This window comes from Lissotriton vulgaris, chromosome 8 (assembly GCF_964263255.1).
Source record: "Lissotriton vulgaris chromosome 8, aLisVul1.2, whole genome shotgun sequence".
NCBI classification, from domain to species: domain Eukaryota; kingdom Metazoa; phylum Chordata; class Amphibia; order Caudata; family Salamandridae; genus Lissotriton; species Lissotriton vulgaris.
Window position 1 is genome coordinate 723,214,403 of NC_141696.1, and position 144,179 is coordinate 723,358,581.

The following is a 144,179-nucleotide window of genomic DNA, read 5'->3' on the forward strand; positions in this document are numbered from 1 at the left end:
GGCTACATTGGGCTACATTGGGCTACATTGGGCTAGATTTGGGCTCCAACATATATATAGCCCAATGTAGCCCAATATATATTTTTCAAAGTTAATTTTCGTAAAAACCACTGGAGCCTATATCTTGAGACATAGCAAAGGCACATCGGGCTACCAGTCCCTACAATTTTGCCAAGTTTGGTGTAAATCCATTCAGCCGTTCAGGCTAAAAGTGAGGCCAACCGCCCTATGGAAAATTGCATGGGAAAAACACGTTTTGGGACCCCCCTTTTTTCTCGGCCCCCCCTTGACGAAACCCCCCCAAATTTTCAGGGGCTGCTCAGAAACAAAATGTTCCATTTTCCTGAAACTTTCAGCCAATTCTGTCCTCAAACGCCAAAGTTATTCGACATAGAATTTTCAAAAATCCCATAGGAAAAAAATCCTAACTATATATACCTACTGGCTATCGCCAGTAGGTAATATATATATATATATATATATATATATATATATATATATATATATATATATATATATATATATATATATATATATATATATATATATATATATATATATATATATATATATATATATATTCACTGAAAAAACCATAGGTTTTACACACGTTATAGTTAGGAAATAGCATTTGAAAAACCTATGAAATTCACTGAAAAAACCCTAGGTTTTACACACGTTATAGTTAGGAAGTAGCATTTAAAAAACCTATGAAATTCACTGAAAAAACCATAGGTTTGACACCAGTTATAGTTAGCTGGAAATTTTACTGACATAAAACCAATGAAATTCCACGTTATAGTTAGTTGGACTCACTATAACTTGCGCGTGTAATGCACTGCTGATGACATTACATATTACATCACTCATGACATGGTCAGTGACATCACTCATGACATCACTGATGACACCATCCAGTGAATGTGTATCTTACTGAAAAATAAATATTTTTTATATATGTATATGTAAAGGTTGATGGAAGAATAAATGTTTAAATAAATGTTATAATGAATGTTTTTTTTAAAAAAAATGATTGGTTAACTGGCTTATTAAGTATATCTTAGTGAATACATATATTAGCGAAAAATGTTAAAATATTTAAATATATGTATCAGTGTTTCACTTTGTGAATAGGTGGCTGCATGGGTTGATGAGTACCTACATGTGTGTGTATATGGGTTATTAGATTTTTTTTAGTATCAGTATGAGTGTCTCTATGGTTTGGTGGGGGTGTTACTTATCATATAGATCCATCAATGACTGACTCACTGTTTCTATTTTGAAGACAGCATATGTGCAGGACTGTATGGGTGGATGAGTGTGTATATGTGTGTGTTAGTGAGTGAATGCCTGCCTCACTAGTGTCTTTATCAGTAACGAGATATGTTTTAATTTAGTATATGTGAGTATTGATATATATAAGTCAGTATATGTGAGACTAAGAGATAGAAAGAATTCCTGTTTAAATAAGTATGTGTTTCTATAAGTGATTGTTTAAGAGAGTAAGTATGTATAAGTTTCCTTAGAAGTAACGTGGTAGTTTGTGTATAGTTGTATATGCAAATAAATGGATGTTCAACAGTTTATTTGCATGTGTGAGTATGTGTGTGAGTAACTTTTGGATGATTGTCGGTGTGTAACAGGATGTATAGGTGTATCACTACATATGATGAGTGAGTATATGTATGAGTGACTATATAGAACTGTTGGTGAATGAGAGAATGTGTATATAGATGGTGGAATTACTGAATTGGTTGTTGTAACTGGTATGGGTATCTCCATTTTTTTGAAAATGTTAATTTCTATTTTCCAATATGTGTTTTAAGGGTTACATTACACTTAAAGGAGGTCTGTCATCAGTGATGTCATGAGTGATGTCACTGACCATGTCATGAGTGATGTAATATGTAATGTCATCAGCAGTGCATTACACGCGCAAGTTATAGTGAGTCCAACTAACTATAACGTGGAATTTCATTGGTTTTATGTCAGTAAAATTTCCAGCTAACTATAACTGGTGTCAAACCTATGGTTTTTTCAGTGAATTTCATAGCTTTTTTAAATGCTACTTCCTAACTATAACGTGTGTAAAACCTAGGGTTTTTTCAGTGAATTTCATAGGTTTATCAAATGCTATTTCCTAACTATAACGTGTGTAAAACCTATGGTTTTTTCAGTGAATTTCATAGTTTTTTTGAATGCTAGTTCCTAAGTATGAAATCACGTTCGTAACTAGATAGTGTCACCGCCTACACGTCCTGAGAAGCGCATGTAAAGTCATGTGACTTGAAAACAAGACTTCCAATTGGTTCTTAGTAGTTTCTGTTCTGGAACTTACACGAAGCACTCCACCCACTTTCCTCACAATCTTTTCTACTCTCAAGAGACAACAACATCGAGCATCTTCCGGAAAACTTTGCTGAAATGGCTGCCCTTTCGCATTCATCTTCCGAATCTGAAGGAAATGAGCGACCACCGTTAAGAAGAAAAAAGGAATCTTTCATTTGGCAATTTTTTACTTATCCTGAAGATCAAAAGAAAGTGAATGCGCCAAAAGTAACCTGCACGATATGCAATTCGGAGCTCTCAAGGGGAAATCCAAATAGAAAATATTCCTTTTCTATACACACCATGCTGCGGCATGTTAAACAAAGGCACCCTGAGCATTATGCAAAAGCATCGACAAGAGCCCTGGCCACGCTATTACCATCAGAGGTGGCCAGCACATCTTCTGGTGGACGACCTGTATCTCCATCGAGTGCTGAGATGGACTTGAGACCATATCTTGCGAAGGTGCACATGAAATGCAACAAGTGTGGAGAAATTCTTTTGTACGGAGAGCAGAGCCTCGTTCTTATTCAACTCAAAATTGAAAGTCATAAATGCCCCAAGAAAAGATACATTTCTTTACTTCATTTTCATAGTATTACAGACTAAAAAATGTAGTAGCAACTTTAAGAAATCAAAAGCATCATACGACTTTTTTCCCAAAAAAAAAAAAAAAGTTCTTTTCAGAACTAACTATTTCTACCAAAACATGCTCCAAGAGCAACTTATGACATGTTTTTTCGCCGCTTCATTGTAGTGCGCGACCGGGTGCGCGCACCCTCCTATCGCGTACAGGACCTGACACTTGCATGTGAAGTCATGTGACTTCTAAACAACACTTCTAATTGGTTCTTGGTAGTTTCTATTCTGGAATTTACACGCAGCACTCCACCCACTTCCATCACTTTCTTTTCTACTCTCAAGAGAGAACAATGTCGAACATCTTCCCGAAGACTTCGCTACAATGGCTACCGTTCCGCATTTATCTTCCGAATCTGAAGGAAATGAGCGACCACCTTCGACAAGAAAAATGGAGTCCACGCTATTACCATCAGAAGTAAACAGCACATCTTCCGGAGGACGACCTGTATCTCCATCGAGTGCTGAAATGGACTTCAGACCATATCTTGCGAACGTGCACATGAAATGCACGAACTGTGGAGAACTTCTTGTATACGGAGAGCAAAGCTTTACTCTAATTAAACACACAATTGAGAGTCATAAATGCTCCAAGAAAAGTTAAATTTCTTCACTTTATTTGGATAGTATGACATACTGAAAAATGTCGTAGCAACTTTAAGAAATCAAAAGCATCAAAACACTTGTTTCCCAAAAAAAAAAAAAAAAAAGTTCTTTTCAGAACTAACTCTTTCCACCAAAACATGCTCCAAGAGCATATTATAAGATGTTTTTTCGCCGCTTTATTTTAGTGCGAGACCGGGTGCGCGCACCCACCTATCGCGTCGAGACACGCATGTGCAGTCATGTGACTTTAAAACAACACTTCCAATTGGTTCTTACTAGTTTCTATTCTGCAATTTACACGGAACACTCCACCCACTTCCCTAGAAAACCAGTTTATCGAAAAACTTTTAAAGCCTCCTCTTATGAAATATTCGACATCAATCACATAGCAGAGTACTAAATAGCACTATATACACTCCGTCCCTTAATTATAATAGACTTATTGCTATGTAAAAGCAACTTTTTTTTTCATGCGATAATGTGAAATGCTGAGCCTATTACATAATTTTATTTCACATATATGTTACTATTCTCCTTCGAGTACTAACACCGTAGAAAATACCACCAATAGCGGTGATATATTTTACACCGAGAACGGGCGCTCTCTATCCCTTACAGCCCTTACAATTATAAAGTTTTATTTCCTAAGTCTCTAATCTCCAACTGTGCAACGTAGCTCCCCTGTGTGTCGTAATAAGGTCCATAAACAAAAACTACAGGGCCAGCATTATAAACATACACAGAACCACAAAACGACAAGAGCCACCATACTGATATATATCCTTAATATAATAAACCTCTGAGAATAAATACATATTTCCGTGGCACCCCATAACACAAATGTGGCGTCCTCTGACTCTGCTCCATTACCAAACACCGTAACTCCCCGCCCCCCTCACTTTTCACTAAACTCCGCACTCCACCCCACCCGAACCCCCTATTACAAACCCCCAACCTACCCTCCCTGCCCAAACCCACCATGAACCTCAAACCGCTCCTAGAAAACTTATAAGACACAGGATTACTAAAACTCAAAGAATAGGCAACAGGCAGATAATGTAAATGGTACATAAAGGCACATATTTTTTCCAAAATACTATTTAAAAACATGTTCTATTTTTTATAAATCTATCATGCATCTGACCCTCTAGAACTGCTTTCAAAACGTGAACTATAAACCTCTACTTTTCATTTTCAAACCATACACTTTCATCTGACCCTCTAGAACTGCTTTCAAAACATGAACTATAAACCTCTACTTTTCATTTTCAAACCATACACTTTCAATTACAATATTTTTTTTCCCACAATTCATGTAATGTTACACACCTTTTCTAAAATACACCAGTCCCTATCATTTATAAGGATTTATTTTCAGTCTTCATCAGTGACACTTTCTTCACATATAATAGAAATCACTATAACTTTTTAAACGACAATGCTAACGCGGTAAAAATAACCCTTCATTTGCTTTCCTTTAAGAATGCACACTATGTACCCCACGCATGCGTTTCTTAATCTTTGTATTTGGCAGCGAATACCGACCTTGAATCGGAAGACATGAACAAGACCGCCATTGTCACATTTAAAACTGAACGTTGCATCTGCTCACACACATATCTTTCACTAAGCTAACATTCACAGAAAACAGTATTGATCTAAAAAAGAAATTGACCTTGCTTTACAACTCCCTCAAATCACTCCCTTATTTTTTAACTTATCCTCCAGTTCAAAAAAAGCTACTTTTTCAATATCCACTAAGCAATATATAAGTGACTAGACTCCTACAAAATGTATCAAGTCATTCTGCTTCTCTCCACTGCATAGCCGGCGACCTAATTCTGTGGAGTTGCTATACAACCAGCGGTGCTGCGCCGTTTCCTTTACCATCTTGGGAAATTCAAAATGGATGTCCCTCCTGCCTTCGCAAACGAGCCGGGCCACTTAGAACTATTTCGACAGAGAATGCTTCTGTACTACGGCACCTTACCACTCTCAACTTTGAATACTTCATATCGATTATCATTTCGATATTCGTATTTCACCTGTGTGCAGCCTGTATTTCATTGCCTGAGCTGTGATTTCACGTGGGCCCTGGATTTATGTCTCTGCAATTTGGTACCTCCTGAACCGAATTACAATCACCTCATGAATCCGTTACTTGATCATGAACAGCTTTGTTACAACGGAGGGTTTATGGCCTTTGCAGCGATACAAGGAGTTCTGGGTCATTGGAATATATTCGCAGCGGCGCAAGATTTCCTAACAGAGAGCTACATCGAAAACCCACTGAGCTGCCCAATGATGGTAAAAGACGCTCCAATAATGACAGATCATGAATGCTCCTTTGATCTTCTCAATTGGATGGCTGACATGTTTTCAGATGATAACAATGATTTCATGTTAGAGGCACTTGCTGCATACTTTGCCTACACAATGGACGGTTAACTCTTTCCTAACAGCGAGCTACATCGAAAACCCACCGACCTGCACTCTGATGGTAAAAGAGGCTCCGATTATAACAGATTATCAGTACTGCTTTACTCTTTTCCATTGGATAGCTGACATACTTTCAAATGATAAAACTGATTTCCTGTTACAAGCAGAAGCTACCTATTTTGCCTAAACAATGCTTCAATAACTCTCATACAAGCTATTGACATCCTCATTTCCTTTTGGTTTTCTATATTCTTCACGTTCTTTTCCATATTTTCTTTTGAAGAACAGACCTATTTGCTTTACTAACAATGGACATTATGATTTTGTGTTGTTTGACAGCTGATTCATAAAGTAATGATGTATAACCACTTGCATTTTCATATATCGTTCCTAAACTGAAAGGCCAGAGACCTTCTTCCATTAATTAAAATATAATATACTTCCTTATAAGAGTGTACAATGTTTTTTTCCAACTATATTCATTTTTCTTCAACTATAGCGTTTGTATTCTATGTACTACTAACAATACCAATTACTGTGTTTTTTGCAATTTCTGTACTCATATTACATAATGATTTGCCTTTAAAACAGTACATTTCTAAATAAACATTTCAAATATTCACGGTTTCTCTTTTAATGCATAATCTCAACTGAAATGATTTCATTTTGAAAAACTATTCATGGGTTCCACATAACCTTAACTGTAGACACTGAAGACCTTATTTATGAAGACCTTCCGCCGCCGGGGCCTCATTTTTTAAAATGGGAAAAAGTAACGCACCGGTGGCGCAAGGCCTTCATAAATAAAGTCCTGAATGTTTTCTTTTCTCGAACTCACTTACTGATACTAGAACCTCCAAGCCAATTACGGCCCGTGAACTCTTTCTTAGTAGGTCGCGCACCGTAAAGACAGTTATACCACTGTTAACTTTTTTTTTTACTGTTACTAAGCACCGACACAGTTCCGCTTCACTCAGAGTTAATCACTGCTCCCACGCTTCTACAGGCCAGACGCTATGTCGTATTTCTCTCCTTATCACCCTTTCATCTCCACAATAGCAAACAGTTCTCCGCCTGCCACCAGAGAACAGACTCAGATGCAGAGGCACCAAAGAGTGAACCCATCACCAACTGCCATCTCCGGCTGTTTCCATGGTTACACCTCATTCTGCACCTTGCTGAAGGCACAGGTCAAAAGTTCATGTCTTAACGTTCTACAACAAACTAAGAAGACTATTTTCCCTCCAGAAACTCCTGCCAATACACAGCTCTGTTACATATCTTGTTTTTTCACACCCAATAGTACTTTTCGTTTAACATAAACATTAACATGGAACGTACTGTTCAATCTCCACTTGTTACAATCAACCAATAATTTTTATTTTTTAAACCACACCCAGCCTCTTCCTTTTTCTTTATTTAGAATTTCAACTTCTAACTCCCATTCCACTTCCAGAACCGATCGGAGGACGACTACAAATCCCTTGAAAATGAAGGTCTGGCTAATAGGACACAGTTATATTCACTGGAGTGAAAAATATGCAGTAAGCAGACGAATTTGCAACCTCAGCTTACCAAATGTACACATAACATGGATTTCCAAAAGAGGATTGAAATGTCACCAATTGATTCCATTGGTGAAAACTTTTATGCATCTCCCAGAACCAGACCTTATAATTGTGCACTGTGGTGGGAACGATCTAGGCACAATCACTGGGGTAGGTCTGGAAATGCTTCTAAAAGACACCTTTCGACAATTGATGACACTTTTTCCTCGATCTGCCTTGGTATATTCCAATATATGCCAAAGACAGAAATGGAATTGGTCCAATCAACATTGTGCACAATTTGAGAAAGCAAGGAGACATGTAAATAAATCTGTTTCTGTGTTCCTCAGAGATTATAGCATGGGTTCTATTTACCACAACAACTTGCGATACCACATGCAAGACGTCTATAGGAGAGACGGTGTTCATTTCACGAATGAGGGAAACAGAATCTTCCTCTGCAACATCAGGCTCTGCATCGGTACTTACTTATAAATGCAGAAAACACTCAATTAACACAAGGGCTCTTTTCGGAGCCACCTTATATCTAAGCACTTAAACTTCTGATTTATCTCCATTTTCACACTCTTGTGAATAGGTATGCGCGACCGGGTGCGCGCACCCCGTATTTTTTTTCGGGGGAAAATTATATCTTTTCGCGTTTAAGGGCATTACTGCACACCCCGAGAAAAGCTACGCAGCAAAACAATCTCTAACTTCTCCCCTTTCCATGTTTCAACTCTTTCAAATGAACAATATATCAATATATTTACTCGCAATGACAAAATGGCGGACAAAACTTCCTGATTTACTTCGAATCGAACGTTAGCAGACGTCACGCAGCCAAAAAAAATTCCGCTCACGCGCAGCCGCTAGGGTGCGCGCACGCGTGCGCGCCTATAGATATATAATTGACTTTAACTTTAATTTTCTCAACAACTACTGAAAGGATTTACACCATTCCAAAAAAAGCGTAATCTGCGAACAAGACTCTACAGTTTTGGCAAATTTCTTATAAATCCATTCAGCCGTTCGACCTGTAGCCGAGTCTAAAGGTCCTATGGAAAATAACATGGAGAAAACACGTTTTGGGACCCCCCTTATATCTCAGCCCCCACTTGACCAATCCCCCCTAAACTTTCAGGGAAGGAGCGCAGCGGACCGAACCATCTTCTTTGAGAAATCCGCTAAGATTCTTCAACCAGGGCCAAAGTTATTCCAAAAAGAATGTTGAGGATTTCCTATGGAAACTAGGTCCTAACTATAACTACCTACTGGCGACCGCCAGTAGGTAATATATATATATATATATATATATATATATATATATATATATATATATTACCTACTGGCGATAGCCAGTAGGTATATATAGTTAGGATTTTTTTCCTATGGGATTTTTGAAAATTCTATGTCGAATAACTTTGGCTTATGAGGACAGAATTGGCTGAAATTTTCAGGAAAATGGAACATTTTGTTTCTGAGCAGCCCCTGAAAATTTGGGGGGTTTTCGTCAAGGGGGGGCCGAGAAAAAAGGGGGGTCCCAAAACGTGTTTTTCCCATGCAATTTTCCATAGGGCGGTTGGCCTCACTTTTAGCCTGAACGGCTGAATGGATTTACACCAAACTTGGCAAAATTGTAGGGACTGGTAGCCCGATGTGCCTTTGCTATGTCTCAAGATATAGGCTCCAGTGGTTTTTACGAAAATTAACTTTGAAAAATATAAATTGGGCTACATTGGGCTATATATATGTTGGAGCCCAAATGTAGCCCAATGTAGCCCAATGTAGCCCAATGTAGCCCAAAGATGGCCACCAGAGACAAAAAACCAAATGTAGCCCAAATATCAGCCAGATGTAGCCCAACTATAGCCCAATGACAGATTGTCCCAGAGTGTTCTAAAGAACAACTAGAGTGCTAACAGTCCTACTTGTTACAAAGGTATGGCACACCTGAAGCCATCTTGATTGGAATAAAGTGGTAACTCTTAAAACATTTAATTTAAAAAGGAACAAAATGAGGGGGTTCATTTTGCCATAGAAAGTATGATTAGCGAATATATGACGAAATCCCGCATACCATCAGTCCGCAAAAAAAATCCCGCATGTACTATTAGGCCGCAAATTAAAATAACGAAAACTTTTAGAACGAATATGCCTTTAGCATACACTAAACAACTAAACTACCCTAAACCCTAAAACACTACCCCCAGCATGACCCTACACTACACAAACAGTACAACACTACCCTAAACCCTAAAACACTACCCCCAGCATGACCCTACACTACACAAACACTACAACACTACCCTAAACCCTAAAACACTACCCCCAGCATGACCCTACACTACACAAACACTACAACACTACCCTAAACCCTAAAACACTACCCCCAGCATGACCCTACACTACACAAACACTACAACACTACCCTAAACCCTAAAACACTACCCCCAGCATGACCCTACACTACGCAAACACTACAACACTACCCAAAACCCTAAAACACTACACCCCAGCATGACCCTACACTACGCAAACACTACAACACTACCCTAAACCCTAAAACACTACCCCCAGCATGACCCTACACTACACAAACACTACAACACAACCCTAAACCCTAAAACACTACCCCCAGCATGACCCTACACTACGCAAACACTACAACACAACCCTAAACCCTAAAACACTACCCCCAGCATGACCCTACACTACGCAAACACTACAACACTACCCAAAACCCTACAACACTACACCCCAGCATGACCCTACACTACGCAAACACTACAACACTACCCTAAACCCTAAAACACTACCCCCAGCATGACCCTACACTACGCAAACACTACAACACTACCCAAAACCCTAAAACACTACACCCCAGCATGACCCTACACTACGCAAACACTACAACACTACCCTAAACCCTAAAACACTACCCCAGCATGACCCTACACTACGCAAACACTACAACACTACCCTAAACCCTAAAACACTACCCCCAGCATGACCCTACACTACGCAAACACTACAACACTACCCTAAACCCTAAAACACTACCCCCAGCATGACCCTACACTACAACACTACCCTAAACCCTAAAACACTACCCCCAGCATGACCCTACACTACGCAAACACTACAACACTACCCTAAACCCTAAAACACTACCCTCAGCATGACCCTACACTACGCAAACACTACAACACTACCCAAAACCCTAAAACACTACCCCCCAGCATGACCCTACACTACGCAAACACTACAACACTACCCAAAACCCTAAAACACTACCCCCAGCATGACCCTACACTACGCAAACACTACAACACTACCCTAAATCCTAAAACACTACCCCCAGCATGACCCTACACTACGCAAACACTACAACACTACCCAAAACCCTAAAACACTACACCCCAGCATGACCCTACACTACGCAAACACTACAACACTACCCTAAACCCTAAAACACTACCCCCAGCATGACCCTACACTACGCAAACACTACAACACTACCCAAAACCCTAAAACACTACACCCCAGCATGACCCTACACTACGCAAACACTACAACACTACCCTAAACCCTAAAACACTACCCCCAGCATGACCCTACACTACGCAAACACTACAACACTACCCTAAACCCTAAAACACTACCCCCAGCATGACCCTACACTACGCAAACACTACAAAACTACCCTAAACCCTAAAACACTACCCCCAGCATGACCCTACACTACGCAAACACTACAACACTACCCTAAACCCTAAAACACTACCCTCAGCATGACCCTACACTACGCAAACACTACAACACTACCCAAAACCCTAAAACACTACCCCCAGCATGACCCTACACTACGCAAACACTACAACACTACCCAAAACCCTAAAACACTACCCCCCAGCATGACCCTACACTACGCAAACACTACAACACTACCCAAAACCCTAAAACACTACCCCCAGCATGACCCTACACTACGCAAACACTACAACACTACCCAAAACCCTAAAACACTACCCCCAGCATGACCCTACACTACGCAAACACTACAACACTACCCAAAACCCTAAAACACTACACCCCAGCATGACCCTACACTACGCAAACACTACAACACTACCCTAAACCCTAAAATACTACACCCCAGCATGACCCTACACTACGCAAACACTACAACACTACCCAAAACCCTAAAACACTACCCCCAGCATGACCCTACACTACGCAAACACTACAACACTATCCTAAACCCTAAAACACTACGCCCAGCATGACCCTACACTACGCAAACACTACAACACTACCCTAAACCCTAAAACACTAGCCCCAGCATGACCCTACACTACGCAAACACTACAACACAACCCTAAACCCTAAAACACTACCCCCAGCATGACCCTACACTACGCAAACACTACAACACTACCCTGAACCCTAAAACACTACCCCCAGCATGACCCTACACTACGCAAACACTACAACACAACCCTAAACCCTAAAACACTACCCCCAGCATGACCCTACACTAAACAACCACCACAACTCCACACTACACTAACACAACACTACACTACACAACACTACACTACACTACACAATCACTAACCCACGAAAAAATTAACACAAACCCACTTACCTCTCTCGTCATCGTGGTTTTCACAACGCAAATGCATTTACCATACATGCCTTTAAAACGTAATTCTTTGTAAAGGCATGCGCGATAAATGCACATGCGTTTTGAAAAAATGCGGGATAATGGTATGCGAGCTCAATGACCTTGCGGGATAATGGTATGCGGACTGAAAGTCTGCGGGATAAAAAATGCGGGAAAATGGCTGCAAACCATGATTAGCAGCAGACTTCCCTGGTGAGCACTAGCTTTACTACAGTGATCTAATGAGCAACTAGAGTGCTAACATTCAGAATTTATGGCAAATGTGTGACACATCTGAATGCCTTCTTGATAGAACCAAAGTAAACAAGCATTGAAAATGCAATAGATCTCGCCCTCGTTTAAGTTAAAGCCATTCTGTTTGTAATGAGGTGGCTTTTTAGCTTTGCTTTTATTAGTGTTTTTAAAACTTTCATGTAAATAACATGCATATGTATGCATATATGTATATGTATGCATGCATTTATATTTATATAGATATGCAGATTACATATGTTTATATATGTATATTACCTACTGGCGATAGCCAGTGGGTATATATAATTAGGATTTTTTCTCTATGGGATTTCTGAAAATTCTATGTCTAATAACTTTGGCGTTTGTGGACGGAATTGGCTGAAATTTTCAGGAAAATGGCACATTTTTTTTCTGAGCAGCCCCTGAAAATTTGGTGGGGTTTCGTCAAGGGGGGGCCGAGAACAAAGGGGGGTCCCAAAACGCGTTTTTCCCATTCATTTTTCCATAGGGCGGTTGGACTCACTTTTAGCTCGAACGGCTGAATAGATTTACATGAAACTTGGCAAAATTGTAGATATGGTTTGCCCGACGTGCCTTTGCTATGTCTCAATATATGTGCTCCAGTGGATTTTGAGAAATTAACGTTTAAAAAAATATATATATCTGTGACAGCGCTCCGGTTAGCGCCCCGGTTCGCGTACCTGACGCGTAACGGAACTTCGCGAAGTGAATCTGATTGGCTCTCCGGTGTCTGTCAACATTCTAAACAAACCGGAGCGGCCGCCATCTTGTCTCTCGGTACGATCGAGAGACAAGATGTGGTGAAAAACGAAGGGGGAAATGAAGGAAAGGGGGCAAGGTAGACCACTCCTGACCCCCTAGGATTGATGAGGGGGATATTAAAGTGCCCCGCGGGGCAAAACATTTTGCGATTTTACGCCGTAGAGGCGCGTCCCGGTACGCGAACCGGGCAGCTCACCGGGCAGCTCACCGGGCAGCTAACCGGGCAGCTAACCGGCAGCGTAGCTGTCAACATTGTAAACAGTCCGGAGCGGCCGCCATCTTGTCTCTCGGTAGGTTCGAGAGACAAGATGTGGTGAAAAAAGAAGGGGGAAATGAAGGAAAGGGGGCAAGGTAAACCCCTCCTGACCCCCTAGGATTTATGAGGGGGATATTAAAGTCCCCCGCGATTTTTCGCAGTAGAGGCGCTTCCCGGTACGCGAACCGGGCAGCTAACCGGCAGCGTAACGGGAGTCCGCCATCTTGTGTTTTTGGAGCGTCTGGTTCGCGTACCGGGTAGCGTCCCGGTAAGCGTAACAAGGGGAAAACCAAGAGAAACAGTAAAAAAAAAATTAAGGGAATAGATTTCCAGCAAACTTGGCAAAATTGTAGGGACTGTTTGTTTGATGTGCCTTTGCAAGGCCTCAAGATATGTGCACGTGTGGATTTTGTCTAATTAAGGTTAAAAAAAATATATATATCTGTAAGCGTGCTCCGGCACTCTTACGTTACGGGTTTTGTTTGCGCTGCAGAACCGATACGTCACGGTTATGCGACGCGTCATGAGGCGTCTCACGTGGCTACGTGATACGTCACGTAATAAAGAATATATTTTACAGCTATAGATATTAGCTTTTAAAAAACCAATGAAATTCACTGAAAAAACCATAGGTTATAGACCATATATAGTTAGGAATTTGCATTTACAAAACCTTGAAAATTCACTGAAAAAACCATAGGTTAGAGACCATATATAGTTAGCTGGACATTTTATTGACAAAAAACCAATGAAATTCCATATATAGTTAGTTGCACTAACTATATATCGCGCACCCGCAATCCACTGCTGATGATGTCACATATTACATCATTCATGACATGGTCAGTGACATCACTGATGACATCACTGATGACATCTCAAATGACATCACTGATGACATCACTGATGACATCTCAAATGACATCAGTGATGACATCATGACACACCAATACCAGTTACTACATACGCACTCACTGATTCCTACGTCTACACACACATTCACTCATTCACCCATACAATCACTCATACATACAGTCACTCATTATTACACTATCATATGCACTCATACACCTATGCAGACACTCACACACTGCCACTCATCCATGGAGTTACTCACACACCTAGTCAGTCCTGTAAAGAATCAATCACACTTCCATTTCCTCATCTATACAGTTAAACACAGAACACCATACTTCAGTGACATCACTGATGACATCACTGATGACATCTCAAATGACATCACTGATGACATCTCAAATGACATCACTGATGACATCATGACACACCAATACCAGTTACTACATACGCACTCACTGATTCCTACGTCTACACACACATTCACTCATTCACCCATACAATCACTCATACATACAGTCACTCATTATTACAACACTATCATATGCACTCATACACCTAGTCAGTCCTGTGAAGAATCAATCACACTTCGATTTCCTCATCTATACAGTTAAACACAGAACACCATACTTTTCACACATATACTAACACATACTTACTCTCTTATACAATCACTGATACAAGTACACATTGATATGCACAGAGTCACACACCTCCCAGCCAGCCACACACACACTCAGTCTTCCATACATCCACTCATTCTTCAATATGTAAAACATATTTAAACTTTACAAAAACACACAGACACTAGATGATGTCATCAGTGATGTCATTTGAGATGTCATCAGTGATGTCATCAGTGATGTCATTTGAGATGTCATCAGTGATGTCATCAGTGATGTCACTGACCATGTCATGAATGATGTAATATGTGACATCATCAGCAGTGGATTGCGGGTGCGCGATATATAGTTAGTGCAACTAACTATATATGGAATTTCATTGGTTTTTTGTCAATAAAATGTCCAGCTAACTATATATGGTCTCTAACCTATGGTTTTTTCAGTGAATTTTCAAGGTTTTGTAAATGCAAATTCCTAACTATATATGGTCTATAACCTATGGTTTTTTCAGTGAATATATATATATATATATATATATATATATATATATATATTCAATGAAAAAACCATAGGTTTTAGCCCATATATAGTTAGGGATTAGCATTTACAAAACCTTGAAAATTCACTAAAAAAAACATAGGTTGTAGACCATATATAGTTAGGGATTAGCATTTACAAAACCTTATTTTACTCGCATAAAACCATTGAAATTCGCATATATAGTTAGTTGCGCTAACTATATATCGCGCACCCGCAATCCACTGCTGATGATGTCACATATTACATCATTCATGACATGGTCAGTGACATCACTGATGACATCACTGATGACACCTCAAATGACATCACTGATGACATCACTGATGACATCATCCAGTGACTGTATGTTTCTGTAAAGTTAAAATATGTATTACATATTGAAGAATGAGTGGATGTATAAGTGTCTGGATGAAGGATTTAGTAGGTGCATGACTGACTGTATAAGTGAGTGATTAAATGTGTCTCACTGAGTGCATGGGTTAGTGACTAAACTGTCTTAATTTGTGCATCATTATGTCTGTTGTTCTGTAAACTGCTGCATGTGTTGGTCAGTAGCTATATGAGTAACTATATGGGTTATTTATTGGTTGCCCAAGTATTTGTATGGGAGACTGAGTGTGTGTAGGGGTGGCTGGGAGGTGTATGACTCTGTGCATAGATGTGTGAGCAGTTGATTCACTAGATGTATGGGTTCAAAAGTGCATGTGGAAACAGCTGTATGGGCGGTTGACTGTGTGCATGAGTGTATTGGTGAGTGAATGGATATCTCAGTGCTACATGTCAAAGTAAGTACATATGTAAAACACAGTACATGTGAGAGTTGACATATATAAATAACTGTGCATAAGAGCCAGTGAATGTGTGAGTGGCTGTATGGATCATTGTGAACTTGTATCAGGGATTGTATAAGGGAGTAAATATGTGTTAGTATATGTTTGAATAAGTAAGATGTGTATAACTGTATAGTTGAGGAAATGGAGGTGTGATTGATTCTTTGCATGACTGACTAGGTGTGTGAGTAACTCCATGGATGAGTGACAGTCTGTGAGTGTCTGTTTACACTGAGTGTATCTAAGGTTATATCAGAGTCTGAAGAGGTTCATCGTATAATCACATGAATGATGTCATCAGTGATGTGATCAGTAATGTCAAATGAGATGTCATCAGTGATGTCATCAGTGATGTAATTTAAGATGTCATCATTGATGTCATCAGTAATGTCATTTGAGATGTCATCAGTGATGTCATCAGTGATGTCATTTGAGATGTCATCAGTGATGTCATCAGTGATGTCACTCACAATGTCATGAATGATGTAATATGTGACATCATCAGCAGTGGATTGCGGGTGCGCGATATATAGTTAGCGCAACTAACTATATATGCGAATTTCAATGGTTTTATACGAGTAAAATAAGGTTTTGTAAATGCTAATCCCTAACTATATATGGTCTATAACCTAAGGTTTTTTTAGTGAATTTTCAAGGTTTTGTAAATGCTAATCCCTAACTATATATGGGCTAAAACCTATGGTTTTTTCATTGAATTTCAATGGTTTTTTAATAGCAAATATCAAAAGCTGTCAAATGTCAAGTACGTGATAGGTAAAAACATTTTCGTATTTATGCACGCTAATGTGCTTTGAACGCTGCCCCCCCCCTCTTTTCTCTTAGAAGTACTCTCTCTTTGCAGATAGTGAAGGGTAGTTAACGCAGGCCTTTGCCCCCCTTGTAATCCGTTGTGCCTGCTTGTCTCTCCATTTGATTGATTGTTATCCAAGCATTTACTATTTTAGAATTTATTCTCTTTGGTTCATTCTCTATTTACTAACAAGCACAAAGCCGTAATACTCTGTTTAGTCTTTGCAGATAGTGAAAAATCGTGTAAAAAAAAAAAAAAAAATCGAGCAAAATCAGTAGGCCACTAATGGGATCTCTTTTTGACCTCGCTAAAATAGAAACATTAGGAACAACCCTTCATGAGAAATACGAAACTAGTGAGATGAACTGAGCTCCACACCATGATGGCTGCAAGACAGCTCGGCTCCGCCACCCACCCCACCCAAAATAACGATAAACTCTATGCAAATATTATAAATATATACAACACACCAGCAAAGTAACAGGGTAAAACATTTTATTAAATAACTATTTACATAACTATTTTATACTTTTTGTTGCCTGATCCGGCTAGCTCAATCGATCGAGCATGAAACTCATGCACTCTGATAGCAAGCGTTGCTGCTGATGCTATGCAAACAAAAACTGGTTTTCAGTTTGTACATTCTTCAAGATTTTTCATCCAAGGCTGGTTGAGAGTTTGTAGAACGATGTCTTCAGATTTTCAACATACGGTGTGGTGGCGCGGACTGGGAGGGTGCGCTTGACTTCTGCCCCCTCCCCAAGTCGTGTTGCCCTGGCGTGGCCTAAGATCGCCCCCGACATAGGCGGCCGGCTCCCGGGGTCCGGCGGAACTTTTTGCCTTTTGATGACTCTTCCATTCTGGACCTTATCCCACAATCCGTTTGACCTGAAGACATGCTGTAGTGGGGCGCCCCTTTACCGTTTCAGTTGCCATTCCGCCCGCTTTTGCTACACTGTGCCTCTTCTGCCATTCAGCTGTTTACCGCCCGCTCTTGCGACTACAGCGTCTCGCTCACCATGTAGTTGAGTTGCTCCCGCTCTTGCGATGCAGCTATAGGCGGCTGCCACAGGACTCTCAAAATGGCGGCCGCCTCTTCAGATTTGGGCGTGGTCCACTAAAATGGCCATGGGACACCTTGGAACTCGGACGCTTGTCTGCTAGGGCTTGGGCCCCATTCTCGAAAGCGTCCACTGAGCCTTGAAGATTCTACAAAAGTCTTGGGGGCCCCCGACTCCCGCAGGCTTCTGGTGGGGAGCGGCTGCCATGATTGCTCGTGGAATGGCCACGACTGAGATACGAGATGGTGGGGCTCTCATGCTAACGCCAGCTTCAGTCTGAAACATCCAGAAACACTGTAGACTACCAATTCGATCAGTTCCGGTAGCGCCCCAACGTGACCCGGTAGGGAAGAACTTGCCCTCCCCTCTTTGACTGATGGTTCTTGTTGCCTGTCCCTTCTGTTGTCATTTAACAGAACTTTTTAGACTGCTGAAAGGGGTTGTGTTCCGACCGCTGGTTGGTGGAGACATTTTGACTATATTCTGGACCTAGGTTGTCGCGTAATGCGTTATATGACACGCCGCGTTAGCGCACCCGGAAGTACTCCATTGCGCGAAGCGCAGCTTCCCGGAAGGGATCCGGGGCGCGGCGCGCAGCACGTAAAGTAAGCATAACAGGTCATGTGACTTGTTAATAAAACTTTTCATTGGTTCATTTTACTTTTGTTATTCTAATGATGAAAGGCTTGGTCATATGACCTAAAAATTACGCTTTTTATTGCTTTCGAACATTATTTTTTCTTAAACATATATGTTATAATGTTCCAGGCTAATGTATTTTCCCGGAAAATTTACAACTGTCCTGCAAGTAAAATATATTCCTTTTTCTAGAAAAAGGGCGTTTCTTCGTCCCATGACGGAGCCGTTGAGCAAAAGATGCTCTGCCTGCTGTCTTAGACGCCGATAAGCCTGAATATTAGATTCTTATCGATCACTTTATGTTGCAGGAGTAAAAAACACAACAGCCCTTAACCATTTATCTTTACTGCGTTCCTGCGTATTATACCTTTTATCCGTCATGTAATTGGACTGCTTTATTTCACTTGCATTTTACTGATTCGAAAACAGTGACTAAAATTAAAAACTTTACCAATGTAAATACTACTACCATGTTTTGTTTTAAAAACCTTTATTGTGAAAATGTCAGTATACAAATACGGGCCTATAACCACGTGGGCCGGCCACGGAGAAAACTGGAATCGTATATGATGAGGAGACATTTACACTGTAGAGGAACGCAACGAGCGGGCCATTAGGTTGCAAGAACTAAAGTGTCTAACAGTTGCGGAATCGGTGGACGTAAATTTTGTAATTAAAATACGACAGGGCCACTTACAATAAAATTATATAGATATACATTTGCGGGCAAGTACCATGGGTGACGTTAATTCGAACTTTCAATAGTACAGTAATCAATAACACATCAGAACTTAATATTAATAGGGATGTCGAAATATTCAATCAATTCTCGTTCCCGCCCGCCATGTGCTTCAAAACTGCATACGTATCTCGTGATATCAAGGTTGTGCAACCAGTACACAACAAGGAGTTACGAGTCCCATTTATACCGGCGCCATTTTGGGCGAGGCCGGGCAGGTCCAGGATATAGTCAAAATGTCTCCACCAACCAGCGGTCGGACCAGAACCCCTTTCGGCAGTCAAAAAAGGTTCAGTTAAATGACAACAGAAGAGATAGGCAACAAGAACCAACAGTCAAAAGAGGGGAGGGCAAGATCTAAAGCCATTGTTCTACAAACTCTCAAGCAGACTTGGATGGAAAAATCCTGAAGAATGTACAAACTGAAAACCATTTTTTGTCTGTATAGCATCACCACTTTGTGTGAAGCCGCCATTTTGATTCAATCAATAGCGTCCCCCTGCACACATTCAGGGACCTGGTCGTGTCTAAAGGTCAAACGGATTGTGGGACAAGATGCAGAAAGGAAAAGGAAAAAAGTTCCGCCGGACCATGGGAGCCGGCCGCCTATGTCATGGGCGATCTTTGGCCACACCAGGGCAATAGTGAAGCTGCAGCAGGAGTTACAAGCGCTGCTCAGAACTCTCAACTATGACACCACCTCCGTGCCATCCGGATCTTGGCGCCTTGTGCTGGTTCCGACCTATTCACACATCGGTCCGCTACTGACACTACCTCATAGGCCAACGGGACACCCCACGCCGACTTTCGGCGCAGCATTGTAGGATGGCCACACCAGTGCGGCAACTTGCTAGACACCACCTCGGTGCCATCCAGATCTCGGCACGTTGTGCTTCCTTCGGCCTACTGTAGCCGCAAGTGCGGACGCAACTCAGCTGGATAGCGAGTGAAACACCAAGGGGCGCCCCACTGCAGCCGAGGAGCCTCCATCTTGGGGGCGACGAACAGCATCACATTGCTTTCTCAAACAGCTCCCACTGACTGACGCGACCTCACAGGCCAACGGGGCGCCCCACGCCGACTTTCGGCGCAGCATTGTAGGATGGCCACACGCGTTGTGCTGCCTTCGGCCTATTCGCACATCGGTCCGCTACTGACGGCGCCTCACGTGCCAACGGATTTTCTACGCTTTTTATAGCAGCGCGTAACGTAAGCATAACAGGTCATGTAACTTCTTTATAAAAATTTTTATTGGTTCATTTTACTTTTGGTTTCCTAATGATGGAAGGCTTTCATTGGATTAAAACATTTTTTTTTCCCAAACGATGAAAGCCCCACCTTGTTTCTAGATGTTTCAGACTGAAGCTGGCATCAGCCTGAGAGCACCACCATCTCGTGGCTCCCTCGTGGTCATTCCGTGAGCAATCATGGCAGCCGCTACCCACCGGAAGCCTGCAGGAGTCGGGAGCCCCCAAGACTTTTGTAAAATCTTCAAGGCTCAGGGGACGTCCGAGTTCCAAGGTGTCCCAGGGCCATTTTAGTGGACCAGGCCCAAATCCAAAGAGCCGTCCGCCATTTTAAGAGTCCTGTGGAGCCGCCTATCGCTGCACCGCAAGAGTGGGCGCAACTCAACTACATGGTGAGCGAGACGCTGTAGCCGCAAGAGCGGGCGATAAACAGCTGAATGGAGGATGAGGCACAGTGTAGCAAAAGCGGGCGGAATGGCAACTGAAACGGTAAAGGGGCGCCCCAGTACAGCAGACTAGCCTCCACCTGGGGAGGCCCATTCACGCCGACTATCCCCCCCCCCCCCCCGGGGCGCCCCACGCCGTTTTTCGGAGCAGCATTGTAGGATGCCAAAACCAGTGCGACAACTTACTGGACATCACCTGGGTGCCATCCACATCTCAGCGCGTTCTGCTGCCTTGGGACTATTCGCACAACAGACCGCTACTGACGAGGCCTCCCCGCGCAGCCCCCGGGACGCCCCACGCCGTTTTTTGGAGCTGCATTGTAGGATACCAAAAACCAGTGCGGCACCCAGGTAACATCACCTGGGTGCCGTCCAGAACTCAGCACGTTGTGCTGCCTTGGGACTATTTGCACAAAACACAGCTACTGACCATTGTTGCTTCTTTTTTCAAAATTTTTTTTAAATGTATTTACTGTTTTTGTTGCGTTCTATATATTTATAAGTTATTAAAGTGTTATAATCCTACAACTTTGTTGGAGTGCTACATATTTATAATGTGACACATAATTGTAAAAACTTTGATGTACAAAGAGGCATCCCTGGAATCTTCCGCTTCAGGCTCGGACCCACACACCCTCACAGTGAGAATCCCCTCCCCAAGCACAATACAGGATGGTTATCAGATAGTAGGAACGCGTGTGGTGTGACGGATCTCATCGGGTGGGGGCCTTGATCTACTGTAACTCCTTTGAAGAGGGGTGATTCTCTACAGCTGGGGCCATAAACTACATCTGCAGGGCTAGGTGATAGCCTGGGACCGGCCTGGACAATCGGACACAGAGGAAGAGGAGTGTCAGAGGGTGCGGTAGTGAATAGGGTGAAAGGGTGGTGTCGGGCGGGCACGGGGTGTGATTCTCAGGGAAGAGCAGCGCACATGGGAGGAGGTTTCTGGCCCATGCATGAGAGAGAGAGCGGGGGTGACCAGTGCGTGGGGGAGATGCTTGCGAGGGTGGAGAGCCATGCTGAGGATCGGCGGCGTGCAGAGAGTGGGTCTGGTCAAGGCATCTAAAATGGCTGCCGTGCTCAACAAAAGTGTGGCATTGCAAAAAAGACAAGATGGCGCAGACAATGTTTATCAATAAGGATTAATTTATAACAATTATTTTTAACAAAATATTTACTCGCAGGGACAAAATGGCGGTCAACAGTTCCTGATTTCCATCGAATCGAACGTTAACAGACGTCACGCAGCAAAAAAAAAAAAAACGCTCACGCACAGCCGCTGGAAGACATGTATCAACATATATGAGCCTCCTCAGCCACCCTCAGAAAACAAAAGGGGTCAGGATACGTCTCCTGTACCCCCTTATACCTAGTATTTGATTAAATCGAAACACAAAATGGCGAATTCACGTTTCGCTACCAGTTTGCGACCCGGTTCGTGAACCGAGAAGCGCTTCTACCGCGAAAAATCAAATTTTTATTATTTGCCCCACGGGACCCTTTAATAACCCCAACATCATTCCTAGGGGGTCAAGAGGGGTCTACCTAGCCCCCTTTCATTAAATTCCCCCTTCGTTTTTCTCCTCCTCTTGTCTCTCGATCCTACCGACAGACAAGATGGCGGCCGCACCGGACTGTTTAGAATGTTGACAGACACCGAAGAGCCAATCAGCTTCGCTACGCAAAGCTCCGTTACGCGAAAAGTACGCGATCTGGAGCGCTATCTGGGACGCTGTCACAGATATATCTGTTTTTTAAACGTTAATTTCTCAAAATCCACTGGAGCACATATATTGAGACCCAGCAAAGGCACATCGGGCTAACAGTCCCTATAATTTTGCCAAGTTTCGTGGAAATCCATTCAGCCGTTAGTTTGCGACCCGGTTCGCGAACCGAGAAGCGCTTCTACCGTGAAAAATTAAATTTTTTTATTTTCCCCACGGGACCCTTTAATAACCCCAACATCATTCCTAGGGGGTAAAGAGGGGTCTACCTTGCCCCCTTTCATTAAATTCCCCCTTCGTTTTTCACCTCTTCTTGTCTCTCGATCCTACCGAGAGACAAGATGGCGGCCGCACTGGACTATTTAGAATGCTGACAGACACCGGAGAGCCAATCAGCATCCCTTCGCAAAGCTCCGTGACGCGAAAAGTACGCGATCTGGAGCGCTATCTAGGACGCTGTCACAGATATATAAATTTTTTAAAACGTTAATTTCTCAAAATCCACTGAAGCACATATATTGAGACCCAGCAAAGGCACATTGGGCTAACAGTCCCTACAATTTTGCCAAGTTTCGTGCAAATCCATTTAGCCGTTCGAGCTAAAAGTGAGGCCAAACGCCCTATGGAAATTAACATGGGAAAAACGCGTTTTGGGACCCCTGTTTTTTCTCGGCCCCCCCTTGACGAAACCCCCCCAAATTTTCAAGGGCTGTTTAGAAACAAAATGTGCCATTTTCCTGAAAATTTCAGCCGATTCCGTCCACAAACGCCAAAGTTATTAGACATAGAATTTTCAAAAGTTCCATAGAGAAATAATCCTAACTATATATACCTACTGGCTATCGCCAGTAGGTAATATATATATATATATATATATATATATATATATATATATATATTCACTTGAAAAACCATGGGTTATAGACCATATATAGTTAGGAATTAGCATTTACAAAACCTTATTTTACTCACACAAAACCATTGAAATTCCATATATAGTCAGTTGCACTAACTATATATCGCGCACCCGCAATCCACTGCTGATGATGTCACATATTACATCATTCATGACATGGTCAGTGACATCACTGATGACATCACTGATGACATCTCAAATGACATCACTGATGACATCACTGATGGCATCACTGATGACATCTCAAATGACATCACTGATGACATCTCAAATGACATCACTGATGACATCACTGATGACAACATCCAGTGACTGTATGTTTCTGTAAGGTTAAAATATGTCTTACATATTGAAGAATGAGTGGATGAATAAGTGTCTGGATGAAGGATTTAGTAGGTGCATGACTGACTGTATGAGTGAGTGATTAAATGTGTCTCACTGAGTGCATGGGTAAGTGACTAAACTGTCTTAATTTGTGCATCATTATGTCTGTTGTTCTGTAAACTGCTGCATGTGTTAATCAGTAGCTATATGAGTAACTATATGGGTTATTGATTGATTGACGAAGTATTTGTATGGGAGACTGAGTGTGTGTGTGGCTGGCTGGGAGATGTGTGACTCTGTGCAGATCAATGTGTTCTTGTATCAATGATTGTATAAGAGAGTAAGTATGTGTTAGTATATGTTTAAAATGTAAGGTACTCTATGTTTAACTGTATTGATTAGAAAATTGAAGTGTGATTGATAGTTTACAGGACTGACTAGGTGTGTGAGTAACTCCATGGATGAGTGGCAGAGTGTGAGTGTCTATATTGGTGTATGAGTTCATATGATAGTGTTGTAAAGATGAGTGATTGTATGTATGAATGATTGTATGAATGAGTGAATCTGTGTGTAGACATAGGAATCAGTGAGTGCGTATGTAGTAACTAGTATTGGTGTGTCAATGGTTTAAAAAATTATATTCTGTATTTTACACTGGATGTAACGGAGGTTATATTAAAGTGTGAGGAGATGCATTGTATTGTCACATGAATTATATCATCAGTGATGCCATTTGAGATGTCATCAGTGATGTCATCAGTGATGTCATTTGAGATGTCATCAGTGATGTCATTTGAGATGTCATCAGTGATGTCATCAGTGATGTCATTTGAGATGTCATCAGTGATGTCATCAGTGATGTCACTGACCATGTCATGAATGATGTGATATGTGACATCATCAGCAGTGGATTGCGGGTGCGCGATATATAGTTAGTGCAACTAACTATATATGGAATTTCAATGGTTTTGTGTGAGTAAAATAAGGTTTTGTAAATGCTAATTCCTAACTATATATGGTCTATAACCCATGTTTTTTTCAGTGAATTTTCAAGGTTTTGTAAATGCTAATTCCGAACTATATATGGTCTATAACCTATGGTTTTTTCAGTGAATTTCAATGGTTTTTTAATAGCAAATATCAAAAGCTTTAAAATGTCAAGTACGTGGTAGGTAAAAACATGTTCGTGTCTATGCACGCTGATGTGCTTTGAACGCTGCCCCCCCTCCCCCCCTCTTTTCTTTTAGGAGTATTCTCTCTTTGCAGATAGTGAAGGGTAGGTAACGCAGGCCTTTGCCCCCATTGTAATCCGTCGTGCCTGCTTCCCTCTCCATTTGATTGATTGTTATCCAAGCATTTACTGTTTTAGAAATGGTTCTCTTTGGTTCATTCTCTAATTACAAACAAGCACAGAGTCGCAATACTCTGTTTAGTCTTTGCAGATAGTGAAAAATCGTTAGAAACAACAAAAGGAATCAAGCAAAATCAGTAGGCCACTAATGGGATCTCTTTTTGACCTCGCTAAAATAGAAACATTAGGAACAACCCCTCATGAGAAATATGAAACTAGTGAGAGGAACTGAGCTCGACGCCATGATGGCTGCAAGACAGCTCGGCTCCGCCGCCCACCCCGCCCAAAACAACGACAAACCCTATGCAAATATTATAAATATATACAACACACCAGCAAAGTAACAGGGTAAAACGTTTTATTAAATAACTATTTACATGGCAGCCTGCTGCAACATCGATCCAAATGCATGCCGCCGTTCCCGGGATTTCTCCCCGACTACTCTGCGGCCTACGAGATGGAGAGGCCGGGGCGTTGACTAGGCGGGGCCTCCAGCCGCAACCACAGCGCCAACGATCGCTGCTGACAGCCACTGATCTGAAGAACCGCTGCCTGCGGTGCCTCCCTGAGCCGCTTGACGGAGGCCCCCGAGGGTCGGTGCGGTGGCGCGGACTCGGAGGTGGCGCTTGACTCCTGCCCCCTCCCCAAGTCTTGTTGCCCTGGTGTGGCCTGAGATCGCCCCCGACATAGGCGGTCGGCTCCCGGGGTCAGGCGGAACTTGTTGCCTTTTGGTGACTCTTCCATTCTGGACCTTGTCCCACAATCCGTTTGCCCTGAAGACACGTCCTGCGGTGCCCTGGTCCAACCATCACATATACCTGCGCCAGGAGACGGCGTGGGGTGCACTGGAAGGGAGAGGCGGCGCGAACGAGCCTCCCCCACCTCCCCAGGTGAAGGTTTCTCAGCTACACCCCAGCGCTTCACTCGGCCACCTGAGTTGCGCCCGCTCCTGCCGCACAGGGCCTCGCTCGGCCAGCTGAGTTGCGCCTGCTCTTGCTATTACAGCGTCTCAACCGCCATCCGGCTAAATTTCACCCACTCTTGCGATACAGCGACTCTTCCATTCTGGACCTTGTCCCACAATCCGTTTGACCTGAAGACACGTCCTGCGGTGCCCTCGCAATGCGGCCTGGTCCCTGAATGTGTGCAGGGGGACGGTATTTCTCGCTCGGCCAGCAGATTTGCGCCCACTCTTGCGGCCGATGACATGGAGAGGCCGGGGCGTTGACTAGGCGGGGCCTCCGGCCGCAACCACAGCTCCAACGATCGCTGCTAAAGGAGGGGAGCCTTGCCGGTGAGAGCCACTGATCTGAAGAACAGCTGCCTGCGGTGCCTCCCTGAACCGCTTGACGGAGGCCCCCGAGGGGCGGTGTGGTGGCGCGGACTGGGAGGGGGCGCTTGGCTCCTGCCTAAGTATGGGCGGAAAATCCGTTCCGCTCGCGGATTTTGCGGATTTTCGGTAAATTCGCAATCCGCGAGATTCCGAATTTCCCGCAAAATCCGCAAATCCGCGAGCAGCGTATTTTATGGCTTGCTCGCACTGTTCGTGTGAGTTCGCGGCTTCCCAGTTCAATTTCGCGCCCCGCGAATAAGCGCTAAATTTCAGAAATACGATCTTAGCAAAACTGAAACTACTTACCAGGTTCAAAAGTTCAAGCTCATCATTAGTAGCCATTTCCTGTAGTGCTTCCTGAGGGGCCCCTCCAGAGTTCAGTTGCCTACTTGCAACTATTATGTGACCCTGCTCTGACCCTCAGAATAGTTACACATATGCCACAAAGGTCCTGAATTACAGCTAAGGGAGACAAGCAGGAGCCAGGCTGGAAGTTCAAATCCAGTGACACATTATTCAGCCCCTAATTCATTATTGTCAGTTGGGGCAGGGCAGGTGTTGTAACTAATTTTGCAACAATGAAAGCACTTAGCAAGTGCAAAAGATCACTAATCAGGAAGCACTAAGGAAGCAGGTGCCAGCTAAAAAAATATTCTGTGACACATTAATCAGCCCCAAATTAATTCAGGTCACTTGAGGCAGGGAAGGTGTGCTTTTCTTTGCCACAATAATGTACACTGGACAACCAGAGGGTGCTGTGATGAAACAGAGGGTGGCATGGGTGGGCCAGAGGGTGGCATGAGTAGTCAGAGAGTGGCAGTGGTGACAGAGGGTGGCAGTGATGAAGAAGAGTGTCCCAAACAGGCTGGACACGTAGAAACAACAAGTTCGCAAAACTTGCGACCCGACACGTAAGTTCGCGTTTGCGAAATTGTACAAAACCCTCGCGAACTGGCAGAAACCCGCGCGAACACACAAAAAAAAAATCCGCAAATTCGCGAGAATTCGCGGATTTTGCGGATTGCGAGTTCGCAAATCCGCAAAATTCGCGAACGCGAGATTCGCAAAATTCGCCCATGCTTACTCCTGCCCCCTCCCCAAGTCTCTCTCGGCCAGCTGAGTTGCGCCTGCTCTTGCTATTACAGCGTCTCACCCGCCATCCGGCTAAATTTCACCCACTCTTGCGATACAGCGACTCTTCCATTCTGGACCTTGTCTCCCCAGAGGTAAATCACCTTACACAGACATGCACTCTGATCTCCTTGGCCTCAGTCAAGCATCAATAGTAAGATTTTCATAGGTGAGTGTAGGTTCATGGTTTTCCATCCACAGACTAAAAGCCTGGAGTGGGAGTGAAAGAACCATAACTAGGTAAGATGGAAGGCAGAGGCTGTAGGAAGGACTCTGGATATGGTATGTTGCTTGGTCCCTGAGATGCTCCCGGGGTCCGGCGGAACTTTTTGCCTTTTGGTGACTCTTCCATTCTGCACCTTGTCCCACAATCCGTTTGACCTGAAGACACGTCCTGCGGCCTGGTCCCTGAATGTGTGCAAGGGGACGGTATTGATTGGATCAAGATGGCGGCTTCACACAATGCTGACTCAAGTGTTGCTGCTGATGCTATGCAAACAAAAACTGGTTTTCAGTTTGTACATTCTTCAGGATTTTTCCATCCAAGGCTGGTTGAGAGTTTGTAGAACGATGGCTTTAGATTTTCAACATACTACTCTTCAACATTCTTCATAAATGTAACAATGTGAGACTCACTAGGAGAACGGCCGTTTATCTTTACTTTCAAAATGCTGCCAACAATATTTTCTGAATGGAAGACACCATCTTGTAGCATAAAAGGCTGCGTCAAGGGTGGTATTGCCCAGAATGTCTTGTTTTCTAGTGCTCGTAATGACAAAGCCAGAACTGCCGAAAGGGATTCTGGTCCTGCCGCAACTTATTGGAGACATTGAACTATATTCTGGACCTGCCTGGCCTCGACCAAAATGGCACCAGTATGGGAGCGACTTGCAACTCCTTATGACATTCTAGTTACTTAGCCTTAACGTTATGGGGGATGTATGCGGTCTTTGTGCACATGGCGGGCGGGGAAGGGTACTGACTGGGAATACGGACAACCCTATTGATGTCAATTTTTCATTATAATTATTGTATTAATAAAGCTTCGAAGTAATGTTACCCATGATACTCGCCCATGGTGTGCGTATGGACGATTTTATTGTAACTGATCCTGTTATACTTTCCATTAAAAAAACAACATTCACTGATCCTGCAACCGTTTGTCACGTTTAGTTTTTTCAATTAAATGACTCGCTTGTTACATACTCCTATAACCCTGGCTTTTGACCCTTTCCTATTCGCGGTCTGTACTTCCGCCCTTGGGCGATCTATGTAATGAACAGACTACCATTGCCGAAACACAAGGGAATGCATCTCAGAGAGATAAGTCAAGTACGTGGTAGATAAAAACATTTTATGTTTATGCACGCTGATGTGCTTTGAACGCTGCCCCCCCCTCCTCATCATTTAGATTACCACCGCCCATTGCACAAAAGCGTACCGGGCGCTCCCCGTGCAAAAAAACCTTTTTTTTTTTTTTTTTGCCCCGCGGGGCCCTTTTAAAGCCTCCACATCAAACCTAGGGGGTCAGGGAGGATCTACTATGCCCCCTTATGGTCATTTCCCCCTTCGTTTTGGCCTTCTCTTGTCTCTCGATCCTACTGAGAGACAAGATGGCGGCCGCTCCGGACTGTTTAGAATGTTGAAAGACACCGGAGAGCCAATCAGCTTCGCTTCGCAAAGTTCCGTTACGCGAAAAGTACGCGAACCGGAGCGCTACCCGGAGCGCTGTCACAGATATATATATTTTTTTGAACGTTAATTTATCAAAATCCACTGGAGCGCATATATTGAGACCTAGCAAAGGCACATCAGGCTAACAGTCCCTACAATTTTGCCAAGTTTCATGCAAATCCATTCAGCCGTTCGAGCTAAAAGTGAGGCCAACCGCCCTATGGAAATTAACATGGGAAAAACGCGTTTTGGGACCCCCCTTTTTTCTCGGCCCCCCCTTGACGAACACCCCCCAAATTTTCAGGGGCTGCAGAAACAAAATGTGCCATTTTCCTGAAAATTTCAGCCAATTCCGTCCACAAACGCCAAAGTTATTAGACATAGAATTTTCAAAAATCTCATAGAGAAAAAATCCTAACTATATATACCTACTGGCGACCGCCAGTAGGTAATATGTATATATATATAATACTTATTTAAATATGAAGCCAAACCATATTCGCTGGATGATGTCATCAGTGATGTCATCAGTGATGTCATTGAAGATGTCATCAGTGATGTCACTGACCATGTCATGAATGATGTAATATGTGACATCATCAGCAGTGGATTGGGGGCGCGTGAGTTATAGTTAGTACAACTAACTATAACAGAGGAATTTAAATGGTTTTGTACAAGTGAAATGTCCAGCTAACTATAACACCCCTGAAACCTATGGTGTTTTTTCAGTGATGTGTATATATGTATATATATTCACTGAAAAAACCATAGGTGTCATCAGTGATGTCATGAGTGATGTCACTGACCATGTCATGAGTAATGTAATATGTGACGTCATCAGCAGTGCATTGCAGGCGTGCAAGTTATAGTGAGATCAACTAACTATACCGTGGGAATTTCAATGGTTTTATGTCAGTAAAATTTCCAGCTAAATATAACTGGTGTGAAACCTATGGTTTTTTCAGTGAATTTAATAGGTTTTTTAAATGCTAATTCCTAACTATAACTGGTGTGAAACCTATGGTTTTTTCAGTGAATTTCCAAGGTTTTTTAAAAGCAAATTCCTTTCTATATCGAGTTTCTAACCTACGATTTATTTATAAATGTGCTGTTTTGTGTAAGTATTAATTATTATTTTTTATTTTTTATAATAATATTTTAATTTTTTATTTTTTATCATTTTTTCCTGGGGCGCTCTGGGTGCGCGCACTGGTAAGCTCTCCGGAAAGCGCACCCAGAGCGCTACTTGCGTTCGTGAAAAAAAATATGAATGAAAAGTAAATAATAACATTTAGTACCATACATATAAAAGCCGTTTTTTTGAATAAGGAAATAAAAATGATTTAGCATTTCCGTGAAACTATCAAAACGTCACTGAGGCGTGCCACGTAAGCGCCCCCGGAAGCGCCTACGTTCGCGCCCCCGGAAGAGCTTTGGTGCGCGCAGCGTAAGTGCGTCAAGTCATGTGACCTTAAATTAAAACTTTTCATTGGTTGCTAACAGTTTTTTTTGCAAAGAATGAAATCCCCACCCATTTCCTCCACTTCTTCTTTCACTTTTGTGACTGAAAGACTTGCCTTTTTGCTCTCGGTTCTTTGTTGGATCTCTTGGATTATCATGGCTGCCAGACCATCCAGCAGTGAAGATGACTCCAATGAATTCCTTGATGAAGAGCCTCCTCAGCCGAAGGTGAAAGAACATTTCATCTGTAAGTTTTTTTCCATACCTGATGACCAGAAGAAAGTAAATGCTCCAAAATTGGAGTGCAGGATCTGTCACGCAGTTCTGTCACGGGGTGACCCCACTAAAAAATATTCTTTTGGGAACTCCACAATGATTCGCCATGTGGAGAGGAGGCACCCCCAGATTTTTGCCCGGGAAAGTGTCAGGGCTCTGGCACAAGAGGTTCCCAGTGATGGGGCCTCTACATCAACCGGAGGACCAACAACATCGGTGAGGGGGAGATCACAAGAGCTGGTTCCGAACATTCAGCCTGCATTTAACAAAGGCGTCCTTAAATGCAGATACTGTGATCAGCTACTTTGCTTTGGGGAGCAAAGTGTTCTGCTCATGGTTCGATCATTGGAGAACCATCGCTGCCGTTCCCAGCCCTAATTTATTTATTTTTTTTGCTCCTGTTGAGCAGTTTCCATTCCCTATTTTTGTTTTTGTTCTAAAAAAAGAAAAAAGAAGAAAAAAAAAGTTATTTTCAGAACTACCTCCAATTCTCATCAAAGAGCTATATTCTTAAAAAAATGAAAAAGAGTAAGTGAAGTGGAGTGCATTGATAAAGGAAAGGAAAATGAGTAAGAAAGAACAGAAAGGTATGAGAGGAGAAAGGAAGTGAAGTATGGGGACTGAAAGAAGGTGAGTGTTGGGAAGGAAAGTAAGGAGAAGGAGAGTGAACATGGGTAATGTAGATATTCAAAGAAAATGTAGAAAAGGAACAGGGGTGTGGAAGGGTAAGAAAAGATGCATTGCTGGAGTTGCATCATTTTTGTGACGCACTCCAGCAATGCATCACTTTTGCGCTTACAGATACATCTGAAATACTGACGTATCTGTAAGTACGTGCGACATAATACGTCATATATTTAATATGACGCATGAGTAGAAGACTGAAGGCCTCATTTATGAGGCCAATGCGTCACTTTTACGCCACTGGTACGTCACTTTTTGTGACACACAAGTGCTGTTAAAAATGCACCTTATTGATTCATATTTACAAAGTGACGCATCTAGGTGGATCACTGAAATAATATCTACTACCAAAATATCGAGTTCCCAAAATATCGATGACAAAATATCGAGGGACATAATATCGACTTTCTATCTTCACTAAGGTAAGTACAAAAATATCGACTTTAAAATATCGAGTGTTAAAAATATAGACTGTCAAAATATCGATTTTTTTATGTGTTTAAAAAAAGTTAAAACTATTATAATATTACATATATTTAATATAAACATTGTTAAAATTAATAAATAAATGTAACATAATTACATAATTAATGTACATTTAAAAATTAATAATAATAATACATATATATATTAATACATGTTATTAATAAAACATACAGAATATATTTACCGTGGCATAGCAAAAGGTTTAAATTTAATGTAACCACTCCAGTGGGTGCTACATTACAGAGATCGTTGGATAGCGTAGGGGTAAAAATTACTATTCCCACTCCAGTGGGTGCTACAGTAGAGAAAGCGTACGCCTGTACCCCAAAAACTCAAAACTGACCCTGAACCCTAAAAATATCCCTGTACCCCAAAAACCCAAAATTGACCCTGAACCCTAAAAATACCCCTTTACCAAAAAACCCAAAACTTACCCTGAACCCTAAAAATACCCCTTTACCCAAAACCTGAAAACTGACCCTAAACCCTAAAAATACCCCTTTACCCAAAAACTGAAAACTGACCCTGAACCCTAAAAATACCCCTTTACCCAAAAACTGAAAACTGACCCTGAACCCTAAAAATACCCCTTTACCCAAAAACTGAAAACTGACCCTGAACCCTAAAAATACCCCTTTACCCAAGAACTGAAAACTGACCCTGAACCCTAAAAATACCCCTTTAACCAAAAACTGAAAACTGACCCTGAACCCTATAAACACACAACCCGCTACAGAAAATAAATTTTAAAAAATTAATTATTTATCAATTATTTATTTTAAATTAATTACCCATTATATTTTAATTATTTACCAATTATTATTTAATTAACAATTAGATTAAATTTACATAATTAATTAATTATAATTAAATTACTTCCCACCCTATTCCCCTATAAACACACAACCCGCTACAGAAAATAAAATACTAAAAATGTATTATTTATCAATTAATCATTTTTTATTAATTAACTATTATATTTTAATTATTTACCAATTATTATTTAATTAACAATTAGATTAAATTTACATAATTAATTAATTATAATTAAATTACTTCCCACCCTATTCCCCTATAAACCCACAACCCGCTACAGATTTATATTACTAACATATTATTAAATATTAATAACTTACCTTATTTTCGATATTTTTGTTGTCTATATTTTTTCTAGTCTATATTATGTCTAGTCTATATTTTTCATTCAATATTTTGGCTATTCTAGTCGATATTAGTCGATATTTTTGTTGTCTATATTTTGTCTAGTCTATATTTTGCCCAGTCTATATTTTTTACTCGATATTTTGTCCAATCGATATTTTGAACTCGATATTATGTCTGTGTACCCATCTAGGTAGATGTGTCACTTTGTAAACCCCTGCGCCACATTATACCTACATCAGGTGTAATGAATGCAAAAGGGATGTATTGATGCAAGAAAGGGTCGTAGAGGTGACGCAGTGAAATCTATGAGATATCTCTGCGTCACTTTTATGCCGCTGTTGCGTCCAAATCTTGCGCCTGTTTCACATCAGGCGTAAGACTGATTCAGGCCCTTTCACATGGGCCTGGCCGCATGTGAAAGGATGCATTGCTGGAGTTGCATCATTTTTGTGACAGACTCCAGCAATGCATCACTTTTGCGCTTACAGATACGTCTGAAATACTGACGTATCTGTAAGTACTTGCGACATAATACGTCATATATTTAATATGACGCATGAGTAGAAGACTAAAGGCCTCATTTATAAGGCCATGCGTCACTTTTACGCCACCGGTACGTCACTTTTTGTGGCGCACCAGTGCTGTTAAAAATGCACCTTATTGAGTCATATTTACAAAGTGACGCATCTAGGTAGATGCGTCACTTTGTACTTTCACGCCACCGGTACGTCACTTTTTGTGACGCATCAGCAGCGTAAAACATGCACCTTATTGAGTTATATTTACAAAGTGACGCATCTAGGTAGATGCGTCACTTTGTAAACCCCTGCGCCACATTATACCTACGTCAGGTGTAATGTATGCAAAAGGGGCATATTGACGCAAGAAAGGGTCGTAGAGGTGACACAGTGAATAAATTGGGTTTTCCCCATGCTACGCTCCCCAGTCCGCTCCCCGGTGCGCGTACTGGGCGCTCCCCCCGCGAAAATCGTTTTTTTTTTTTTTTTTACTTTTTTCTCCCTTGGAGCCTTTTTATAGCCCCCACATCAAACCTAGGAGGTCAGGGGGGTCTACTCTGCCCCCTTATGGTCATTTCCCCCTTTGTTTTTGCCACCTCTTGTGTCTCGATCTTACCCAGACACAGGATGGCGGCCGCTCCGGACTGTTTCGAATGTTTACAGACACCCGAGAGCCAATCAGCTTTCCGCGCGCAAGTCGCGTAGCGCTCCCCGGTGCGCGTACCGGGCGCGGCCATAGATATATATATTTTTTTGAACCTAAATTACTCAAAAACCACTGGAGCACATATCTTGAGACATAGCAAAGGCACATCGGGCTACCAGTCCCTACAATTTTGCCAAGTTTGGTGGAAATCCATTCAGCCGTTCGGGCTAAAAGTGAGGTTGACCACCCTATGGAAATTAACATGGGGAAAATACGTTTTGGGACCCCCTTTTATCTCGGCCCTCGCTTGACGAATCCCCCCCCCAAACTTTCAGGGAAGGACCGGACGCACGCTGCAGCCTTCATTAAATTTGGAGCAAACTTACCTGTGTGGGCCCTTCTGTTTGTGGCAAACTTTGTGTGATGAATTTTGTACGGCTACGCCAAGCCGTGGAAGGAGCCCTCCTGCAGCAGCGGACCTGGGTGATGCCATGGGGTGTGCACCGCTACAGGACGGGCGCTCGTAATGGAGGCTACAAGATGCAAGCGGCTGGAGTACACAGGAGTACACCAACCCACTGGGGATTTTATCAAGTGTTATTAACTTTGTGCGTGACAGACTCACTGGAGGAATAAAATCAGGTACTACCGGTAGCAGAGGGCTGTGCGAACAGCCACGCCCACTTGGGCGGGTATCGACATTAAATTCAGGTGCCTTTCTGCCATGCAACTTTGAAATGGACCAAGCCTGTGACGAAGGGCAGGGGCCCGAAACGCGTTGGCAGTCCAAATTTGTAGTGACTTTCTGTGTCTGACGCACGCTGCAGCCTTCATTAAATTCGTAGCAAACTTACCCGTGTGGGCCCTTCTGTTTGTGGCAAACTTTGTGTGATGAATTTTGTACGGCTACGCCAAGCCGTGGAAGGAGCCCTCCTGCAGCAGCGGACCTGGGTGACGCCATGGGGTGTGCACCGCTACAGGACGGGCGCTCGTAATGGAGGCTACAAGATGCAAGCGGCTGGAGTACACAGGAGTACACCAACCCACTGGGGATTTTATCAAGTGTTATTAACTTTATGCGTGACAGACTCACTGGAGGAACAAAATCAGGTACTACCGGTACCAGAGGGCTGTGCGAACAGCCACACCCACTTGGGCTGGTATCGACATTAAATTCAGGTGCCTTTCTGCCATGCAACTTTGAAATGGACCGAGCCTGTGACGAAGGGCAGGGGCCCGAAACGCGTTGGCAGTCCAAATTTGTGGTGACTTTCTGTGTCTGACGCACGCTACAGCCTTCATTAAATTCAGAGCAAACTTACCCGTGTGGGCCATTCTGTTTGTGGCAAACTTTGTGTGATGAATTTTGTATGGCTACGCCAAGCCGTGGAAGGAGCCCTCCTGCAGCAGCGGACCTGGGTGACGCCATGGGGTGTTCACCGCTACAGGAAGGGGCGCTCGTAATGGAGGCTACAAGATGCAAGCGGCTGGAGTACACAGGAGTACACCAACCCACTGGGGATTTTATCAAGTGTTAATAACTTTGTGCGTGACAGACTCACTGGAGGAATAAAATCAGGTACTACCGGTCACAGAGGGCTGTGCGAACAGCCACGCCCACTTGGGCGGGTATCGACATTAAATTCAGGTGCCTTTCTGCCATGCAACTTTGAAATGGACCGAGCCTGTGACGAAGGGCAGGGGCCCGAAACGCGTTGGCAGTCCAAATTTGTGGTGACTTTCTGTGTCTGACGCACGCTGCAGCCTTCATTAAATTCGGAGCAAACTTACCCGTGCGGGCCCTTCTGTTTGTGGCAAACTTTGTGTGATGAAATTTGTACGGCTACGCCAAGCCGTGGAAGGAGCCCTTCTGCAGCAGCGGACCTGGGTGACGCCATGGGGTGTGCACCGCTACAGGACGGGCACTCGTAATGGAGGCTACAAGATGCAAGCGGCTGGAGTACACAGGAGTACACCAACCCACTGGGGATTTTATCAAGTGTTATTAACTTTGTGTGTGACAGACTCACTGGAGGAATAAAATCAGGTACTACCGGTACCAGAGGGCTGTGCGAACAGCCACGCCCACTTGGGCGGGTATCGACATTAAATTCAGGTGCCTTTCTGCCATGCAACTTTGAAATGGACCGAGCCTGTGACGAAGGGCAGGGGCCCGAAACGCGTTGGCAGTCCAAATTTGTGGTGACTTTCTGTGTCTGACGCACGCTGAAGCCTTCATTAAATTCGGAGCAAACTTACCCGTGTGAGCCCTTCTGTTTGTGGCAAACTTTGTGTGATGAAATATATATATATATATATACATACACACGTGTTTACACCTGGGCTAGTGGGAGGAGCAGGTTCTCAGGGTGAACCACATCAGAGAATGGGACCGTCATGTGGTGAGATGATGGGGATTTATTGACATGTTTTTATAATTTGGAGGGTCAGAGGAAAGTGCGGCAGCATTTGTTAAAAGTATCCATAAGAACACTATGAATTTGGAATTCACAGCTCAGATAAATAGAAATTATATTGATTTTTTGGATATCCAAATATATGTTAAGAAGGGGCAATTGGAATCCAAATTACACCGCGAACGCACGGCAGGAAACAAAATCCTCCATACATTCAGTTTCCACCCGAAATATTTAATCAAAAGCATCCCATATGCTGAGTTTCCGAGAATGCGTAAAATCTGCTGCTCAGAGAATGATTTGGCCATATGTCAAAAAGAAGCCACTAATAGGTTTTTAGAGTGAGGTTATGATCTTGATATAATCGAACGAGCAAAAGCCAAAGCCAATAAGATATCCAAAGACTGTATCCTATTACAGACTCGCACAAGGACTCATTATGAGTATGAGAAAGAACCCAGTGATCAAGATGAAGTTAATAATATCAGATTCATCACTACATTCAGTCGGTAAGAGAAGCAATTTAGATCTATTATTAATAACCAAATGACCCATAGTTCTCACTGATATTACATTGGGTCAAGTCCTCCCCAAGAAACCTATTTTGACTTTTAGGCATGCTCCGTCAATGAGAAATTCTTTAGTTAACAGCAGTCCAAAATTAGCAACCAACTATAATTGGCTATCCCTAAAAAATGGATTTTTTAAATGCAGTTCATGTTGGGCATGCACATTTGTTGCCACTGTGTCTAGTTATAAGTTAGCTTTCAAGGAAAAGCCTATGGAGATAAGGGGTCACTCTATAAGTGCAGGACATAGTTTGCTGTGTATGTTCTGAAGTATTTGTGTAGCCTACAATATGTGGGAAGCACACAGGTACAGGTACATACAAGAATTTTACAGTATCTTAGGGCCATAGTTAACTCTGATCCAGCATACCCAGTAGCACGCCACTTCAAACTGGTGCACAGTAACAACTTAAATTACCTTACATATTTTGTGATAGGTGTAGGACCATTGTGAGAAGAGGAGGCAACAGAGAAAAACTGCAGAGACAGCTTGAATCTAGGTTCATACTTGAACTTGATTTTAAGATACCAAAAGGACTCAGCACAAGTGAGAACTCACACAATTTTCTATGAGAACAATTGTTTATGAGAAAAATATCTGAAGGTAACAACAGAGAAATTTGTTGAATTGAGTTTAAAGTCACTTTGAGGTAAGAAGAGTTTAATTTATTTGGACATAGAATGTCAATCTCATCACAAACTACTATATGTATTATTATTATACTGCAGATTGTTAATCCAGTGCAGGAAATTTGTTTTAATGGCACTAGTTTTAGGATGCATTTTATGAGAATATTTATGTATATTTAAATGTCTATATGCACCAGTCACTTTGTGACTAGAAAGCACTTTCTGCCTCAATGCATAGGTCACTTTATGATGTGTTAGCACTTTATTACCAAAGTGGTAGAAGAGGAACAATATACTAATAAAAATATGGGTAAGTATTCATGCTGCTGTATAGCTTCCATTTTTGAGCACTCTAACACAGTTTTGCACATTTAACCACATTGCACTTTAGGCATATAAGTCAACATCATGATGGATATTATAGGACAAACAAAGTGAATATCCCTTAGAGCCATATTGGCACGTATATATATATATATATATATATATATTAAGCAGAAGAATTGTTGATTAAGGAGGACACAGGTCCAGTTTGCACAATGACTCACCAATTATGTATTTTTTAAACCTTAATGGAGTCATGTATGGGCAAAACCTCCTTATGACATAAGTTAAAATTAAGTTTTTTTTTGGTATTATGCAAGGTATTTAGGACACTATGCAATAACATGTTGTGAGCGCATTGATTAGAAGTTAATATTTGTAATTATAACCACTGTTATATATTTGCAAGGGGTTTGACTTTATCGAGTTGATAAATGAACATCTATTAAGAATGTTTGTCTAGTGATGGTAATCACGTACAATGAATCAAATGCATGGATCACATGTATTAGATCCAAATTTTTCCGCTGTGAGATGTGGGGAAGAAGTGTTAAGAAGGATGTGACATGTTTTAGCCTGTGCACAAGAGGAAATCTGTCCTCTAAGGAAGAAAAAATAATAGTCTGTTGCCCATGTTTATTATAGTTAAATCATGTGTGTAAGGGGTTAAATGATCACAATGCATCGCAGAGCGTTTGTGTTATCAAGGCCGTTTGTAGGTGGATGAAATGCATCATGGACATTGCTCTAGCATTTTCACTTTAAATGTAAAAGTTAATAAATAACTTTCTCACTTGAAAGGAGTCTGTGGCTGCATGTACTTTAAAATTGCGACACAGCAACGTTAGCTCACTGGAGCAAGAGTTCAGCACTACGACATTCAGCAGGCCACGGGGTTGGCCACGCCCACTGGGGCGGGACTGTGTTTTCTAACAAATAGCGCTAAAAATGTAACAGCTGTGTTTGAACTATTCAGAGCCTTTGAAAAAGTGTGTTTACACGAAAAGTGTCAGGCACTGTAGGAACTGTAGGTGTGCTGTGCGGTTTGCTACCTCACTGGACCTGCATTAAACATACTGTTTCAGAAACTTACCTGTGGTGAGGCGACTCCTTTACAGGCAACCTTTGTTTTGGCATGTTTGGCGGCCTGCCTGAGCCGCGGAGAAGCCCCGGGGTTTTCAGTAACACTCCAGCGACGACGTGTAACAACGACGCTGCATATGGAACAGGGAGCTGGTTTTATGCAGATACAACGTGCCAGGGATGGTTCCTTCCGTGCTTCACCAACCCACTTGGGTAACTTGCACTTTAAAATTGTGACACAGCAACGTTAGCTCACTGAAGCAGGAGTTCAGCACTACGACATCCCGCAGGCCACGGGGTTGGCCACGCCCACTGGGGCGGGACTGTACGCCCACTGGGGCGGGACTGTGTTTTCTAACAAATAGCGCTAAAAATGTAACAGCTGTGTTCCCAGTGCCCCTCGAAAAGCTCAAGAGCCTTGCATAAAAATTGTTGGTACACGGCTGCCCTTGGCCGTGCGAGGGAGCACCATCTCCGGGTGTGGAGGAAGATTCTCCATCGCAAAGAGGTTGTGGCATTGCACGACGCATTGCTGCGAAGTTCGACAATCCTTCACCTATGATAGCACTGCCCCACGGACCCTCTCCTACTAAAGGATTTTGTTTTGGACATTAATCACTGGGAAGGACCCGACCTACTTAAGGATAATATAAAGACTCATTCTATGGACTACAATTACCATCACGCTGTGATGGAAAAGAGAAAAAGCCACGCCCACTGAGGGCGGAGTCACGCAACTTTAAATAAATGGTTGTTGACAGCAATGAGTGTTACCGTGTTTCCTTTCCAGTCCCCATGAAGAAGAGGCGGAGTGGCCTCGAAACGCGTCGGGAAATGGCATATGTATGAGGAGAAGGGGTGCAGAGCGAAAAGAGGCAAGCAAGCTGGATGGCAGGAAAGTCGAGTGTGCCCCTCAAAAAGCTCAAGAGCCTTGCGTAAAAATTGTTGGTACACGGCTGCCCTTGGCCGTGCGAGGGAGCACCATCTCCGGGTGTGGAGGAAGATTCTCCATCGCGAAGAGGTTGTGGCATTGCACGACGCATTGCTGCGAAGTTCGACAATCCTTCACGTATGATAGCACTGCCCCACGGACCCTCTCCTACTAAAGGATTTTGTTTTGGACATTAATCACTGGGAAGGACCCGACCTACTTAAGGATAATATAAACACTCATTCTATGGACTACAATTACCATCTCGCTGTGATGGAAAAGAGAATAAGCCACGCCCACTGAGGGCGGAGTCACGCAACTTTAAATAAATGGTTGTTGACAGCAATGAGTGTTACTGTGTTTCCTATCCAGTCCCCATGAAGAAGAGGCGGAGTGGCCTTGAAACGCGTCGGGAAATGGAATATGTATGAGGAGAAGGGGTGCAGAGCGAAAAGAGGCAAGCAAGCCGGATGGCAGGAAAGTCGAGTCTGCCCCTCGAAAAGCTCAAGAGCCTTGCGTAAAAAAAAAAAAAAATATATATATATATATATATATATATTCACTGAAAAAACCATAGGTTATAGACCATATATAGTTAGGAATTAGCATTTACAAAACCTTGAAAATTCACTGAAAAACCATAGGTTATAGACCATATATAGTTAGGGATTAGCATTTACAAAACCTTATTTTACTCGCACAAAACCATTGAAATTCACATATATAGTTAGTTGCACTAACTATATATTGCGCACCCGCAATCCACTGCTAATGATGTCACATATTACATCATTCATGACATGGTCAGTGACATCACTGATGACATCACTGATGACATCTCAAATGACATTACTGATCACATCACTGATGATATCATTCATATGATAATATGATGAACCTCTTCAGACTCAAATATAACCTTAGATACAATCAGTGTAAACAGACACTCACAGACTTTCACTCATCCATGGAGTTACTCACACACCTAGTCAGTCATGCAAAGAATCAATCACACCTCCATTTCCTCAACTATACAGTTATACACACCTTACTTATTCAAACATATACTAACACATATTTACTCTCTTATACAATCCCTGATACAAGTTTACAATGATCCATACAGCCACTCACACATTCACTGGCTCTTATGCACAGTAATTTATATATGACAACTCTCACATGTACTGTGTTTTACATATGTACTTACTTTGACATGTAGCACTGAGATATACATTCACTCACCAATACACCCATGCACACAGTCAACAACCCATACAGTTGTTTCCACATGCAGTTTTAAATCCATACATCTAGTGAATCAACTGTTGACACATCTATGCACAGAGTCACACACCTCCCAGCCACCCACACACACACACTCAGTCTCCCATACAAATACTTGGGCAACTAATCAATAACCCATATAGTTACTCATATAGCTACTGATCAACACATGCAGCACTTTACGGAACAACAGATATAATGATGCACAAATTAAGACAGTTTAGCCACTAACCCATGCACTCAGTGAGACTCATTTAATCACTCTCTCATACAGTCAGTCATGCACCTACTAAATGCTTCATCCACATACTTATACATCCACTCATTCTTTAATATGTAAGACATATTTTAACTTTACAGAAACATACAGTCACTGGATAATGTCATCAATGATGTCATCAGTGATGTCACTGGCCATGTCATGAATGATGTAATATGTGACATCATCAGCAGTGGATTGCGGGTGCGCGATATATAGTTAGTGCAACTAACTATATATGCGAATTTCAATGGTTTTGTGCGAGTAAAATAAGGTTTTGTAAATGCTAATCCCTAACTATATATGGTCTATAACCTATGGTTTTTTCAGTGAATTTTCAAGGTTTTGTAAATGCTAATTCCTAACTATATATGGTCTATAACCTATGGTTTTTTCAGTGAATTTCAATGGTTTTTTTAATAGCAAATATCAAAAGCTGTAAAATGTATTCTTATTCTAATTCAAAAATATATTTTATATTTTTGTAATATAACTTTTTTTATTTATTTATTTATTTTTTAATAATTTTTTTTTGTTTCGCTGCCGGTCCGCGAACCGGGCAGCTTCCCGTTAGCTCAATTTGGTTCCGCGACCTGGTCTGCGAACCGGTAAACGTTCCGTTAGCGCAACCACCGCGTTAGAAAACAACATTGTGACGCGTCGCGTAAGAACGACGTATCGCGTTGCCGCGTAATGCGTCTTATGACACGTCGCGTTAGCGCACCCGGAAGCGTTCTGGAACGCGAATCGGAACGCGAAGCGCACCACCCCGGAAGCGCTCCGGGGCGTGTAGGGGGATGCGTAACGTAAGCGTAACAGGTCATGTGACTTAAAAATAACACTTTTTATTGGTTGATTTCACTTTTGGTTTCTGAATGATGTAAGGCTAGGTCATGTGACCTAAAATAACACTTTTCATTGGTTTAGAACATTTTTTTTCCCAAATGATGAAAGCCCCCTCCTATTTTTCTCACTCTGACTTTCAACTTTGTGAGAGGAAGAACTATTTTGATTATTGGAAGATGGCCTCAATTGTAGCTGCAGCTGGTGGACCCCCACCACCACCACAACCTCCTAGGAAGGATGGACCACCTCCCCAGTTTATTCCCAACCCAGAAGAAGAGGAGGAAGAAGAAGAACAGGATGTACATCAAATAGAATTTTTGCCTGAAGAGCCCCGGAAATCACACCGCAAGGACAATTTTATTTGGCAGTTTTTTTCATTTCCTGCAGGCCAAAAAAAGGTGAATGCTCGTTATGTTACATGCCTGATATGTAAAGAACCTCTGTCCCGAGGCACGGATAAAAAGTATAGCTTTGGTAACTATACTATGCCTCGCCACATGCAAAGGTGGCATACAATAAATGATAGTGTGGCGGAGGTGCGTAACCTACGTGAAAATCCACCAACTCCTGTGGCCACCACCTCAAACCATGAAAGTCTTTCGGGACCAGAGGCGAGGGAGACGGTCCCCACTATTCAAACTAATTTTCAACACATCAAGCTGGTGTGCATTTATTGTGGGGGTTTGCTTTGTTACGGTGAGATGAGCGTAACCTTAATGAACAGAGCATATGAAAATCACAAGTGCTCAAAACGCCCCAGAAAGTGATTTTATTTTTTGCTCCTGTTGAGCCGTTTCTAATGCCTGTTTTTCGTTCTTCCCCCTGAAAAAAAAAATATATATATAACCGTTCAAAAAATACAAAAAAACTATAAAAATGTTCAGAAAAATAATAAAAAAAATATAAAACAACAAAAATAATTAAAAAAAAAGTTCTTTTCAGAACTACCTCCCCTTTATAAGAAATTGCTAGAATGTTTAACACTCTGGCAATCTCTATTTCTTTTGATTCGCTTCCCGGTTCGCGCGCCGGTACGCGAACCAGAAGCAAACTAAAAAAATTTTTTTTTGAAAAAAGAAGAGTAAGTAAACAGAGAGTAATGTTAAAAGAAAGACAAATAGAGGGAGTAACACACTGATACTGTTGAAAGAGGAACTGAGAAAAGGAGTGGAAAGAGTAGTATAAGTAAGTAATAGAAAAAGAAATAAGGGAAGTAGCAAAGGCAAAAAACTGAGGGTTAAAGAAATGAAGCAGTGGAACTAATAAAAGTTAAATGTGATAGAGATGTAACGTAAAGAGTACTAAACACTTACCTTATAATTGTCGTTAACTTAGTCACTTGTTATTTTTATACTTTTAATCTGTGTAAGAAAGAACAAACATTTTTAAATTAATAGAAGGTAGTAAAAGATGAGTGAGCATGAGACAAGATGAATACATATTAAAAATCACAATTCAAAGTACAAAATTAATTATACATATTTAATGGTTTATTTTTGCTGTTCTCAGAATATATCAAATTTCACTGAAAACAGTGAGTTGAAGGTATTCATCATATAACAGCGGGGAAAGAAAAACACAATCAAAATGATTGTGTTTAAAAAACCCATAAAATATAATCAATCAGAAATCAGAACCCCTCAAAAGTAACTTACTTTCTATGACGTCAAAGGATGTCCTATGAACAGCTTATACTCTGTTGTGCTGTTACTATTTTCTGCCCGTCACTTTCTGAAAGATAAGCTCCATCGTTTTAAGAAAAATTAGACATACAAAGCAATTTAAAACAGCACACTAAATTACAGCAACACCTAGAATCATTATAATCCAGTTACCTCCCCTAAACTTCTGAAAACAAGTCAAAAGGCAACATTGCTTCATACTAAAATGGTAATCATTGACGAAAGACTAGCCTTTTTTATATTTCAAATAAGCTGTGTAATATCCTGATGTTGTCAAAGGACCATCATAACATATAATAGCTGCAGTTACAAATGTTCTTCCTGAAATCGATGACTATGTAGCCAAAACATTTTTAATTAGACTTGACAACTTATTTTCATCCAGTTTATGTAGTTGAAATTGTAAAATGACATTTCACCCATAAGTTTCTATAAATAATGTGGGCAGCATTGCAGACTTACATTTCCTCTACTCCTTGTTTTGATCTACTGCTTGAATTAGCTTATAAACACAAACAGTTTTCGCTCTGTACTACACTTATACACAAGGCCATATAGAGTAGGAGCCATTAGAACCTCTTGAAATTCCTCAGAACAAATCCCAAGATTCCTTCCCTAAAATTTTGGTTGTAAAAACACCAGGTAAGAATTTTGAAGGAGGAAAGGCAATCTTTTTTTGAAAGTTAAAACAGAATCATTGCAGAATGACCAGCCGTTTCCAGATTTTAAATAAGCTGTGTAATGTCCTGAAGTTGTTGAAGGACCGTCATGATATATAATTGCTGTAGTTACAAAAGTCCTTCCTGATATTGACAACTGCGAAGCCACAAAATTATTAATTAAAGTTGTCAATTTAGTTCCATCAGACCTACATCGTTGGAACATTAAAATGACATACTGGCCATAACTTCGTATAATTAACGTGGACAGCATTGCAGACTTACATTGGCTACACTCCATGTTTTGATCAGCTGCTTTTACTAGCTTATTGAAGAATACTGATTTACTGTCAGGCAAAGTTAAATATATAAATCTTTCTGAGTCTACACTAGTAGTAATTGATAGCCTACAGTTCTCGCAATCATTCTGCCATTGATAAGAAAGGCCAAACAGATAATCTACATCTACACCTTCATCTTGCAATACATCAAGCATATACATTAAAAACTCCTGACAATCCTGCTGAATATTTTGAGAGAATTGCGTTTGACCTGAACATTTGTCTAACAGATTACGAATTTCAGACACACTTTCTACTCTTCTTCTATCAGCGCTACATCTCTCTAACACAGAATTCAACAAACAGCATAAACTTTGTTCCGAATTGATCACAATCTGTTCTTTTAAAGTCTCTAGTGAAAAGACACCATTAACCACTACATTAGCATAGCAGTTGACACCAGAACTATTTTCAAATTGAAAACCAACAACATCTTCAACAGAATTCATTTTCTTTCTGCTTACAATTTTCGGTTCATCGACTTTTGGTCTTTTTGCTACAACCTCCCTACTATTACTGATATTTCTTCGTTTCCGGCCTACCACACGTTTCTCAAACAAAGGATATTGAGGCAAATGTGGCGCATACTCTCTTCTTAACCTATTGTATTCCTTAACACAATCTAGATCCGCACAAATGTTTGTGACATCACAGTCAATCAAGTACAATCCCGATAAAGTTCTGACTCGTGACAATGTTACATAAGCCATACCCTCTTTGAACACAGAACTGCCAATATTCACTAAAGCAGTGTCTACACTTAAACCTTGCGATTTATGGTTTGTCACCGCATATGCCAAACAAACAGGAAACTGCTTACGGCGAACATATAAGTCTTTTACAAGCAAAAACCTAGCTGTGCAACGACCAATTAGCTGTACTTCCTCAATGCCATCAAATTTAATTTTTAAAAATTCAATTCCATCTCTATTTCTGTATTTCTCAAAATCAACAACATTACCCATTGATCCATTTACCAGACCTCTTTCAACATGTAAATTCCTTCTCAAAATGATACGGCAATTTAAGCACACATTCAGAGTCTTTTCAAAACCTGCAGTTTTAGATATAGTCTTCTCTAATGAATCCAATTTAGATTTCAAATTCTCAGACAAAATAATTGTTGCTCCCATATGCTCTATTCTGTCAATAGCTTCCAGTTTCACAATCTCTTGGTTTTCTAAATTCAACATTTTGTTGTTGAAGATGGAACATTCTGCAAGAGTTGGCATCAAACATATTCCACATTTCTTCTCAGTAATTTTCTGAAAAATATCCTCTGGCAGAACGTCTTCTTCTGGATACAAATTTGACAGTAATCGTGCATGTAAAGCTTCTTTCCCACGCTCGGTCACTTTCCCAATTCTAACATCTTGTAGAATATTCTTGTAATCTTCATCCTTCGCCTGACGCATATTTTTACGCAGCTCAGCATAATTGAAGTTTAACCATATGTTAACGTTGCCAATGCTCCCTAGGCACTTCCTGGTATATTCATGCGTAAGCAGTTTAAACACTGGTTGTCCTTTCACTGGTGTCAGCTGCAGAAGATCACCGAAAACAATGATGTGTTTGCCACCAAATAACACATCATACTCTGTTTTAAGAACTTCCTGCATTCTCAAATGCACAAAGGCAAGCATGACATTGGAAACCATGTTTACTTCGTCAATGATAAGAAGTTTCATCTTCTTTAGGACTCTTGAAACTTCACAACAAGAATCTCCAGATAACTTGTGTTATTGTAATTTGTTATCATGCTCCACTGGCAGCATCAGTAGCCGATGCAAAGTAATACCTTTAATGTTATGTGCTGCCAGTCCAGTTGGAGCGGTGACAACACAAGACAGCGATGACTCAGTCCTTTTCTGCAGATAACATGAAATTGTTTTAATGAGGAAACTTTTTCCAGTTCCTGCTTCTCCACTCACGTACAGTCTGACAGGCTTCAACGACGTACATGAGCACTCTTTCTTCTCATGACTTAATCCATGCTCAATTTGTTTGGTAACTTCGTCATATATTTTCCTCTGCTCAACGTTGAGTTGTCTTTCCAAATCTTCTAAGTTAACCGCATCCTCCTGAGCATGTGCCATGGCTCTTTCCACTTCAATCATGGCAGTGGCAGCTTCATTTTCGATAACTGGTTCTCTTAGTGGATCCTGACTCAATGAAACAGAACTCTGACTGTCCTGAGAACTGTCTCTAGCAATCTCAGCTGCAATTGTTGCTTCCTGCTCGATTTCTGCATTCAACATTTCTAGATATTTTGGAAAAACAGGACATTCTATGGACTCCTTGGCTGCATTGAAAAAGTCTTCGTAACAGAGGAAATCTCCAAGCAGTTCCTCTTCTGCACGCCAAGGCTTGAAAAGTTGCAAAAGAGCGAAATAGAAAAACTCTTTTCTTTCTGGAGATTCGCAATTCAATTTTCGATGATTTACCAATTGACATTTTCTTTGCTTGACCAGACATCCCTCACTTCCAATTACAGCATACACTCCTTTATCAATATCTTCTTTGATGTTCCTCTTGAAAATGTAATTTTGTAGAACCTCATACAGACAAACATTCTCCAGGTGACTGCTTCTATTTGGATAATATGTATCCAACATGTTGGTCTTCAAAATATCTGTACTGCTTGGCTCCTTCTCCGCCAAATACTCAATTTCCCGTACAGGTTTCAGAACTCGATTACGTGTTGCAGCAAGACCAAGACTCGCCCAAATGATACTCCTAGATTTGGCATAGAGACTTGCTGAAGATAACCGGTCAGAACATTCGTAAGCTCCGATTTCTCGATGCGACAACATCTTCAGACTGAAACTGTACAACTTCTTACTGAGGCTCTTTTCATGGGAAATATCCTCCCACATATCCTTCAGTTCTGTCTTTTCTTTTTTTGTGATGTAAGACGTCACATACCGAGCCACAGCCATACAGTTGTCAGCCACAAACTGTATATCCATGTTAGCATTCCACATGGACAAAATCACTGGGTTGTAGTCGTTAATGTACTTGGACTCTTCGTTTCTTTTCAAATTGTATGTGTTTTTGGGTGATTTCCTCGTCACATTATGTCGCAGCGAAGACATCAAATTGTTCACTCTTCCTTTAGATATCACCGATCGTGGAAATGCAAAACGACATTTGGTGTAGTACTTGTCCTTGTTTCTGAATTTACGACGACAGTACTTTCCACAATGATGGCTTTGAAACCGTAAAACTTGTTCTCTTAGACTTTTATCTTCCTTTGTCTTTGGAACAGCACATGTAGAATACTGTTCTATGAAACTCATCACTAAGTCATCCGGATCTGTTCCAAATGTGGGTGCATATTTGATCCATAGCAGCATATGTATATGAGGAGCACCTCTTGCTTGATACTCCTTTCTCCAGAAGAAATCCAACACCTCTCCAAGAGGTGGATTTTTCTTGTTCGTGATGAAAGACATCATAGCTTCAAATCTATGATTGAAGTACCTGCATACATTCACTGGATCCAAAGAGCACAGTTCTCCGGGTGTCTTGAATTCAATATTTTCAATGTTTCCATTTGCCTCTCGTAGAAATTCAAGTAAGTCTTCCCAGCCATACTCAGCCCAGCTGAGAGTGAGGAACCAAGTAGGAGTTCCTAAGTTCCTCAGCATACATTTTAAGTCACCATGACGACGGTACCAATACTCATTAGTACCACGCTGACATGCCATGAGATTAATCAGGTGAGAATCCAAAATACTGTCTTGCACATTGACTTTATCCATAAAGTCCCTTGCCGAGATATTTCGCAGTTGTACACCACTTTTCAAGATGTGGTTCACTGCATAAGACAGTCCAGACAGATCACTTTCAAACAGTAGATGAAATAAATAGGGAATGCATTGACGAAACCTAGGATCTTCTGCATACAATCGTAAAGTCCGATATTCTGAAGCAGGAATTTGATCAGGTCGCTCATCATATCGTCCTCCTCGACCTGTGGGAAATAACTGTGGGAAACACCGAGCTTCCAAACTTTCCTCCCAAACACTAATGGGACTCCCTTTGGCTTGTTTCATTTGAAACAACTCAATAGCATTCCCCATGATTTCCTTGGAATGCAAAGGATGAACACTATAATGTTCATATATTTCTTCATTTTTAGAGGCTTCTACTTTCTCAATTTGCCCAGCATACAAATCGCTGTCCTCTTCTTCACTTACTTCCTCTTCTGCAGCACATACATTCTTGTAGTACTCATTATTTTTCATCAAATATAATGTTGCCTTTTTGACTTTCCTAACATCCACTAAATCTTGCCAGATTTTCTTACTCTTTGTCGGAACCCCGTTAACTAGGATAACTAGAGGTTCCTCTTCCACTTTCTCTACTACAATTGTATTAATGTTTTTCTTCAAATCTAAAGGCAAATAAACAACTCTTCCCTTTAATCCTCTCTGTAAATCTGATGGAGGCAATTTCCCTGTCTTTGGCTCCATTCGTACAATAGCCTGAAAGGGATGGACACTTTGAATCAAAATAGATTCATAAGTATTTAAATCCTTCAATTCAGAAGGAATGTCAACCAATTCCAGATTATTATGAACCACTCTAGCAGGCATCCGGTTTTGGTTTAATTTCTTTAAACAATAAGTACACATACGTTGGTCCGATCCCAAATCAAAACGATTTTCTACCATCAAGTATGTGGCAAAATCCTTCCATTCACTATTGTTATCCATTTCACTTTTTGCATATAAATCCACTAACTTAGTCTGATTCTTATAATAAGTCCGTCGACAACACACACAAGTGAAATTAGGCCTCTCACTTGATTTCACCTGAAAGTTGAAAATTTCCTTGTGAAACTTATCTATATTAGAAATCAGTACACTCTGTTCCACATTACCTTCTTCTACTGGGTCAATTTCAACATTGTTCTCTTCACTAGCAAAGTAACAGAACTCAATTTCTTCACAAATATTCTTCACATCTACTTCAGAACCATGCAAAAGAGCAGTGCTTAATTGTTTAAGCATATTTGCCGGACTCTTAGCATAATACAACATTCTAACTAATTTCCTCACTTTATTATGATGCACTGCTAGCATCCTGAAATGATGAAAAACACTCTGGCATACTCTCCTGGAAAGACAAGCCAGTGAATGACCACGCAAACCTGTCACTTGTCTCACTCTGCAAGGATCTAATTCTTGGAACAACTTTATTTTTTGTTTTAAACTTTTCTTATTAAATGTCCGTACAAAATCACAAAGCAAATTGATGGAATCCTGTAGCACACTGCAAATAGAACTACACTTCCAGGTGTACACTGGTCCCTTAGGACGTCTCCCTAAAACTTCATCACCTAACACCTCTTCTGCATCTTCATACACAAGTTTTTCTTTTTCAACCGGACAACCATCTTTTACCTCATATGCTCGACCACTGGTGTCAACTGCATGCACCAAATCATTGTCCTGGAAGTAACTCTCCTCATTGAAAAATGCATCACAACTTGAACTATGCATCCATTCTCCTGAGAAAACTTCACAAAAATTAGTGCGATTAACTACTCTCTTCCATCTACTATTTGATTTGAAATCATAAATTACCTTGTTTAGTTTCCTAATTCTATTGATTACCAAAATAAATAACTTTTGCTTAATTTCGAAAGCCTGATCAATAATTTTCTCTACATTTTTCTTTCTCTTATAAAAAGCCACTTTCTGTTGACCTTTCTTACATTTTTTTAACAAATTGCCAATTATCCTGTTGCGGAACATTCGTCTACGAATGTCTCTAAACAGATTTTTCCTTCTACTACCATGCACAGAGTTTTCTTCTGCTCTAGCAGTTACATTTTTGAGGGACCTTTCCTTCCCATTTAAATTGGCTCTCTTCTTCTGAACTAAAACATGTTCTCTAGTGATACTTTTTCGTCGGCAAATGTTTCTTAAAAAAGATTTTGTTGTCTTACCCGGAATTTTTTTGGTGACTTCACAACTTTTAATTCTAGAGGACTGCTGCAAAGGTCCATTATCTTCATTTTTACCAAGGTGCGGTGTAAGTCGCTTTGCTTCTTTTTTTTTTCTTTGCCTTGAGGGCATGTTTGAATTTTTAAGAATATCTTGAGTTGAATCTGTGGAAAATGTATTAAAAAAATGTTATTAAATACTATTACCAAACAGTAAATCAATAACAGTAAGAAAACAATTGAATGGAAGGATTTTGCAACATACTTGATGGTAGAAAATAGCAATGGAATGGAATGCTTCTACATATGACCTGTGCTCTGTTATATGTTAATCTCAACTAATTTCGAGACTCTATTTCTATTTAGAGATTGTTCCAGAACAGACATTGTAGATGTTATTGTTATTGACTTAAAATTGCCAAGCACACATGAGGACGTATTTACAAGGCCCTTGCACCAGGGGGAAGTGACTTGAAATGGCCAAGCACACATGGGGGCGTATTTACAAGGCCCTTGCACCAGGGGGGAAGTGACTTAAAATTGCCAAGCATACATGAGGACGTATTTACAAGGCCCTTGCACCAGGGGGAAGTGACTTGAAATGGCCAAGCACACATGGCGGCGTATTTAGAAGGCCCTTGCACCACTTATACATCGCTTTTGACATTGACACTGTGGAGCACCATGGGGCATAAACAGCGCAGATGCATCATGCATCTATTCAAAAAAAGCGACACAATGCAGGAGTCCCATCGCAAGTAAATAAATTCTTATAAATTTAAAAAGCATTCCTTTTCCTTAAAAACGATTTTCTGATCATAATTTGAACACACAGCACCAGGGGGAAGTCACATAAAATTGCCAAGCATACATGGGGGCGTATTTACAAGGCCCTTGCACCAGGGGGAAGTGACTTAAAATGGCCAAGCACACATGAGGGCGTATTTACAAGGCCCTTGCACCACTTATGCATCGCTTTTGACATTGACACTGTGGAGCACCATGGGGCATAAACAGCACAGATGCATCATGCATCTATTCAACAAAAGCGACGCAATGCAGGAGTCACATGGCAAATAAATAAATTCTTATAAATTTAAAAAGCATTCCTTTTCCTTAAAAACGATTTTCTGATCATAATTTGAAAACCTTGCACCAGGGGGAAGTCACATAAAATTGCCAAGCACACATGGGGGCGTATTTACAAGGCCCTTGCACCAGGGGGAAGTGAATAAAAATAGCCAAGCACACATGAGGGCGTATTTACAAGGCCCTTGCACCAGGGGGAAGGGACTTGAAATGGCCAAGCACACATGGGGGTGTATTTACAAGGCCCTTGCACCAGAGGGAAGTCACTTAAAATGACCAAGCACACATGGGGACGTATTTACAAGGCCCCTGCACAAGGGGGAAGTGACATGAAATGGCCAAGCACACATGGGGGCGTATTTACAAGGCCCTTGCACCAGGGGGAAGTGATTTGAAATGTGCAAGCACACATAACGGCGTATTTACAAGGAACTTGCACCAGGGATAAGTGATTTAAAAATGCCAAGCACACATGAAGGCATATTTAGAAGGCCCTTGCACCAGGGGTAAGTGACTTAAAATGGCCATGCACACACATAGGGGAATATTTAAAAGGCCCTTACACCACTTATGCATCGCTTTTAACATTTACAATGTGGAGCACCATGGGGCAAAAACGCACAGATGCATCATGCATCTATTCAACAAAAGCGACGCAATGCAGGACTCACATCGCAAGTAAATAAATTCTTATAAATTTAAAAAGCATTCCTGTTCCTTAAAAATGATTTTCTGATCATAATTTGAAAACACAGCACAGCTCCTATGTAGAAGCACACCTTGTCAGTACTAATACTTCACATTATCTACAATTACAATTTGTAAAAGAATGCAAAAACTTCTTGGAAAAAATAATGCAAACACTTGACACAAAACATCCTTTTAAATGCACAGCTGGCTTCCTTATTTTCTCCAAAAAGCATACTAGTCTCTTTCTAAAATAAAGGAACCATATCTCACCTTACCAAATGCTTTTTGAATTACAAAACAGTCTCAGAGGCCCTTGCACCAGGGGGAAGTGACTTAAAATGGCCAAGCACACATGGGTGCGTATTTACAAGGCCCTTGCACCAGGAGGAAGTGATTTGAAATGACCAAGCACACATGGGGGCGTATTTACAAGGCCCTTGCACCAGGGGGAAGTCACTTAAAATGGCTAAGCACACATGGGGGCGTATTTACAAGGCCCTTGCACCAGGGGGAAGTGACTTAAAATTGCCAAGCACACATGGAGGCGTATTTAGAAGGCCCTTGCACCACTTATGCATCGCTTTTGACATTGACACTTTGGAGCACCATGGGGCATAAACAGCACAGATGCATCATGCATCTATTCCACAAAAGCGACGCATTGCAAGAGTCACATCGCAAGTAAATAAATTCTTATAAATTTAAAAATCATTCCTTTTCCTTAAAAACGATTTTCTGATCATAATTTGAAAACACAGCACAGCTCCTATGTACAACCACACCTTGTCAGTACTAATACTTTACATTATCTGCAATTACAATTTGTAAAAGAATGCAAAATCTTCTTGGAAAACATAATGCAAACACTTGACTCAAAACATCATTTTAAATGCACAGCTGGCTTTCTTATTTTCTCCAAAAAGCATACTAGTCTCTTTCTAAAATAAAGGAACCATATCTCACCTTAGCAAATGCTTTTTGAATTTAAAAACAGTCTCAGAAACACACCAATTTTTCTTTAGCAGAGCAAAAGGTATGCACTCCAGAGGCTGCAACCAAGAAAGGCACAGAAATGCTGATATTCATCACACATATCTCTCATGTCAGCCAATCAAAACTCTTCCCTCCCTTTTTTCAAATCAACACACTTCCCCCCTCTGCCCTTTCTGCCCTTTTTCCATAGCAACTACCTCCTGACAGAGCTCTCATGTTTACAAGTTCACACAACAATGTTTCAAATGAACTCTGAACTCTCAGTACACCTGCTAATCCACTGCAATCTTTCATAAAATCATTTTTTCTTAACCATTCAAATTACATCTTTCAAAGAACACATCCATGCACCCTAACTTTCTATTTTCAGCAATGGAAATCCACCAATCACTGCTAATGAACCATTAGCACTGAAACTCCACATTTTTTTTTCTTTACAAACTCCTACTGTTTCAACTGCCATTTCATTCCCACACTTCATCTGACTGCAGCAGAACCTCCTCTCGCCATGTTTTCTGTCTGGATTCTTGGACATAGCTATATCCACTGGGCTCACAGGTATGCTGATAACAGAAATTTACATAACCTCAATTTTCAAAATGTGGATATCAAATGGATTGGGCAAAGAGGATTGAGATGTCACCAATGGATACCATTGGTGAAAACCTTTTTGCATTTGCCAAACCCTGACCTCATAATAGTGCACTGTGGAGGAAATGATTTGGGCACTTTGACTGGGGTAGGTCTGGAAATGCTCTTAAAGGACACCTTTGAGCAATTAATGGCACTTTTCCCTCAAACTGCCTTGGTATATTCCAATATATGCCAAAGACAGAAATGGAGGTGGTCCAATCAATTTTGTCCACAAATTGAGAAAGCGAGGAAGCATGTAAATAAGTCTGTTTCAGCTTATATGAAAGACCATGGAATGGGCGCCATCTACAACAATAACTTGCATTACTACATGCAAGATATCTACAGAGGAGATGGTGTGCACTTCTCAGATGAGGGAAACAGAGTTTTCATACAAAATTTAAGACTGTGTATTGGTACCTACTTATAAGTACCTAGAACTTACACAGAACACAAAAGCTCTTTTCAGTGCTACCTTAACTATAATTAGTCTTTCCAAATTTCAAATGTACCTTTTTTCACCAATTTTCACTTATGTTCGCTTCCCGGTTCGCTACCCGGTTCGCGTACCGGCAGCTAACCGCGCGAAAAATTCAATTTTTTTTTATTCCAACATATATGAGCCTCCTCAGCCACCCTCAGAAAACCTAAGGGGTCAGGATACGTCTCCCGTGCCCCCTTATACCCATTTCCCACATTGTTTTTCCTCCATCTTGTTATTAAATTCCACCGAAACACAAAATGGCGAACTCCCGTTCCGCTTCCGTGGAGCGACCCGGTTCGCGTACCGGGAAGCGCTTCTACCGCGAAAAATCGAATTTTTTTTATTTTCCCCACGGGACCCTTTAATAACCCCAACATCATTTCTAGGGGGTCAAGAGGGGTCTACCTTGCCCCCTTTCATTAAATTCCACCTTCGATTTTCTCCTCCTCTTGTCTATCGATCCTACCGAGAGACAAGATGGCGGCCGGTCCGGACTGTTTAGAATGTTGACAGACACCGGAGAGGCAATCAGCTTCGCTTCGCGAAGTTCCGTTACGCGTCAGGTACGCGAACCGGAGCGCTAACCGGAGCGCTTTTTAAAACGTTATTTACTCAAAATCCACTGGAGCACATATATTGAGACATATCAAAGGCACATCGGGCAAACCATATCTACAATTTTGCCAAGTTTCGTGTAAATCCATTCAGCCGTTCGAGCTAAAAGTGAGTCCAACCGCCCTATGGAAAACTCAATGTTAAAAACGCGTTTTGGGACCCCCCTTTTTTCTCGGCCCCCCCTTGACGAAACCCCCCCAAATTTTATGGGGCTGCTCAGAAACAAAATGTGCCATTTTCCTGGAAATTTCAGCCAATAACGTCCACAAACGCCAAAGTTATTCGACATAGAATTTTCAAAAATCCCATAGGGAAAAATCCTAACTATATATACCTACTGGTGACCGCCAGTAGGTAATATATATATATATATATATATATATATATATATATATATATATATATATATATATATATATATATATATATATATATATATATATATATATATATATATATATATATATATATATATATATATCTATATATATATTCACTGAAAAAACCAAAGGTTTCACACCAGTTATAGTTAGGAATTAGCATTTAAAAAACCTTTGAAATTCACTGAAAAAACCATAGGTTTCACACCAGTTATAGTTAGGAATTAGCATTTAAAAAACCTATTAAATTCACTGACAAAACCAGTTATAGTTAGCTGGAAATTTTACTGACATAAAACCATTGAAATTCCCACGTTATAGTTAGTTGGACTCACTATAACTTGCGCGCCTGCAATGCACTGCTGATGACGTCACATATTACATCACTCATGACATGGTCAGTGACATCACTCATGACATCACTGATGACACCATCCTTGTGACAGAGTGACAGACCTAATTTCAGTGTAATGTAACGCTTGAAACAAATATTCAAAAATAGAAACAAACATTTTCAAAAAAATGGAGATACCCAAACCAGTAACAACAACCAATTCAGTAATTCCACCATCTATATACTCATCCACTCATTCACCAACAGTTCTATATAGTCACTCATATATATACTCACTCATCATATGTAGTGATACACCTATACATCCTGTTACACATCAGCAGTCATCCAAAAGTTACTCACACACATACTCACACATGCACATAAACTATTGAACATCCATTTATTTGCATATACATTTATACACACACTACCACCTTACTTCTAAGGAAACTTACACATACTTACTCTCTTAAACAATCACTTATAGAAACACATACTTATTTAAACAGGAACTCCTACAATCTCTCACTATATATACTATACTCACTTATATACATCAATACTCACATATACTAGATTAAAACATATGTCGTTAGTAATGAAGACACTAGTGAGACAGTCATTCACTCACTAACACACACATATACACACTCGTCCACCCATACAGTCCTGCACATATTCTGTCTTCAAAACACATACAAACAGTGAGTCAGTCACCAACCCCTGCAGCCACTTATACACAAAGAGAAACACTGATACAAACATTTAAATATTTAAACAATACTCGCTAATATATGTATTCACTAAGATACACTTAATAAGCCAGTTAACCAACCATTTTTTTTTAAAAAAAACATCCATTTACACACTTATTTAAAAATTTATTCTTCCATCGACCTTTACAAATACATATATAAAACAAATTTATTTTTCAGAAAGACACACATTCACTGGATGGTGTCATCAGTGATGTCATGAGTGATGTCACTGACCATGTCATGAGTGATGTAATATGTGACGTCATCAGCAGTGCATTGCAGGCGCGCAAGTTATAGTGAGTCCAACTAACTATAACGTGGGAATTTCAATGGTTTTATGTCAGTAAAATTTCCAGCTAACTATAACTGGTTTTGTCAGTGAATTTAATAGGTTTTTTAAATGCTAATTCCTAACTATAACTGGTGTGAAACCTATGGTTTTTTCAGTGAATTTCAAAGGTTTTTTAAATGCTAATTCCTAACTATAACTGGTGTGAAACCTTTGGTTTTTTCAGTGAATTTCAAAGGTTTTTTTAATGCTAATTCCTAACTATATAAGACCTGAAAGCCCACCAGGAATCTCCAGTATGCGCCAGGGGACTGCATTGCAGAGAGGTGTAATGAAGCCACAACCCTTTTTACACCTCTCTGCAACGCAGCCCCCGTGCATGTTTGTAGAGGGGGGACTAATTCCCCTTGCATACTGGGGGTCCCTGGATCATATCTGCCCAAACACCGATATTCCGAACGATTGTAAATGACTTTTCTTGAGAAACATTTGGATTTGGATTATCATGTCCTATACTTTGGAATTTTTGAAAGACTGACTTTGAGGATGCTATAAATTACTCAAGTCTGCCCGAATTGTGTGGGTAAAATTGATACCTAGTCACTTTTAATAAGAATATACTTATGTCTCGTCTAACATTTGGAAGAAATATCTAGTTATATGACAACGGGATACCGACATAACTTGAAGGAAATAAGAACGCCCTGAAGAAGTTCTGTTGTACAGAACGAAACGTTTCGGCTGGCTGTGGTACATAAACTTAAGGAAAATAAAAGCATTTGAATATACACCAAGATTCAGCGCTTCAATAAGTACTCTAAGTGATATGATTTGATTGGACTCATTGTGAAAGTGGTGCTGTGCCAAACTTTGGAATATTCTCCACTACTCTCTACTACTTACTCTCTCCTACTCTCTACTACTCACTCTCTACTGCTCTCTACTACTCACTCTACTACTTACTCTCTACTACTCTCTACTACTCACTCTCTACTACTCTCTACTACTCACTCTACTATTCACTCTACTACTCTCTACTACTCACTCTGCTACTCTCTCTACTGCTCTCTACTACTCTCTACTACTCACTCTCTACTCTCTATTACTCACTCTCTACTCTCTACCTCTCTACCTCTCTCTTCTTCTCTCTCTACTAATCTCTACCTCTCTACCGCTACCTCTCTACCTCTCTACCTCTACACCTCTACCTCTCTACCTCTCTCTACACGCACACATATAGACATATATGCATATATATATGTGCATATGCATTTATATATATGTATGTGTATGTATAAAAAAAACAACTAAACATTTTTTTTTCTAAACAGCTACTTTTAAAACTGTCATTCTTTTTTCCCATGGTACGCTCCCCGGTACGCGCACCCGTGCGCGTACCGGGCGCTCCCCCCGCGAAAATCAAAAAAAAAAAAATTTTTTTTTTTGCCTTGCGGGGCCCTTTTATGGCCCCCACATCAAACCTAGGGGGTCAGGGGGGGTCTACTCTGCCCCCTTATGTTCATTTCCCTCTTTGTTTTGGCCACCTCTTGTGTCTCGATTTTACCGAGACACAAGATGGCGGCCGCTCCGGACTGTTTAGAATGTTTACAGACACCCGAGAGCCAATCAGCTTTCCTCGCGCAAGTCGCGTGGCGCGCACGGTACGCGCACCCGTGCGCGTACCGGTGCGCTGCTATAGATATATATATTTTTTTGAACCTTAATTACTCAAAATCCACTGGAGCACATATCTTGAGACATAGCAAAGGCACATCGGGCTACCAGTCCCTACAATTTTGCCAAGTTTGGTGGAAATCCATTCAGCCGTTCGGGCTAAAAGTGAAATCGACCGCCCTATGGAAATTAACATGGGGAAAACGCGTTTTGGGACCCCCCTTTTATCTCGGCCCCCGCTTGACGAATCCCCCCCAAACTTTCAGGGAAGGACCGGACCGCCATGAGACCATTTTCCTGAAAATTTCAGGCAGATTCGTCAACCGGCGCCAAAGTTATTCAAAATAGAATGTTGAGATTTAACATTGAAAATTATCCTAACTATAACTACCTACTGGCGACCGCCAGTAGGTAATCTATATATATATATATATTCGCTTCCCAACAAAAACTCCTTCCGGGTCCCTCGACCCGTGAAAGGTGGCGTGGACGCCGGCGGAGTGAATCCGACACGAGTATGATTTCAATAAACAAAGTCCATAACCCACGCTCTCAGGAAACAACTCGGAGACACCAAAATGAAGCCAGTGCTGTTTTAATTCACTTTTTTTTTTGTTTGAATTAAAACAGCACTGGCTTCATTTTGGTGTCTCCGAGTTGTTTCCTGAGAGCGTGGGTTATGGACTTTGTTTATTGAAATCATATATATATATATATATATATAAAATATTAAATATATATAGGAAATCAGTATCCCGGGTTACCCTTCACACTTGTTCCATCGCCATTACCAAAGGACACAGAAAGGCAGCACTCCACACAGCGAGATCATGCTAGGTTGTAGCTTTAGGAAGTCTTTTTTATTTTCTTGTTCTTCACATTTTTTTCTTACGTATCAAGTGCAAAGTGCAATCTGTGCAATAGGACACAGAACGACCTATGCGTTTTGGCCAGAGGCCTTCATCCGGGTCAAAGTGTATTAAGTGCAAACTGATTTTAAAGAAGAAGGTTAGCCCCTCCCTCTACCATGGAAAAAACATGGGGGCATATTATCAAGGAGGGCAATAAGAGATTATCGCTGCTTTAGCTGCCGTTTTTTCGGCCGCTAAGCGGTGATAATTCTATCGCCCTATCAGCAAGCTGTCGCTAACAGCAGTTAGCGACAGCTTGTAGGCGATAGCGAGTGGTTTGGGGTCCGCTTTGCATGTCAGCGATATTTATCGCTAATGACATGCAAAGTCGGCGTACCCAACCTGTTAGCGACTGAAAGCAGTCGCTAACATCAATATTGCCTATTATCAACGCAGTCGTATCGATGGAAATATTCGTGCTAAGCGCAAATATCTCCAAAATCTAACGCCTGCTCAGGCCAGTTCTAAACCTGTATATCCAATGGGAGGTGGATATTCAGGCTAAGTCCCTGTTAGCGATAATGCATGAATATCGCTGGATTTACAGCAATATTCACGCATGTCGCCGCTATCGCCGGAAATTTTATCGCTTCAGAGATATACGTTGCTAATAGCACGTTATCTCAGCGATAAAATCCGTGGATGCTCGGCAATAAAAAAAATGTCACTAAGCCTATTTAGCGATAAATATCGCTAGTTGTTGATAATATGCCCCATGGTTGGTTGTGAAAGGAACATTACATATTGTTTCTCATTACAACTTTATGCACAAAACAAGTCTGATATTGTAGACAAGATCCCCTGTGTTAAGAGGGAAGTCAAGGGAGAAGGTTGTGGGTACAGAAACCCCCTTATAAACTACATAGTGCTGACTTATCAGTTCTGTAAAAGTTGACGTACCCATTAAAAGCTCATATTAATTGAATGCATATGTGCCTCAATCACAATTTAAATTCAAAATACACCTATTTTTAATCTCTAAAATGTTACACTTTTGTTAATGTTCCACATAAGTTTCGACTTTACATTTCCTGTGTTCATCCATTTGTCATGGGAGTAAAGTGCAAATGCAATAAATATGATGGTATGAGAGGTTAAAAAGGTGTATCTTTATTTCCAAACTGTTTAAAGTGCACAACTATTCCGCTCTTTAGATCCATACAGTCTTACTGTTTATAATTACGGGTAAAGTACCTATGCCAGAGATATAAGAACTATCCAACAGAGCGAGAGACAAAACTTGTCATCTGAGGTGAAACACCTCCCTCCACATACTGATATTCATTTATATAATTTGATCATTATAAAATGCAAATTTCATAAAAAGTTAAATATCTCTAAAGTTTTTTGATTTTTTTTATGTGCACATAAGATCCGGGTAAAGTACCCATCCGATCATATGATTATGCACATATTTTTCCAGCGTATCCCTGAGAGCCTACATTAGTCATCCAAGCCAATACTTAGTAACCCCTTCTCCTCTACTCAAAATGCAAGTGCCTAACATAAATTCTCCACAACCACATTAAAAACCAACATGTATATTAAGCAGCATATTCGAAATAAATGTTTTTCTTATTTGTAATTGTCAGGGTGAAAGTTTATAAGAAGGTGTACCGTTCTGCATCAGTATTGAGCCCCCATGGGATCTCTGTTCTCATCATGATTATCCATTTCAACTCTAGCTTTCGTAATGTGAGCTCACAGTCTCCACCTCTCAAGCTCAGAAGGATGTGTTCAATGCCATAAAAAGATAGATTCTGACAGTTGCCTTCATGATCTTTCCATATATGCTTTTGAATGGTATAGGCAAAGTCTTTGTTTTTATTCGCTCTTAAGTGCTGGAGAACTTGTAGCTTGAGTCTATTCATTGTGCTTCCAATGTATTATTTTCCACACAGTTACATCTCTGGGCATACACTACATGTTTGGTCTCACATGTGATTTTTTCCTTGATTTTAATTTTTTCCCTTATCAAGGTGATTACTTCTTGCTGATTTTGACCATATTTGCATGCCTTGCATTTTAGGCATTGGAAGAAGCCCTTCGCTCTTAACCACTGGATTTTGCTTCCACTTTTATCTGATTTCTGGAAATAACCATGTGTTAGCAGGTCCCCCAGAGAAAATGCCTTTCTGTAGGTGATGCTCAGGTGGTCTGAGGCATAAGTTGTTATATCTTCATCCTTAGTAAGTAATTTCCACTGGTTTTGTAGTGCATCTCCTATCGCATTGCTCGAGGAATTAAACTGTGTGATAAATCTTATGTTTTTTCCTCAAGATGTGCCTTTTGCTTCTCCATAAGACTTTTTGGATACAGTAGAGACTGATTTGCTTACATAACCCCTGGGACAATTGATTATTGACTTTGATATTTGCCATTGAGGGACTTGTTGTGGGTCTGTAGTGGTCTACCACTGCAGCTTAATGGATGTTAGTTTTACCCACTTGGTTTTGCTAAATCGCCGAGTAGTGCCCACCCTCCCTCTTCCATTCTGAACTATATTACAGGTGCAGAGGGGGTATTGGAGAAACCGAATATGAGTGTGGAGGAGGCTCTAACAAATTGCACCAATAACATCTCAGGTTTAATTCCCACTGAAACAGATGCAACTGTCATTCCTACCCCTGCTTCTAGTGCTAGTCCTGATAGTTTGCGGGTAATTGAACATCAGGAAGACAAGGAACTAGATAAGTGTCCTGAAAAATTCACTAGCATAGCCACTCCTGATTCCCAATTTGTCAGTCAACCCCCAAGTAAACGCTTTAAAACTCAGTCTATCGTAAAGCCCCTTCAGCATCTGCATCTGTATCTAGTGGAGTAGGTAGGGGTAGCCAACGTCCTAAGAAAACTTTAACTCAAAAGCAATCATTGACCAAAAAACCTAAGAAAATAGGGGTAGAACAGCAGAATTCTGATTATGTAGCTCCGTCTGCCCTAGTACAGTCCTTGTCTGAGTCAGTTAGGGTAGCATTTAGTTCACTGATGGAACAATTAAAAGGGATTGAGAGGAATATAGTTTCCCGGCAGGACTTGCAGGATAATAATAGGTGATTATCAGCAAATTCCGAGCAAAATTAGAGATAATAATGTTGCAGGCCAACCCTGTCCAGGCCTGATCCCATTCTTAACAATCAAGGTGTATACCAACCTCACCACAGAGAGCCTGACAGGACAGCTCTATTCCAAGCACCAACCGGTCAGGGTGTGGCCCTATTTCCCTCCATATCCTTTACAACCCCGACCCAAGCTCAGTAATTGCCCAACCATATCACAGAACATTTTACATAATTCAATTTGCACTGATCATGTAACTACTGATTCTATGCGTACCTTTCCTGACTCAAAAATGGACTGTCCAGAGCTCCCATCTTTAGTTACATACTATGTGGTAATTTTAGCTAACGTCCCACATGCTTCTATCTCGGTACATGAATCATGGGAATCTCTTAGGAATAAATCTTTAAATTGGTTGAATGCGAGGGTAGGCCTTGGGGGAGCACTCTTTGCAGACCTGAAAATTATTATGAAGGTCAAATGGCTGGGAACAGGAATCAAAACTTTAGAGGGCGATTGTGTGGTGCTCTCATTCACTTCCCCTAATCCAGTGAAACAAATCTTTGCCATCTCTCACCACAAAGCAGATTGATGTCTTACCACTTGGCTTCTTCTATCAACCTCCTGCCCCCCTCCAAATGTCGACTCAAACAGTCTGTACACATCATCTGGGGAATCTGCTAGAGCATCAACATCCAATTGAAACCTACAACAGGTTTGATTGTCTTTCCACATTAAACGGTGTAGATTGACTAAAGATTACTGATAATCTAAGCATGGAGAATCAGAGCAGTTTGGCAATTCTTTTGGCGCATGAGAGGGGGCAACGTATAAATATAGACAAGGCTTCTGTGTCCTTAGATATTCCTCGGCCTTGTCTTCCCGATGACTTTCTAGTTTCGTACTTACCATCTGCGGTGGGTAAGTCTACTGCAGCAGCCCTTACAGTTCTTTATTGGAATGTAGCTGGTTTACTCTATAAATGTATTACGAACGAATGGTTTGACTTCGCATCTAAATTTAACATTATCTGCTTACAGGAAACTTGTATTTATGTGTCAAACATGTTGGCTCCTTTAAATACTATAGTGATTGCTACAAGAGTATGCTATCAAAATGTGACCTTTCAAATCTCTGCTCATGCAACTCTGGACATTCTTAATTTTTATAATAATGCTTGTACATTGGAAATATTACAGTCCTCCACCAAGTAGACCATGACTTGGAGAAAGCCTTTCCAACCAATTGTAGGGATCCAATTATCTTATGGGGTGATGATTTTAACATACGTCTCTGCCCTGTATCATCTAACAAGGTGTGTGGTATGACATCTCCTGATAACTGCAAGATTAGCCACTTTCTCCATTCGGAGTACCGGTATACTCGAAATGTTTTACTTTTTAAACATAATCTCTTGTTTTGTAATGAACTTAACCGCATACCAGTCAGAGTGAGGTGTACCTACAATGGAAGGGCTGATAAGAGCGTGATAGACTTCCTATTGTTCCCTCAGCGTTATTCAGGACTGGTTTTAGAGTTTCGTATCTACGACATAGCGATCATTTCCCCCAAAGTGTCACCTTGAATTTTGACCTTTTTGGTCAGTTACGAGATGCACAAAAAGTTACTACACTAGAGAAAATTGTGATTTCCCGCCGTAATGGGTAAACGTTAAGATGGATCGATCTAACTTCTTAGTAAAACGAATCCAAAAAGAAAGGTAGGCTTTTGAAGTATGCTTTGATGAAACTACAGAGGCACACAAGTTTATTTTAGCATTCAATCACTTAAAAAAGGGCATTGATGAGGGGCTCCACGTAAAGCGGAAAAAAGAAAAGGCAGGTGATTGTGGCTGGTTTGATCCAGCTTGTACAAACACTCACAGAAACTTAAAATTAGCCTTAGCTAAACAACCAAGGTCTGTTAGTGATGTCCAGGGAGGTAGATTAGCTTATGAACTAGCCATTAAACAACAGAAAAGAAACCTGAAGGAGGAAATGTGAAACAGATTACTTGATGCTTGTCTGTCCAACGATAACACAACATTTTGGCATGTCATTAACTCTCCCCAGACTTTCCTCGAGCAGATATAGCCATCACAGAGGCTGCATGGATAGCACATTTTACTAATTTGTATTCTCCTTAGGAAGACATTGTAATCCCCACCCCTATTGGCTCCCTCACATTAGACCCGCCCCCCTCACCAACATTTCCAATTCTACTGGACCTTTAAACAACTTAAGTTATCCAGAATTTTCCTTGGACGAAGTTGTTTTGGCACTGAAAACAAATAAGGGGGTTAAAGCCCCAGGGCTTGATGGGATCCCTATTGATCTGTTTAAATTCAACACTGATCTTTGGTGCCCCATCCTTACCTTGCTCTCCAGAGCCTGCCGGGAACAAGGTTTTTTATCCACCTGGCCTGTCACTTATTGTCCCTATATTCAAGAAGGGTGAGCGCAACAACCCAGCACAATACAGGTATATTTCTCTTTTGGCTTGCTTGGTAAAGGTGGATGGTCGTATTCTTTTAGGACTTCTTCAGGACTGGGGAGAAACAAACAATATCCTCTCAGACCTACAGAACGGTATTAGGGCTGGGCTTGGGACTGTAGAGCAGACCATCAATCTAGATTTACTAATTGGCAAATACGTGCATATAAAAGGTGGCAATTTGTTTTTAGTTTTTGTAGATTTATCTACTGCGTTTGATTTGGTGGCGCACGATAAGCTATGGTCAATCAGGGCTAACAATGACGTGGACTGCACTATCATGAACTTTCTCGGAGATCTGTATGCCCAAGACAGGGGTAGAGTTCGCTATGGCCTCAATGGCAACTGTACCGGGCCATTTAAAATAGGAAGAGGGATACGCCAGGGATGCATACTGGCCCCCTTTCTGTTTAATCTCTATATTAATAGTGTAGGCAACATATTGGCAAGCAAATGTGTGGACCTACCACAAGTGGACATCGGCCTATACCAGCTCTTTTCTATGCCAATGATGCAGTACTAATGGCCCGTACTCCTATTGGCCTTCAACTTTTAGTTGACAAGTTTGCTCAGTTCATGCAAAACCTTGGGCTAAAAATTAACATTAGCAAAACCTTCACCATGAGGGTCCTAAAATTCAGTTCACAGCGTAATTTTCATATCTGGGCATCGTGTTCAGTCAATCTGGGAATTGGTAAGGGGCAATTAAATCAAGGCTACTGCATTCTGTCAAAATGATAATGGCTCTGCTAAATTTCGCGAGACAACTTGGCATTAGACATCGGATGGATTTGATGACAATATTTAAGGCCAAATGTTGATACACTGCTATGTATGGGGCTAAGCTCTCGGGGCATGAAAAGATTTATACACTCCAGCTTGAAGAAAATGATTTTTTAAGGACTCTCCTTGCTCTCCCCAAAAGTAGCCCAACCTATGTTTGTCACTCCGAACTAGGAGCCCCTTAGCAGATTTGATCCGGATCCAGCCGGTTATACTCTGGCAAAAAATATGGTCATCTTAATCAAGCCATAATTGCTGACTGTCTAAAATCTTCGCATGCCCTTAAAATCCCATGGCTTAAACATGTGCACAACTTCCTGACAGACCTCGGCCATCCTGAATACTTCAATATTCCCGACAGTCTGGTCACTGTTCAAAGAAAAGCCTTGAAACTGAAATGCATTTCATTATTGGAGGAAACCAGATTAGCTTCTGAAATTTGTAAACCCTCTGTGTTGAGGAATAAAATGATTTTGACTAATTTCTATATGCAACTATATATAGCCCACTTGTATAATCCGCGCCAGTAGTTTTCCTACTATCAACAACTGGTCACCTGACCATGGGAATTTGCTGTGAGATGATACCTCACCACAGAATACCATACATACTGTGCTTTTCTGTAAACATTTTTCAGACCTGAGAAAGAAACTCATCAAACCTTTGTTATTACAGCTGGGTTTTACACAATGCCGCCCGACTTTTATTTACCTGCAAATGCTACCGAACATATACATGTGTGTAGCAATGTCACGATTTCTGCTGATGACATTAATTACAGGAAGCAATTGTAAATAGTAATTGAGTGATCATTAGTTGACAACTGTTTTAAAATACATGTTTTATACAGTATAACTTTTTGTACTCTGTTTTAAACTTGTATTCTGGTTTTTAAACTCTGTCGTGGATGTATTTTTGTAGCTTTTATGAATTTGAGTAAAGCTTATTTTGATTTGATTTGATTTGATTTAGTAGAGACTCTCTCTTCTTTTTCAAGGACCTTGTTTTCGCATTGTCCAAGACCTCAATTGGATATCCTCTTCTCAGGAATCTCCTATACATTTGACCAATCTGTGAGTGAAACTCTTTATCTTCTGAGGAGATTCTACATGCTCGTTGAAACTCATTTGAAACATTTTGCGTAAGCACTGTTGGGTGAGAGGATACTATTGCATGCTGTTTGCTTACGAAAAAGAGTTGTACACATTTTTTTATCTTTAATATAGATATCTATATCCAAATAATCTATCTCATGTTGGCTGGTACTGTAGGTGAATTTGAGCTGGAATGCATTATTGTTGAGAGACTTGAGAAAGGAATTTAGCTCTTCTGTGGTGCCTTCCGAGATTAAAAACAAGTCATCTATATAACTTATCCAGAGTATCACATTGTCCATCAGTTTCTTGTTCATTTCAGACCAAATGTGTCCTGCTTCCCACAGGCCCATCGTTAGATTAGCACAAGTGGGTGCATAAGACGTACCCATTGCAGTACCTTTATTTTGTCTATAACATTTCTTGTCAGGGACATATAAATTATTTGTGAGGCAGAAACGCATCATGTCCATGATCGTATTGGTCTGGCCGAGTACACTCATTGATCACGATCTAAGGTAAAATTCACAGACTTTTATGCCGTCTTCATCTCTGATCGATGTATATAGTGAGACTACATCAATGGTCACCATTGTGTAGTTTTCTCTCCAGTGAATCCCTCCAATCTGGTTTAAGAAATTCATTGAATCACAGATATATGAGGGCAGATTTTGTACATAGGGGAAGAGATAAATGCATAGAAATCGGGAGGGGTTTTCCACGAGTGATACACATGAGCTTACAATTGGGCGTCCTGGGGAGTTTTCCACATTTTTGTGAACTTTTGGTAAAACATAGATGGTTGGAGTGATAGGTCGCAATATCAAGAGATATTTACATTCATTGTCATCTAACAAGCCATCCATTTGCCAGCTGTGTAGCATGCTATGAAAATCTAGTGAGAATTGAGATGGTTGGATCTTCTTTTTGTTTCTCATAGCAGTTCATATCATTTAATAGTCTTTTGATTTCAAGGTAATATTTTTGGGAATCCATCACAATGTTACCATCCTTGTCTGAGGGTTTTATGACAATATTGTCATCCATCTGTAGATCTTTTAATGCCCAATTGTCATCGCTAGTCATGTTATTTGGTCTTTGTTGTTTCATTTTTATCTCCTATTATATATCTGTCATCAGTTCTTGAAAGATATCTACCCTATTTCCTGCTGGAAATCGTGGGCAGAATCTTGATCCTGTTTTGCAGTTGCTACTGTTAGACAAGTTGGTTTTGATCATCATCTCTTCGAATAATTGTATATTTGTCATGGTATCTATAGTAGCTGTTGATGCATTTTCATTATTTTCAGTTTCCAGACTGTGTAATGATCTCAGTAGTGGAATGTCATTCATTGTCAATATTGATAATGTGTCTTGATTTCGCTGTTACCTAGGTCTCGGTGGGATATTCGAAATGTATTTTTTCAGTTTTCATTTCCAGCAGAATATATACAGGTCCACTCTTGACATAGCAAGATCCATGTCATATGAAGGACACTGCTCACGCCAAGCAATAGAAAATGCTGCTTCACTTGATCGAAACAAGAGCATGACAATGATGGGGTCCCCGGGCCGAAGTTGGCCTCGGGAAGGGGGGCACGCTGGATCTCTCCTTAAGAAAAATGTTTAAAAAAAGAGATGGCCCCAGAGGGGGGCCGCGTCCCCTTTGAAATATTTTTTTCCAAAAATGCCCAGGCTCTGGGGGATGGGATCCGTATGTCCGAAATCGCACTGGGGAGGGGTGCAATTCCCTCTTCATTCCTGAGGGTCCTTAGGGGCCAACTAGCCCACTTGTTACCTCCAGTAAGCCCCACACACTGGTATTCCTGAGAGCTGGTCAGAGGCCCAGCCCCCTTTCTACACCATACTGTAAATAGGACTGCTTGTTAAAAAACCTTACACAGATGTTAAAAAGTTAGGAATTAGCATTTAAAATACCTTAGAAATTTACACAAAAACCAAAAGGTTACAGGGACATTAAAGTTAGTAAATAGAATTAAAAAAGCCTTAGAAATTCACACCAAAAAAACAATGGTTACAGGGACGATATAGTTAGGCTGACATTTCACTTGTACCAAACCAGCGAATTTCAGCCATTATATATACCTGAGTTAACTATAAAAAGACTACATGAGGGCACCTACGCAAGAATTAGATGGGGAGGCCAGGGCGAATTGACCGGGAGGATACCAGTGAACAGGATGGTCTGTCAAGGTTGTGCGATGGCCCCGACTCTGTTCTCTCTCTTTGTAAATGGGGTGGTAGACCATTTGAGAGAGGTCCCAGCCGACGACCCAGCCCTGGCGGGAGAAAAAATACCGACCCTCCTCTTCGTGGACGATACCCTCCTGATGTCCAAAACCCCCTCTGGCCTTCAGAAACTTCTAGATAGGTTTAACTTGTTCTGTGAAGAACGAGGCTTAACCATCAATACAACTAAAACCAAACTGATGGTACTATCCCAGACCAAAAAACCTAGAAAGATCAACGTCGCCCTCAACGGAACCAGGCTTGAGGAGGTGGATGCTTTTGACTATCTGGGAGTAAGGGTCAACCATAGAATGAAATGGGACACCCATGTGGCCAAATTGCTTTTAAATCTCAAAAGAGTGTCAGGGGCTATCTCAAGAGATCACCGAGCCTCCTACAGCAGACCTATTGCCCCCGCTTTAGCTGTTTATGATGGGAAGGCACTGGCCGCTGCAGTATATGGGTCAGAATTATGGGGTTTTGACAAGACTGCAGACCTAGCTAAAGCAGAGAACAAGTTTTTAAGAGATCTAGTCGGCCTCCCACTCTCTACCCCTTTAAAACCACTTCTACACGATATGGGGCGGCGATCCATCAAAGACATAGTCTACCTTCGCCCATTGTTGTATTGGGTGCGTCTAAGAAGGGCCCCAGAGTTGGCAAACTATGCAGCAGTCTTTGATGAACTAATTAAATTGAATGGCTCAAAGAAAATCGTATGGCTGAACAAACTGAAGGAGTTGGTCAACAATCTAGGGTTAAGTGAAGCGTGGCTATCCCAGTCTCCCCCCCTCCCCGAAAGAAACGGTTAAGAAAATCTACTGGGACTGGGTGCAAGACAAGGATCTAAAAGACACTAGGTGGGACACCTTACCCGACCAGTTCCTAGAACATAAACCGGAGAAGAAGCTGGAACCCTTTTTAGACTTTATTAAAATACCTAGAGATAGAACTCTCTATCTAAAATTGAGGTATGGGACACTTCCGTTGACCGAATGTACTAAATGTTGGAAATCTTCCGTGCCCCACCAAGCTACTTGTCCAGGATGTGCCAATCCCACCGAGTCCCTAGCACACTTCCTGGTTGCTTGCAGCGCCTATAGGGGAGCCAGAAAGAGATGGCTGAAACCTGTATGCAGGGAACTAGGAGTGAGGCATTGCATGATGGCCCTTCGGATTTTGAGAACGGACACAACTTCTGTGATGGTAATTTGTGGAATAGCAAAGTACTTGGGAAGAGCCTGGCAGATTTGTTCAAAACTTATCCAGTTGAAAATGAGCTAGTAAACAAAGACTAATTAATCTGGTTGATTATGGAAAGACTATCACTGCACTTTATGTCCTATGGTCTTTTAATTGTATACATTGACTTTGTATTTTAACATTTTTATATTTTTTATTTATTTATTTATTTTTTCTATCTTTTCTGTAGCATGAACTACGATTACTATGAACCTTACTCTTTTATAATGAAATTGTACCTACTTTTATGATAAAAATGTAATCGAATAAAGTATTACAAACTATAACTTGCACCCCTGCAATGCACTGCTTATGACCTCACATACTACATCACTCATGACATGTTCAGTGACATCACTGTCTCTGATGCCTCAACTCACTCCCCTATAGACTCTTTTAAACACCCACTGGCACTCCCACACAACCATTCAAAAATCGATCATACCAGTACTTACACAGCCACTCACTACACTCATATCCATTTGCTCACCCATACTGATGCTCATGCACCCACTCAGTCACCAATACAGCCATTTATATATCCACTCATATACTCATACAGGCACTCACACACTGAATGAGTCACCCATAGAACTACTCACACACCTACACATACAGTCGATCATACAGGTACGTACTATCTCAAACAGTTACATACATCCACTTTCCTGCTTATACAAATAGTAACACATACTCATTCACCTATATACTCACTGATAGAAGCATGTACTAATCCATATAGCCACTCTCACGTTCACTCACTCATGCATACAGTCACTCATATACCCAGTCACTCACCTAGACTGCCTTTCACATACGCAGTCACTAACCCATAATGACACAAGCCCTCAATCATCGACGCAGCCATACAGACACTTACTCACCCATTCAGCATCTTACACACACAATCACTACCCCATACAGGCACTGACTCACCTATCACTCATCCATATAGGCAGTCACACACTGACTCATCAACACACACAGACACCCAGACATCCATAGCGATAGTAAACCAATCAATCACCCATATAGCCATTCACATACCCACTAACACACTCATACACCCACTTAGACATCAACTGACAGACAGATACATTCACACAACCAGTCACTTATCCATACATTCACTGAGCACCTAATCACTCACTTATACAGTCAGTCATGCACCCACTCAATCATCCAAACAGTCACTCATACACCCACTGATTCACCAATATACCCAGGTATATATATTTAACACTCCTAAACTTTCAAAAACACTCACAGTCCTGGAAGATGTCATCACTGATGTTCTCAGTGTTGTAATTTGAGATGAGTGATGTGAGGTCATAAGCAGTGTTTTGTGGGGGTGCAAGTTATAGTTAACTCAGGTAAATATAACAGCTACATTTCTCTGGGTTTGTACAAGTGAAATGTCAGTCTACATATATATACACTCACACACACACACACACACATATATATATATATATGTTGGGCTCCTCTTTTTTCGTGGCAGAGCCGCAGTTTCAAGGATTTCCATTCCTGGCTCTGGAGCTCGGCCTGCAGGATTGGGGGCGCGGCAAAATGGAACCTTGTGTTTAACATATATATATATATAAGAATAAAGCCAGTTGTCCGCCAAACCCGCCTGCTGCATTTTCTTCAAAACAAGTGCAATAAATATTTACCTGGTGGCCCATCCTTTGGAGTTAAACTTTGTTGTGAGATATATATATATATATATATATATATATATATATATATATATATATATATATATATATATATATATATATATATATATATATATATATATATATATATATATATATATATATATACATATATATATATATGGGAAATAAGATTTCAACTCCAGTTGCGTTCACATGGAAATCATCCAGGCACTCACGAATATCGTTTTCTTAGGCTTCTTTATTTAGTTACAGCAATGTCATCAACGCGTTTCGGGAGTCAAGCTCCCTTGATCATGTCGTTTTTGCGTTATCATGGAACCCTCCTTTAATGCATGTTAAAAGGTACTAAAAACTGTAGAAGGACTCACAGTAAAGAATTCAGTTGTTTGTAAATACGGCGGCCATTTTAACATTTGTTAAAATACATCGGAAATGGGTATTTTACAGGTAAAAACATTTGTTATTCCACTTAAAAGCAGATATACAAGTAAACAAATGTTAAAATCCCTGAATAAGAGTAAAAAAAACTCAATAATGTCACTCATAAAAAACAATTCTATAATTAAAGTGCAAGTGCATTTTTTCATATTGTAATCACAAACACAAGGTTTCACAGTTACCGGAGGCCAGTGCCTATTTCAACAAATGGGACCTTCTTGATAATTAGAGATTATTCCTTCCTTATACCACAACATTTGTTAAGTATTTGCCATAATGTATTTAGCAATGAACAACTGAATCCTGGTTAAATTCACCTCATGGCTCCACTGATCTTATATACCTCATAGATCAAAGTGAGACTTATATAGATGGTAATGCAAATCTATCAAATCAACCTTATTCATTAGTCATAAAGTGCAAGTGCTTCTGTAAACTAGTATTCTTTTAAACATTTATCTAAATATTGCACATGGAGATAATAAAGTGCCAGTGCTAAAGTGCGTTTCAATTTCAATAAAGTGCTAATGCTTCAATATCAACAACAGTACCTCATATATGTAAGCAATCCACTCATATTGCACTTCAGCAGAAAATTATCTAAAGTGTCTGTGCATATAATAAAAAACAGCCTCACTCATCACTATACATCCGTCCCTGAGCCAGTTCTATTTCAGAACAACATACTACCTACCATGCAATAAAAAAAAAAAAAATATATATATATATATATATATATATATATATATATAGAGAGAGAGAGATATATATATATATATATATATATAGAGAGAGAGAGAGAGAGATATATATATATACATACTCACTGAAAAAAAATAGATTTCAGGGACGTTATAGTTAGTTGGACATCTCACTCGTACAAAACCATTGAAATTTCCCTGTTATAGTTAGTTCAGCTAACTAGAACTCGCGCCCCCTCAATGCACTGCTGATGATGTCACATATTACATCATTCATGACATGGTCAGTGACATCACTGACCTATGGTTTTTTCAGTGAATTTCTAAGGTTTTTTAAATGCTAATTTCTAACTATAACATGCCCGAAACCATGTTTTCTTCAGTAAATTTCAATTTTTTTTAATTGCTAATTTTTAACTATGCCTACAAAGGTAGGACATATGAAGAAAGAGCAAGAAAAGCACAGAAAGAAGCAAGACAAATGCTGAAAGAGTCACAGAAGTCCAGAAAGATGAACAAAAGTGCAGGAAGAAGCAAGCGATGTGCAGCAAGATCCAACAGAGGACCAGAAAGTCTTCCTGTGCCCCTAACTTTTTACTGGCGGGTACAGGTGGTAACTGACTCTGACTAACCAGGACCGGAGCCAGTGCTATGCTAAAAGACACTTAGAATACAGTGAAAACACCTACATAAACTAGGGAACACTATGCGTTGTGGTACCCCTGTGATTAGCATGACCTCCTCTGTATTTGCCATGAGTTAGTGCCTGGGTAATTGCATGAGTACATGGGTATTGAGTGGATGATTAGATTACTGCAAGGAGAGTGCATGGTGAATGTATAAGTGCTTGGGTTTGTTCGGAGTGCTTGGATAAGTACATGGTGCTGGCTAGGTGATTGGAGGAGTGCATGGGTAGTGACAAGGAGATGGCTGAACTGCATCAGTAGTGCTCAGGGGATTGTAGCAGTGAATGTGTTAGTACCTGGGTCATTGCATGAGTACATGGGTAGTGACTGGATGATTAGAGTGCTGCAATGACAGTACATGGTAAATTTAAAAGTGCCTTGGTTTTGGAAGAGTGATTGGATAAGTACTTGATGCTGGATGGGTGATTTGAGGAGTGCATGGGTAGTAACAGAGGGATTTCTGGACTGCATGGTACAACCTGGGTAATTGGAGGAGTGAATCAGTACTGTGTAGGTGGTTAGAGGTCTGCACGGGTAGTGAACAGGGGATTATAACAGTGCATGTTTTAGTGCCTGGGTCATTCCATGAGTACATTGGTACTGACTGGAAGATTAGAGCACTGCAAGGAGAGTGCATGGTGAATATATAAGTGCTCAGGTTTTGGTGGAGTAATTGGATTAGTACATAGTGTTGGCAGGGTGATTGAAAGACTACATGGGTACTGACAGGGCGATGGCTGGACTGCATGGGTAGTGCTCAGACGATTGTAACAGTACATGTGTTAGTGCCTGGGTCTTTGCATAAGTACATGGGTACTGATTGGATGATTAGAGTACTGCAAGGACAGTGCATGGTGAAGTTATAAGTGCCTTGGTTTTGGCGGAGTGATTGGATAAGAACATGTGCTCACTGGGTGATTGGAGGAGTGCATGGGTAGTGAGAGGGCGATGGCTGGACTGCTTGGGTACTGCTCAGGGTATTGTAGCAGTGCATGAGTTAGTGCTTGGGTCATTGCATGAGTGCATGGGTAGTGACTGGATGATTAGAGTGCTCCAAGGAGAGTGCATGGTGAATTTATATGTGCTTGGGTTTTGGCAGGCTGATATCATAAGTACACACATGTCACATCAGGCCCGTCCCCTCCCTTCACCACTGTGCAAAAGCGACCGCTGGTGGGTTCGAAGTTGGGGGATTAATTCCCCTTGAATCCTGAGGGTCCCTGGGGGCTAACTAGCCCACCAGGTACCTCCAGTAGGCACCACAGAGCTGCGTTGCAGAGAGGGGTCTGGGGCCATGCCCCTTTTTACACCTCTCTGCAACGCAACTCTGCGGCGCATACATGATATACCTGGTGGGCTAGTTGGCCCACAGGGACCCTCAGGATTCAAGGGGACTTAATCCCCCAACTTAAAACATGCCACAAGGCGTGTTTGCACACTTGTCACTTCAGGCCACGCCCCCTCCCTGCACCACTGTGCAAATGCACCCCCTGGAGCATTGTAAATTGGGGGATTAAATACCCCTGAGTCCTGAGGGTCCCTGGGGGCCAACTAGCCCACCAGCTACCTTCAGTAAGCGCCACAGAGCTGGGTTGCAGAGACGTGTAAAAAGGGGCATGGCCTCTCAACACCTCTCTGCAATGCAGCTCCCTGGCGCATACTGGAGGTACCTGGTGGGATTGTTGGCCCCCAGGAACCCTCAAGATTGAAGGGGACCTAATCCCCCTATTTACGATGTGCCAGGGGGTGTGTTTGCACACTTGCTATGTCAGTTCGCGCCCCCTTCCTGCACCACTGTGCTAACGTGCCGACATTTAAAAAAAAAATCTTTTTTGGGCCCTGGAGGTCCTTATGGGACCCCCTGAGCAGGCCTAGGGATCAGGTTGTTTCTACCCTGCCCCCTTCTCTTGTTTTATACCTTTATTTCTCTGTTTTTTTGCGACTCGCTTCTACCGAGCCACCAGATGGCTGCCAACACTTCCTGGTTTGGAGTGTTGGCAGCCAATCACAGTGAAGCTTGTGCATGTGACTTAGGCTCGGCCCAGATATCAAAACTTTTTTTTTTCTAATTTCTATGCAACTACTGAACCTATTTACACCATTTTAAAAAAAAAGGTCGCTTTCTGATCCATGCACAACCTTTGTGCCAAATTTGGGGTAATTCCGTTTAGTAGTTTTCGGCTGTAGCCTTGCAATAAAGATTTCTATCGGAAATTGCTTTTTTGACTCTTATTTTTTGAATTTCTCAAAAACTACTTAACGGATTTACATCATTTAAAAAAAAGGGCGCTTTCTGTACCAAGCTCTACCTTTCTGCCAACTTTGGGAAAATTCTGTTCAGCAGTTCGGGCTGTAGCTCGTCGATAAATTTCCTATGGAAATTAACATGTGGAAAATGCATTTTGGGTCCTTCCTTTCTTCTCGGCCCCCGCTTGACGAATCACGCCCAAACTTTCAGGATAGGAGTTGCCCTTGATAGACTTTAACTTTGGGTAATTCAGCAAAGATTTGTCAAACGACGCCAAAGTTATTAGCAAATCAAAAAATGCTTTTCCTATGGAAACTAGGTTGTAACTATAACTACCTACTGGCGACCGCCAGTAGGTAATACATTCATATACATAAAATACTCTTACCTGCAAATTCCTTACATTTTTGTTGTAAAATCATTCATGGTAAAGGCATATTTGTGCCTAAAAAAGTCGTCCTAATGAATTTAGTTATTTAGACGCTTTTGCTGTTCCAGCGCCTTTGTTAAGGCCATTTCTCGTTCCGTCAGCTCAGATAAAACTGTTTTCAGTCACAATTAAAGGAAAATGGGCATAATTGGATTAGACCTTTGCATTACACAATGAGAAAGGAAGAGAGTGTCGGTCTTCAGTCCCTCTCTTAGCCTGAGCTCAAGATTTAATTGGCAGCAGTAAGAGACTGATATAGATAGCACAACTGTGTTCACAAGGCAATGGAATATGAAATTATGCTGTGGCTTTGGCTGTATTATGAGGCAAAGAATACAAATTATGTGGCATATTATGGCAAAATATGTGCAATATTATTTTGCACCTTTCTCAGCCTATTTGGGCTTAAAAAAAAATAAACACAACAGGTTCTCAGTGCTAATAGTTTATATAGCGCTGGAATCGACTCCAACTCGAGTATCTCTGCGCTTTTGGGCCGGTTTACATACACAGGGGAGTGAGTAATGCTGGAGTTAGATCCCGTTTTTAAACAGCAGGGTTTTAAGGTGTTTTCTGATTTTAAGATGTTCAGTGCATAGTCTGAGAGTCAGAAGGAGTCCGTTCCACAGTGTGGGTCCTACTACAGATAATGCTTTGCCTCCGTGCCCGGCTTTTTTGGCGCAGGGTACTATCAGTAAATGGCTTTTAATGGATCTAAGCGATCTGGAGGGGATGTAGGGAGCGAATTTCTGTTCCAGGTAGGTAGGGCCTTGTCCGTTTACGCTCTTGTGAATAATACAGCATATTTTGAATTTTGCCCTTTGTCGTATGGAAAGCCAATGTAGTTTGCTTAGGAGTGGTTTAGATGCTGTTCTTGGAGGGGTGTTTAGGCCTAGGCGAGCCGTCGTGTTTTGGACTACCTGGAGTCTAGCCAATACTCCCTCGTTAGCGGAGAGAAGCAAGCCGTTACAGTAGTCGATTCGACTCAAAATAAGGGCCTGCACTAGAGTTTTCCTGAAAGAGTCGGGCAGCAAGGGAAAAATTTTGCGCAGCATGCTAATGATGTGAAAGCATGAGCCTTCAATGAAGTTACTATGTTGTTTGAGTGACAATTCCTGATCGAGGCGGATCCCTAGGTTTTTGACGACCTGTTTGGGTTCTGGGACCGTACCAAGATCAGATGGCCACCAATCCGGGGTCCATAATAATTTGGCCTCTCCGAATAGCATAACTTCAGTCTTGCTGACGTTGCACTGTAGATAGTTGGTAGACATCCACTGTGCAACGGCCTTCATGCCTGCAGAGAAGGAGTTCCTTAATTCAACGGTGAGAGTTTTAAAGGGGAAGAGGAGCTGCGTGTCATCCGCATATGACACGGGGATGAAACCAAATTTGCGCATCACTCTTGCCAGAGGTGCCACGTAGATGTTAAAGAGTGTTGGGCTCAAACAGGAGCCCTCTGGCACCCCTTTTGAAATCTCTACCTCCGCTGATCGATATGCACCCATGGTGACAGACTGGGTGCGATCGGATAGGAAACTCCTTAGCCAGGCAAGGGCTTTGTTCTTAACTCCTACGTTCGACAACCGGTCAATAAGGATGTTATGTGACGCGGTGTCGAACGCTGCCGACAGATCTAGTAACACTAGGATCACAGAGTAGCCTTTGTCCTGGAACATGTGCTGGTCGTTGGTAACAGACAGGAGGGTGGACTCTGTGCTATGTTTCGCCTAAAACCAGATTGGGAATAGTCTAGGCCGCCAGCTATTTCAATGTAGCTGGATAAGTGTCGATTTACGTATTTCTCTGTGAGTGATAAAAGGAGAGGGCATGTCTGTAGCTTCCAGGTGCATTGGCAGTGCCCAGCTCCCCACTGTTAACACCACATCATGTAGCGTTGTGTTAAAAATGCAGCTGAGAACCTGCTGTTAACAAGTCAGTCACACTGATGTAATTAATTGTCCTCTGAGTGGAGATTTACACACCTTAATAACGAATTGATGATGCATTTTTGACCGTTCTGTAACAGCCTCACAACAGCAGGCCAGTTTTCTGGTAACTGGTACTCTTGACCCCCCATCCCCCCCATTAAAGAGCTAAAAGCAACAGCTGTCAATGGTTGGTTCAACCGCTGCTCCAAGTCTTGGACATACATTAATTAACAGATGACAGTGAATCCCTGGTGGAAAAGCCTTTCAGTGAAGCTGTGCAATTTTTATCAATTCATCTGAAAGACCTAGAGTGCATATTTTTCTTATGGCTCTGTAGAAGTAAGAAACATCAGATAGCAGAAAATAATTGGTATTCTAAAAGCTTAAACTATATGGGTTCTAATAAATACACAGACGAATCTTATAATACATTCGAGACAGCAATCCCTGTACACAACCCTTTCTCTAATTTTCTTTTTATAGTGTAGTTTGACACTGCTAAACAAATGCAATAAAAGGGAAGTGCTTTTCAACTGAAATACATTATTACAGTTGAGCTGTGCGGTCACATTGCCTGCTGCCAGAGAGAGGCAGTGTGGAAGCAGGCCACATGCCAGAATTACAACTGCTCTTAAACAATAGAAATGAGAACTAGCTTATCAGACTTTCTGAACTGTTTTGCTGAAATAAACAGTCTTGGTTTATGGGAGAGTGTTTAGTTTTTGCACTGCTACATTTCATTACAGAAAAACAGCAGTATTAGGCAGGGAACCATAGGCATTCATTCAAGAAGGTGTATATGGGCCCCCTGCCCCGGGTTAGACAGTAATACAGTCATAATTGGGGAGCATTGGACCCCCTCATATCTATGCCATTGGACCATTGGTAGCTCTGCCCCTGGCAGAAAGGAATCTCTGCAGCTTAACAAACGTTATGCATGATAGCTATTTCTTTAGAAGTGATGCATTAAAATGCAAGAAAGTGCCAGCAGCCTATTGGTGTTCATAAATGTGCATACAGTTTGCACACCTAATTACCTATTTGTATTCACACTCATTTATAGGATGAGCAGTAAATCAACGGTTCCCGAGTTTTGGGAAAACACTAATGGTGTGAATATTATAAGGAATAAAATACACTCTGTAATATATTAAAAGGATATAGTCAGCTTGGAACTCCATGACTTTATAGATAAAGTTGTGTGTGGCTTGCAATTTTGCTATGGTGTGTATGAGAGTACTTTATCCCATATTTGTTCCAACATGTTTCTCTCATCTAAAAATGCATTCTTGAATAATGGGTCTGAAGAAATGCCTCTTTTAGAGACAGCCTAAGGCGTGCAGAAATGTTAAGCCTTCCTACACCAACCACAGTCACTTAAGCAAAACGTATTATGGTGAATGTTATCTTTAATTTTAGCTGTAGATAGGCACATTGTATGGCAAAACTAAATTGCGCCCTATAATATTAATAACATAGGGGCAGATTTACAAGCCCCTTGCTCCACCGGTGCGTCACTTTTTGTGTCGTACCTTTGGCAGATTTAACTGCTCCATATTTACAAGGACAAAGAAATCCACCATGCGTGACTTTTCCTGTCCTTGTTAATATGGCCCCTTTGCACGCAGCACTTTGTGTGAAAGGGGTGTTCCATGGGTGTTGCTGTGGGTGTTCCCACGCAACACCCATGGAACCAGACACATTCCAGATTTATGAGGAATAGTAAATCTTGAAATGCGTGTGAATGCTATGCCTCCCCAGGGGAGGCGTAGGGAAGTGCAACGAGGAGAAATGTATTCATTTCTCCTCGCTTTCTTTTCCTCTTTCTAAGCGTGCTGCATTCTGTGGCATACATAGAAAAACGAAATTACCTCTAATTGTTGTTTCTGTACAGGAAGTGTTCCCTTCCTGCACATAAACAATCATTGAAACAATGTCATTTTTCAACTTCTATGTGCGCTAATGCAGCACACATACAAGTTAAAAAACGGTATTTCAGATTGTTTTTGTGCAGGAAGGGAACCCTACCTGAACAAAAACAATCCCCCCACTACGCAGGCATCCTTGCACTATGTGCGACAGCGCAGGGGGAAGCACAGAGATGGGACATATTTGTTGTAAATATGTCGCAACCCTAAGCTTTGATAGTGTCTGAGTGTGGGGCAACCAAATGGCTTGCATTTCTTGTAAATCTGCCCCATAGTTTCTTGGATTCATTTGTGAGATTTCTCTACTATCCCAGCGTGCCCTTCGTTTCACACATACAACCAGTGTGTGATTTATAAATAGCTTTCGATCTTGCTCAAAAATCAATGTAGTCCAGGTTCTTCCTGGGCACAGGCGAAATTAAGTCTGTTCAGAAATGGGGGGAGTCTGTCGCTCTTCCTTCAGAGAGATGTCTCAATGTCAGATGAAACAGTCAGTTATTCTGGGATGTGTCTGTATTATGTTGCTCCTGTGCCAGCTTCCTTCCCTAGCAACGTGATAGCTTTTATATTCGTCTCAGCCTTCATGACTTGAACAAGAAACATCCGGGGACATTTTAAAGGCTGGGCTGAGAGGTGCTTTCATTTGTACACTGCCGCTCTTCACAGATCGTTCATCAATACAGCTATTCACAAAAATTGTTTTTTGGCAAAGAACATTACCCCTATGAAGGGGAGGGCTGGGTATCGACGGGGATTGTTGCATGATTGTAAGACTCTGCTCCTTTGAGCTTTCTCTTTCAATATCAAACAGCAAAGCCTCTGTAGTTTCTTCAGCCATTTTGAAATAAGTAGAAGCGAAAAGATTCCCAACGTCATTTGCACCTTTAAGTCCAACTTGGACTCAAGCAGGTTTTTTATGCTCTGGCTTGACACCACAGCTGTCGCCAAACAATTATGAGCGTCACCAGGAGAGGTACTTTGGCTCCACCCACATGTTTGGAGCCAGGAGTACATGTTTTGATTGTGCAGCAGTTGTGTGCGTCCACAAAAAATGCTTGCCCCCCCACACACAGCTGTGATCATTTTGTTTATGTATTCAGCTGCCTAAACTTGAACTTCCAAGGGCACACATGTGACATAATGCTAAGAATGTATCTTGCTTAGCTAGATAATTTATGGTGTTTTGTTTGGCAGCAGTGCCGATGGGCGGAGGAGAGCAGGCATTGGCCTACATGGATGTTTAGATCTGGCTTGAAAGTGCAATTGTCACCTGGCCTTTTAAACTACACCTAAATTGTTCTATAGTTCTTTGCTTCCAAGCAAATACATATCTATTCCCATGTTATCTACTTGTAATGTTTCACATTGCCATACAATGCTTCACATGACCATACAAATTCCCATACAACATTCCATTAAAGCCAGGCCTATGGGCTTTGCCAGTACTTGTTTTCAACCTGGAAAAACGCCAGTAGGATTCACAAAACAAGGGGGCATATTACCAAGCAATAGCGATAATTATCGCTATTGCTTGGTTAGAGACAAAAATTTACCGCTGAGCTGCGACGATTTTTATCGCAGATAAACCTTGGTATTACCAAGGTTTATCGCAAATGCGATAAAAATCGGCCGCAATGCATGAATATCGCTGAAAAGTCAGCGATATTCATGCATTGCCGAGCTAATGCTCTTAGCCATGTTATCCACCTCCCATTGGATAACATGGCTAAGAACTGCTCAGGGCAGGTGTTAGCTTTTGGAGATATTCGCGCTTAGCGCGAATATCTCCAAAAGTTGGTAATAGGAGATAGCGATGTTAGCGACTGTTTCCAGTCGCTAACATCTTGGTATGCCCACTTTGCATGTCATTAGTGATAAATATCACTGACATGCAAAGGGGGGCCCAAGATGGTCGCTATCTCCTACTAGCTGTCGCTAACTGGTGTTAGCGACAGCTAGGTAATAGGGAGATAATTTTATCTCCGCTTTCTTGGCTTTTAAAGCCAAAAAAGCGGAGATAAACCCCCTTGATAATATGCCCCAAGGTTTTATACCTGTACAAAGATGTAGTCGTAAACTCTTTGTCATCTGTTCATCATTTTTTTGCAGGACGAGGAATGGGCATCTCCGAGTGCATGAGTGGCCCAGAAATATAACGAACAAGGTCTAACATTTCACAAACATTCAAATTGTCCTTTTCGACCCAAGAATTGTGTGAGATTTACTCCTGCAAATAGCAAGAGCAAATCTTTTTCCAACTTGAGAACAGGCAAGGTATTTTGTAGAGGTCCATGATTACTGATTTCACTACAAATTGTACATATGTAAGACATTATTTCATGCATATATGCACACTTTCCCAATTTATGACACAGAAATACATTCGTATTGCCTTAAACTTGAATTCAGAAAATATTTCGAGGGACACTTCTGGAAAACCTGTGACATTTGCAGCTACTTTGGAGTCCTACTGGGAAGCATTGTAACTCGATAATTAATAGACGTTTACTCCAAACTTCGGAGGGAAACCCACAAGAGTGCATTTTTAAAGTTTTTGTTGATAATATTTACAATTTCTAGTCCAGGAGCGTCCAGCTTAGGTCGAGGATAGCAGGATCCATTCCATATTTTGAGGTTAACCAGTCACTATTTAAAGGAGCTCTTATTTGACTATGAATTTGTAAATCTATCTCATATGAGTATTAAGAAAATCTTGCATGATTTCTTACTTTTAAGAAAATGCTCCAGGCTTCCCATTCCCACCACAAATGCAGTCTACAGTTCACTAGGTGCCAAACACGTTTTATTAGCTGGCACAAAACCTGCCGGAAAGCAATGAGGGCTGGTGAACTTTTAAAGTGATGGTGCATTTACATGTGACTCAAAATGAAACTGTGTGAACGTGTTGTAAATCAACGGCGATTAGGTTAAGCATTAGCAGAAGACATGCTTTGTTTGACCATTATCGTATCAAAGTTGCCGACTCCATTTTGTATTTGCAACGGCCATTTTGTATGCCATACGTTGCCATGTGCTCTTCATGTGCGTTTGTCCTACCTCCTTGTTAACTGCGCCTTAAGTCTGCCCGGCAACAGGCTATATTTAACCTTTCCCGCTTCCAGCATGTCCAGACATGCGCAGTAGGGTCAATGACCGTTACTAATTAGTTCCAGACAGGAATGTGTTTACTAGTTTCCGAAGACTGTTAACTCCGCCCATCTATCGATTGTGCCTTCCAATATGTTCTTGTATGGTCATAAAACTGCTCTTGTCTTCTGTACTGCCTTCTGTTGAGCCCCCTCATTGTGTATAAAAGGGGCCATGTGCTTTAGTTCGATGTGCTACTATATACAATACTGAAGGGTGTTGTTTGAACTGTAGTACAGGCCCGTGCCGGGCGTTACACTGGGGAGGTGACGTCAGGCAGGGGAGGGTCACGGTGGGGGGATGTAAAATACAGGATAAGGACCATTAGAGGTAAGTATTAAAAAAAAACGAATTTCGTTGCCCACTTTGCATCACATTTGGCGATGCAGAGTGGGCAACGAAATTTATTTATTTTCTTCGATACTTACCACTAATGGCCCTTATCCCGTATTTTACATCCCCCCACCCTGACCCTCCCATGCCTGGCGTCACCGCCCCAGTGTAACGCCCGGCACGGCCCGTGCCTGCTGTATTACCACCTTTAAAGGTTTAATAAATTTTGCTTTTGTATTTTCCAGTTTCATTGCCAACTTCTTCCTATGGTCTGAGGACTCTGTGCTGAGAAGGGCGAAGCCCTTGCACTAATTAGGCCTAGCTGAGGTTTGCTTACAACAAACGAAGAGAGAGAACTAGGGGCATTTTTATCAAGTTGTTGAGTCGCCCTTGCGCCACTCAATAGGACAGAATGACAGCGCACCTACTAAGTAATATTTATCAAGCCACATAAGGCAACCCTGCGTGGCTTGATAAACCTTGAGTAACAGAAGGCAGCTCAAATCACTGCCTTGCATTACTCTGCCCCAGGGAGGTGTTCCATTGGTGGAGCGTGGGTGTTCCCAGGCATCCATCCATGGATTTTGGCACATTCCTAGATTCACCATTACCGATAGACCTGGGAATGAGTCAAAATACTGCGCCTCCACAGGTGAGGTGCACCAAGGAGAAATACATTTTTTTCTCCTCATTACTTCCTCTTTCTATGACAGAGTAAAATACCCCAGAGAACCGTTTTTGTGCAGGAAGATTTTCCTTCTAGCTGGAAAACACTTTTGGTTACAATGCAGAAACACTTGCACCATGGTTCAAGGGTGCCTGTATTGGCGCTAGGCAGCACATTGTGGTCATCACAGGGAAAAGTAAGGAATGCACCATATAAAGTTAGATACAGTGCATTCCTGCCTTTACCTTATCATGCAGCACAGCTCAGCAAGTCGGCTTATTGTGCTGCATGATTATTTTGTAAATATGCCCCCTAGTGTCTTGTAGGAGGGTTCAGGAGTGTGAACACCCAAAGATTTGTTTTAAAATGACAGGCATAAATTCCCCTGACAGTTGGCTAAAGTGCTATATCTACAACAGGCAGTAAAAGGCAAAATAACATGTCCCAGAATGCAAAGTGCTATAGCCTGTACAGTGATAACGTTAGCAGGCTCTCTCCCCTCACATTCCTTGCCTCATCATTGATGCCAGTGGTATCCAAGAGATATTCCAGAGGTGCTCAGGGTGTAACATAAGTCCCTACAGGCCATGCAGAGCAGGGAGGACCCACCATTCCTTCATTCCTTTAGGGGATCCCAAATCTTTCAGGGAGCCCATTCTACCTACGAAAAATGAATCTCATTGGGATATGGGAGACTCAGGGGCTCCACTTCACATTCTGAAGAGGGTCCCATCATTTCTCCTTACACAATAGACGTGCTGTTCACGAGGCAACCAAAGGAGAGTGCAATTATTCTCAAAATGACTTCAATTCTCCCTTTGCCCACCACACAGCTAAAAAAGATCAATTTTATATTATAGGCTTTGCATTTGCCTGTCTTGCACACCCATGTATTGACAGAATGCCCATGTTTTCAAGCTGAATGTGGGTAGTGACTGCTTTAGGTCGTTCTCCCTATACAGTAGAGGCATTCACCTTCCCAATTACACATCCCATTCATAGTTATTATATGGTTTAAATTTGCATCTCTAAGACGTACCCATACAATCCATTCAGTGTGGGACTACATGAAAAGCTGCACTCCTGGATCCTTTGCAAACTTTTCAACTTTGCACCATGGAGCATCTATAAATAGGTGTGTTGCATGCAAACAAATAAAGTACACCCTATTAAAGAGAATGCACTGCCCTCAGAGCAGCTGCAAACTCGCGCTGTCCCGAAATATGGAGCGACTGCTTTAACCCCTTCGAGGCTGATGACGAGCTGGGCTCGTCATGGTGTAGCCTCCTCAAACACTGATGACAAGCCCAGCTCGTCATGAACAATGGGTTTTTTAAAAAGTCAGCATAGGAGGAGAAGAAGTGCAGCGCGCATGTGGTTAAAGCTGCTCTGGGTTTCTCTATGCAGGTGGCAAACTGCCTGCACTTTGAGGAGGGGTTAGATATCCCTTTGCAAGCGTGTCCTGTGAGTGACTGCACCCATCTGCAAGGGGATGTCTGTGGTTTATGGGACCCTCTTTGCCCCCTTTAGAGGGCTTCCACTAGGGAGTGCAATGGCACCTCTTGACAGCTTGTCTGCCTTGGAGCCTGCTTCCATTGTATGGCGAAGGTGCAGAAGCATGGGGATTCCCTCATACATTTTCACCAGCACTATCAGTATTACAGAAAGGCCCCATTCTGTGATTTCCACAGTATCCAGAGGGTGCACAAAACAGGAGTACATGCCCATTGCGCCCCTGAGGCACTTTCTGTAATATGGCCCGGTATGTCTTCATTTCCCTTTCTTTGAATGCATGGGAGAGATTTGAAAATTGCAGCCCTCTGAACTGAATTTGCTCATGAAGTCTCCGTCTCCAAATGTGATCCCTTCTCTCCTCTTTCACCCCTTCCTTTCTCATCATGTGTTATTTTTTTAACATGATCACAACCCCTCTTTGTAACTCTTCTTTCCATTTAACTCTTTCTCCTGCTGTCTCTTTTTTTACATACCAATGAAATCTTTGTATCTCTTTCTCTTCAGCTCTTTCTCATGCTCCATATGATCCTTTCTCTTGCTCTTTTTTTTCTCTACCCTCTCACTTGTTCTCTTTCCTCTGCCATCTTGCCTTTTCTTTCTATTCCGCTTTTTTCCTATCTTCTTCTTAGTGTTGCCATTCTATACCTCTCGTATTTTCTCTATTTTGCAGCTTGCTCCTTATGTTTCAACTTTTCTAACACTTTCTGTCTTCTGCTCTTCTTACACATTTCTTCTCTGGCTCTCTCATCTGCTTTTTTAACTCTCTGTCTTTGACTTTCTTCCTCTTTCCTTTTCTGCTGCTGCTGTAACATCCTGACATAATGTTCCCACTATTCCCAATTTCATTCTATGTCTCTCTTTCTTTTCCCTCTATCCTTCTTTATTCCTCTGCATGCTCAGTCTTTTGCTCTCTCCTGCTCTCTTCTTTCTGCTCCCTATCTCCTCACTCTCTTCTCTCCTCCTTCTCACTCTGTGTTATGGTCTCCCTTTCTCTCTCTCTCTCGCTCCCACTGGACTTGTAACCTCATGTTGGGTAGTACAATAATGTTTTGTGTACTAGCTGGCATTGACACAATAATGTTTTCTGTACTAGCTGGAATTGAGGTTAATAGGGCCTAGTGTCACTGCTTCCTGTGCACCTTTAACAGATGTGTCCCTTATCTCTTTCATTCTGCCCTCTTTTGTGTTCCATTTTCATGTACTCTGGCATAATATCCTGAAATCTGTCTCCTTTTGCAGGTAAACAGGCTTCAGTGTTCATCCGCAATATATGCGCTACAACGTGATCCGCTACAAGAGGAGCCCTTTACAAACTCTGAAATAGAATATTGCATTCTTATAATGGAGCTTACTTGTAACAATAATTTACAAACACCAGACAGACAACCATTATTCTAAATAAGCAACTACTTAATTGTCAGAAGTTCATAAATGGAGGCAAAATGAAAGAACTGCCTTAAGCTGTCACTGCCGCTATGGCACATACCGCCTGATTCATCAAGCTTTTTTGCGCTCGCAAAGGGCCAGATTCTGAGAATCTGGCCCTTTGCGAGAGCGATTTTTGCATTTGGGATTCAGCATCCCAAATGTAAAAATCGCTAATTGCGATCTCGCAATTTTGCGAGGAATGACATTTAAGGAATCTCTATTTGAGATTCCTTAAATGCAATTCAACATCCAATTTCATTTTGCGAATTCGCAATTTCTTGCCGCAATTTACCGTGAGGTCAGACCTCGCGGTAAATTGCGAAAACTCAGAAAAATGCATTTAAATGCATTTTTCTGAGTTGCATGTTACACACACACATGTCCTTTGGACATGTGTGTGTGCAACACCTGTGTAAAATTTCATTTGAGGGGTGCTACAGGGTGTCCTTTGGACACCCCTGGCACCCTTCAAATCGCTATCTTATTTGCGATTAGCAAATTGCTAATCGCAAATAAGGAATACTCCCCATTCATTCCTATGGGCCTTTTGGCCCATAGGAATGAATGGGGAGTTTTTCCTTTTTTGCGATTAGCAATTTGCTAATCGCAAATAAAGAATGTGTAGGAATCGCAAAAAATATTGCGATTCCTACATGAATCCCTTAATAGCGATTCGCTATGAATCGCTATTAGGGCCTCGCAAAACGGGAGAATGATGAATCAGGCGGATAGTGATTTTCCTACATAATCACTTGACGTGAGTACAGAAGTGCGGTAGGATATCATCATAACTGTGTTTCCTGCCTGATCATGTGTAAAAAGTGACAGGGCTATTGTATATGTGCAGTTGGTATGCTAATATCCTTGAATGGGTGAACGTCCGAGTAGGTCCTGCTGTAATTTGTACCAGAGAACAGCATGTTACATCCAGATATGCTTCTCAGAAATTGGCCTAAACCACAGAGTCTCTGAATTTAGCTTAAAATCAAGTCAGCTGTTTTACAGGTTGCCCCAGGGCTTCTCCTACCACACAGACACACATAGGTCAGATCAACAACACAGCCGCTCATGCATGTAGTTTTTTTTACATTTTAAAAAGTAGCTCATTATAGAGGATTGCAGCAAGCCTACACATAGTTACGTAAACGCTGCAAATATAGAATTAACAACATTATGTCCTATAAATAGGTAAATTTTATTAAGATTGAAAATGTTGCATATAAATAAATTATAGGATAATAAGAATCGAAAAGAAAGAGAGAGAGAAAAAGATACGGGTATGAGGGATGTCAATAATATCTACTGAAAGGACAATGAGGAGAGTTTAAAAGCAGTGTATAAATATAAAGCGACAAGTAACATATTGTCAATAAAGTTTCATGAAAGGAAATATAGAGAAGTATAATAGTCTGTTTCATTGAGGTTTGGGGACCTTTTCAGAGAGAGCAGACTGTTGATGAGCAAAAGCTTGAGCGCAGGTGTCTAAAAAGGTAGTAACAGGTAATCAAATAGTATCCCTCTTAATAGCAAGTGAAACTGTAGTAACATATGCTCTATCTAATCTGTGATTATAGCATACACTATATCATCAGGCTTGAAAGCAAAATTTATGAGGATTGCATCCAGTTTTTAGTCATCTGTTGAAAGGAAACTGCAATAAATACATCTAATATAACAGTTTTATGATTGCTGTTATGCCAAACCTCGGAAAACGTCCAAGAAAAATAGTTGAAAATGAAAATAGTATGTGTGTATGAAGAAAAGCATTAATTTGAGACCAAACTATCAGCCGAAATTGATGAGTATGTGGGCGGAAAAAAAGTATGTGGTACAGATCTGCAGAGAGAGCATTACATGACCAACAATTTGAAGAAGATTCTGGGTTAAATCTATGTAGATTAGCTGGTATAATCACAAGTCTGTTATATATAAAAAAGAGTGTATGAGTAGTATTAGCAGATCTTGATGCTTTGCATAATTTCAACTACATTTTAGCCCACAGTGTGGTGGGCCATGAAGTCTGGATATCCTGGGGGCTTGGCCAAGCTGCAAACCGGGATGGCCTCGTTGGCTTGAAGCTCCGCCGAGTTCCCTGCATTTAGCCACCCGGTGGAGTTCGCCGCAGCCGAAATGTCGGCAGAGATGAGGGAGTGTTGTCTGGAACCGCCGGTGCCGCGATCGATCCACCTGGATCAGCTGCCACCCGCACAGAGCCAGCGCAACGGGCCTGGATGCACTGAGGCCTACTCCCACGTGCAAAGCCGTGGGAGTAGGCCTCACCATGGGCATCAGGCTCGATCAACAGGAGGAGCGCTTGACAACAGCAGAGGACAGGATCTCAGATTTGGAGGATGGTGCCACCCAAGCCAGGAAAACATTTGAGCGCATGGAAAAACTACTCAAATCGATTGAAATCCAGAATGAGGATTTGGAAGCGCTGGGCAACATGCGAGTGGTGGGTTTGCCTGAGTCCACCAACACTAGGTGCCTGGACGGATTCATGGAGATGCTGCTGATTGATTTGCTTGGACTAGACTCCTTCATCTCTACCTTTGTGGTGGAACACGCACATCGCACGCTCGGATCGCGCCCCAATCCGGGTTGTCCCCCAAGGCCAATAATAGCCTGTCTTCTCAATTTTAAAGACAGGGACACCACGCTGCCGATGGCTCGAGAAAAAGGCGCACTTGAGTGGCAGGAGTTGACCATATCGATTTACATGGACCGCACCGCGATGGTGCAGGAGTCAAGGAACATCTCCGTAAACTAAGACCGCACTATGGGACAGACATTGTCACTGTTCCCAATGGTTTTTTGCATTTTGACAGATTAAGAAACTGCCGATCATGTAGCTCATATTTGCTTTCCACATGCCAATGCAATGAGGACTGCCACACGAGGTGGACGTACTTCACCTTTACAGATACCATTGCTCCGGCAGTCACAGGAACTCGGCGTGGCACCGCCACTACCCTAGTGCAGATGCACTTTCTATGTTTACCACAAAATTGGAGAATGTTCACTTTTCATTTATGTTTAAATTCCATAGTGGAGGGTTGGGTTTATCCCCATTGGTTGATGCAGGGGATGGGTGGGGTGGGGGAACACGGGATGAACAAAATATTGTTTGCAATACAGTTTTTTCAACTGTTCTTCCTGCAGTACAGTATCAGCTAGACAGGTCCTTACAGTTTACATATCTTTAATACAGATAATGACTAATAGTGTGCAACAAGCAGTTAATGTTACAATGATGTCCTGGAATGTTCGGGGTCTTAATAACACTCGAAAATGTAAACAAGTAACTCATTATTTACAAAGGCACCAGGTGGATATTGCTGTACTGCAGGAAACACACTTTGCACCATCGGTCCAGTTCAGCATGCCTGCCAGTTGGGGTTCACACAGATACTTTGCAGGCTACAGTTCTAATGCTAGAGGGGCCACAATATTTATTTCATACGCGGGTTCCCATTCGGGAGGTTGCGATCCATAGAGATGCTGCAGGTAATTCCTGCTAGTCAAGGGATGTTTGTTGGAGCATTCAGTGCTGGTAGTTAATGTTTACGCACCAAACATTTATGACCCAGATTTTTTCAGTACCATCCACACACAAATCGAGCACATGGGGGCGGACCAGATATGCCTGGGAGGGGATCCCTTCAAGGAAAACAAGGGGAACCCTACTCACATAGGAACCAGGGCCAACAATTATATCAAAGAACAACGGTTCCTGTGGTATAATACTAATAATATAAATTTGATATGTAGCTTAATAGCAATTGGTATTAACACAGAGGGTTGACAAGGATGGCGGCAAGGAATACACAACCAATTATGTACATTTCTGGCATGTTTTCCTTCATTATATCAATAGTAATCAACTATATTTGAATTGGCACACAATCATGTGCCTACAAATACATAAAAAAAGGTGCACAGTGTCCCAGGTGTACATGTGAAACCAAAATAACATTACATACAACATAGACTACATAAGGGCGCAGTAGTTTCTTATTGGATACATGAAAAAAGGAAAAGGACCAAGGAGGACATAATTAATTATTAAGGTGATTCTACACGATTGTAGACACTGTTTTAATGGTTCAATTTCTTGGGAGGGGATCTCAACATACTTCTAGATTCGGACAGGGATAGCACAGCATTGACGGCAGACAAAAAGCCTAGAACTAGGCGTTCACTAGCTGACGTCAGGGAAGCTTACAGACTAGTCAATGCATGGAGACACCATAGCTCCAACCGGAATTAATACACCCACTACTCAGCCCCACACAACATCTGGACTCAGTTAGATTACTGGCTCCTAACTGCGGGAGTAAAGCTGTGGGTTAGTGTAGTTCAACATCTTCCACGTACACTGTAAGACCACTCCCCCGTTGTGATACAACTCCGGATCCCTCGTGCCGGAGGGATGGAAAGACCATGGAGATTCCCCGATATAGCCCTACAGGACACGGTATTTGAGTAGGAACTGCAGTGCGTGATAATGGAGTATTTTGCACTCAACAATGGCACTGTGGCAACTAAGGCCCCCCTATGGGAGATCTTCAAAGCTTACATAAGGGGAGTATGCATCGCAAAGAGCACTTGGGTGCTCAGGGACCTACGTTGCACATTGTTGCAGCTAGAAGCACAGCTGGTGCTGCTTGATGGCAGCAATGCTGCCCTATCCCACCCCGCCCATTTATAACGCTGTGCATCCTTGATGGCTGAGTTCAGCGAGGCGTTAGAGCGTGAGGCACACTATTTAGGGAAATATGCGGTGGCCAGGCGATACGGGGAGGGGGAGAGGCCGGACAGGACCTTAGCAAGGTTAATGCAGCAAACTCATAAGCAGACATAAATCACCAAATTGCAAGGGCAGGACAGTTTGCTAACAAAAGGCAATTTGGCGTACTCGAGGAGGTGCTCACTTACTATACAGACTTATACACCTCCAGAGCCACAGTTCACGCTATGGCTTATGGGGAATACCTGGACGGGGTTGCCTTGGTCTGGCTTGACAGCTTATGGAAGACGAAGTAATTGAGGCTATAGATGCCATGGATGGTTCTAAGGAACCATGCTCAACGGGTTTTCCGGCTGTTTTTACAAGAAGTTTAGGACACTTCTAGCTCTGCACCATGTCGACGTATATCAGGAGGTGGTAGAATCGGGAGAGCTCCCCCCACGCTGCGGGAGGCGGTTATAGGCATCACTCGGCATTACGCCCTTTCGGGCCTTTGCATCAACTGGGGGAAGTCGAAGGTCTACCCGCTTACACCTGCACCCTGTAATAGGACAGCAGAATACCCCCTGGCATGGTGCGATGACTTTGTCAAATACCTCGGCATTCACATACACAGGGACGCGAACCACATTCTGCAACTCAATTACGGCCCGGTGGTTGAGAGACTGGGGCGCAACGGTGAGCACTGGCTAAAACTGCCCCTGTCAATGGGGGAACGAATCGCCATTATTAAAATGATTGTCCTTCCCCAGTTCCTGTACCTAATCCAGAATATCCCATTGTATGACAGTTTTTCCTCGACAATACGGTCGCATTCGATTAGACTAGTGTGGTATGGTAGATAGCCCCGGATAAGCTGGGACTGCTGATGTTGCCATATGAGCGGAGTGGGTTTGGGCACCAAATTTCTGCGTATACTACTATGCTGTGCAGGCAAGCTTCATGCGGCATTGGTAGCATGCAGACGACAGGATACCATACCTGCGGCCAGATGCAGACCTCACACTTCCTGTGCCCCTTAACACACGCCTGCCGGTGGGGATGCTGCATGACCCACATGACATTCAGACTAACCCTGGGCGGAGTTTACGCGGAACTCCACCAAGTCCACAAAAAACTCTGCTATGCTACGCGGAGCTCCGTGTGCGGCAGAGTTTCTTTAAATAAATGCAGTTCGCTTTGATTGTCAGTGCCAGGTGCTTTTCCGCACTGTGCCATCATCGCGAATGGTATCATGCACAGCGCAAGCGTGCTCTGCTTCTTTTCTGCCGCTCGGGTAGATTTTTACTCGAGCAGCAGCTTTCTCAATGCGAGCGGGCAGTTTCTCAACACGGGCTGTCGCGAGCATACGTGACAACTCGCAATGAGAAATCTGACCGCCCGAGTTGAGAAATCTTGCTAGGAGGTTGATTTTCCTTGCTCGTGCTCGCCAACTTGATGTTGACGATCACGAACGAGGAAAAATCTCGCCAGTGGGTGGAATTCCTCGCTCATGCTTGCCAACTTCATGTTGGCGAACACGAGCGAGGAAAAAAACTGCAGAACTCCGCGAGCTCCGCCTAACGCAGAGTGCGGAAAACTCTGCAAACTCCGCAAGCAGAGTGGAGTTCACTGCCCAGAATTAATTCAGATACTCTCCAAAACTAGCTGAGCCTGGCGCTGATTGCTCAGTGTGACTGGGTCCCATCTCTTGTACTCCTCCTCATTACCATTTGCGGGCAGTGGCTGGGTCCCCATCCTCCAGGAGACACTGGTGAAACGTTCCACCTGGTAACATTCGGAGACCTGCTTCCCAGTGGTCATGTCTTTTCGCATACGGAAGACCCCCGTTTCGGTGAAGCCACAGTGATGGACCACTTTACATGGCAGAGATTGCAGAGGGCTCTTACAGCCAGTATTCCCAGTTACCCACTTGAGCCCAGTGAATTTCCACTTCTGACAGGAATCATTAAAGACACAAGTGGGGACCATCTCATGTACCAGTTATACAAGGCTGCCATGTCCCTGCTCCCCAGTCGGGATGCTGGAGTACGTGCTGCCTGGGAGCAGGACTTGGGCCATCCCACCTCGGATGCCCAGTGGAGCCGTTGCTGTATACAAATATGTTGAGTCTGTCCTAATCACAAGCACAAGTTGCTGCATTTTAAGTTTCTCTGGTAGGCGTACGTGACACCAAGCAAACTACATAGCATAGATCCATCCCGCCCACACACGAACTCCAGATGTCATACCCCAGAGGCAGATTTTGTGCACATGGCCTGGGCATTGGGGTATTGGCTGTGTATTGGGGAGTGGTCTTTACGGAGCTCTCATGTATGATTGAAATGAAACTGTTACCCTCACCGCTGCTGGCACCCAAGGGACACACACACAATCTCTCTAAACCCAAAAGACGCTGTGTTGCAATTGCGCTTCTCTCTGCTAAGAGGGAAGTAGCTATATATTGGGGCAGCAAACATTCATCCACATTGAAAACATGGTTACGGAGCACAACATATTGTAAGAAGAACAGCGACACTTACGCACTGATGCAACCAACTGCTTCTTGTCCTCTCGACATCTGGCAGCCACTCTACTCATACTTGTTGACTGTATAGGACACAGGTGATATATCGCCCCTGCAGCAACATACTCCTCCAAGTAATGGGACAAGCGGGGGACCACAGGCATCTGCTAGGTAAGCCTCAACGTGATAGGGATGCATATACATTTCCCTCTCCTTCTCTTTCTCCAGGATTGTCATACTTAATGGTTGTTTTGATGGCTCACACATGTATAAGGACCTGGTATCAACACCAATCATAGTCAATGCTAACTGTACTGTATTATATTTCAATGTTCATTGTGAAAATCAATAAATGAAGTTTTTTTTTAAAGTCTGGAGATCCCGCTCCCAGCGCCGGGACCCCTGCATGATTAATCTCCCACTGACTACTAGAATAACCTATTCTGGTAAGGAACTTCATGCTCCCAACCTTTCAGTCTTCACAATTGGTTGTGCTTGTTTTAACTTGGCTTCCCTCTCTCCGACAGCCAATTTTAACTGCCTTCGTTGCGGCTTCCACACAATGGACTCCATCTTGCGTACTGTCCCATCGCCACTTAGTGACCACCTATCGTTCCCCTCAGCCGGCATGAATAAGCAGACCTTTAAGCAATGCTGTGATCCTATCAATACTCACTCCCTTCTGAAGCACAAATTAGAAATAGCCAACTTCATAGACAGGCAGAAACTTGATTTGCTATTCCTCATGGAGACATGGGCATGGGCAGACACTGCATCAAGCCCTGACTTCTCTGTGGCAGCGCCTTCTGGATTCTAACTATACATGCTAGATAGACCTCTTAAAGAGGCAGTAGATTAGCCCTGATCTACCCCAATTGCTTCATAGCCACTGTTGAATCAGTTCCATCCCCAGACTTTTGAAGCCTTCCTCTTTAGCCTAGATCTTAATAATAAGCACTCGTTTAAAGGCATGCTACTATGCCATCTACGAGGCCCCAAAAGTGGGTTTGTGAAAAATATTGGCGAACTGCTGTAGGACAGTCTATATACCAATGACTTCATCATACAAGGGGATTTTAATTGTCACCTAGATGGCTCATGTGACAAGGATACAGAAGCCCTTCTTGAAACTATGGGTATGCTTTGACTAGCACAACTAATTAATAAACCCACACACCTAGCGGGGCACACATCACATGGCTTGTGTACCAATAATTTCCATATCTCGATATCTGATGTGACCATCATCCAATCATCTTTGGATTAAATATAACATTAAATTCTAACACACACTTGAACTCAGGCTGATCCTACCATACTCGGACTTTGAACAAAATTGATATCAAGATCTACTCACACAGTAAATGATACAGACACAAACAATTCTTCCACATGACAAGATGGCCACAGGATGAGAGCTCCTCCACTGAGCTCCTGGGTTAGGGATCACCAAATCCATTGATATCCCTGTACAACCCTGCCATCCATTGCCCTGCATCGCCCTGCTGCCCTACACTATCTTCACACAGCGATCAGGGCCCCACCGCATCATCTATCATACACGGACCCCTCTCACCTCACTTGGGACCTTCGGCCATTGGTCAGATGAGCTGGCTGCTTGAGTCAGTCGGATGCCTCGATCTGCTGACTGACGGAGCCCCGTCGAGGCCTGCTCCTTGAATCCTGCCGACATCAGTGGACAGATTGGGATTCATCTCCGACGTGGCTGCTGGTTATTTCTGACACCTGATGAATCGGGAAGAACTGAGATCTTGGTGAGTCCCCCCACTGCAGGCCACTCACCACCCTGGGACCCCGCACCTGTTGCCCCCCGCTGCAGACCACTCACCATCCTGGGACACGTGCCTGTTGCCTGCCAGGTACTGGCAGGTTAGTGCAGAGCCCCATGGCGAGACTCCAGGTGGCAGGTGCAACACCCAGCTCGAGCCAAGTCCCTGGGTAGCTATTGCCGCTTTGGGAACGTACTGGGAACGATCGCGCTCCTCCCACCAGGGGCTTCCATAAAGCTGTGACAATCAGGGCGAGCCTTGCCGGAACCAAATGTATGCATTGGCCCTGCTGAGGAGAGGCCTCCCATACTGGGAGCAGCCGTGAGTGTCCCCTGAGCCTCTGCGGCACCCCCAGAGTGTCAAACAGAGATATCATTGCCCATTACTGCCGTTAGGGAGGGCCTTGCAACGTATGCATCAGCCCCGATCACAGGTGTAGGGAAACCCCTCGCTGTCCAGACTGCAGGAGCTATATGAATAGCAAATTGTATAGTTGTACATTACAGTTGTTGTACAGTTGTATAGCAAACTTTATTGCCCCAGCCGTTTTGAACACAGGGCTGCTCCTTCTTATTGCCTCGATTCTACTCCCTACAAAAACGGCAATGGAAAGAGGACTGCGCTATGAAAACAAACAAGGGACTACAGCTGCAATCTGAGCCAGGCTAAACAAGGTGGCAGTCATCTTGGAATGGCTCTGACCATCTATAATCTACAATGAAAGACTAGTTGGATTTGCAATAAGTACAGGGAATGACTTTTAACCATACGCCCTAGCCAATTCTTAACATCTATTTCCTCTGGGTGTACTATCCAAATGGTCTTGTACATAAGGAAATCGAGGTTAGTAGAGACACAAGCAGGGAATACAGTCAGACTTGTTGATGTTTTGAAAAAGATAGTGGACTAAAGGATACTTCAAAGTGGGTGTCACTACTACAGGACCACCCCGGAGTGTTGAATATTGCTATAGCTAATTATGGCCAGAATCAATTTAAAATCAGCAGGCAGTAACTCCTGCATCATAATGTACCCACCTAACCTATCTAAGGACGCAGCCCAAAAATACAAACACACAATTAGAAAACACCCAGATACACTGATCTCTGACCCTTCCTTCAATATAAAAAAGGCATTGTTGTAAAAGACTTGATATTTTTCACCAGAAAAATTGCAAAATGGTGCACTGCCATGACGAGGATGCTCAACATAAAAAATATGAGTAATATCCCACATGGTACTAAAATATTGATCGTCCCTTCACTAAGATTAAGAGCTGAACTACGCATAACTATCTACAAGAATGGTATTGTGCTTATACAAGCAGCCAACAACGAGTTGACAAAAGTTTGTCAACTTTTTGCAACCTTAAAAATTGTGTGGATTACACAAATTCTCAACAACACTTGATCGCACAAGCAGTCCCCCAATCTACTACCAACGCAACCACCAAAGACATCATAATATTAGAAGACCCCCATGAGCCACAACCTATAACTATGTCAAGAGACACCCTTGACATTAACTTTACAGATCTAGGAGAAGAATCACTACAATTTGCTAATATCGTCCCACACCATTCCACGGGAAAGGTACATACCTGTCCCCCAGGATATGATTACTCCTACACATAGGCCACTTAGTGGGAACCCCCATCCAGCAATAAAGGGCAGGAAGGCTAACCCTCCTTCCAAACCCCTGACTATGAAAGTACCTATAGCATCTGCTTCCATATAAAACTCTTATCCTCCTTGCTCAAAAACAAGATCACATGACAAATGGAGATAATCACATATCACACAGGGGAGGCTCAAACACTCTACCTAATTAGAAAAAAAGGAACATTGAAAAAGACACTGATCTGAATCTCCGGGACACAAGTAAAATACGAAATAGGCAGGTGCTAACTTCTAGTATATCTCCTCCTACACAAAGGGAAATTAAAACTCTTAAAATACAAGCAGACAATATGCTGCAGGACATTCTAAATGCAATACAAGTTATGAAGAAAATATTCAAAGTCACAGTAAGTACTCCAAAGTTGAGCTCATTCAAGAATAACTGCATGAACTTCAAGGAAAGAGTAAATGGATAGCCATGCCATTATCAAATAGATATAATCGGCCAGACAAAAATCATAAATATCTATTGGATGATGAAACCCATGCCCTACTCCTCTCATATGAGTCTACATCCATCAGTTGAGGTGAGGAAATTAGATTAGTCCCGATCGATGCTAATAGAACTTCCTTGCCTAATAACAGAAAACTCAATCTTAATAACCTAAAACATGTCCAGTTAACCACCAGTATTCAAGAGATGAACTCTGGTAACTCAGGGAAACCACTTCTATGCCTACTGATCAACTGTTGCTCTGCAGTAAAACATGCCTCAGACATTGCTTACCTCATCATTAGTCAGGCAGTTGATGCGACAATATTAACAGAAACATGGATCACTGAGTCTTCTTCCCCTCACATGGATCTACTGGTGCATCCACATTATAACAATGTGAGGCTAGACAGACTAAATAAGACAGGAGGTGGTATATCTTGCATACATCGCTCTGATCTCTCAGTAGGCCAGCTCCTATCTGACCCTCTTGAATCCCGTGAATACCTCGGTCTCGCTATAAGAACTGTAGATAATCAAAGATGCAACTTGAATGCACGTAACCATCCACCAGGCAATAATGCCCCCTTCATAGACCAGTTAATGGAGATCATCACTGCTAACATTCAAACTAATTATATATTCCTAGGTGACTTTAATTTACACTGGAACGATAATAATGACAAACAGGTCAACGTACTCAAAGACTTCTTAGCAGACCTAAACCTTACTCAAGCCTGCACACTCCCAATACACTCAAAAGGGTCAACTTGAGACTGGGTGATCTATCGAGTTAAGGCTACTACAAGTCCCTCAATTGTTCCTTGCGATGGGTCGGATCACCATACCATAACCTTCTATATATCTACTATAAAAAAGAATAAGACCACGCAAACTTTCAAACTTAAAAAGTGGAGTTGGGACACCAAATAGCAACATATTGAGTACTTAGTAGCATGATGTGAGAAGGAGCTACATCCACCTAGCATCATGATGAACGTTAGATGGGTCATTAAATGTAGAAAGGCGGAGGCTGAGACTAGCAGAAAGCAAATGGAGACAGCACCCATCATCCCCCCCAGCTTAAAACTCTCAGGAAAACTAGAAACAACTACAACAAAAGGATTCTCAGATCCCCCCAAATTTTTTTTAGATCTGAACAGGATAATGCTAAAAAAAGACCACGGAAACTCCTGGAGATCTTAAAACAGAATCCAATAAATTAGTTAAATCTGCTCAGGTATCCTCAACAACCCGGCTGAGCTGCAAGGAATTCTCAACCTTCTTCGCAGACAAACCCCATTCTCTAGAAAGGGAAAATCAGGATGGCAACTGACAACGTCTCTAGTCCATTATCATTACAGAATGATGTTACCATGGACACCACTCATGATATGACGAAAAATAAAGCACAATGGTCGACCTTTAAGTTATGTGACCAGAATACAATTGTCAAAACTCTCTCAGATATCAAACCTAATAACCACTACAATGACCCTCTCCCCTCAAAATACCTGTAAAGAATCAACCACATTGTCGTCCCCATATGGACAAGAATAATCAATGCCTCACTGTATCAAGAAACCTTACCAGAATCCCTAAAAACTGGTCAAAAGGTCTGGATTATGCACTACAGGCTCTGGGTCACAATGAAACATGTCTACTAGTTCTTCTTGACCTGTCTTCTGCATTTGAAATGGTAAATCATGAAAAATTACTAGTCTGGCTTGAAGACAGGATGGGATTATCTGGAAATGTACTGAAATGGTTTAAATCCTTCCTACGAAACAGAACACAAAGATTCTTGGTCAGCCAGGCACTATCCCCACCATGCCGAAATTTGATTGGAGTTCCACAAGGATCAACATTATCTCCATCACTATTCAACCTATATGTCGAACCCCTTACAGAAATTCTCCAGCACGCAAACATCTCCTATCACATGTACGCAGAAGACACTCAGATCTATATCGAGGTCTCGTTGCTGGAGGAGATCAAGACAATAAATGGGGCCTTATAAAAGTCATTACATTGGTTAACTAGCAATCACCTGAAATTAAATGAACAAAAACATGGAATCCTATTAATATCCCCTCAAAAAAGCTCAGCAGATGTGAAGGATTGGACCAAACTGATCACGGCGCTAAACTGCACCCCTATCCTAGTTGACTCGACCAAATCACTAGAAATCACAATTGATAAGAACCTAGACATGAAAACCCACATCAAATCAATGGCAAAAAGTGCCCGTTTTCACCTAAACTACCGAAGAAAAGTGAAACCACTCATTACTACGTCAGACCTCAAATTGGCAGTTTAGTCCTTAGTCATATCAAGGATTGAATGTGGCTGTACAACAATAACAGGTCTACCTAAAATCTCCACAGTACCACTAAAAGCCTGTCTCAATGCAGCCGCAAGCTTACAGGTTCAAGAAAATATGACAACATTTCCCCACACTTGAAGGCATTAAACTGGCTACCATATGAAGCCAGAATTCAACTTAAACTGGCATGTATGACACACAAAACATTCCACTACAAAACACCAATGTACTTAGCTCAGAAATTTGAGTTATGCAGTGGAGGCCGACCATCCCGGAATGCCAGAGACCTTTTGCTGAAACCTCCCATCTTTCAGAAGAAGAAAACATATGACAAAGCATTCTCTGGAGCTGCCCCCAGAATCTGGAACTCACTCCCTCCAAACATTAGAGCAATTCCAAACACGTCAAGCTTCAAGAGGGAAGCAAAGATCTTCCTAATGAGCAAATTCCTACCCTAAACTATTATTGATCATCATCTGCATAGTGGTTAATTGCTAGGCGCTGCATATTCCTGTCAAATATGGATACATCCTCCACAAGAAAGATCACAAGACCATCAAAACAGATATGGATATATCCTACAGAAAAGAAATCACACGAACACCAAAACAGCCCTCACCTATGATCAAAGAGCTGTGCCATTTAGATCTGATATAGGTGTTTACCTCAACAGGACAATAACGTATGTAAGGATAAACTCACCAGTTAGCTACTAAGGCACTTTAGGCTGTACATTACTACAATTAATGGACCCTAATAGTGATATTGTTGTAACAGATACGAACGGTACACATCAGAACCATATGTATAATATTACAGTGATACCTGTTGTACTTCAAACTGATCCTAATGGTGTTATTGTTGACACTGATATGAAAAGGTACAAACAGGAACCATATGTATATTACTACTGCTATACCTGTTGTGTTCTAAACGACTAACCGCATGTAACTGTGAGGCACTCTGATACCTATGGGTCATGTTCGCTCTATAGAAAACTCTATAAATAAATAAATAAAATACTGAACAAGCCTTGCTACAATATATGGATGGGCCAAACTCGGCTAGCTCCGTTTAAAAACTCCTCTACAATCAGGAGTAAACCCTCTTTACCATGGTTTAACGAGGCCATTACACTGGAAAATCAAAATTTTAGGAGGCAGGAAAGAAGTTGGCACTCACAATATGACAATCATGCAAATAATTCTTACAAACTTGCACTGACCAAATACAAATGCCTACTGATAAAAGAAAAGAGCAACTACTTTACCCAATACATAGAGTCAGACAAAGACTCCACTAAGGAGCTTTTCAAGGTAGTGACCAAACTTACCACACTTTCAAGCAGTAAAGCAGCCAGCTATAGCCAATCCTTCTCAGACATACAGGCTCACAGCTTCAGGGACAAAGTCAAGCAAATGTATTTGAAGGTTGAGGACTTAAACAAGATACCAGGGTCCACAGCAAACAAACAAATTCTGTTCACATGTCCTTCACAGATTTCCTACCAGTTACCCAAGATCTGGCAGCAAAAATGTTTCTCAGTGCCAAGTCTGGCTCTCCTTTAGACGGCAGTCCCCACACACCTCTAAAGCTGGTACCTGATATGATAGAAAAAAGTATCTTGTCCATTTTTAATTCCATGTTTCTCTTGAGAGTCTTAGCAATGTAAATAACAAGGACCCCCTGTTCAGAAACTTAATTCACGGTACAGGGAAATAAACAGTGTGAACAAATTGGCAAATTATCGACATAAATCAGGAGAGAAAAGTAAGTAAGACACCAAACTAGGTAATTAAAAAGGTATAAAGTATCATTTAATTAGTCAACACATGTTCATATTTAAAAACAGTTAATAAAATACATAAATTATACACAATAAATCTGTTACAAAAACAACCAAATAATTCTAAACACAATATTTCCCTTAAAAAATTCCTGTAACATAACATATATTTGTGGCAAACAGATGGTGTTGTTCGACGCGCGTTTCGGCGTTGTTAGGAACGCCTTCTTCAGGAACCACAATATTATCTGAAAAACATATTAATGCAATGGAAAAGAGGGATCAGATTATTTTTAATTTACATAAAAAAGTGCATGTTTCGTCCATATATCAACAAAATTATCTAAATTTATGAAGGTGTCTATTTCACTATAACTCCCTACTCATACAGCAGAATATTACTGTATAAGGAACAAACTACAAAAGTATTTTTTGAGCAGCACAAAAATCCCAAAGGAAAGGAAAGGAAATTATGTAAGGAATTAAATGTGTGGAGACATGGTATCTCTCAAAATGTCTGAAGGGTACCGATGTATAAGCATTATTAATCTCTGTATATGATATCTCATTAAGGTTAGAGATGTATAAAGATGTTTGGACTATCCTAAACACACCATGGGTAGAAATTCCTCATGTAGATCATTTAGTTCACTTACCAACAGCAAGGAAAGTAGTAAATGAAGTGGATACTGCCTTTATCAGTCAGAGTCTTGAAGAAACAGTATAGGTTTCTATTAAGAACATATAAAAATGAAACTTAGTCAAAGAATAAGTTAGCTTATATAAGTGTAAACAGAAAACACTGAAGCAGATATGATCATGATAGGGGTCATAGTTTGATCAATTATTGTATACTGGTGCAGGTAGGTACCCAGATTGGTTACCCAGATTCTCTTGAGAGTCTTCCCCTCTCATTGTAAAAGAGCTTCAATCGTCCCTCTTATAAATAAACCCAGTCCGAACCCTGCCGACCCCTACAACTAGCACCCTATTTCCCGGATCCAACTACCTGCAAAGATAGTGGAGAAAGTAATGAATAAGCAGCTTGTCCAGTTCATTCTAGACAACCATTTGCTGGACCCTATGCAATTCAGATTAAGAACTGGGATTGGTACATAACCTGCCCTGATCAAACCCACAGAGGAGATAAAGATTGTACTGGATAGAGGAGATGCCGCAGCTCTTATTCTCCTAAATTTGTCGGCAGCCTTTGATACGGTCAATTATAAGCTGCTGATCAATCTATTGGGTGAACTAGGAGTAAAGGATAAGGTGTAGTGTAGTTCCTACCAATCCGTAGGACCTGCACATTGTTTGGGCAACATAAACTAAGGGCTTGGTGTCAAGACTGGTTCCGGACACCCTCACAGGATATGTTGGCCTATAGACCAGCTAGCTTACAGTGCTACTATGAGCCCTACTAACCTACCGGGGAGCTAATCGTTTTCTGGCAACTACTGAACATGACAACCCTGACCGCTCAGGGATTGTGTGTTGGAATAGAAGTTGTTTATGCTTATACAGTTTTAATGTAAGTTAGCATTCGCTGTGCCATTTTCTATTTGGGTGTAATTTTAGGCTGTTCGAAACTGATCGAGTTAATTTCCGAGAAATGCTCCTCACTTGGGTTTTGTTTCAGTAATGAGCACACTGTTCTTGTTAGCACTAGCTTTCTCATTAGATAGAGGCCCTCTCACCCTTGTCTGGTGGCGGTCTCCAGATGGAATGACCTTGGACTATGTTACTTTGTGTAATATATTAGCGCTGAAACCTTATTTTCTGTATTTCGCTGTTTAACTGCACCTGCTTGGAAAATTCCACTGTGGGCGTATTTTCGCCCGGTTGTGAAACATACATAATGTATCTTTATTTTATTTATTTATTTTGTTTTCTTCTATAGCGCTGGAATCGACCTCCGAAGGGGTATCTCCGTGCTTTTGCTCTCTGTTGATGTCAGACAGTGCCTATAGGACATGCAGATAGGAGGCTAAGCCTCCTGGAAGAGGTATGTTTTAAGTGCTTTCCTGAAGGAGAGAAGATTGGTGTTACGTCGCATGTCAATAGGGAGCTTATTCCAGAGAGAGGGTCCTACATAAGAGAGTGCTCGGCCGCCTTGCCTAGCCTTCTTGATGAGGGGTATTTTTAAGAGGAATTGACTGCTGGAGCGCAGAAGGCGTTCCGGTGTGTAGGTCTGAAATATCTGGGTTAAGTAGTGAGGGCCTGATCCAAACATACTCTTGTGTATAATACAACAGATCTTGAAACGAATTCACTGGCGTACCGGCAGCCAGTGAAGCTCTTCCAAGAGGGGCCTGGACGGTGTTCTCGAGGGGACTTTGAGAACCAGTCTGGCCGCAGTGTTTTGGGCCACCTGGAATCGGTTGAGTACATGTTCATTCGCAGAGATAAGAAGGCCATTACAGTAGTCCAACCGACCTATTACGAGTGCCTGAACCAGAGTCTTTCTGTAGACATCTGATAGGAAGGGGAAAACCCTTCTTAGGAGCCCAATTATTCGAAAACAGTATCCAATTACCTGGTTCACATGTTCTTTTAGACCCAGGCACTGGTCCAGTCGTACTCCCAGATTCTTAACTGATTGTTTTGGGCAGGGGATAGGTCCTAACTCCATAGGCCACCAATCAGGTGACCATAGTCAAGTCAAGTCAAGTCAGAATTTATATAGCACACTACATACCCAGAGGGTCTCAAGGCGCTTGAGGAAGGGGGGGGGGTTACTTATCGAATATCCAGGTTTTAAGCTGTTTTCTGAAGGCTAGGTGGTTTTGAGTAAGGCGGAGGTGGATGGGAAGGGAATTCCAGGTTTTGGCCGCTAAGTAGGAGAAGGATCTTCCCCCCATGGTGGCTTTGTGGATGCGCGGAACAGCGGCGAGGGCTTGGTTGGACGAACGCAGCTGGAGGGTGGGGGTGTAAAAGGAAAGGCGCGTGTTGAGACAATCAGGTCCAAGTTTGTATAGGGCTTTGTGTGCGTGGGTGAGGAGACGGAACGTTATCCTCTTGTTGACGGGGAGCCAGTGAAGGTCTTTCAGGTGAACGGAAATGTGGTCTGTGCGGGGGATGTCTAGTATGAGTCTGGCTGAAGCATTTTGGATATGTTGGAGTTTTTTCTGCAGTTTTGCGGTGGTACCGGCGTAAAGGGTGTTTCCGTAGTCCAGACGGCTTGTAACCAGTGCGTGGGTAACCGTTTTTCTTGTTTCGGTGGGGATCCAGCAAAATGTTTTTTTGAGCATGCATAGGATGTTGAAGCATGATGATGAGACGGCGTTGACTTGTCTGGACATCGAGAGTGAGGAGTCCAGGATGATGCCCAGGTTCCGTGCGTGGTCCGTCGGTATGGGGGCTTTTCCTAGGGCCGTAGGCCACCAAGAGTCGTCCCAGGTGGAAGGGGATGCACCTAAGATGAGGACTTCCGTTTTGTCCGAGTTCAGTTTCAGACGGCTGTGCTTCATCCACTCGGCTACTTCTTTCATCCCTTCATGTAGGTTGGTTTTGGCGGTGATTGGGTCTTTGGTGAGTGAGAGGATCAGCTGAGTGTCATCAGCGTAGGAGATGATGTTGAGGTTGTGTTCAGGCTGAGTGATGATCCTTGCGGGACGCCGCAGATGACTTCGGTGGCCTCTGACTTAAAAGGGGGGAGGCGGACTCTCTGAGTTCTTCCAGCGAGGAACGAGATGATCCAGTCCAATGCTTTTCCTTGAATTCCGATGTTTCTGAGGCGTTGTATCAGGGTGCTATGGCAGACTGTGTCGAAGGCTCCAGAGAGGTCAAGGAGGATGAGGGCGACTGTGTCTCCGTTGTCCAGTAGTGTTCGAATGTCGTCTGTTGCTGCGATGAGGGCGGTCTCGGTGCTGTGTTTGGCTCGGAAGCCAGACTGTGAGGAGTCGAGTGATTTGTTGGTTTCGAGGAAGGCGGCGAGCTGATTGTTGATGGCTTTCTCAATGACTTTGGCAGGGAATGGGAGGAGCGAGATGGGGCGGTAGTTTTTGAGTTTGGTGGGGTCAGCTGTGGGTTTCTTCAGAAGGGCGCTGAGTTCGGCGTGTTTCCAGCTTTCTGGGAATGTGGCGGAGTTGAGGGAGCAGTTGATGACGTCTCGGAGATGGGGTGCGATGATGGAGTCTGCTTTGTTGAAGATGTGATGGGGGCATGGGTCTGTAGGGGATCCTGAGTGGATGGAGTTCATCAGGCGAATGGTGTCTTCTGTGGTGATTGGGTTCCAGTCGAAAAGGTTATTCGGAGGAGGTACAGGTTCGGAGGTGAGTGGGGTGGACTGGTTTGCGGGTTGGTTGTCAAAGCTGTTATGAATGTCGGCGATTTTGTCATGGAAAAATGAGGCGAGGGAGTCGCAGAAGACTTGAGAGGGGGTGATGTCGTTTGAGCTGGCGGTGGGGTTGGTGAATTCTTTGATGATGTTGAAAAGTTCCTTGCTGTTGTGGGCGTTGTTGTCTAGTCGGTCTTTGAGTGCTGATTTCTTGGCTGTCCGGATTAGTTGGTGGTGTTTGCGGTGGCGTTTTTAAAGGCGGCTTGGGTGATAGTGTTTAGGTCTTTTTTCCAAGTTTTCTCAAGGGAACAACAGAACTTCTTGGATTTCTTAAGGTCATCATTGAACCAGGGGGCGTTCTTGCTTCCTTGCTTGATTTGATGTTTTTTCAAGTTTGCTAGTTTGTCGGCGGTTTGGGTTAACCATTGTGTGAGGTTGATGGCGGCTTGGTTAGGGTTCGTTGAGTAGGCTGGGGTTTTTTGAAGAAGCGATGTGGAGATCTGGTCGATGGTGATTTTGTTCCAATTTCTTCACAGAGTTGGTTGAGGGTGGTTGTGGATCGTGGTCTTATTGTAAGTGAAGTGGATGCAACTGTGGTCCGTCCAGTGGAGGGGTGTGGTGTGAGTGAAGGAGATATGCTTGCTGGAAGTGAAGATAGGGTCAAGTGTGTGTCCTGCATAGTGTGTGGGGGTGTTAACAAGTTGTTTGAGTCCGAGATTGGCGAGATTGTCCAGAAGGGTGGTAGTGTTACTGTCGTTGCTCTTTTCCAGATGGAAATTGAGGTCTCACAGTAGAATGTATTCTTCCGAGGGGAGGGCGTGTGGGGTGATGAAGTCAGTGATGTCTTCGCTGAATTTTGTACGGGGTCCTGGTGGCCTGTAGAGGAGGGTGCCTCTGAGTGTGGTCTTGGGGTCGGTGTGGATCTGGAAGTGAAGGTGTTCGGCGATAGCGAGGTTGTCTTCTGAGCTGGTTGAGACGCGGATGGTGTTCTTGTGGACGATGGCGATGCCTCCTCCTGTTTGGATGGTGCGGTCCTTACGGATGATCTTGTAGCCGTCCGGGATGGCTATGGTGATGTCTGGAGCTGAAGAGGCATTCATCCAGGTTTCTGTTAGGAAGGCGATGTCCGGAGAAATGGTGTCGAGTAGATTCCAAAGGTCGATGGCGTGTTTGTGAACCGAGCGGGTGTTGAGAAGGATGCATTTAAGGTGGTTGGTGTTGGATCTCTGTTTGGTGTTTGTGGGTTTGGTGTGGGTCTTGATGCAGGTGAATTTGCAGGAGTGGCAGGTGAAGGGTCCATGGGTGTGTCCTGGTGCTGCTTGGGCGCAGTTAGGGAGTCGGCCGGGGTTAAGTGCTAAGGGGGTGGAGGCGTCGTATGTAATGCGGGAGGGGTGGGAGATGCGGGGACCAGGGGGTCTGGCGCTGGGCGCGGTCCAGGCGCGGACAGGCGTAGACGGGCTTACCTTTGGCGCACCTTCGGTGCGGCCGCAGCGCGTGGACGCTGCGCGAAGGTCCATCTGTCTTAAATGGATGGTGGAGGGGTGGAGCGTGGGAGGAGCAGCTGGGAGGTGTTAGCGGGGAGGAGAGGCGGGTCAAGGGAAACAACAACACAAGATGGTGGACAACAACACAGAGCGAGACAGGGGCACAGCCAGCAGAAAACGGTGAAATGCAGTGAATCTCTAAGCAGGCTAGCACAATGTTACAGCGGCGTCGCGTAAATAAATTAAATACATTAAATGTGCAAAATGCAGCGTTCCGATTCTAAGCGCTATGACCTGTTGAATGCGCTTGAAAACTAATAGCAAAGCAGGCTACGATACCAATCGCTTAGGAGAAACTCCGGGCAATGTGAGTTCAGCTCAGGGCGGAGCATGAGCTGAACTCACATTGCATGACTTCTGCATGACTTCTGTCTTGCCCACATTACACTGGAGGCAGTTGGAAGCCATCCAGTTAGATACCGCTCTCATGCCCTCAGCAAAAAAGTTCTTAGTTTCTGGGGTAAGAGTCTGGAAAGGAAACAAGAGCTGGGTGTCGTCCGCATACGACACCGGGGTAAACCCATATGTTCTCACAATGTCAGCAAGGGGGGCCACATACACATTAAATATTGTGGGGCTTAGACATGAGCCCTGTGGAACCCCCTTGGTGAGCTCCATATGCAAATCGGTCTGGCCCTTTGTCTCATGGGAACAGTCCAGCCTGAACTGCCAAGCCATGCCTTCCCTGGACCGGAAACAAGCATCCTGGGACTGGTTTCGGATTCATAATCCTCATCAGCCAGGCTATCTTGAATCCAGTGGTAGAGTGAGCAAGGGACCCATGTCTGGGCATACCCTGCCAACTTAGGGCGAACAAAGCGATACCAAAGGGAATGATGGACGGAGCGTTTGAGCAAATCAAACACGCACCCCCAGACAAATGATCTGGGTTCAATCCATCACCATTCTTTAGCTCACTCCACCACCCCAGTTCAGGCATGGTCATATGCAAATCAGTCTGACCTTGTGCCTCATGGGAACAGTCCAGTCCAGGCGTGGTGAGCAAAAGAACAATGGAATAAACCCAGATCTGTGACTAGGAGTGAATGTTTTGCCAATGTGCAACATTCCACCCATCATGTTGTGTGTTTTGCTGTTCGTCCTATATGGGAAGGGTATGCCCAGACGTAGGTCCCGTGCTCACAACGATGCTAAAGTCAAGCTATCCTGGCTGATGATGGCTGATAGCCAGAAACCAGTCCTATGAGGCTTGATTAAGGTCCAGGGAAGACATGGCTTGGCATTTCGGGCTGGACTGTTCCCATGAGGCACAGGGTCAAGATTGATTTGCATATGGCCATGTCTGAACTGGGGTGGCAGGGATGAGCAAAATAATGATGTATTAAAACTAGATCTGTGACTGGGGTGAATGTTTTGCCAATGTGCAACATTCCGTCCATCATCTTGTGTGTTTTGCTGGTAATAGATGATGGCATTTTAATACTTCCTTGTAACCAGACCTGGTTTTTACCTCCTCATTTGAGTCTTTCGCATCTGAATTCTTTTCCCTCAACTCATCCTCCAGACTCCCTTCTTATGGTTTATGGGCTGAATCCAAAGTGTCAGCTAGAGATTTTATTATCTCCTCTGTCTCCAAGAAGAAAAATGTTAACTCTCAGAAAGTGTTTGATATCTTGAAGAGTATTCAATATTTGAAAACTCTTTATACTAACACAAATCCCACTACTCATATTAATAAACTAATTGCAGACAAATGTAAATATAGTAAACTGTCTATATAAAATGCTGCTTCCTTTCATCTTAATGGAAGCACTAGATATTATGGAGGTCAAGACACGCACCCCCAGTCAAATGTTCTGGGTTTAATCCATCACCATTCTTTAGCTCACTCCACCACCCCAGTTCAGACATGGCCATATGCAAATCAGTCTGACCCTGTGTCTCATGGGAACAGTCTAGCCCAAACTGCCAAGCCATGTCTTCCCTGGACCGGAAACAAGCATCCTGGGACCGGTTTCGGATTCATAATCCTCATCACCCAGGCTGTCTTGAATCAGGTGGTAGAGTGAGCAAGGGACCCACGTCTGGGCATACCCTGCCAACTTAAGGCGAACAAAGCGATACCAAAAGGAATGATGGACAGAGCGTTTAAGCAAATCAAACACGCACCCCCAGTCAAATGATCTGGGTTCAATCCATCACCATTCTTTAGCTCATTCCACCACCCCAGTTCAGACACGGTCATATGCAAATCAGTCTGACCTTGTGCCTCATGGGAACAGTCCAGTCCAGGCGTGGTGAACAAAATAACAATGGTATAAACCCAGATCTGTGACTAGGAGGGAATGTTTTGCCAATGTGCAACATTCCACCCATCATGTTGTGTGTTTTGCTGTTCGCCCTATGTGGGAAGGGTATGCCCAGACGTGGGTCCCGTGCTCACAACGCCGCTGGAGTCAAGCTATCCTGGCTGATGATGGCTGATAGCCAGAAACCAAGCCTAGGATGCTTGATTCTGGTCCAGGGAAGACATGGCTTGGCAGTTCGGGCTGGACTGTTCCCATTAGGCACAGGGTCTGACTGATTTGCATATGGCCATGTCTGAACTGGGGTGGTGGAGTGACCTAAAGAATGGTGATGGATTAAACCCAGATCATTTGACTGGGGGTGAGTGTTTGATTTGCTCAAACGCTCTGTCCATCATCCCCTTTGGTATCGCATCATCTATTACCAGCAACAAGAGGGAGTCATTCTAAATCTAATGTTACAGAGGCGTGTTTTGAGTATAGAGCCAATGTGTGCGTCTATAATGTGTTGTGCTAATCATTTGGAGACAAACAAATAATCAATTTGGGATTGCGATGGATGTGTGGCACAGAAATACATGTATTCTCGTAATAGTGGGTTTACATATTCTCCCGGAGTCAATAAGAGATCATTGGTGTATAGTTGTAGTATTTTGTTGGTGTATGACAGAAGAGACAAAAGTTATCCTAGAGCTACGATCTATATGAGGATCTAAAATTAAAAAGCAATCACCACCAAATATTACATTTTCTGAGGATATAGACATTAGTTTAGCAGAAATAGAAGCCGAAAACACATTATCTGTTTTAGTAGTTGCATATATATTAAACAAAGAGATAAGAACACGATGCGATGGTACACAAAGTAGACTAGCATGAAGAGCGGATTACAGAAACCGAATGACAGATATCCGAAAATGATGACCCCACTGCCGGCCACACCACTCGACTGGCCCGGATGGTTAACCTGCTGTGGGTGATTGCAGCAAAGAATGAGGATTTAGAAGCCCGTAGTCGACTTAATAACATTCACGTCATGGGCGTTCCAGGGTCCACGGACACAGGGCGGATGGAAGAATATGTAGAAAAGCTGCTCCTGACATCCATTGGGGCTGAGGCCTTCTCCGCGCACTTTATCGTTGAACGCGCTCATCGCTCGCTGGGGCCAGTTCCAAAACCTGGGACCACGCCTAGACCCATCATAGCGCACTTATTAAACTATTGAGACAGGGATGTTGGTTTGAGAACCGCCCGCACCAAACAAAACCTGGCATACAATGGAATATCCTTCTCCATCTTCCCGGACTTCACTCCACTTGTGCAGGAGGAGAGGCGTAAATTCCTGGATGTAAAAAAGAAGCTCCGAGCCGCTCAAATAGATTACGCACTTCTGTACCCTGCGAGACTCCGAGTAACACACCAAGGGAAGCAACGGTTCTTTACGAATCCGCAACATGTGGAGGACTATCTAAAATCTGTGAAAAAGGCGCAGAGAGGAGGGACTGGTCGTGATGCCGCACACCGAAGAAATGCGCAAGAAACTGATGAAGAAGCTTGACCTATGAGGCTGTTGCATTAACTATCATCATGCTGGTACAGCAGGTTTGATGGACACTTGTGGAGCACGGAGACTGGGGACAATGAATACTTGCTTGGCCGTGAAGATTACATTTGTTCCAGTGGTAATGTATTCCAGGGCCCACTTCCCCTCCTCGGCTGACCCGGGTGGCGGTACAGGACCTACGGGTGGAGGAGGGAGAGGTGGTTGTGTGCCCTCTATGTGGTTTCCCCCCTACGGGTATACCCCTATATTGGAGTGCGTTTTTTGGGGAGTTTTTGTGCTTTGGGGGGTGGGGGTAAGGGGTGGGTGGGTAGCTTATTCTGGCAAGTTGGAGCTGCTTCAGTGGGAGGAGGGGGGTGAAAGGGCAGGGATTGGATTTTGTGCATGCCATGTTGGTGGCTGTTGTTGTGGGAAGGAGGAAGGGGCAAGTGGGGGTGGGTCAAAAGTATGAATGTTCTAGAAGGTTGCATTTAGAATACTTACACCTCAGTGCTGTTCACTACAATTGGGGTGCAGATTGTTATGACCAATGGCGTATAATGTGATACTATTAATTAGCTGGCTCAGGTGGAGGGCAGGCAGAGAGGATGTTGCCAGGATAGGGCATTTAGACACTATCCATCACCAGTGTAACATGATACCCTAGGAACTGGGTTAAACTTCATCAGTGGAATGTGCGTGGCCTAGGGGAACCGGGGAAAAAGCGGCAGGTGTTGTCATACCTCGACAGGCATAATATCCACATTGCTTTCTTTACAAGAGACACATTTTAGGCCTCAGAGCAGCTATTATTTTGCCTGTAGATGGGGGGATCACGCAATCTTCTCCTCATACCCAACATATGCAAGTGTCGCTGCAATTCTTACTAAAAAGGGCACCCCGTTAACGCTCGTGGGTGAAAAGAGTAGTACATGTGGTCGGTATTGTTGGCGTGGGGTAGTATGGGGCATGTCTCGGTCACGCTGGTCTGTTGTTAATGCCCGAATGTGGATGATCCTCAATTTTTTACTGATCTGTGGGCTGCAGTTGTGGGCTAAGGGCCTGATCACATCATATGGGGTTGGAGATTTCAATATATCAAATGACCCTACAATGGATAGATCGGACCCAGCTCCCCACCATTACACCAAGGCCCGTGCTGCACTACACAACATATTACTAGAGTACAGATTAGCTGATTCTTGGAGGCATGTCCATCCCCATGACCTGGAAGGCACGCATTTCACTGCACATGCTGCATCGTGAGCAGGATTAGACTATATATTCCTATCAACTAGCCTCTGCTCAGCGATAACTGAAGTGAAGCACTTGGCTAGGACCTATTCGGACCATGCTCCAGTCCGACTCAAGTTGAACGCAGAGGATATGAACCCGTCGAGCACCTACTGGCGATTACAACCTACGATCCTGCTAGATACAGTTTTCCAGGAGGAATTAAGGGAAGAAGTGTTGAGGTTTTTTTTAACGTAATAAGGGCTCTGTCGCAGCGGTGGAAACAATCTGTGAGGCCTTCAAAGTCACCTTGCGAGGGATTTGTATTGCTAAAGGATCTGGAGTCCTTAAGAGCATTCTGACTACGCTCACTAACCTAGAGGCTGAGCTGAAGGCCCTCGAGCGCTCTCTGGCCCGACAACCTGACGGGAATACTCAGTCCCAAATAAGAGATGAACTTACTGAATACACTGCAGAGGCAGACAGGGAAACCAAATTTAGGGGACGGTATTGGAAAGCCCGATGCTACAGTGAGGGAGATCGACCGAGCAAAGCACTGACTGCGGTGGTTCGCATGACGCGACGGCCAAATGCTATATTGCAACTCGAAGGGTTAGATGGTGTGGTGCACAGGGACACGGTGTGTATACTGAATGCTTTTGTACAGCATTACACTACACTATATGCTACCACCAGGACTGATACACTTGACTTGCACGCCTATTTGGAAGACGTTTCCCTAGCTTGGCTAAGTGATATGCAACGGGAATTCTTAACTGCCCCATTTGAGTTAGATGAGGTGCGTGAGGCCATCATGCATATGCAATCCGGTAAGGCCACCGGATTAGACAGGATTCCGATTGAATTCTATAAAACTTACATCGACTCTATGGCCCCAATTCTTAAAGAAGTGTACGAGGACGCGTTGGAGGTGGGATATCTCCCCCTTCCATGAGAGTTTCTCTTATTACATCCTTGTTAAAATCAGGAAATCACCCTCAAAGTTGTGACTCATATAGGCCACTGTCACTGCTCAACTGTGATGTGAAGATCCTCGCTAAACTTATAGCTACACGTCTTAAATTCCTTATGACCAGTCTGGTCCTACCGGACCAGTCAGGTTTTGTTCCTGGTAGAGCGACTTCGCACAACCTGCATACCTTTTTTACTATAATGAACAATGTCTCTGATGGCTTGCCTCTCGCGGCCATTTTTAAAGACGCCACTAAGGCCTTTGATTCGTTGAAATGGGATTATATATTGGCAGTGATGGAGCGCATGGTGTTTCCTCCTGTTTTTTTATCTTGGATCAAGCTGCTATATGAGGCGCCCATAGCAAAAGTCCTCATTAATGGTAGGATATCCCCTGGTATACCCATCTCGCGAGGCACGAGGCAAGGGTGCCCACTTTCACCTCTACTTTTTGCTTTGACGGTGGAGCCCCTCGCTGCAATACTGAGGCAACACAATAAGGATAAAGGGCTGCAGTGTCACATGCAACAAATTCTGATATCTCTCTATGCAGATGATATCACGCTGTATGTCCGGGACCCCCAACTCAATCTATACCCTGTTCTTAGGGAATTTGTAAGATTTGGTAGATTATCGGGTATACATATCAACTGGAGTAAGTCTTGTTTATTCCCCCTGATGACTCAAGCTACTAAATTCCCCATGAACTACCCTATCTCATGGTGCGATGACGAGTTTAAATATTTAGGGATTCACATATCTAAAGACAGGGACGAACTTATGCGACTTAACTATGGTATGACTTTAGATCGTCTTTCAGATACCATAACACTATGGATTACACTCCCACTCTCTATGGCGGGCAGAGCATCCCTAATCAAAATGGTGGTGCTGCAGCGACTCCTTTATTTGTTTTTGAAGATTCCCTTTCATCCTGGAAGATACTTCTTCCAACAGCTCCAATCTGAACTGACTCGATTGGTGTGGGGAGGTAAAAACCCACGGCTTAAATGGGAGACTCTCACTAGGCCATACGTTCAGGGGGGATTCGACATACCAGATTTCAAAATATATTATTATAGGGCTCAGGCACATTACGCTTTTTATTAGATCCATCAGCCTCGATACATGCCACAAGTCGTGGCAGAACACTGGTTGGCACAACCTTAACCCATTGAGAATGCTTTGTATATGCCGTCTCTAGGCAGAGATAAGACATGCACGACAGTCATGAGCACGATTAATGCATGGACCCAACTGGGTGGTTTGCTAAATACACAACTACTGTATTCGCCCCTCCTCCCATTGTCTTACCATCCAAATATGCCTTTGTTGCAGAAAAATGCATTCCATAAACGTATGGAACGTACACATATTAGAACATGGGGTGATCTCTACCACGAAGGGTCGTTCCGCACATTAGACAACCTCTTTCTTGGCATACAGCGAACGCCGCTCGACACTTTTTCATATATCCGCCTTCGCCAAGGGATTAGAGCACTGACACCGGACTTCCCCAAAGAACCCCAGGTGTTTGCACCGCTGCAGCGGATTCTCCATAATGCCACGCCCAAGCGGTTGGTGTCCACTTTATATAAGACGACGCGCTCACTGAGGGACCTGTGTGCTCCGGTTGCCAGAGCAAAATGGGATCGTGACCTGGGACTGGAGCTTACGGATCGACAATGGGAATTCTGCATGCAACAAACTGAGCGTGTTTTGTCCAGTAGTAGGTTTAGAATACTACATTATAAATTCAGGCACAGGTTGTATTACACTCCTGCACGTCTGGACCGATATAAATTACGTGACTCTGATGAATGCAACCGATGCCATGTGCTTGGGTCTGACTTTCTACACGTAGCATGGTCATGTGCGGGCATCCACTCATACTGGCAGGAAGTGTTCACCGCCCTATATCAAATGATTAATGTTGAAGTAGAGCCCTCTCCGATTCTGGCATTACTGGGTTATGTGGAACCGATCCAAGCTATACACCGCAAATTTGTAGGGCTGGCATTGCTAATGGCTAAAAGGAGAGTGGCGTGCAGATGGGGCAGGGGAAGAGCGCACACATTTAAGGAATGGATAGATGATCTCGTTTACTGTCAGGAACAAATTACAACATACGCCGAGCTACTACCGTCGGCCTCCCGGCCGTCCGACATTTGGGCCCCATTGCAGTGCTACTTGTTGAGTCACACTCATGCTGACACCACCGATGGGATTTACTCCCCATAACCGGGCTGACAATTTGCAGCTCCCAGCCCCTTTATATGCAGACCTGGGAGATGGGGCGTGTGTTGGAGGACGATCACTTGGGGTGCTTGTGATGCATGCCCCGAGACTGTGTAGGAATGGTATACCGCACATATAACATGTAACGGCTATGAGTGCTGTTGCTCTGCAGGTCCTATGTGTCATAGTCTCACTGCTTTCCTTGATATGCATAACTATGTGTGATGACTCGCCTTGCTGAAATTGCCTATGAGTATATTGCGTTCCCTGATTTCTCGCTTCCTGCCTGATGTTCTATGCTATAAAATGTATTGAGAGCCATTTGGTGTTTATTTTTTCATGCTTACTCTGACTATGTATAGAAATGCACCTTCTAAGTTTGTAACTCTGTCAAAAACCTGAAAATAAAGATTGTTTAAAAAAAAGAATAATAACACTATTTCTTTTCCCAGAGTCAGGAGAACAAAAAACATTTTCCATCCATTGATGTTTAAGATTGGGAACAGCAGAAATAACCACATGAGTGTCTTGCAAGAAAGCTATATCTGCCTTAAGATTGCATAAATGGGTGAGTATTCTTTGCCATTTAATTGGTGAACCCAAACCTTTAACGTTCCAGGAGATTACACATAATGTCATTTAACAAAGAGTCATAGCTATTAAATACAAATTACAGTTACTTTGATAAATTCAAACTATGATATAACATGAAAAAACATTCTATTTAAGGCAAAAAGATGATAAACAAATTGTAGAAGTAACAGTTATATATGAAAAGATATAATACAGAAAAGGGACAGAGAAAGAAGAGAAAAAAGAAACAATTTGACATACAGAAAAAAAACATAAATTGAGGGTGGTGAAGCCACATAATGAAAACGACACAACATACTTTGGGGCAGAGCAGGAAGGAGGGCAAACTATCCAAAAGGACTAGGAACAAGCGGTGACCAAAAAAGAAGACATTGCTTGACAAGAACAAAGAAATGAAACAATTATTATTGTTCATAAATATCCTGTGAACCACAAACAGCAGTTATTAGATGAAACAAACCTTTGAGCAACATTTATAGAGGGCAATCAAGTAGTAGATGGTCTTGCAACTTCCATTACTTCTTCTGTGCAATTGTCTAAAAATCATTGCAATAAAGGAGGATCTTCATAGGTCTGAGGTCCTGATAACGAGTTTGGCGGTACAGGAGCAGGGCGAAATGCTATTGTCCCATTGCTGCACCGCCAAACTAGACCGGTACCGACCCGCCAGATTATGAGTTATATCGTGGTCTGGTGGGTGGGCGCATCTCGGTCCTGTGACGGTGCAGTAGAAAAGCTCATATGTGAGCCTTAAACTGCACCACTGTGGGAACCCCAATGCACGTTTCTGCATGACATGGACTGTGCAGTCCATGCCATGCAAGAATGGGGTGCATGCATGCAGGGGGGCACAACATGTGCCCCCCTGTAAGCACCCCTGTTCACAGGGCCTAGAGAGGCCCCTGTAGGACCCACTTTCTTTCCTCACCATGAGCAGTTTCATGGAGTGAGAATCTCAATGAGACCGCTGGCGGTGGGAAAAGTTGTACTATGCCTGGCGGTGCCCCAGGACACCACAAAGTACATTGAGGTCTCAAGACCATCGCAAGAGATCACGTATCTCTTATGGTTGCGGCAGTGCTAGGAAGGTCCGAATGCTGTACTTGTAATACGGCGGTTGGACCGCTGGTGCAGCGGTCCTTGACCGCCGACGCACCTCCACCGCTAGTTTTGCAGTCTCATGGACCTCCAAACTCATAAATAGGCCCTTAGGGCCCAAGTCACAACAGTAATCTGAGACACAATACTGACTTTACAACTTTCGGTGTTCACAAAGGGCATTAAGGAGTAGTAAAGTAAGATTTTGTCTCAGTTAAGCCTATGTTTCACTCAAGTTAAACTTAAGACCAAAACTTAAGTTTAACGGAGACAAAATACTAACTTTACTACTCCTAAAACCCCTTTGTGAATACCGAAAGTCATAAAGTTAGGATTTTATCTGACAAAACTTTTGTGAATTGGGCCCTCTGTCTTATTTTTGTAAGTTACTTGAAAAAGACAAAGATGGAAGAGTCCAAATAGATTCCGTAGTGCTGGTGATATGTCGAGAAATGTTTTTCTTCTAACCGCCATAGCCTTGGCATAGTCTTGGGAAAAGAACAATGCAGATCCTTGCCATGATATTCAACCTCTTAGTTTAGCTGCTTGTAAGACTTTAATAAATTTGTATACTCCAGAAAGTAGAGAATATGACCTTTTGGTTTTCGGGAAGAGGAGGCATTATGCAGACTTTGTCTTAGTCTGTGCACTCTTTAAATATTCAACACTGACGTTTCAGGAAGAATCAGAGCTCTCAGCAGGAATGATTAAAATAAGGAGATAGGGTCGGATCCTTGAAAACCCTCTGTTAAACCAAAAGTGCAAAATGTATTATGGCTATTGCGATTTCAAGATAATCTACCTGTTTTTTAAGATGAGATACTTCCACTTTTAAAAGAGAAAGTTGTTGAGTAATAACTTGAATTGACTCCACCTTTTGTTCAATTTGTGCAACTTTGTTGTCAATAGTCGATCAATAGTCATCCAGGTTTTGAATGCATCTGTTTGTTTCTTACATGTATAGTTTAAGAGCCTGTATTTCCTCTAAAAGTAGTTCCATGGCTATAGGTGAAAGAGATTTAGCAGGTGAAGGAGGGCCTTTTTTAACCTCTTTTAGAGTTGATGAACCAGGTGGTTTAGAGACATGCTTGGTGGTTGGAAGTGGGATGTTTGGCATCATTGTTCCTGAAGAAGAAGGCTGGTTATCAAGCTCCGAATCCTCCATATATTATCCTAGTTTGAAAAAGTGATTAGAATACAGCAAAATGAAGTATTTACTTGTAGAATTGAAGGAGTAGATTTGTATCTAAGAGATTTTGTTTTCCCCATAAAATATAAATAATAGCATACCAATAGCTCCATAGTTGATTAGGGAATGAGTGCTCAATGAATGTGCCACTTAACAAGGTAAAGTCTCTCGAAAAACTTAGGATAACCAACTAAAAAATGACTGAGAGATTGCAAGGTGTAAAGGATGACTCAATATGTATTATAGAATTTGCCTCAAAATGAATTAATATGATTTCACAAAATAGCAGTATGGTGTACAAGTGTTACTTATTCTGCATTTTTCCTGTATGGCAATAGAAAGTAGAGGAAGAATATGTTCATAAAAATATGACTTTCAGCTTTGAGAAAGTGCATTGGACAATGTTGGCACCTTTTAAAATAAAGTTATGGTGCATAAAATATTGTTAAAAATTGATGAAATGTAGGCGAAAAATAAAATGAGAGATTAGTAGTGAAGCATCTCCTGGCTGCAATTATATACGAGATACGCACTGTGACTGGAAAGTCAACAATATAGATGAAAACAAAATGATGGGCTCTGTTCTAGTCAGAAGAACGCGCTGGTCAAAAGGCTGAAGGAACACTGTATTCACGGCTTACCAAGGGGAGACAAAAGTATCCCCGAAGGCAGGAAATGTTAACACCTCAAATGCCTGTGCTCAGGATGGTGCAGGTAGATACTGTCAGTGAGGAGGAAATGGGTTCCTCCAAACAGCTGAGAGCTGCATTAATAGCTGGCCATCTTCGTTGGTACCAAGCCTCCCTCTTCATGTATGTACTTCCAACCTCCAGGCTGGCAGGCGTGGGTAGGTCAAGGGCATTACACTGCATTGGATCACTTTACCCACCACAGTAGAACATAGTCCTCTGCCAACACCTGAAGGGTAATTATCCCTCTCTAATGGGGAGGGATCTTTGGTGTGCTGTACTATAGTAGGGATAGCAGACACATCACTCATATTTTGATTTTTTGGGTTGTGTAATGCACACAAACAGTGATTCCCAATCAGGTGTGAGTCAGGTTTCACATTTTCATCATGGTCTTGATGAATTGCCTAAGATCTTGTTGGACCACATAAGGCAAGAAACATGTTGACCCTGATTCACATCTTATGCGCTGTCAAAGTCCACTAGTCCCATGGACAGCCACTATCGTTTATACTCATGCCAAGGGGACCACAGTATTTAATTAGATTAGGTATACCTTAAGACAATTTAAACCACTCACTTCACCACCCTACACTACCTGAATTCATCACTATAGCAACCAACGTTTAAGATTTCTGGCAAAGAACCCCGTTGAGGGGCCCATTGGGCATTGCAGCACTGGCCCAATGAGGGGCTGCACGATGATGAAGCATGACACCCTTCTGGGTGTGTGAGGACCATTGCTTCTGATCAATAGGATTGACTGATCCTGTTGATAAGTCCCCTTTATTTCCAACTGTCAGCTACCACATTTTTCTCTATTTTCTCTTTCTCTCATTTGAGGAACAGAATACCTTTTTCTAGTTACTGTAATTCTGACCTTCCCCATTACTCAGCAACCCTCCAAAGCAATTGCAGGGCATATGGAGGAGAATGCTGGCATTGTTCAGTTTTGTGCTAAATTGCAGTTTCTCTAAATATATCCCTGTTTTGATACTAGATTCAGCACACTGCAAAGTTCACGCTCACCTACTGGCTACAGAGGTGGGATTGTGGTGGTTTCAGAGCACTGAGCTGAGCACACACTCTTGAGGTAGTGAAATATGTTAGATTTTTCTGGAGGAGAATGGGTCTTGTGCCATGCAGAGCTATTACTAGGGAGAATTAAGAACAGGTCAGGCTGTGTGGAGCTTGTTCTGCATCTCTTTGAGGGGCTTGTGATTAGGAGAGTGGTTAGAGTGAAGCAGAATTTTACCTGGGGTGCCAGATCATTGCTTAAAGGAGCCATATCTGTCACCATCACACTGTGAAATGCCACTGTTAACTTACCTTTTCTCGAACATGGAGCTGCAAAGGAGAGTCTGCTCTTAAGTGTATGGGTAATATGCATGGCACTAATCTAGCCAGCACTTGAAGGCAGCAGAGGTGTACACTAGGTGGGCAGAGTCTGACATGGGTAGCAGCTTCCATATGCAGTACCACTGAGTATGACAGTGATATGATGATGATGATGATGATGATAATAACATATGTTTTGCTTTTTCAGACCAACCGGTTTAGGGATCTCTTCTTAGAGTCTCACTAAATGAGTCTCACTCACTGTAACCTCTGCTAACATGGTGACTGCAAATGCTCTTGTTTCAACATAAGGTCAGCTTATGCAATCTTGACTAGTTGTGCGTGAACACATGCACACATGCATTGCACATATGTGCAGGCTGAATGAGTGGGACTACTGTTTAACTTAGTCAGGGGACTGTGCACAGGTAGTCTGTCATACATAGGAGACTTAATACATTATTTATAGCCTGTGCAGAGGACATATTTTAATTGGTCATTGAAAAAGAAATGTTCCTATTTCTTTTTGATTATAGTGTATATCAGTAGTGCGTGACTGTAAGTCCAGAGTATTTTTATTTAATTTACACTTTAGGTGAAAGGTGCACCAAAGTATACTTTCACAATGGCTGGACCTAGAGGAGAGCTTGCTATCTTTTTCTAGAGGTAAATAATGGCCCAACTGCAGATATTTGCACTTCTTCGTGCACTTGAGTTTGGTCACATTTCTCTGAGATGACCCTTAATTAGATTCAGACATTACTTTGCTGGCTAGCAGGTAGATCAAGTTTTCCTCACACAATGCCCACCGAGAGGGATTAAGCCTGTTCTTGGGAGAGGAATAGATTGTGTGGCTAAATCTGCATAAGATAATTCCATTCACACTACCTGACAAGAATGGGCATACCCTCCATGGTAAATAATAGGGGAGAAACAGGCCTCTAACTCAAGTTTCTACAGGAACCCCTTGGTGGGAAGGAACCAGTTTGGCTGCAGCAGGTAGGTGTTAGAGCACTAAAAGAGCTATGACCAGTGATACATTGAAATTGAAAATTTGAAAAGTCCCAAGATTCTGTGCAGGAGGGATGAGACAGGGATGTAGTGATGATGTGGCACCTATGCATTGGGCAGAGGTACCCACTTTTCTCTAATTTCCATTACCACTTTAAAACCACTGCAAAAGGGAAAGTCTTAGAGAAGCACTGAATTCTGCAAGAGTCCAAGGACCAATGCCCTCTCATTGAAGAACCCTACTCTGGTGTAGTGTGACATTTTGGACTTCTGTTCATATGAACTCTCTGGACCTGGTTCTCTAGGGCCAGAGGCACTGGCCTACCTATTCCCTCTAGCCGATAGTAGAGCTGTGGTCCTACCTGAGGACACAGGAGGAAAGAGCTCCCTGGAAACATTGTGGACCCCCCAAAGTTGTATCCTTGACTACCCAGGAATATTGAAAGTGGCCAGGAGGTAATAGGGCCTGGGGTTGCTGCAGGGCCTGTTGAGGTAGAGCCCTTGCCAAGGAGAACTATCCAGAGCCTAGACAGAGGAACATCTCCAGGTTAAGAAGAGCTTAAGGGTCGGAGGGCAGGCCCTGAGCTCTCCCTCATTGGAGGAAGAGTCATGAAACACCAGCTCCCTGAACATTACAAAATTGTAGAGGCTTGGAGGCAGGAAAGAATACTCTGATTGACTAGAGTCTATCACTAGGAGCAAAACTTAACTTGACCCACCAGAATCAGCCCACCTGGGTCAAAGGATGCTGCTTTGGTTTGTCCTGCTCATTTGCAGATTGTCTGGTGGGTTCCCAGTGTTGCAAGGCCAAATAAGAAGCCCCTGTTAGTAGGTTATTTCTAGTACACTTGGGGAGACATTGACAGCATTGGTCCCCCTGGAGTACCATCAAGCAAATTGCACTTGGTATCCCTTCCGAGACCCTTCAAGGATCCCGAGTAGGGCCAGCGAAAACCATAACGCTGCTGCAATCTAAATTTTAAATCGCCTGTGTAGGTCCATTGCCCATGGTACATTGTGGGGCACTTCCTCCTACTCCCCCTACACAGGTATGGCAGTGGCACCTGGATCATTAATAAAAAAGCGATGCAGCATCTGAGAACACATTAAAAAATAAGTAAATACAAGAATGGCCAAAGGTGGTCCCATAAAGCATGAGGGCAGCCTTGAATATCAGTCATGGTGCACCACAAGGGGTAGTTGCAACATAAATTGTTATGATTTGCTTTAGGGACCACCCAGGAAGTACAGTGGGCCCTCTAGACGTTGACAAATGCTCCCATTACATATTTGTTATTTTACTCTAAGCTTCACATGTTCAAAGAAGAGTGGCTTGGGGAGAATTTCCTTTAATGTTAAACCTTTCTTGAAGATTGGCCTTTTTAGTCTTATGGTGCTGGGAGCAGAGACATTTGCTTCTAGGTTCTAAGACAGATTTACAACAGTTGTAAAATTAATAATGTGTCATGTACTGCCCATTATTGAAACTGAATATTTTATTAAACAAAATTCATTTAACAGTCAATCTCTAGAAACAAAGCTCAATGCTATTGAACTAAAGTACCATCCTGAAATGGTTTTATATTTGTGGTATTGTGTGTAGACCTTATATTTTTGCATCAATTCTTGTGTAATTCCGTAATAAAGGCTTTAGGCTTGGCTTATACTTTTCCCTCTAAATAGTGCAAAAACAATGACGGCAGGGAATTGCTTACATATTTAGGCACTGCTGGCGCGCAAACCAGCAGAGATACCCCCTGCTCAGTGAGCACATGGTACATTTAGGAGGTTACCTGATCTGTGGGACCTTTCATTAGTGTACAGCCTCTGTAAATTGTGAGGCTCTCTAGAGGGTGTCATCAATGGCATTTTCCCCTGCCGTACTGTATATATTTCTACATGTGTGCATTATATTTTGTAGTGTATGTGAATAAACTACCTTTGATTTTATAAGAAAAATACTCCCACAGTGATCCCCATAAAAACAATTCCTGCAGTGGCATTGTAGCAGAATTAAAATTCTTGAGCAAGTATGCTTTTGGGATGCCTTTAGTGAACCTCATGAAAAGTTACATGCTTGGGAATCACAATCATCTAGTTAGAAACCCTCAAAAAGCTACAGATGTTCCTCTTAACAATGTTGCCTCTCCCAAACATTCTTCAGTCTGATGTGCAATCATCTTTGCCTCTTTTATTGATGCTAAATAGTGCCAAAAAGTATCTGGTGCTTAGTCACCTCTGGCACAAGAGATACAATGGGAAGGACAGGTACTGTTGGAAAGGGAAGTTGTTACTCTCTTCAATGGTGTACCTCCCGAAAGATGTACATGCTTGGGCATGGCAGTAATCACGTTTTTGTTTTGACGCCAGGAAGCAAGATCCTCTACCGACTGACCCGGTTCCCCTGGCTGCGACGGATACCACGAGTATCGCGGCTACCGCCGCCCGATTGTGGGCGGGCGCTAATCTCAGGCCTCCACCCCTTGAGGTATACTGGCATTTAGAGGCTAAATCATTGTTAAGGCTTTCACTGAAATGTCCTGATGATGGTCCCCGTGATTTACTAGGGGTCCGAAACGCCGTCGACCTTTTAAGCACCAAAACAAAAACGTGATTACTATGTGTTCTGAGGTGCTTAGTTGTGATACTCTGTACAATTGCATTTATGTCAGAGAAACTTGTTTTGCCTTATAAAGCCCTTCTTTGCTTTCTATATCCACCCTTTGTACCCGTTCTGTAAGTGCTGGGCACAGGCTTGTGTTCCACACTGGCTGACTTGTGGAAGGTACTCTGTGTGTTATAACTACATGATAATTGAGTAAAAAGTCTGAAAGACCACTGTCCGGCTGGACATGTCTCTCTAAATATAGATTGACCATGTCTATATTTTATTTGCTCTCAACTCTCCTGCATGCATGGGACCAATGTTGTTTGAAAAAAAGTATGTTCCCCGAGGTCCCTGCTGACTGATTTGGGGCCCCTTGTTGTTGTAAAATGGGCATGGCAGTAAGACCCCATTTGCTGTTTGGGCTTTATTATCTGCAGTTGTGTAATTTTTTTTAATATAGTGAGTCTTCTGTCATGTGGAGATTGAAACAAAATGGGATTGAGTACCTGGAGGAGTGGACTACAGGTCCACAGCGGAGGCAAGGCCTACAACCCCCAGACTGTCCTGGTTTCTGCCCCATCATCTCTGTACCCAGAGGCACTTAAAATCAACACTGGAGCTCCTGCAGTATGGGATCGAGTAGCTGGAGGAGCAGGCCACAGGTCCTCAGTAGGGGCAAGACCTACAACCCCCAGACAGCCCTTGTTTCTGCCACATCATCTCTGTGCCCGGAAGTGCTTAAAATCAACAGCGAGGATCTGTCACCATGGGACACATGCGGGTCGCACTCTGGCATGGCCCGGGTGAAGAACGGGCCAACAGCAGGTCCATCTGCAGCTGTCATAGCCCAGAGGAGGCTGGGTTGGGCCCCCTGGGGCCTGTTCGGAGGTACGTTAAATCAACTTGTTGTTATTGGATTTGTGTTATCCCCAGGTACCTTATGTTTGTGGTATTCTTTTTACGTGATTTTTAATATAATGGGGAATAATAAGGCGGGAGGTCCTCTGGCTTGGCAGTTCGGGCTGGACTGTTCCCATGAGGCACAGGGTCAGCCTGATTTGCATATAGCCATGTCTGAACTGGGGTGGCAGAGTGGGCTAAAGAACGGTGATGGATTAAACCCAGATCGTTTGACTGGGTGTGAGTGTTTGATTGATTCAGATGCTTCGTCCATCACCACCCCCTTTTGTACCACTTTTGTCCGCCATAAGTGTGGCAGGGTATGCTCAGACGTGAGTCCCTTGCTCACTTTGCCACTGGATTCAAGCAAGCCGGGCTGAAGGCGGATGGAATGCCAGAAACCGGTCCTTGGAAGCTTGTTTCCGGTCCAGGGAAGACATGGCTTGGCAGTTCGGGCTGGACTGTTCCCATGAGGCACAGGTTCGGACTGATTTGCATATAGCTATGTCTGAACTGGGGTGTCAGAGTGGGCTAAAGAACGGTGATGGATTAAAACCAGATCGTTTGACTGGGTGTGAGTGTTTGATTGATTCAGATTCTCCATCCATCACCACCCCCTTTTGTACCGCTTTTGGCCACCATAAGTGTGGCAGGGTATGCGCAGACGTGAGTCCCTTGCTCACTTTGCCACTGGATTCAAGCAAGCCGGGCTGAAGACGGCTGGAATGCCAGAAACCGGTCCTCGGAAGCTTGTTTCCGGTCCAGGGAAGACATGGCTTGGCAGTTCGGGCTGGACTGTTCCCATGAGGCACAGGGTCAGACTGATTTGCATATAGCCATGTCTGAACTGGGGTGGCAGAGTGAGCTAAAGAACGGTGATGGATTAAACCCAGATCGTTTGACTGGGTGTGAGTGTTTGATTGATTCAGATGCTCCGTCCATCATCACCCCCTTTTTTACCGCTTTTGGCCGCCATAAGTGTGGCAGGGTATGCTCAGACGTGAGTCCCTTGCTCACTTTGCCACTGGATTCAAGCAAGCCGGGCTGATGACGGCTGGAATGCCAGAAACCAGTTCTCTGAAGCTTGTTTCCAGTCCAGGGAAGACATGGCTTGGCAGTTCGGGCTGGACTGTTCCCATGAGGCACAGGGTCAGACTGATTTGCATATAGCCATGTCTGAACTGGGGTGGCAGAGTGGGCTAAAGAACGGTGATGGATTAAACCCAGATCGTTTGACTGGTTGTGAGTGTTTGATTGATTCAGATGCTCATCCATCACCACCCCCTTTTGTACCGCAGGTTCTCTGAACTTGCCAAATCCTCCCACATCCTCATGGTCATTTGAAAGAATGCTGAATATGGCAGTAAAGGGTATTAGTTACGAAATTGACTCACAGGGAGAAGACTCTCCCGTAGTTCAATAAATAAGGCTTTACCATTCGACTGATCCCCAGCTGTCCCAGGTTTAGGCTCATTCGTGGCAGGGCTATCAGACTCCTTGGTTCAGACACTACTTGTGGTTAAGAAAAAATCCTCCTTAAGCTCTATGTCAGTCATCAAACAGTCAAAACGCTCAGCCAAAATAGGCCAAAAGGAGATCTCCACCCAGATTGAAGAGATATTATCAATTCAAGCACCAGCTCCTATTCCTGACCACCTCCATCTCCCTTTTCGGGAAGGAGGTTCAATGGATTTGTTGTCTAAATTGCCAGAGGAGGTGATTTTATTGGAGGACTGCCTAGTGAAAATTAAACATTTACCTCAGGCAGTAATCTCGCCTGTCATTCACAGTTGAATGCTATTGGAGGCATGTCTTTGGCTACCAATCGCTCAAAGGCATTGGAAAACATGAATCGTATTGCAGCTTCAGCGCCTAAACCTGCTACAGCTGTGGGTCTCAGGACGGTTGTAAATACCCATTGTTCATTTGCCCCAGTACAGGCTTGTCTAACTGCCAGGGTCCTAAATTCTACTCAAAATCAAGCAAACGCTTTAACAATGGGCGACTGCTCTATTCCTAATCTAAGCAGTCAATGCCAAAAGGAGCCACTTCGGACTCATGATAAGTGGTGGCAAGGTCCAATGGGGAGTACAGTTCAAGCAATGAATCGGTCAGTGATTAATCTTCCTCCAGCTACCTTCCCTTATGTGGTAGTCTTATCAGTAGTTCCTACCTTATGAAAGGAGCAGCAGGAGTCTCATGAGGATTTGCTTAACAACACTCTGCACCAGTTATGCAGGCATAGGAACTTCCCCCTTAATTTGAAAAACAAAATTTTGTTGACAAGAAGTATGGGCTGGATTGGTCCCGGGCCTGTGGCTCAGCAAGGCAACTGTACAGTTGTAAATTTCAGGTAACCCTCCTTGGTTAAACACTTTTTGGGCAAACAGGAAAATTCTAGGCCACCAATTATATTCTTCCACTCCCTCTGGGCTATTTCTATAAGCCAAGTTTGTATCATACATAGAAATCCCTCTTGACCTATATTTCTTTACTTACAGCTAAAATTAGCTCATAACTTGGGGAAAAACAGCAATGCACTACTACACAAGAAATTACTTTTTAAAAATATTTCACATTTAATTTTATTTTTTGCTCTTTTTTCAATTTTCAGCTGCAAATTATATTACATTTTCTTTTCAACTGTACAGGTAATTTTTTTACATTTTTTACATTTGTACAACCATCAAAATTTCCTCTTGGTACATGATCTAAAAAAGAAGTGAGAGTGTTAAGCAATAATTTTTAACAATACTATGAGTTCTTGTCCGATATCACAATCTCTTCATATATGATGTTTACTATTTTCACTGTACATCCTAGTTTAAAGAATACATATTTACAAACCCCCAAAAGAACTCAATCATACCTCAACACACAACTCTACCGTATCTCTTGCACCTCTTACTTTCACACTATCTACCCCACCTCAAAACTACATACACAGATGATAACCTAGGGGTGAGAAACTCAGCCCTCTAATACTGTGTTGTGAGCTAGGGTATCTCATACACACTGGTCAATGCGCGTTTCGATGGTCTTTAATTTCTTCTTACACCATCTTCTTCAGGACCTGTTACTTTAAGAACATGTTCCGGGTTGAATGTAGGGGGAATACACGAAGGCTTGTGCTCTGGGGCAATGCCTCTATATAGGTTTATAAAGGTATCAGTCTTTTGAGATTCCAATTTCACTGTTGCTAGTTTCGTAGTGGCCTCTCTTTTTTCACTTTGGAATCCGGAAAGATAATGGTAAACAATAAATCCTTCAAAGTTAGATAACTGGGATTGGATCTCACATATCACTATTTCCTATGTATTTCCAAAATTGTGTTCTTTTTATGTCTCTCTCAACGCTGTTTAACTTTTCTTATTATGCAGAGGGCTGCCCAGGCGATCTTTATTTGTTACCGATGTACTTCAGCGTGACTTTGTTAATTCTATGCCGACAGCCTAATATTCTTCAATATAATCGTCCACCACTAAAAGTGGTGGACGATTATATTGAAGATATTGTCTTTTTTCCCCCTTTCCCTGACCTCCTAGTCTTTTGTTCTCTAGAGGGTTGCCTTATCTCTATTCTAAAAACCAAGTTTGCCCACACCTCTGCCCTTCCATGATCCTGCTGATGCCTCCATCTGCCTGCTTCTCTCATCTTTTCCTATATCCTCTTTCAGTACACAATTGCTATGATGTACTAGTGGATATAGACTGACATGATGATCCACGGAAGGAGAGCTCAGGATTTTCAGTCACCCATTACCCTGCAAATTGGACCCCAGTCTCATCAGCCACTTACTTCAAATTGATCTCTTGGAACATTGCAGGACTACAGTCTAAACTTTCTAATCCAGAGAGGTGAAATTTCATCAACATTTCAAGAGAATTGGCCAAACTTGCCGCCTTACCATCTAGGGTTCGCTTGCTATAGCGAGTCGGCTGTGTCCTCAGGTAGAGGCAGGCCCTCAGTGGGTGTCACAATATGGGTTGAAACCACTCTGAATGCCACCATCAAAGAGATTAGGTTGGGTTCACCAGTTATAGTGGGCACCAGCTTAGTTTCCTTAGATCATACTTCCTGTCATGTTTATAATACCTATTTTAGACAAAGGGTGGTAAATATGAGTCAGACGAGAACAGTCCGTAATCTACACATATAGCTACACTCCCCATTGAATTTGTGAACATCGTATGAGAAGACCCTAATTGTCAATTTGAGCCATTGTATGCACACTTTTATCTCCACTCCCTCGAAGAGGATGAAGTCTGGTCCATACCTCAAGTGACAATAACAACAGCGTTCAGATGGTCCCCCCTAGAAGTCCAGTTAAATGCCCTTACTTTAAATGTAGGCGTTAGGACCTATCATGTTAGGACAACTTCAGACAGGGAGGGGTGCCATGCATTTAACTGGCTCTAGTGATCAATTCATTTGGACTATTTTCTCTTGGATGTCCGGTTCTGGCCTGATCTTATAGAAATGACAAGGGTACTGATAGCATCCACAACCTGTTATCGCTGGAGTTTAAGTGCCCACAGTTTGACCTAATCATGATGAAACCTTTGATAGAAGGTTGGCCCTATCCACTAATAGGGGCAGGGTTCAATGGAGTTTTATCTAACCATCTGAAGAGTTAATTGGTAGCATATATGGATGTGTTGTTGGTGGAATAGATGGTTTTCTGTAAATGCTAGAGTAGTCCCAGTATGAGTTGGGTGACTTGGCAACCCTTGTAAATGTTCATTTGCAATTGTTTTACAGCTTTCAGGAGTTATTCTGTGTAGAATCTCATTGCCTGGGCAAGAGGCAGAAGCCCCCACCTAGTATATTCTGCTGTGCAGATGAACAAGAATTGAGTTGTCATATACCATTAAGCAGCAAGATCAGTCGAAGGTTCAGGAAGCTAGAAGGGTATATAAAGCCATCATTCAAGAGGCAAAGAGAAATTGGGAAATCAAAAAGTGTGAATCCCTGTCAACATTGGTAAAAAGAGGTGACTCATCTTTGTTTTGGAACACAGTTGCCACCGGCAGTTCGGAGGGTTGTCTCCTGATTGAAAATCATTTGCTGATGGACGTTTGGGTTGCTTACTTTTCATATCTGTATTCTCTCCAAGAACCTAGCAAGTCTTATGATGTTGATTCTCTTATTCTGGATACTGCTGTTACTACTGAGGTTTGTACTGTTATCTTAGGCAACCCTCTAGATAGCTTAGTTATCACTACTGGGGAAGTTGTGTTGGCAATTAGTAAGATTGTTCCTCATAAGGGCCCAAGATTAGACAAGGTCCCAGGCGATATCGTTTTGTGAAGGTCTAAAGCGTGGGCTCCATATTTTGTTCTCATTTTTAGTGTTATAATGAGGGGTGCCCCTATTCACCCTACATAGTTTGGGGCAGAGATTATTCCCATTTTTAAGAAGGGAGCTCGGGACCTCTGAGTTAAAGACAGGCCTATAAGTTTTATTAATTGCATCCAAAACGTTTATCGGAATAGGCTCCAAGAGTGAATATCTGCCACAGGCATTCTCTCCCCCCTGCAGGCAAGGTTTAGGAAAGGACTAGCACTCTAGATCAGGTGCTTCAGTCACAGCTTCTTCACTGGAATTATGTCTTATTGAGGTGGGGACGGTTATAGGCTGTGCTTGTTGATCTTAGATCAGCTTTTGATTTGATGTCCCGCATTAGGGTTTGGGTGACTTGTGGGTGCCGTACTATTTGTTGAACAAAATTAGGTGCTTGCATGAAGGTAACTTTGCCCAATTAAGATGTGGCCAGATGGGAGACTTGACCGAAAGGGGGTGTGAGACAAGGATGTGTCTTTGCATCAGATATTTTTTCACTTTTATCAGTGATCTAGAAACTTTTGTAGATTATGGTGGATCTGATTATGGAGGTTCTGATGCTCAGACTCTTGTAAACATCAGGACTCTGGCCCTGATGTTTGCAGATGACATGTTGCTCATTTTAAAATCCCTCATGGGACTTCAAAGGATTTTGGACAGATTTGACATCTTCTGTAGCCTTAAAAGGTTGGGTATTAATGTCACCAAAACTAAATACATTGTAATTAACCTATGTAATACTACATGCCATAACCCTACTCTTAAAGGGTCTCTCTTGGAATGTGTTCGCTCTTTCGAGTACCTGGGAGCTACCCTCACTGTACACTTTATCTGGCAACCACAAATAATAAAGAGTAGGCTCAGGCTAGAGCAAACATAAAGGAGCATTAAAAAGCTACACAAGGGCTCACAGTTTTGCCCTTAAAAATTATAATCTTCAAGCACTCGGCTCAGCTCTATATGGAGCTGAGCTATGAGGACATAGGGACATGTCTACCCCTGGGCTGATGGAAAATCGTTTTTTGTGAGAGTTAATTGACCTTCCCATCAGCACCCCATTGCTCCCTCTAAAGTTAGATGTAGGGCAAATAATTAAATGGCCTACGGCCTTTGTTATACTGGACGATACTGTGGTCTTCTCTCTAGTTGGTAGTTTATCAGGTAGGGTTGTCGGAGATTCTACGTAGCGCAGGTGCAGTCAATATCGGTTGGCTGAAGTATTACTCTATTTAATATTGGTTTAAGTCAGCTCTAGGATACCCCTTAAGAGGCCAGTGAAATTTCTAAGGCTCAAGTTAAGCACGCATACTGGTGATATAAGATAAGCTTGCTGCATAGCCAGAATATTGTAGGATCACATACTTTGGTGTTTCTTCAACAGAAGGATCAGTATGAGTGTGAGAATGTTTTGGATGAATTTGAGCCGGTAACTGCAATTAAACTTTTCCTGAAATTTAGATATGGATCTCTCCCTCCTTCCTCTTTAATAGTTAGATGGGCGTATATTGAGGCCCTGATTCCATCAATGTGCATCTTGTTTAGAAGTAAATGAAACACTTGAGCATGTTTTATTTTTTTGCCCAGTTTACCAAGGTCCCAGAAGACTGTATATTTGCCCGCAATGTCGCAATATTCGAATAAGGATATACAGAGGGGCTTTGAAAATGTTAAATAGTTACACTTCCCAGTGTGTAGTCTTTATGGTATCATGATACTTGTTGCTCATGTGGAGGGTTAGGCAACATATTATGACAAAGAATGCATTGCCCAGTATTGCCCAAGGTGGAAATATTTAAATTCATGGTGGACCCTTTCCAATGTAAAGTTTTATATTGTTTTACATTTTCTTAATGATTTTAATGATGTATTTATCTTTAAATGAACTTATGCATTTATCTTGATTTCAAATCTTCATTATTGTCACACTAATGGGATTCCTTTTAATTGTATGAACTTTGATGGCATAAATGACGAATAAAGTTTTTTATGACTGACTGAAACAAAGCAAGATTGTAAAGCAATACACTTGTCTTATTTTTGCCAAGACATATGGGTTTACTATATCTCATCTTCTCCATAACTTCCTGCACACTTCAGGTTTGGTCATTACCAGAGAAGGTGAACACTTCAATTTTTGGATTTGCTTGTGCAAGGAGAGAAGTAAATGTATCAGCATGGATAGTGAGAACCAGAATTAATAGAAGAACAAATGCTTTGCATGATGTATGTACTTTAGGCTTTATTGTTTTTTTAGATTGTTGTAAAGGTGACTGCATTCCGGTTGCTTTTCTGATGGCAACAAATTCACATGTGTTCCTTCTCTGTTAGAGATTGTGAATATTTTGCTATGATCTAATCTATCTTTAAGATAATAATACTCTTTTTCCTTTTCTCTGCTATTAGCATACAAGGTAGGGCTGAAAGTTAATTCCACTTGTTGGAACAACTTTCTATATATGTGTGTCTGTGTGTGTGTATTGCTAGTTGAAGTATTCTTTAACATTTTTCCTCTATCTAGGTTTTGGTTATTTTTTCTATGTAAGTCTTTGGTTTTCTACCTTTGTATTGTGTCACAAATATTGTCTGTCTTTAATATTATTGCATTAATATTGTGGGATATTTTATCACAGGGAACAATAACATGTTTTCATGTTTTTCTATTTTTTTAATATCGGAGGGAGTTTCCAAATTTTCATCATCATTCAATTAAGTATTGCTCATGTTATGTTTATTGTTAATATTTATATAACGAATGGTGTATTTTTAAATCATTTTTAAAAATGTTTTTGAAACTATTTTAGGTGTGAGATACAGGTTTACTAGAGGAATTTGTTATGGAGTGTTTTTAGATGCTTTTGTTTCATTTATTTTTAATGTTACACTTTCTCATTTAAAAGATGATAATTTCAATTAAACATATATATAAACCAATTTTTTTAATTTTGTAAATATGTTTAAATTGTTTGAATATGTTTTAATTCATTTAAATCGCTATTGCATTTAATTTGATTTATTTTTAAGTTTTAAATATATTAATTTCACATTTATTTCTAACATTTTAGAATAAATTATTATTTTCAATAAATATATAAGAAATTATTTATATTATGATTTAAATTTGATATCTTGATAAAATATGTTTACAATTACTAAAACAAAAAATATATATACATATATATATATTCACAGAAAAAACCATAGGTTATAGACCATATATAGTTAGGAATTTGCATTTACAAAACCTTGAAAATTCACTGAAAAAACCATAGGTTATAGACCATATATAGTTAGGGATTAGCATTTAAAAAACCTTATTTTATTTGCACAAAACCATTGAAATTCCATATATAGTTAGTTGCACTAACTATATATCGCGGACCCGCAATCCACTGCTAATGATGTCACATATTACATCATTCATGACATGGTCAGTGACATCACTGATGACATCACTGATGACATCTCAAATGACATCACTGATGACATCACTGATGACATCTCAAATGACATCACTGATGACATCACTGACATCTCATTTGACATTACTGATTACATCACTGATGATATCATTTATGTGATAATACATCTTCAGACTCTAATATAACCTTAGATACACTCAGTGTAAACAGGCACTCACAGACTGTCACACATCCATGGAGTTACTCACACACCTAGTCAGTCATGCAAAGAATCAATCACACCTCCATTTCCTCAACTATACAGTTATACACACCTTACTTATTCAAACATATACTAACACATATTTACTCTCTTATACAATCCTTGATACAAGTTCACAATGATTCATACAGCCACTCTCACATTCACTGGCTCTTATGTTCAGTTATTTATATATGTCAACTCTCACATGGAGTGTGTTTTACATATGTACTTACTTTGACATGTAGAACTGAGATATCCATTCACTCACCAATACACTCATGCACACAGTCAACTGTCCATACAGCTGTTTCTACATGCACTTTTGAACCCATACACCTAGGGAATCAACTGCTCACACATCTATGCACAGAGTTATACACCTCCCAGCCACCCACACACATACTCAGTCTCCCATACAAATACTTGGGCAACCATTCAATAACCCATATAGTTACTGATATAGCTACTGATTTAAACATGCAGCAGTTTACAGAAGAACATAAATAATGATTGCCAAATTAAGACACTTTAATCACTAACCCATGCACTCAGTGAGACACATTTAATCATTCTCTCATACAGTCAGTCATGCACCTACTAAATCCTTCATCCAGACACTTATACATCCACTCATTCTTCAATATGTAAGACATATTTTAACTTTACAGAAACATACAGTCACTGGGTGTTGTCATCAGTGATGTCATCAGTGATGTCATTTGAGATGTCATCAGTGATGTCATCAGTGATGTCACTGACCATGTCATGAATGATGTAATATGTGACATCATTAGCAGTGGATTGCGGGTCCGCGATATATAGTTAGTGCAACTAACTATATATGGAATTTCAATGGTTTTGTGCAAATAAAATAAGGTTTTTTAAATGCTAATCCCTAACTATATATGGTCTATAACCTATGGTTTTTTCAGTGAATTTTCAAGGTTTTGTAAATGCAAATTCCTAACTTTATATGGTCTATAACCTATGGTTTTTTCTGTGAATTTCATTGGTTTTTTAAAAGCTAATATCTATAGCTGTAAAATATATTCTTTATTAAGTGACGTATCACGTAGCCCGTGAGACGCCTCATGATGCATCGCATAACCGTGACGTATCGTCTCTGCAGCGCAAACCAAACCCAAAACGTAAGCGCGCCAGAACACGCTTAAAGATATATATATATTTTTTTAACCTTAATGAGACAAAATCCACACGTGCACATATCACAAACGTTATATAATGTAACTAAAGTCCTAAAACCCTCTATTAAGTACAATGCTTTTTAATGAGGTGCTATCATGTATATTGGTCCCAAGATGGCTGCCAACACTTCTTGGATGAAGTGCTGACAGCCAATCAGATCAGATGTGTGGTTAGGCTCCGCCCAGATATATATCTTTTTTTGAACCTAAATTACTCAAAATCCACGGGAGCACATATATTGAGACCTAGCAAAGGCACATCGGGCTAACAGTCCCTACAATTTTGCCAAGTTTCGTGCAAATCCATTCAGCCGTTTGAGCTAAAAGTGAGGCCAACCGCCCTATGGAAAAATGAATGGGAAAAACGCGTTTTGGGACCCTCCTTTTTTCTCGGCCCCCCCTTGACGACCCCCCCCAAATTTTTAGGGGCTGCTCAGAAACACAAAATGTGCCATTTTCCTGAAAATTTCAGCCAATTCCGTCCACAAACGCCAAAGTTATTAGACATAGAATTTTCAAAAGTTCCATAGAGAAAAAATCCTAACTATATAGAGACAAGATGGCGGCCGCTCCGGACTGTTTACAATGTTGACAGCCAATCAGCTACTCCTCAGACTCCCGTTACACTGCCGGTTAGCTTCCCGGTTAGCTGCCCGGTTAGCTGCCCGGTTCGCGTACCGGGACGCGTCTCTACGGCGAAAAAATCGGATTTTTTTTTTTTTTTTGGGCCCCGCGTGACTCTATAATATCCCCCTCATCAATCCTAGGGGGTCAGAAGGGGTCTACCTCGCCCCCTTTCCTTCATTTCCCCCTTTGTTTTGGCCTCCTCCTGTCTCTCGATCCTACCGAGAGACAAGATGGCGGCCGCTCCGGACTGTTTAGAATGTTGACAGACACCGGAGAGCCAATCAGCTTCGCTTCACAAAGTTCCGATACGCGAAAAGTACGCGAACCGGAGCGCTGCCCGGAGCGCTGTTACAGATATATATCTTGTTTTAAACGTTAATTTCTCAAAATCCACTGAAGCACATATATTGAGACCTAGCAAAGGCACATCGGGCTAACAGTCCCTACAATTTTGCCAAGTTTCGTGGAAATCCATTCAGCCGTTCGGGCTAAAAGTGAGTCCAACCGCCCTATGGAAATTAACATGGGAAAAACGCGTTTTGGGACCCCCCTTTTTTCTCGGCCCCCCCTTGACGAACCCCCCCCCCCAAATTTCCAGGAGCTGCTCAGAAACAAAATGTGCCATTTTCCTGAAAATTTCAGCCGATTCCGTCCACAAACGCCAAAGTTATTAGACATAGAATTTTCAGAAATCCCATAGGGAAAAAATCCTAACTATATATACCTACTGGCTATCGCCAGTAGGTAATTTATACATATATATGTATATTTATATTCACTGAAAAAACCATAGGTTTCAGGCCTTATATAGTTAGGAATCAGCTTTTAAAAAACCTTTGAAATTCACTCAAAAAACTATAAGTTTTAGGGGTGTTATAGTTAGCTGGACCTTTCACTCATACAAAACCATTGAAATTGCTCCTATATAGTTAGTTGTACTAACAATATTTCGCGCACCCGCAATCCACTGCTGATGATGTCACATATTAGATCATTCATGATCGCGCACCCCCGCAATTTTTCAAAAAATAAATAAATTGGGGGGCCTGGGGGGTCCTTGTGGGACCCCCTGGGCAGGCCTAGGGGGTCAGGGTATTTCTACCCTGCCCCTTTTTGAGTTCTACATGTTTGTTTTTCTGCTTTCCTGTGCCTCAGTCTACAGAGGCACAAGATGGCTGCCAACAATTTCTGTTTTGGAGTGTTGACAGACAGTGGCATCCAATCAGCATGCAGCTCATACTCGGGAAGGTACAGAGTACAGTAAGCTTACAGTGCACGCACGGTGCAATGCCTATAGATATAAAAGTCTGGGGGTAACTATTGATGGAGATCTGTCTCTAAACACCCAAGTGGGCACAGTGGTTTCTAAATGTTTCTTTCAACTGCGAAAGATCCAGAAGATACATCACTTGCTCACCCAGGCAGCACTGATACAAGTTGTGATTGGCCTAGTCTTGTCCCATCTAGATTATGCAAATTCATTCTATCTAGGCCTTCCCTCTTATCAGATCAAGAGGCTCCAGCTTGTACAGAACCAGGTGCCACGGCTGATTTACCAGCAGCCCAAGTGGCAATCGGCCAGACCCCTGATAAAAAAACTACACTGGCTCCCACTGCTCCAACGGGCCACCTTCAAATCTGCTTGTCTCACATTTAAATCCCTAAATTGTTATAGTCCTATTTTGATTAATAACTTGATATTGAGATATATTCCAATCCGTGACCTTCGTTCCAAACACCAAAACTTGTTGGTGAGCGCAAAGTTCAAGTGGAAGCGGCATGGCCGGTGTCACTTCGGATATCTGGCGCCCCAACTCTGGAACTCACTCCCATGGGAGATCCGTTCCTATCCCGATCTGCTTCAATTTAGAAAGCAGCTCAAGACATGGCTGTTCATACAGGCACATGAGTAAACCAGTCCCACTGCAGTCAACTCAGAACAGCTCGAAATAGCGCCATGAAACCTTGGTCGAAGTGCGCTTTACAAATAGGTTATAACATAACATAACATATATATTTTTAAAATCCGATTTTCTCACCAACTACTGGAGGGATTTACACCATCTTACCAAAAGGGCGTAACAATAATTTAACTTGATGTGCAGATTAGCCATATTGAAAATTATCAATAATCATAATGCCAATGGCATGATGCGGTAATACATTTGCAAAATCATAACGTTTGTCAGCTGTATACCGGAACAAAATTCATAATATATCTGCAGTAATACAGTACGAACAAACAAAATGCTCAAGTCAGTTGAGCATTTTGTTCGTTCGTACTGTATTTGACGAATGTATTACCGCACCATGCCATTGGCATTATGATTATTGATAATTTTCAATATGGGTAATCTGCACATCAAGTTAAATTATTGTTTGGTTTTGAATAATGCACCTGTTGCTTCATCAATTTAATGAACTGCAGATTTACCATTACAAGAGGCCCGCCATTACAGTCCTCTGTTGATGTCGATTTATGTTTGTTTGAACAACACTTTATTAAGACACTGTATGTTGCACTTTCTTTCACGTGATCAAGGCTTGAGAGCCGAAACATGTTGTGAGAGGAATAAACCCCGTATTCCTTCATCTTATCTGGTGTGGATTATTTGTATGTCGAGAGCGTACGTTACTTGGACTTTGTTGCACATTTGAACTACCGGCGTGCTTCGCCGGCGTGTACGCCAACTCCCGAGGGGCCTCAGCGATCAGAAGAAGCGTTGGTTTTTTGGAATATATATATATATATATATATATATATATATATACATATATATATATATATATATATATATATATATATATATATATATATATATGTATATATATATATGTGTATAACCTACTGGCGATAGCCAGTAGGTATATATAGTTAGGATTTTTTCTCTATGGAACTTTTGAAAATTCTATGCCTAATAACTTTGGCGTTTGTGGACGGAATCGGCTGAAATTTTCAGGAAAATGGCACATTTTGTTTCTGAGCAGCCCCTAAAAATTTGGTGGGGTTTCGTCAAGGGGGGGCTGAGAAAAAAGGGGGGTCCCAAAACGCGTTTTTTGCATTGAGTTTTCCATAGGGCGGTTGGACTCACTTTTAGCTCGAACGGCTGAATGGATTTGCACGAAACTTGGCAAAATTGTAGGGACTGTTAGCCCGATGTGCCTTTGCTAGGTCTCAATATATGTGCTTCAGTGGATTTTGAGAAATTAACGTTTAAAACAAGATATATATCTGTAACAGCGCTCCGGGCAGCGCTCCGGTTCGCGAACTTTTCGCGTATCGGAACTTTGCGAAGCGAAGCTGATTGGCTCTCCGGTGTCTGTCAACATTCTAAACAGTCCGGAGCGGCCGCCATCTTGTCTCTCGGTAGGATCGAGAGACAAGAGGAGGCCAAAACAAAGGGGGAAATGAAGGAAAGGGGGCAAGGTAGACCCCTTCTGACCCCTAGGATTGATGAGGGGGATATTATAGAGCCACGCCGGGCCCAAAAAAAAAAAAAAAAAAATCCGATTTTTTCGCCGTAGAGACGCGTCTTGGTTTGCGAACCGGGCAGCTAACCGGGCAGCTAACCGGGAAGCTAACCGTCAGTGTAACCCAAAAAAAAAAATAATAAATTCCGATTTTTTCGCCGTAGAGACGCGTCTTGGTTCGCGAACCGGGCAGCTAACCGGGCAGCTAACCGGGAAGCTAACCGTCAGTGTAACCCAAAAAAAAAAAAAAATAAATTCCGATTTTTTCGCCGTAGAGACGCGTCTTGGTTCGCGAACCGGGCAGCTAACCGGGAAGCTAACCGGCAGTGTAACGGGAGTCTGAGGAGTAGCTGATTGGCTGTCAATATTGTAAACAGTCCGGAGCGGCCGCCATCTTGTCTCTCGGTAGGATCGAGAGACAAGAGGAGGCCAAAACAAAGGGGGAAATGAAGGAAAGAGGGCAAGGTAGACCCCTTCTGACCCCCTAGGATTGATGAGGGGGATATTATAAAGCCACGTGGGGCCAAAAAAAAACAAACAAAAAAATCCGATTTTTTCGCCGTAGAGACGCGTCTTGGTACGCGAACTGGGCAGCTAACCGGGCAGCTACCGGGAAGCTAATCGGCAGTGTAACGGGAGTCTGAGGAGAAGCTGATTGGCTGTTATCATTGTAAACAGTCTGGAGCGGCCGCCATCTTGTCTCTCTGTGGAATCGAGAGACAAGAGGTGGAAAAAAAAAAGGTGTAAATGAATGAAAGGGGTAAGGCAGACCCCTCCTGAACCCCTAGGATTGATGAGGGGGCTATTAAAGTTCCCTGGGGGGTGAAAAAAAAAAATTTGCGATTTTTCGCGGTAAAGGTGCTTCCTGGTACGTTAACCGGGCAGCTAACCGGCAGCGTAACGGGAGTCCGACATATTGTGTTTTTTGAACGTTTGTGATATGTGCACGTGTGGATTTTGTCTAATTAAGGTTAAAAATATATATATATATCTTTAAGCGTGTTCTGGCGCGCTTACGTTTTGGGTTTGGTTTGCGCTGCAGAGACGATACGTCACGGTTATGCGATGCATCATGAGGCGTCTCACGGGCTACGTGATACGTCACTTAATAAAGAATATATTTTACAGCTATAGATATTAGCTTTTAAAAAACCAATGAAATTCACAGAAAAAACCATAGGTTATAGACCATATATAGTTAGGAATTTGCATTTACAAAACCTTGGTGATGTCATCAGTGATGTCACTGACCATGTCATGAATGATGTAATATGTGACATCATTAGCAGTGGATTGCGGGTCCGCGATATATAGTTAGTGCAACTAACTATATATGGAATTTCAATGGTTTTGTGCAAATAAAATAAGGTTTTTTAAATGCTAATCCCTAACTATATATGGTCTATAACCTATGGTTTTTTCAGTGAATATATATATATATATATATATATATATATATATATGTATATATATATCCACACAGTGCAGGAACCCAAATTGACTGGAGCCACACGGAGTTCAGATTAAGCTCGTTTATTCAATCTCACATCTTGCTAACAGGCGCCTGCCCCAGCAGCACAGATCCAGAATTAAAACGCCGGACGCGTTTCGAGAGTAAATTCTCTTCATCAGCGGCGTGGTGATGTGAGGGAAATGAAAGCGTCTTTATTTGCACACGTTGTTTTTAAGCACACCCGCCCCAGTGGGCGCGGTCAAATGAATGGCCTTGTGGGATGTGTAGTCGGCATTCTGTCCCAAGTGGGTGCGCCTGCATTCCCCTTCTAGTTTCCACAACATATATCCACAGTGGGTTGATTTGCAATGCTGGTTGGCTATAGAGCCAGCCCTCTTCACTACGGGGGGCAAGTGGACGCGAACGTTCTTAAGGACATTTGCAGGGGTTGCCCTTTTGAACACTCTATACAAGAACTGAAAGCATGGCAGGGAAACAAACTAGATGTGCCTTCTTTCCCACTTGGTTTGAAATTTGGATCCATTTCGCCAGGATTAGTCCCTACCTGACACGGACTACAGATCCCAAAACGCCACTGATTGCTAACGCCCAGGGGGCGGGGACTGCGTATGTAAAGGGGAGAGTTCTGGTGGATGACGTACATGCCACTGAAGAAGAGAGCTCGTCTCTCGAAATGCATTTGGCAGCTGACTTACTTTGAAGATCGTCTCCTTTGAATTCCTGCTGGCAGGT